We start from the raw sequence: 144179 nt of genomic DNA, 5'->3' as shown, positions 1-144179 counted from the left end.
CTAGTGAGCTGTGGCACCGGCCTGTTTCTGCTTCTTTTTTTTTTTTTTAACTTTTATTTAATGAATATAAATTTCCAAAGTACGACTTATGGATTACAATGGCTTCCCCCCCATACCGTCCCTCCCACCCACAACTCTCCCCTTTCCCACTCCCTCTCCCCTTCCATTCACATCAAGATTCATTTTCGATTATCTTAATATACAGAAGATCAGCTTAGTATACATCAAGTATGGATTTTAACAGTTTGCTCCCACACAGAAACATAAAGTGAAAAATAATAGATGATTTTTTTTAAATGATGATGAAATCAGAGCAGACCTATTGTCATGTTTAATCCCAGTGAGAGTCAAGTTGGGAATTGATAATTTCTTTTTTTTTTTTTTTTACAGAGGATCAGTTTAGTATGCATTAAGTAAGGATTTCAACAGTTTGCACCCCCATAGAAACACAAAGTGAAATATATTGTTTGAGTACTCGTTATAGCATTAAATCTCAATGTACAGCACATTAAGGATAGAGATCCTACATGAGGAGTAAGTGCACAGTGACTCCTGTTGTTGACTTTACCAATTGACACTCCTGTCTATGGCATCAGTAATCTCCCTATGCTCCAGTCATGAGTTTCCAAGGCTATGGAAGCCCTCTGAGTTCTCCGACTCTTATCTTGTTTAGACAAGGTCATAGTCAAAGTGGAGGTTCTCTCCTCCCTTCAGAGAAAGGTACCTCCTTCTTCGATGACCTGTTCTTTCCACTGGGATCTCACTCACAGAGATCTTTTGCCAGAGTGTCTTGGCTTTCCATGCCTGAAATACTCTCATGAGCTTTTCAGCCAGCTCCGAATGCCTTTAGGGCTGATTCTGAGGCCAGAGTGCTATTTAGGACATCTGCCATTCTATGAGTCTGCTGAGTATCTCACTTCCCATGTTGGATCACTCTCCCCTTTATTTACTCCATCAGTTAGCGTTAGCAGGTACTAGACTTGTCTATGTGCTCCCTTTGACTCCCAGTCCATCCACCATGACCAACTGTGAACTGAAACTGATCACCTGGAACAGTGAGATGGCATTGGTACATGCCACCTCGATGGGATTGAATTGGAATCCCCTGGTATGCTTCCAACTCCACCACTTGGGGCAAGTCAGCCTGAGCATGTCCCAAATTATACGTCTCTTCCCTCTCCCATTCCCGCCACCATGTTCAACAGGGATAACATTTCAGTTAATTTTCAACACTTAAGAATAACTGTGCATCAATTACAGATCTAAACCAGTCATATTAAGTAGAACAGAAAAAAAAAAAAAAACTACCAAGAGGGAAAATGTATTAAGTTGTTCATTAACAGTCAGGGCTATGCTGATCAAGCCACCATTTCCCATAGTGTCCACCTCACTCCAACAGGTTTCCCTCTTGGTGTTCAGTCAGTCGTCACCGATCAGGGAGAACATATGGTATTTGTCCCTTTGGGACTGGCTTATTTCACTCAGCATGATGTGTTCCAGATTCCTCCATTTTGTTGCAAATGACTGGATTTCGTTGTTTCTTACTGCAGTATAGTATTCTAAAGAGTACATATCCCATAATTTCTTTATCCAGTCTATCGTTGATGGGCATTTAGGTTGGTTCCAGGTCTTAGCTATTGTGAATTGAGCTGCAATAAACATTAGGGTGCAGACTGCTTTTTTGTTTGCCAATTTAAATTCCTTTGGGTAAATTCCAAGGAGTGGGATGGCTGGGTCGAACGGTAGGGTTATCTTCAGGTTTCTGAGGAATCTCCAGACTGACTTCCATAGTGGCTTGACCAGTTTGCATTCCCACCAACAGTGGGTTAGTGTCCCTTTTTCCCCACATCCTCGCCAGCATCTGTTGTTGGTAGATTTCTGCATGTGAGCCATTCTAACCTGGGTGAGGTGAAACCTCATTGTGGTTTTGATTTGCATTTCCCTGATTGCTAATGACCTTGAACATTTTTTCATGTGCCTGTTGGCCATTTGGATTTCCTCTTTTGAAAAATGTCTATTGAGGTCCTTGGCCCATCTCTTAAGTGGGTTGTTTGTTTTGTTGTTGTGGACTTTCTTGATCTCTTTGTAGATTCTGGTTATTAAGTCTTTATCTGTTGCATAGTTTGCAAATATTTTTTCCCATTCTGTCGGTTGTCTCTTCACTCTCCTGACTGTTTCTTTTGCAGTACAGAAACTTCTCAATTTGATGCAATCCCAATAGTTGATTTTGGCTTTGACTGCCTGTGCCTCCCGGGTGTTTTCCAGAAATTCTTTGCCTGTGCCAATATCTTGAAGGGTTTCTCCAATGTTCTCTAGTAACTTGATGGTGTCAGATCGTAGATTTAGGTCTTTAATCCATGTTGAGTGGATTTTTGTGTAAGGCGTAAGGTAGGGGTCTTGCTTCATGATTCTGCACGTGGAAATCCAATTTTCCCAGCACCATTTATTGAATAGACTGTCCTTGCTCCAGGAATTAGTTTTAGATCCTTGATCAAATATAAGTTGGCTATAGATGTTTGGGTTGATTTCTGGTGTTTCAATTCTGTTCCATTGGTCTATCCATCTGTTTCTGTACCAGTACCATGCTGTTTTGATTACAACTGCCCTGTAGTATGTCCTGAAATCTGGTATTGTGATGCCTCCGGCTTTGTTTTTGTTGTACAAGATTGCTTTAGCTATTCGAGGTCTCTTGTGCCTCCATATAAATTTCAGCACCATTTTTTCCAGATCTGAGAAGAAGGTCTTCGGTATCTTGATTGGTATTGCATTGAATGTGTAAATTGCTTTTGGGAGAATGGACATTTTGATGATATTGATTCTTCCAATCCATGAGCATGGAAGAATTTTTCATTTCTTGGTATCCTCTTCTATTTCTTTCTTTAAGGTTTTGTAGTTTTCATCGTAGAGACCTTTAACGTCCTTGGTTAAGTTTATTCCAAGGTATTTGATTGTTTTTGTAGCTATTGTGAATGGGATTGATCTTAGAAGTTCTTCCTCAGCCATGGCATTGTCTGTGTATACAAAGGCTGTTGATTTTTGTGCATTGATTTTATACCCTGCTACTTTGCCAAACTCTTCTATGAGTTCCAATAGTCTCTTAGAGTTCTTTGGGTTCCCTAAATAAAGAATCATATCATCTGCAAAGAGGGATAGTTTGAGTTCTTCCTTCCCAATTTGTATCCCTTTAATTTCTTTTTCTTGCCTAATAGCTCTGGCTAGAACCTCCAGAACTATGTTGAATAGCAGTGGTGAGAGTGGGCATCCCTGCCTGGTGCCAGATCTCAGTGGAAATGCTTCCAACTTTTCCCCATTCAATAGGATGTTGGCTGTGGGTTTTTCATAGATTGCTTTGATTGTATTGAGGAATGTTCCTTCCAAACCCAGTTTGCTTAGAGTTTTCATCATGAACGGGTGTTGTATTTTATCAAATGATTTCTCGGCATCTATTGAGAGAATCATATGGTTTTTCTTCTGCAGTCTGTTAATGTGGTGTATCACATTGATTGTCTTGCGCACATTAAACCATCCCTGCATACCAGGGATAAATCCCACTTGGTCTGGGTGGATGATCTTTCTGATGTGTTGTTGCATTCTATTGGCGAGAATTTTATTGAGGATTTTTGCATCTATGTTCATCAGGGATTGTGGGGAGCAGCCCGGACTGGACTGAGTTACTGGAATAAGACTTATTCTATGCATCTGCTCTCCCACAATATGGCGCTGGGAGAGAAGTAAACAGCTTCTGCACAGCTGCCTCCAGTTCAACCAATAAACTGTAGGACTTGCTCCTGATTGGAGGAGAGCAGCGTACTCGGCGTGTGGGCAGCCGAGTTGGGATTGGCAGAGGAGGACTATAAAGGAGGAGAGAGACGGCATGCACCAGGAACATCTGTGGGGAACATCTAAGGGGAACATCTAGCTGAAGGAACACCTGTGCAGCCCCCGAGACGAGCCGGCCAGCGGTGTGCCGCTCCCCTGCGGAAGTGGGGAATGTGGCCAGGGGGAACCGCCCTTCCACGGAGGTGGAAGGGATAGTAGCCAACCCGGGAAGAACCAGCAGCAAACCCGGGGAGGGCCGAGCAGACGAAAGAACAGTGCAGGGTCCTGTGTCGTTCCTCCACGAAGAGGGGGAGCGACATAATGGTGCCGTGACTCGGATAGGAAGCCTAGGCAGGATCCTGTGTCGTTCCTCCACGAAGAGGGGGAGCGACAAGGGATATTGGTCTGTAATTCTCTTTCAGTGCTGCATCTTTCTCTGGCTTAGGAATTAAGGTGATGCTGGCTTCATAGAAAGAATTTGGGAGGACTCCCTCCTCTTCGATTGTTCTGAATAGTTTGAGAAGAATTGGAGTTAGTTCTTCTTTAAACGTCTGGTAGAATTCAGCAGTGAATCCATCTGGTCCTGGGCTTTTCTTTGTTGGGAGGGCCTTTATTGCTGTTTCAATTTCTGTCTCAGTTATGGGTCTGTTTAGCTTTTTGATGTCTTCCTGGTTCAATTTAGGCAGGTTGCATGTGTCCAGGAATCTATCCATTTCTGATAGGTTTCCCTGTTTGCTGGCATACAGGTCCTTGTAGTAATTTCTGATGATTCTTTTTATTTCTGTGGTGTCTGTTGTTACATTTCTTTTTCATCTCTGATTTTATTGATTTGGGTCTTTTCTCTTCTTTTTTTAGTTAGTTGGGCCAATGGGGTGTCCATTTTGTTTATTTTTTCAAAAAACCAGCTCCTCGTTTGGCTGATTTTTTGTACTGTTTTTCTTGATTCAATCCTGTTGATTTCTTCTCTGATTTTAATTATTTCTCTTCTCCTACTAGATTTGGGTCTGGTTTGCTGTAGGTTTTCTAGATCCTTGAGGTGAATTGAAAGCTCATCTAGTTGGTGTCTTTCCAATTTCTTGATGTAGGCACTTATTGATATAAACTTTCCTCTTAACACTGCTTTTGCTGCGTCCCATAAGTTTTGGTATGTTGTGCTGTTATCCTCATTTACTTCCAGAAAGTTTTTGATTTCTCTTTTGATTTCTTCTATGACCCATTGTTCATTCAGGAGCATGTTGTTCAATCTCCATGTGTTTGCGTATGCTCTAGGGATTCCTGAGTTGTTCATTTCCAACTTCATTCCTTTATGGTCTGAGAAGCTGCATGGTATGATTCTAATTCTTTTGAATTTGCTGAGACTTGCTTTATGGCCTAGTATGTGGTCAATCCTAGAGAAGCTTCCATGTACTGCTGAGAAGAATGTAAAATCTTTAGCTGTAGGATTGAAAGTTCTGTAGATATCTGTTAGATCCATTTGGGCTATAGTGTCGTTTAAATCTACTGTATCCTTGTTGATCTTCAGTCCAATTGATCTGTCTATTTCTGAGAGTGGAGTATTGAAGTCCCCCAGTACTACTGTATTGGGGTCTAAGTCTCCCTTTAAGTCCGTTAATAAATCTTTTAGATAAACTGGTGCCCTGTAGTTAGGTGCATATACATTGATAATTGTTGTATCTTCCTGTTGAATTGATCCCTTAATCATGATATAGTGTCCCTCTTTGTCTCTCTTAACAGTTTTTGTGGTAAAGTTTATGTTGTCCGATATTAAGATGGCTACGCCCGCTCTTTTTTCATTTCTGTTGGCATGGTATATCTTTTTCCAGCCTTTCACTTTCAGTCTGTATGGATCTTTGTTGGAAAGATGTGTTTCTTGTAAGCAGCCAATAGATGGGTTTTGTTCCTTAACTCAATCAGCCAATCGGTGTCTTTTAACTGGACAGTTCAGGCCATTCACGTTCAAAGTGACTAATGATAAGTGGTAACTTTGCCCTGCCATTTGCCAAAGATAAGTTCTAATATATGCTTTGAATTCCCTGTGATCTTTTGCTGTGAGCTTTCCTTCCTTGGTTTCCTTCCTTTACCTTCTTTCATATTGATGACCGTGTTTCTGTGTTTCTGTGTGTAACACATCTTTAAGCATCTTTTGCAGGGCTGGACGAGTGGCGACAAATTCTTTCAATTTCTGTTTGCAATGAAAAGTCTTTATTTCACCTTCATTCACAAATGATAGCTTGGCAGGATATAATATTCTGGGCTGGCAGTTGTTCTCTCTTAGTACCTGGGCTATATCTCGCCATTCCCTCCTAGCTTGTAGAGTTTCTGATGAGAAGTCAGCTGTGAGTCTGATTGGAGATCCTCTGAGAGTAATCTGACGTTTCTCTCTTGCACATTTTAGGATCTTTTCTTTATGTTTCACTGTGGAGAGTTTAATTACAACGTGTCGTGGTGAGGATCTCTTTTGGTCGTGTTTATTAGGGGTTCTGTGAGCTTCCTGTACTAGGATGTCTCTGTCCTTCTCCAAACCTGGGAAATTTTCTGCTAATATCTCACTAAAAAGGCCTTCTAATCCTTTCTCCCTCTCTATGCCTTCAGGAACTCCTAGAACCCGAATGTTGGTTTTTTTAATAGTATCTTGAAGATTCCCGACAATATGTTTTAGATTTCTAATTTCCTCTTCTTTTCTTTGGTCTGACTGTATCCTTTCCTGTTCTCTGTCTTCTAAGTCCGATATTCTCTCTTCTGCTTCACCCATTCTGTTTGTAAGGCTCTCTATTGTGTTTTTCATTTGATCTCTTGAATTCTTCACTTCAGTCACTATCCCAGTTTCCTGTTGTACTAGTTGTTTCGTTTCATTTTGATTCCTCCTTAATATTTCATTTTCACGAGAGAGGTTTTCTATCTTGTCCATTAAGGATTTCTGTAGTTCAAGAATTTGCTTTTGAAAACTTCTAAATGTTCTTATCAATTTTTTTGAGATCTGCTTCTTGCATTTCTTCTATGTCATCATCTTCATAATCTTGAATTGGGGTGTCTTTTTCATTTGAGGGCGTCATGGTGACTTCCTTGTTTTTATTACCTCGGTTTTTGCGTTTGTTATTTGGCATATTGGAGATATTTGGTTTCTTCACTGTGGTGCTTTTTCTTGTTATACTATGACTCTAGGTTAAGTGGACTATCTGTTTTTGATGGAGCCTTAGGGCTTGAGATGGGTGTGGCCTGAGAGCTCTGTTTGGTGTGCCAAAGGTGACACTCCCAGGTTTGGCATGGTAAATCTCTCTCTCTCTCTTTCTTTTTTTTTTTTTTTTTGATTCAAAAGGGAAGTAATTCTGCACAGCTGAACGAAGTTGGAGGTAGTTAGCAGGCAAATGATATACCCACAGGAGCCAGAGATTGGAAGCTCTTTCCCAAGATCCCCACAGGGAATCTGTTCGGCCCTCAGAGTGGGCTCAAATTCTCCTTCAGCCTCCCACTGGGTTGCCAAAGTTACGGAATTGTAGCGTCTCTGGAGAGTGCTCACGTGAATTCTGTGAGTTCTCTCCCCCACCGTCTCTTTTTTCACAGTCTCAGTTCAGTAGCACCACAAATTTACTAGGTCCTAATCTCCTGTTAATTCGCCCCGCCCAGAGTCAGGTTTTTCTGCTAGGCTCAGGGCCGGTGCAGACCTGAGGTCGCTCTGCTTATGACGTATGTCCAAGATGGCGCCTGCTCTTTGTCTTGCTCGCCCTTGAGAGGTGAGCGGAGAGAGAGAAACCCGTGTCCGTACTAGTCACCCTTTTTTTCTCTCTCTCTCTCTCTCTCTCTTCCAGTTAGCCTTGTGAACTTCCCCCCCCCCCCCGGGGGTCGTTCCCTCTAGTCTCCTCTCTCCGCTTGCCTGCCGGTGTCTCGGGCTATTGAGGTTTGGCTCACCTCACATTCCAGCGCTGGTGTGTTGAGTCTGCCGCTGATGTCCCGAACTGTGGGCTCCCACGCTCTCCACGCAGGTCCGCTGTGAGTCACGTGTTCCGGAAGAGTTTCTTCTGCTGTTTCCTCCCCTACTCTTCCTTGAACCTGCAGTATCTCCACTTTTATTAAACTATCTCTCCCCAGACTATCAGTGTGCTCCCTTCCTATTCTGCCATCTTGCCGGTGTTTCTGCTTCTTAAAGTCTCCTTTTCTTATGCAGCTTATCTTGTACAAGTCATGGTATATTTGATACAGTTTCACTGTTTTTAAACTCTGTTCTTCATTATTTTTCCTCTGTTACTTGCACTGGGACATCTCAATTATCTGGCATTCAGGCTCACTATTCTTCATCACACTCAAATCAACTTTTAAGCATTTATTGTGATTTTTTTTTCATTTCAGCTATGTTTGCAGCTCTATAAATTGTTTGCTTCTTGTTTAAAATTTGCTTCTTTGAAGACATTCTCATTTTGTTCATGTGTGGTTTTCCCAATTTGCTCATTTGCTCTAGATGTTTATGATTTGATTTTTTTGCACAAAATAAAATTGACTTGTTTTTGTCCTTGTAGAATATTTCTATGTTTTCATTTTCTTCTTGCAAGAGAGACTTGCTTTCATGTTTCTTTGTATGGCACACAATTTCTTATCCAAGACATACAGCTCTTGTCATCTCTGCCCCAACCCCACCTCAGGTTCATTGTTCCCGTTTTTTGTGTGGCCTATGTGTTCATTTTCTTCTATCATCTCTTTTGAAATGTCTGTCTTATGTTTTCTGTGTCTACTGAAGTGTTCAGTTTCTGCTCCTAAAATTCTTTAAGTCAAAGGAAACTGAGGAAAAGAAAATCCTTTTTCAGTCCTGCAGATTGACTCCATGTTGCTCCACTCCACTCCACTCCACTCCAAGTGCTTTTCAGCAACTTGTCCTCTGTGCCACACTCAACACCTCCTGTGTGCATCCTGCACATCAGCCAGAGCTAAAATCTCGGGACACTTCTCTCATCTCCTGTGCACACAGCCCACCTCGCAGATGTGATGATGTCCATGATTACAAGGCATACACAAGAAGTTTAAATGTCCTGTTATCCCAAGTAGCTCCTGACCCGTCCCCTCACTTACCCCTCTTCAGAGTATCTGTGGCTCATCCCATCTGATCTCTGGTCCCTCGGCCTTCTGGGGCCAAAGCTGTGCCTTTATGGACTTTCTGCAAATGTTGCCTGAGAAGCTATCACATCCTTGGAAAGGCTTCAAGCTGGGCACACCAGAGGCAAGCAGCCTCCGTGCCACACCTCAGAGACCTTCTCACAGTCCAGTGGAGAAGCGTGGTCTTTGAGACTGATGTCGGCATTGCCCCTTCTGGTCTGAGTAGCTTGTGTCCGGAGTTTGTATTGCTGCCGTTAGCACTGCTGCTCACCTGAGAATGGAACATGGGGCAGGGATTTAAACTGCAGCAGCACTTTCTTAAAGCTGCAGCTTTCTGTGTGAACCCTTCCTCTGACCGCTGTAAGGTGGTAAATCCATCCCAGGTTCTGGAAACTTGATTCCTGTGGATTTTCTAGGTTTTGTTGCTGCTGGGGCACAATGGAGCACTAGATCTCCCTGCTTGGGAATTTTTAGTGATGTTACCATGAATGTACTTTTGATTACGAAAATGGGTCTAACACGTGTGGCTGAGGTCATTCAGATGAGTGCAATCTGATGTCTGTTTTCACCCAAAGACTCCTTAACCCCTAGAAATGCATCATTAGTAAAAGATGGGCGTTCCGCAATGAGAATGCCTGGCCAGGTGACCCAGAGGCTCTGTGGCTATTGGGCAAAACATTTTTGTTTAGGAAATAAACTATTTTGAGCAGATCAGCCTGTCAGATGAATACAGGCCTTCCATTCCAAAAATTCTATCACTCTATTTCCAAAGTCTTTTTGGAATTTCCAAAGCATGTTAAACTGAATTGCATTTCTCCTCAGACACAAATTCATGTTGAAGCTCAACTTCCCAGGATTTCAAATGTAAAGATATTAGGCATTAGTAGAGCTGTTGAATTAAAATGAGATCATTCAGGTGGGCCATAATCCAGCTGGAGTGTTCATTGAAGAAGGGAATATTAGGACATACACAGAATCAGCAGGGAGCTTTGTGCACTGACGGCAAGCCAGGTGAGGAGGCAGCCATCTGCAAACCAGGAGAGAGGCCAGAAGACATGATAGTAGCCCTTAGTGTGCTCTCTGTAACCCTTCCTCCAGAACTGTAAGGAATAACCTCTTCTTTTACTTCATTATCTGTGGAATTCTGTGAGTTCCCTAGAAAATTCATAAGGGCATTTCCTCTATCAACATGTTTCCCATTTGGTCTAAAACATTCACAATGTGCCCCTCATCTCACTGTGATGATTTTGGTTCTTAAACTTTGATTCTGATTGAAAGGCAGAATCGCACAGAGATTTTCCGGTAGCCAGCTCACTCCCCAGGTGGCTCCAATAGCCCAGGCTGGCTTGGACTGAGGGACTGAAGCCCAGAGACAGGGGCTTCATTCAGGCCTCCCACGTGGATTTCATTCAGAAATCAAGATTCTAGCTGGGGTGAGGTGAAACTTCATTGTGGTTTTGATTTTCATTTCCCTCATGGCTAGTGATCCTGAGCAGTTTTTTTTTTTTTTTTTTTTTTTTTTTGGACAGGCAGAGTGGACAGTGAGAGAGAGACAGAGTAAGGTCTTCCTTTTCTGTTGGTTCACCCTCCAATGGCCGCCGCACCATGCTGATCCGATGGCAAGAGCCAGGTACTTATCCTGGTCTCCCATGGGGTGCAGGGCCCAAGCACTTGGGCCATCCTCCACTGCACTTCCATGGCCACAGCAGAGAGCTGGCCTGGAAGAGGGGCAACCAGGACAGAATTCAGCGACCCGACCGGGACAAGAACCTGGTGTGCCGGCGCCGCTAGGCGGAGGATTAGCCTAGTGAGCCGTGGCGCCGGTGATCCTGAGCATTTTTCCATGAGTCTGTCGGCCATTTGGATTTTGTCTTTTGAAAAAATATTTCAGTCCTTTGCCAATTTCTTAACTGGGTTGTTTTGTTGTGGAGTTTCTAGATCTCTTTATATGTCCTGGTTATTCTCTAGTTTCGCAGGTGCACCATCCCCCACAAGACTCCAAGCCTGGTTCTCTCTAGGCTTTCCCTGCAGCTTTATCGCCAGTGGCTTGGTCTGCTGTAGTCTGGTCTCGCCTCACTCTCCAATGCTGGTGCAGAACTCCCGGCTGTTGGGGTCCTGAGTTGTGGGCTTCTCCGCCCTCCACATAGGTCCACTGTGTCCCTCTAATTTGTGTAGAGATTTCTCTGCCATTTTCTCCCTAACTCTTCCCTGAGACTGCACTCCCTCCACTTTTTAAAAACTATCTCTGCTAGGGGTTGGCACTGTGGCTGACTTGGTTAATCCTCCACCTACAGCGCCAGCATCCCATATGGGCGCCGGGTTCTAGTCCCGGTTGCTCCTCTTCCAGTCCAGCTCTGCTCTGAATTCCCAAGTCATCCTTTGGTAAATATTGTCAGTTTTGGAGACAAACTACTGTTTAAGTGCCAGTGTGGAAGGGCATGTAGCATGTACTTAAAGAGAGTGAAAGAATAGGAGATTGGCTGGTGCCACAGCTCTCTAGGCATATCCTCTGCCTGTGGCACCAGTACTCCGGGTTCTAGTCTCGGTTGGGGCGCTGGTTCTGTCCCAGTCGCTCCTCTTCCAGTCTAGCACTGTGCTGTGGCCCAGGGAAGGCAGTGGAGGACGGCCCAAGTGCTTGGGCCCTGCACCCGCTTGAGAGACCAGGAGGAAGCATCTGGCTCCTGGCTTCCTGGCACAGCGCGCCGGCCATAGCAGCCATTTAGGGGGTGAACCAACGGTAAAGGAAGACCTTTCTCTCTATCTCTCTCTCACTGTCTAACTCTGCCTGTCAAAAAAAAATAGGAGGCACTCAGGAGAAAAACTGTTACCCACAGGATGAGAAGGGTGAAGTGTAACGAGTCACGGTCAAGCTCAGACCTTGTCTGGTACTGAGAGGATCTCAGACACATCTCTGTTGGAGAGCTGAAGGATGCCATGTGCAACCTGGATGTGTGTCTGAAAAAAGATGAATTGTTCCAGTTGGGCATAACATAGGATGTCCTGAGTACTGCACTCTGTGTGTCTGAGAAAGATGTGTATTCTGTGCTGCTGAGTGAAATGTGCTCAGCTCTCTGTTAGGTCCATTTTGTCTAAAGAGTAGTCCAAGTCCACTATCTTATTGCTTTATTGTCTTGAACATGGGTCCTGTGTTCAATGTGACATATGAGAACCCACTATTACCAGTATATTACTGTCTTTCACCTCTGTCCTCTTGATATTTGCCTCATACTCAGGAATATGTACTTAGAATTTTCATATCCTGTTGATGAATTACATATTTATCATGGCTCAGTAACATTCTAAATAACTTTCTACTATTTTTTATTTAAAGTACAATCATGATTTTCTATTTTGTTAAAGATAAAACCACTTGTGTTGTCCGAACTTAGGACATATGAAGGTAGCTTTTTTTCCATCCCTTCACAATGAGTCTATATAAGATTTTCTAACTTTGTCTTTTGTCAGGCAACATGAAAATTGATCATTCGTGTAATCTGATCAGCCCCTTCATGTATTTTCTTTCAAGAGACTCAGTAGTATTCTTTTTTTTAGTTTTTATTAACAAAATATCAGATTTCATGTGTTTGTAGGTGCAGTTCTGATAACCGTAGTTCATCCCCCATCTCTCCTCCCACAACCCTCCTCTTTCATCTTTTTTTCCTTTAATTTTTATAAAAACAATTTCACTATGCAATCACAGGCTAGTGCACCACGAACCATAATAGTCAACAAGTAAAAAGCAGAAAGACCACAGGTCCACAGCAGTACAAACAAGGGCTAAAAACAGCAGTGCAATCACAAGAGGACCATGTCATTTCAATAGACTTTTGTACTCTAACTTACTACATATAAAAGAAAACCTATGATGTTTGTGTTTCAAGAACTGGATTATTTCAATACACATAATGGTTTCCAGTTGCATTAACTTTTTTAGAAAAGACAAGATGTCACCCCTTTTTTCTATCTGTAGTGTTCTGTCGTGTATATATGCCACATTCGCTCTATGCAGTCATCATCTGATGGACATCTGAACTGATTCCATAGCTTAGCTATTGTGAATTGAGCTGTAATGAACGTGGTGGTGGAAATATGTCTCACGTACCAATTTCATCTCATTTGGTCACTTACCAGGAGTGGAATGGCTGGGTCATACATTTGATATATTTTCATATTTCCAAGGAATTTTCATACTGTGTTCAATAATAATTGTATGGGTTTACATTCCCACCAATAGTGTATTAGGGTACCTGTTCCCCCCACATCTTTGCCAGCATTATTTTTTTATTTTTGGATTGTACACATTTTAACTGGGGTGATGTGAAAGCTCGTTGTGATTATTTGTATTTTCCTGTTGGCTGGTGATCCTGAGGAATTGTTCATGTGTCTATTGATCATTTGTATTTCATGCATTGAAAACTGACTGTTCATGTCATGTCAGATTTCTTCACTGTATTGGTTTTATTGTTTTGGAGTTTCTTGAACTCTTTACATACCTTGGTTTTTAATCACTTATCAGTTGCATAATTTGCAAACATTTTCTGCCAGTCTGTTGGTTGCCTTTTTGTTTTCACTGTAGAGATGTTTCACATTCTTGGTTAATTTTATAAGATATTTAAAATATTTCTGGAGCTACTGCTAATTGAATTGATCTTAGAACGTCTTTCTCAGCCATGACATTGCATTTGTTTATTAAGGCTATTGATTGTCATGTGTTGACTTTATATGCTGGAACTATACCAAGTTGGAGTCCATTGATCCTGTATACAGAATCATGATGTCTGCAAACAGGGATGATTTGATTTCCTCCAATTCTAATCTCTATCTATTTGAATTGATTTTTTTGCCTATGGCTGTGGCTAACACCTCCAGAAGTATACGGAATAGCAGATGTAAGAGTGGGCATCTTTGTCTGCTTCCAAATCTTAGTGGAGATACTTGCAACATTTCCCACTCAATATGATGATGGTTGTGTTTGTCATATATTGCCTTGATTGAGTTGAGGTATGTTCCTTCTATAACCAAATTGCTTAAGATTTTTGTCATGAAAAGATGTTATACTTCATCAAGTGCTTTATCACACCTGCTGATATAATTATATGGTATTTATTCTTCAGTCTGTCCATGTGACACATCACATTTATTCATTTGCATGTGTTGAAACAAACCTGCATACCAGGGAAAAATCACATGAGGTTTATGTGAATAAGCTTTCCGATGTGTTGTTCAATTGGATTAGCTAGAATTTTTTTTGAGGATTTTTGCATCTGTGTTAATCAGGATATTGGTCTGTAGTTCTTTCTCCTGTATCTTTTTCTGGTTTTGGAATTAAGGTGATACTGTCCTCAAAGAAGGAGTTTGGGAGTAGCCCTTCCCTTTCAATTGTTTGGAATAGTTTGAGACGCATTTGTAGTGGGAGTTGAGAATAGGGTGAGTGGTTGAATGCTCAGGTGTACCAGCCAATATTTAATTTTTAAACATCTATTTTAAATACTTCCACAAAGTGAATATTGGAACAGTACACACTTTGAATATTTAATATTTAAATAAACATCAAATATTTAAATATTAAATATATAAATATTAAATATTTAAATAAATATTAAAAGAAATATAATGTATATTATATGTATATTATAACTCTCTAAAGAGAATCACAGTAATGTCAAATAATAGACAATATAATCAAGTTTACTCTATTAAACAATGAAGTAAAGTAATTTACATAAAGTAAATTGATTAAACAGTTACAATGGAGTCAGAGCAAAACCCTTCCAGCCCAAGCCCCATCTTTGCAAAAGATAAATACAATTTCTGTTGCTTCTGGAATAATGAAGGGTAGAATTGAAAGGGAGAGAATGATCCTACGGGGCAAGCAGGATGCACAGCAGACTCATGGAATGGCAAATGCTCTAAACAGCACTCCAGCCTCAGAATCCACCCTTGGGGCATTTGGATCTGGCTAAAAGGCCCATGAGAGTCTCGCAGGCATGGAAAGCAAAGACACTGTGGCAAAAATGACCTGAATGAAAGATCTCAGTGAGAGAGATCCCAGCAGAAAGAACGGGCCATCAAAGAAGGAGGCGCCTTCTCTGAAGGGAGGAAGGAACCTCCACTGTGATACGGCCTTGACTACATAAGATCAGAGTTGGTGAACTCAAGAGGCTTCCATAGCCTCGACAGTTCGTGATTATTGACATCATAAATAAGAGTGTCAATTGTTAAATCAATAACGGGAGTCACTGTGCACTTGCTCCCCATGTAGGATCTCTGTCCTTAATATGTTGTACTATGAGAATTAACGGTAAAACTACTAGTCGACCAATACTCTATTTTGTGTGGCTGTGTGGGTGCAGTCTGTTGAAATCTTTACTTAGTATATACTAAATTGATCATCTTCATATAAAGATAATTGAAAATTAATCTCGAAGAATGGGATGGGAGAGGGAGTGGGAGATGGGATGGTTGCAAGTGGGAGGGAGGTTATGGGGGAAAAAGCCACAACAATGCAAAAGTTGTACTTTGTAAATTTATATTTATTAAATAAAAAAAGAAAAACAATTTCTGTTGCTTCTGGGTCATGTCCAGATTGCAGACTATGGTAGCAGAATTTAGGGACAGAGATTATGCCCCTCCTTTGGGTATACCTTATCTGTAGTTCTTCTTGTAGCAGCTGGCATCTGGTAGACACTCAATGTATTAATGTATTTTAAAAAGCATTTAGAATTAAATTTTAAAGTATTTTTCATTTTGATAAGATTTTTGATATTCATAAAATGGAATGTATCAATGGCCTCAGAAGGGCCTATCTTAGCTATAGACTGCAGCATTACCTTTGTTAACGACTTCTACTGGATAACATTGTCTGCTCAGAACTTATTTGAAAATCCCTACTTAGTTGCCAGAAGACTTGGCTACAAAGAGATAATATTCAAGGCTCATGGTTAAATTGCTGCAAGTACCACTCAAAAATCAGCTCTTAGGTCAAATATCATTTTAGTAGCTGTCAGATTATTTTGAGCCCTGAGGAAATAAGATGTAGGGCATTTGAATGTGATCTACTGGGAAAACTTCATGAAGACATCCACGGAGATAACTATTACTGTTACCAGAGACACAGCCCTATTTTTAGGATCACTTTAATACTTAATCCTATCTATATGTTCATTTTAACACTTAAGGTGGCATTTTTACCACCCAGTCTAATGGGATTTGGGGTCCCATGGCAAGTTTTTAAACTGTACCCTTGTAAATAAGTCTATAGGAATGTATGCATAACTACAGCTTTAAAACTACAAACTTCCTCCTCCCTTTCTTTATTCCCACTCTTGCTTTTTACTGAGATCCACCCTCCAGTGACTTTATACACACATGACTAGTGCTATGTTAAATAAAAAGTTTCAACAAATACTATGAAGAAAACCAAATAAAAAAACAAACAAAACTATTCCTCAACAGTCAAGACAAAGGCAGCTCAATTCGTGACTTCTTGAAGTGTCAATATCACTTCTACAGATTTAGTTTTAGGTGCTCTATTCTCGCAGATCAGGGAGAACATATGGTATTGGCCCATTTGGCACTGGCTTGTTTCACTAAGTGTGATGTTTTCTAGATTCATCCATTGTGTTGAAAATGACTGGATTTCATTTTTTACTGGTGTGTAGTATTCCATAGTGTAAGCAGACTCATAGAATGGCAGCACTCCTGCCTCAGAATCAACCCTTGGGACATTCGGATCTGGCTAAAAGGTCCATGAGAGTCTCACAGCCATGGAAAGCCATGACACTGTGGCAAAAAAACAATCTAAATGAAATATCCTGGTGAACAAGACCCCAGCAGAAGGAACAGGCCATCAAGGAGAGAGGCGCCTTTCTCTGAAGGGAGGAAGGAACCTCCACTGTGATATGGCCTTGACTAAACAAGTTCAGAGTCGGTGAACTCAAGGGGCTTCCATAGCCTAGACAGCTCATAGCAAGAGTCTCAGGTGATTGCTGACATCATAAATAAGAGTGTCAATTGTTAAATCAACAACGGGAGTCACTGGGGTACATGCTCCCCACATAGGATCTCTGTCCTTAATGTGTTTTACTATGAAACTTAAAAACAACACTACTAGTCGAACAATACCCTATACCTTGTGCGGTTGTGTGAGTACAGCCTGTTGAAATCCTTGCTTAGTATATACTAAGTTGATCTTCAGTATATGAAGGTAATTGAAAATGAAATTCGATGAAGGGCAGGATGGGAGAGGGAGTGAGAGAGGGGAGGGCCACAGGAGGGAGGGAGGTGGGGCGGGGGAAGCCACAACAATACAAAAGTTGCACTTTGTAAATTCACATTTATTAAATAAAAAATAACTATATAACAAAAAAAACTTAATACTTTACCCTTTTAGTATTTTTTATGTTCTACTTAAAACTATTGGTTGAACTCTGTAATTAATACACAATTACTCTTAGGTGTTTAATTAATGCTATAACTAGTACTCAAATAGTATTTTACACTTTGTGTTTCTGTGTGGGTGCAAACTGTTGAAATCTTTACTTAATATATGCTAAATTGATCTTCTGTATATAAAGATAATTGAAAATTAATCTTGATGTGAATGGAAGGGGAGAGGGGTGGGAGAGGGGAATGTTGTGGGTGGGAGGGAAGTTATGGGGAGTGGGAAGCTATTGTAATCCATAAGCTGTACTTTGGAAATTTATGTTCATTAAATAAAAAAGAAAAAAGTATTCCATAGTGTACATATCCCATGATTTCTTTATCCAGTCTTTGGTTGACAGGCATTGAGGTTGACTCCATGTTGTAGCTATTGAGAATTGAGCTGCAATAAACATGGGGGTGCAGATAATTCTTTAATTTACTGATTTCATTTACCTTGGCTACATTCCCAGGAGTGGGGTGGCCGGGCCATACGGCAGGTCTCAATTCAGATTTTTGAGGTTTTTCCATACTGTATTCCATAGTGGTTTTACCAGTTTACACTCCCACCAACAGTGAATTAGGATACCTTTTTCCCCACACCCTCACCAGCATTTGTGGTTTGTTGATTTCTGTATGAAAGCCATTCTAACTGGGGTGAGGTAAAACCTCATTGTGGTTTTGATCTGCATTTCCATGGTGGCTAGTGAGCCTAAATATTTTTTCATGTGTCTGTTGGCCATTTGGGTTTCCTCTTTTGAAAAATGTCTAAGTCCTTTGCCCATTTCTTAATGTGGGTGTTTGTTTTCCTGCTGTTGAGTCCCTTGATGTATTTGTATATTCTGGTTATTAATCCTTAATTGGTCGCATAGTTTGCAAATAATTTCTCCCACTCTGTCAGTTGCCTCTTCACTTTGCTGAGTGTTTCTTTTGTGGTATAGAAACTTCTTGATTTGATCTAACCCCATTTGTTAATTTTGGCTTTGATTGCATGTGCCTCTGGGGTCTTTTCCAAAAACATTTTGCCTGTGCCAATGTCTTGCAGTGTTTTACAAAATGTTCTCTAATAATTTGGTGCCGGGTCATAGATTTAGATCTTTAATTCATGTTGAGTCGATCTTTGTGTAATGTGAAATGTATGGGTCTTCATAATTCTGCGTGTGGAAATCCAGTTTTCCAAGCACCATTTGTTGTAGAGACTGTCCTTGCTCCAAAGACTTGTTTTAACTCCTTTCTCAAATACAAGGTGGATGTAGATGCTTGGGTTGATTTCTGGATTTTTATTCTTTTGTATTGGTCTATCCATCTGTTTTTGTATCAGTACCAGGCTATTTTGATTATAACTGCCTTGTAGTATGTCTTAATCTTTTATTGTGATGCCTCTGACTCTATTATAAAGATTGCTTTAGCTATTCAAAGTCCCCTGTGATTCCATATGAATTTCAGCATCATATTTTCTATATCTGAAAAAAAGTCCTTGGTATTTTGATTGGTATCACAATGAATCTGAAAATTGCTTTCAGGAGAATGGACATTTGATGATATTGATAATTCCAATCCATGAACATGGAAGATTTTTCCATTTCTTTGGTATCTGCTTTTATTTCTTTAATATTTGTTAATTCTCATTGTGCAGATCTTTGACTACCTTGGTTACATTTATTCCAAGGTATTTGATTTTTTTGTAGTTATTGTGAATGGGATTCAATTTTGAGGTTGTTTCTCAGTATTGGCATTCTCTGTGTTTACAAAGGCTATTTTTTGTATTAATTTTATTTCCTGCTACTTTCCCACGCTCTCCTATGAGTTCTAATAGTCTCTTGGCAGAGACTTTTGGATCCCCTATATAGAAATATTTTCTGCTAATAAGGATAGTTTGAATTCCTTCTTCCCAGTTTGTATCCATTTGATTTCTTTTTCTTGCCTAATGGCTCTGGCTAAAACATCCAGGAATATATTAAACAGCAATGGTGAAAGTGGGCATCCTAGTCTGGTTCTGGATCTCAGTGGGAATGCTTCCAAGTCTTCCCCATTCAATAGGATGCTGGCCGTGGTTGTGTCATAAATTGCCTTGATAATGTTGAGGAGTGTTCCTTCTATACCCAGTTTGCTTAGGGTTTTCATCATGAAAGGGTGTTGTATTTTATCAAATTTTTCTCTGCATCTATTGAGACAATCACATGGTTTTTGTTCTGCAGTTTGTTAATGTGGCATATCATATTGACTGATTTGCAAATGTTGAACCATCCCTGCTTACCAGGGATAAATTCCACTTGGTCCATCTGGGTGGATGATCTTTCTAATATATTGTTGAATTTGATTGGCTAGAATTTTGTTCAGTATTGTTGCATCTATGTTCATGAAGGGAATTGATCTGTAATTCGTTGTTTCAGTTGCATCTTTTTCAGGTTTAGAGATTAAGGTGATAGCTGGCTTCATAGAATTTGGGAGGATTCCCTCCCTTTCAATTGTTTTGAATAACATGAGAAGAATTGCAGTTAGTTCTTTAAATGTCTGGTAGAATTCAGCAGTGAGGCCATCTGGTCCCAGGCTGTTATTTTTTTGCGAGGCTCTTTATTATTGATTCAATTTCTGACTGGGTAATTGGTTTGTTTAGGTTTCCTATGTCTTCATGGCTCAATTCAGGTGGTTGTATATGTCCTGGAATCTGTCCATTTCTTATAGGTTTCCCAGTTTGTTGGCATAGAGCTCTCTGGAGTAATTTGATTTTTTTTCCTGTGGTGTCTGTTGTTGCACTTTTTCACTTCTAATTTTATTGATTTGGGTCTTCTCTCTCTCTTGATGGCTAGTGGGAAAAATGTTTTGCCAATTTTGTTTATTGCATGAAAAAACAGCTCTTCGTTTTGCTTATCTTTTGTATTTTTTGTTTGAATTTTATTGATTTCCTCTCACTTTAATTATTTTTTTCCTACTAGTTTTGAGTTTGGTTTCCTGCTGTTTTTCTAGGTACTTGAGATGCATTAATAGCTCATTTATTTGGTGTATACACCAATTGCTATAAACTTTCCTCTTAACACTTCTTTTGCTATATCCCATAAGTTTTGGTATGTTGTATTGTCATCATTATTTGCTTTCAGAATTTTTTTTACTTATTTTTTTAACTTTCATTTAACAGATATAAATTTACAAAGTACAGCTTTTGGATTACAGTGGCTTTTCCCCCCCATAACTTCCCTCCCACCCGCAACCCTCCCATCTCCTGCTCCCTCTCCCATTCCATTCACATCAAGATTCATTTTCGATTCTCTTTATATACAGAAGATCAATTTAGTATATACTAAGTAAAGATTTAAACAGTTTGTACCCACACAGAAACACAAAGTGTAAAGTACTGTTTGAGTACTAGTTATACCATTAATTCACATTGTACAACACATGAAGGACAGAGATCCTACATGGGGAGTAAGTGCACAGTGACTTCTGTTGTTGACTTAACAAATTGACACTCTTGTTTATGGCATCAGTAATCACCCGAGGCTCTTGTCATGAGCTACCAAGGCTATGGAAGCCTTTTGAGTTCACTGACTCCGATCTTATTTAGACAAGGTCATAGTCAAAGTGGAAGTTCTCTCCCCCCTTCAGAGAAAGGTACCTCCTTCTTTGATGGCCTGTTCTTTCCACTGGGATCTCACTCACAGAGATCTTTCATTTAGTGTTTTTTGTTTTTTTTTTTGACATGCCTGAAATACTCTCATGGGCTTTTTAGCCAGATCCGAATGCTTTAGGGCTGATTCTGAGGCCAGAGTGCTGTTTAGGACATCTGCCATTCTATGAGTCTGCTGTGTATCCCACTTCCCATGTTGGATCATTCTCTCCCTTTTTTATTCTATCAGTATTCACAGACACTAATCTTGTTTATGTGATCATTTTGACTCTTAATCCTATCATTATGATCGATTGTGAACTGAAACTGATCACTTTGACTAGTGAGATGGCATTGGTACATGCCACCTTGATGGGATTGAATTGGAATCCCTTGGCACGTTTCTAACTCTTCCATTTGGGGCAAGTCCAATTGAGCATGTGACAAACTGTACATCTCCTCCCTCTCTTATTCCCACTCTTATATTTTACAGGGATGACTTTTCAGTTAAGTTTCAACACTTCAGAATAATTGTGTGTTAATTACAGAGTTCAACCAATAGTATTAAGTAGAACAAAAAAAAATACTAAAAGGGATAACGTATTAAGTTGTTCCCCTACAGTCAGGACAGTGTCCATTTCACTTCAACAGGTTTCCTTTTTGGTGCTCAGTCAAAATCTCTTTTGATTTCTTCTGTGATCCACTGCTCATTCAGGAGCATGGTGTTCAGTCTCAATGTGATTGCATATGTTCTAGAGATTACCGAGTTGCTGAATTCTAGTTTCATTCCATGATGGTCCGAGAAGATGCATGGTATGATGATGACTTTTTAGAACTGGTGAGACTTGCTTTATTGCCTAGCATGTGGCTGATACTAGAGAAAATTCCATACACTGGAGAGAGAGATCTGTTAGGTCCATTGGTCTATAGTATCAATAACCTCTGCTGTTTCCTTGCGGATTTTCTGTCTGGTTCATCTATCCATTGCTTAAGTGTGGTGTGAAGTGCCCCATTAATATTGCATTTGAATCTATGTCTCCATTTAAATTCCTTAACATTTCTTTAAATAGCCAGGTACCCTGAAATTAGGTGCATATACGTTTATAATAGTTACATCTTCCTATTGAATTGATCCCTTGATCATTACACAGTGCCTTTCTTTGTCTCTTTAGTTTTTTTGTTAAGGTCTATTTTTTCTGATATTAGGATGCCTATACAAGCTCTTTTTTGGTTTCTGTTAGCATGGTATATCTTTTTCTATCCTTTCATTTTCAGTCTGCATGCCTCTTTGGTGAGATGTATTTCTTGTAGGCTGCAAATAGATGAGTTTTGTTTTTTTAATCCATTCAGCCAGTGTGTGTCTTTTAACTGGAGAGTTGAGGCCATTAACATTCAAGGTGATTATGGATAGGTAACAATTTTGCCCTGCCATTTTTCCAAAAATATTCCTGCTTTTTACTTTGGATTTTTTTGTACATTTACTGGGATATTTTCTCTTGTAGTGATGACCATGTTTCTGTGTGCAGCATATTGTTAACTATCTTTTGCAGGGCTGGATGGTTGATGACAACTTCTTGAAGTTTCTGCTAGTTATGGAAGTTCTTTATTGCACCTTCATTCATAAATGAGAGAGTTTTGCTGGGTATAGTGTTCTGGGTTGACAGTTTTCTTATTACTTGGAATACATCTTGTCATTCTCTCTTATCCTTTGGGGTTTCTGATGAGAAGTCCACTGTGAGTCTAACTAGAGATCCTCTGAAAGTAATATTGGCATTTCTCTTGCACATTTTAGTACATTTTCTTTATTTTACTGTGGAGAGTTTGATTACAATGCCATGGTGAAGATCTTTTCTGGTCATGTACATTAGTTCTGTGTGCTTCCTGTACTTGGAAGTCCCTTTCTTTCTCCAAATTAGGGACGTTTTCTGTTACTATTTCACTAAACAGGTCTTCCAATTCTTTCTCTTTCTATGCTTTCTGGAACTCCTAGAACTCATATTTTGGGTCACTTGATAGTATCCTGTAGATTTCCAACAGTGTCTTTTAGTTTTCTAACTTCCTCTTGTTTTTTTTTTTTTTTGTCTGACTGTATAATTTCTTGTGATTTGTCTTCTAAGTTGGCTATTGTTACTTCTGCTTTTCCAATTCTGTTAAAGCTCTCCACTGCAGAGCTAGACAGTGAGAGAGAGAAAGGTCTTCCTTCTGTTGGTTCACCCCCTAAATGGCCACTATGGCCGGTGCACTGCACTGATCCAAAGCCAGGAGCCAGGTGCTTCCTCCTGGTCTCCCATGCAGGTGCAGTGCCCAAGCACTTGGGCCATCCTCCACTACCTTCCCGGGCTACAGCAGAGAGCTGGACTGGAAGAGGAGCAACCAAGACTAGAACCCAGAGTGCCGGCACTGCAGGCAGAGGATTAGCCTAGTGAGCCATGGCACTGGCTCTATTGAATTCTTAATTTCATTTTGATTTCTCTTTTAAGGTATCAATTTCATGGGAGAAATTTTCTTTCATGTCATGTATGAATTTCAGTAGTTTATGCATTTGCTTCTGATTATTTCAGAGTAATCATCAATTTTTGAATTCCATTTCTGGCATTTCTTCAGTATTATCATCTTCACAATCTAGTATTCAAGTGTTGTTTCATTTAGGTGTTGTTTTCTTCCTTACTGTTTCCTTTGGTGCATTTGTTAAATGGCGTTTGTGGAGATACCCAGTGGTTTCTTTTTTTCTTTTTCACTGTGGTGGCTTTTGTCTTTGTATTATGCCTCTGTAGATTAGTGGAATATCTGCTTTCAATGAATAGCTAGAGGCATGTGGTAGGTGTGGCCAGGGAACTCTGTCAGTTCTCCATGGTGAAAGGCATGTCTATGGTGACACACCTAGATTTGGCATGGTAAATTTGCTCTTTATCAGAAGAGAGGTTTATTCTACTCAGCTGAACTCCTCTCCTCAAAGGAGACTGGTGTGTGAGCACTAGCCCCTGGGAGTATTACATTAATCCACTCTGCCACAGTGACCACACAAAGGATCTATGCAGTCCTCAGAGTAAGCTCAGATTCTGCAGCAATGTCCCTCACCAGGTAACCAGGGAGTCCTAAGCCTGTGGGTTCTCCCACAGTGACATCCCAAAGTCCCAGCCACACCCTGAGCCCTCTCATGCACACATCTCAGCACACAAGCCTCCCACAGTCACAAACACCCAGCTCCCTGTTAGCTTTCCCCACCAGACTCAGGAGTCTCTACTTGGTTGGTTCTGGCACTGAAAAGCTGGTACAGCTGTTGGGTATGTCTGAAATGGTGCCTGCTCTATCATCTTGTACAGGACACAGTTGCAGTGTGGTGGGGAGAGAAAAACATTCCCTCCCTTTTTCTTCCTCTCCTCTAGTTTTGCAGGTATACTATTCCCCATGGAACTCCAAGAAGGGTTCCCTCTAGGCTCTTCATGTAGCTTTATCGTCAGTGACTTGGGATGCTGGTCATCTTAGTCTAAAAGCAGATGCTATATATTCATCGATTAATTTCTGGGATCTGTATTCCACTCCATTGAGCTATATATATTTTCTTTACCAATACTGTGTAATTTTAATATATATGGCTTTGTAATATGTTTTGTATGCAGGTCTTGTGATGCCTGCAGGTTGACTGACCCTGCCCACCAAATCCCCATATACACCTTTGGCTAATCTGGGTCTTTTTTTTAACTCATGAATTTCAGGATCACTTTTCTAATTCTGTAAATAATGTTCTTGATATTTTGATAGTTACTGTGTTGAATCTGTAGACTGCTTTATGTAGTGTAAGTATTTTAATGATATTGACTCTTCTGATCCATAAGCAGAGGTAACTTCCCAGGTTTTTGTTTCCTTGTTGATTGCCTTCATGAGTGATCTGCAGTTTGCATTGTAGAAATTTTTCACTTCTTTGGTTAAATTTATTCTTATCCATTTGATTTTTATAGATATTGTGAATGATCTTTTTTCTTGAATTCTCTTTCAAGGAGTTCATCCTTAGTGTATAAAAAAGCTAATTTCTTTTTCTTCCCTAAATGGTCTTGCTAATACTTCCTGTACCCTATTGAAGAAGTGTGGTGTAAGTGGACATTATTATCTTGGTCCAGATCTGATGAGAAGTGTTTTCAACTTTTTCTCATTCAGGATGTCATATACAGCCTTCATAATGATGAGTTATGTTTCCTCTTTTTTTAAAAAAGATTTATTTTATTTATTTGAAAAACAGAGTTACAGAGAGGTAGAAACAGAGAGAGAGGTCTTCCATCTGCTGGCTCACTCCCCAGATGGCTGCAACGGCTGGAGCTGTGCCGATCCAAAGTCAGGAGCCAAGAGCTTCTTTAAGATCTCCCACCTGGTCAGGGGCCCAAGGACTTGCACAGCCCCTATGTTTCTTCTATATCTAATTTGTGTATTTTCTTAAACATGAAGGGGTGTTGAATCTTATCCAATATTGTCTTTGCCTCTATTGAGGTGGCCATATGCTTTTTTATTTTTTAGTTTGTTCTTGTGATTTATGTTGTTTATTGACTTGGTATTGTTGAAACACTCTTGATTCTTGGGATAAATTGAAGTTGATCATGATGTCTGATTTTTTATGTGGTTTTTAATTGAGTTTTTTGAGAATCTCTGCATCTTTGTTCAAAAAGGATATAGGTCTGTTTTCTTATTGTGTTTTGTCTTTTTTGTTTTTGATAAGAGTGACACTGGCCTTTTAAAGTCAGTTTAGCAGGGTTCCATCCCATTTAATATTTTGAAATGGTTTGAATATTACTGGAATAAGTTCCTCTTCAAATGTTTAATAGAATTCAGTAGCAAATCCATCATGTTTTGGATTTTTACTGGAAGGCAGATGTTTAATTACTGCTGCAATCTTGTTTCTTTTTATTCTTGTATTTAGATTTATATCATCTTGATTTAATCTTGATAGGCCCTAAGAATCTTCATTTATCCACTTTCTCGAGGTTTGCCAGTTTATGTGCACATGCTTGTTCATAGTAGTTTCTTAGCATCCTCTGTTTCAGTTCAAATGTCTGCTTTTTCATCTCTAATTTTATTTGAATGTTTCTTTTTTTTTTTCTTTGCAAGTCTGGCTAAAGGAAAATCTATTACATTAATCAGCTCAAATATCTTTTTGTTTTATTGATCATTTGCTTTAAGTTTCAATTTCATTTGTTTCTGCTTTGGACATCACAATTTCTCACCTCTTTCTGGTTTTGCATTTGGTTTCCTCCTGTGTTTCTGTGTCTTTGAGATGCATCACTGGATCTTTGAGACCATTCTGTATTTTAATGTAAGTTAATGCTATCAACTTCCCTTTAAAACTGCTTTGGCTGTATCCCATAGATGTTGATAAGTTATGATTTCATTTTATCTCAAAGTTTATGATTTTACTTTTTTCAGTAACTCCTATATTGTTAGGGAACCATTCACAGAGAAAGTAATTGTAGCGCAGTTTGAAACAAAGTAACTGTAGTGCCCTTTGAAAGAAAGTAACTGCAAAAAAAAAAAAAGAAAGAAAATGCAGTGGCAGTCGCAGTCACGTGCAGCTTGAAGGAAAAGTAGAGTAGTAGCCACCCTTAGCTGCTAAGATTTGAAAACGGATGGCCTAACCAGATGGCCTAACCACAAACTGTCGTTGCCATGACAACGGGACCCTGGGGGGTCAGAATGTGGGCGGGGCTAGCCTCTAGAAACTGTATATAAGGGGACCCTCAGACGCTGTAAACCAGAGGTTGCTCAGCCTCTCTCTCCCCGGTCCATAGTGCCTAGTGCCCGCGGGGAGAAGCTCCTGGTCCGCAGTGCCTAGTGCCCACAGGAGTAGGCTTGAGCGATCTCTCCTCCTAGTCGCCTAGAGTATCAATAAAGTGTGTTTAGCTTGACCTTCCTCAGTCTCCTGGACTCTTCCTTCACGGTAACCTGGCCAGTTCCCGAAGAGGGGAGATCCTGACATATATCATGTTTAATTTCCATGTATTTATGAATGTTCTGTTCTTTTCATTGTTGATTTCTAGTTTAATACCTGTGTGACCTGGGAATATAGATGGTGTGATTTTGGTCTTTTTGAGACTTGATTCTTAGCCTAATATATTATTTATCCCTAGAAAAGGTTCAAGTGTTCATGAGAAGAACGTGTAATCTGCAGTTGTTTGGTGAAATGTATGGTAATGTCATTTTGGTCCATTTGCTTGTTTTTCTGTTCAACAGCAGTGCATGTTTATAGATTTTCTGGCTGTTCGATCTGTCTAAGAGTAAGTTGTTGAAATCACCATTAGTAGCTCTAACAATATTTGTTGTATCTATCTGGGTGGTCTTGGGTTGCATGCATAGACACTTATGGTTGTTACATTTTTAAAAATTTTATTTGTTTGTGAGGTAGAGTTATAGACAGAGGAAGAGGGAAGATGAGAAAGGTCTCTCATCTGCCAGTTCACTCCACAAATGGCTGCACCAGGCAGAACTGAGCCTCAGAAGCCAAGAGCCAGTAACTTTTTCCAGGTCTCTCATTTGAGTGCAGGGGACAAAACACTGGACCCACATCCACTGCTTTCACAGCTATAGCAGAGATCTGGATCAGAAGAGCTGCAGCCGGGACTTGAAACAGTGCCCATGTGGAATGCAGTCACCATAGGCAGAGGCTTAGTAGCCCACTATGCAACAGCACCAGCCCCTTTTACATCTCCCTGGGGATTTAAAATTTTATCAAATTACATTGTCCCAGTTTTTCTCTTGTAGTTTTTCTTTTTAATTTAAAGTCTGATTTATCTAATATGAGGACAGATAGTCCTGCTCATTTTGGTTTCCTTTTGCCTGGTATATCTTTATCCAGCTCTTCACATTCAATCTGTGTGTGTCTTCATGAAGTGAGTTTCTAGTAGGTTGCATATCATGTGGGAGGGGGGTCATGCATTTAGCCAAGCTAAATCTTTTGGGGAATTTAATATATTTGCATGTGTGTTTCATACTGACAGTAAAAAGTGACAACTGTAACTTTGTCAATTGGATACTGACTCTACCTGTTTTGCAGTGAATTGGGTTGTTTCATGTATTTTCTTTTCTTTTTTACAGAGAGAGAGAGAAAGGTCTTCCTTCTATTGGTTCACCCCCCAAATGGCCACTATGGCCGGAGCTGTGCTGATTGAAAGCCAGGAGCCAGGTGCTTCCTCCTGGTCTCCCATGCAGATGCAGGGACCCAAGCACTTGGGCCATCCTCCACTGCCTTCCCAGGCCACAGCAGAGAGCTGGACTGGAAGAGGAGCAACCAGGACTAGAACCTGGTGCCCATATGGGATGCTGGTGCTGTAGGTAGAAGATTAACCAAGTGAGCCACTGCGCCAGCCCCTCAAGTATTTTCATGATTGCTTCTAATGCAGGAGTCTCTTCGGAACTTTTTTAAAAAAGATTATTTATTTATTTATTTATCTGAAAGAGCTACACAGAGAAGGAGAGGCAGAGACAGAGAGAAGTTTTCATCCACTGGTTCAGTCCTCAATTGGTCACAATGCCTGAAGCCCTGCTGATCTGAAGCCAGGAGCCTCTTCCAGTCTCCCATGTGGGTGCATGGACCCAAGCACTTGGCCCATCCTCCACTGCTTTCCCAGGCCACAGTAGAGAGCTGAATTGGAAGTGGAGCATCCGGGACTCTAACCAGTGCCCACGTGGGATGCCAGCACTGTAGGCAGCAGTTTTATCCACTACACCACAGTGCTGGCCCCCAGAATTCCTTATAAGGCTGGCCTAATGGTAGTGAATTCTCTGTTTTTGCTTATCTGGGGAACACTTTATTTTCCTTTCACTTCTAATGGGTAGCTTCACTGTGCCTAATATTTTTTTAAAGCTTTTATTTAATGATTGCATTTTTATAGGTACAACTTTAGGAATATAGTGATTCTTTGCCCCATACCCATCTTCCCACCCCAACTCCCATCCTCCCTCTCCCATCCCCTTCTTCATTATGGTTCATTTTTAGTTAATTTTATATACAGAGGACCAACTCTATGTTAAGTACAGATTTCAACAGTTTGCACCCATACACACACACAACATATAGAGTACAGTTTGAGAACAAGTTTTGCAGTTAATTCCCATTGTACAGCTCATTAAGTACGCAGGTCCTACATGGGGAGTAAGTGCATAGTGACTTCTGTTTTTCCTTTAACAATTTTTTTGATATTCAATTTGCTTTTTATTTTTAAATTAAATTTAATTTGTTCTTAGCTAATATTTTCAACTTTTATTTAATATAAATTTCCATTTCCTTTTAACAATTAAAGCTCTTACTATACAATATCAGTGATCACCCAAGGCTCTTGCCATGGGCCGCCAAGGCTATGGAAGCCTTTGTGACCATAGATTCCATCAGTGTTTGGACACAGCCATGAACAAAGTGGAAGTTCTCTCCTCCCTTCAGGGAAAAGTACATCCTTCTGTGATGGCCCCTTTTTTCCAATGAGGTCTCACAGAGATCCCTCATGTAGGGTATTTTTTTCCACAGAGTCTTGGGTTTTCATTCCTGAAATGCTCTCACAGGCCTTTCAGCGAGGGTTGATTAAGGGTTGATTCAGAGTGTTACTTGCAGCAAATGTCATTCTAGGGTCTGCTGTGTGGCTGCTTCCCATATTGGACATTCCCTCCTTTTTAATTCTGTTATTACCAGGCACTTGATGTTATTTATATGGTCATGTTTACATTTAAACCTATCTGTTGACTTTCACATTTAATGGGATCACTTGAACAATTAAGATGGCGTTTATACCACCAATTTTAGTGGGATTGGAGTCCCCTGACAAGTTTTAGGCTGTTTCCTTAGAAGTAAGTCTGTAGGACTGTTTGCAGAACTATAAGGAACAGGAGACCTCGAGTAGCTAAAGCAGTCTGACACTGTGCATAATGTTCCTGATTTGAAGATGTTGCTTTGTTTAAAGAACTTGGGGACAGCATCCCACTCTCTTCCGGCCTGCAGAGTTTCTGCTGAGAATACTTCTGAGTTTAACTTGACACTTTTCTCTTACTTTTTCCTTCAGGATTCTCTTTTTGCCCTTAGCTTTTGACAGTTTAAATTCAATATTCCTTGGAGAACATCTTTTAAAGTTCAGTCTGCCTCAGGTCCTTTGAGCTTTTTATATCTGATGGCAACCTCTCTTCCAATACCTGAGAAATTTCTTTATCCAGTCTTCTGATGATGGGCATTTAGGTTGACTCCATGTCTTAGCTCTTTTGAATTGAGTTGAAATAAACATGGAGGTGTAGATAATTTTTATTTGCTGATTTCATTTGCAACAAAATGGATGAATCAGGAAAACATCATACTTAGTGAAATAAGCAAGTCCCAAAGGGACAGTTACCATATGTTCACCTGAACTGTGACAGCTAGCAGAGAACCTGAAAGCAACCTGAAGAAGTGAAATGGACACTATGAGAAGCGATGACCAGCACAGCCCTTGTCTTGACTGTAGAGGAATGTTTTTTATTATTATTATTTTCTTTTTCTACTTAATACCATTGGTTGAACTCTTTACTTAACATGGAATTATTCATAGGTGTATAAATCCAGTTGAAAATAGATCCCAGTAAAAAATAAGAGTTGGAATAAGAGGGAGGAGCTGCACAATTCAGCACACATTCCCACGGACTTACCCCTAAGGGTAAAACTAGAAGCTTGCCATGGGACTCCAAATTCCATTAAATTGGCAGGTACCAATGCCACCTTTTGTGTTAAAGTGATCATATTATGTGTAATTGATCATATAAATAAGATTAACTGTCAAAGGGCTCACATAAATAAGATCAAGTATCTAGTAATAACAATAGATAGGATTAAAAAGGAGAGAATGTTCCAACACAGGAAGCAGTCCAAACAGTAGACTCATAGAATGACAAACACCCTAAATAGCCCTCTGACCTCAGAATCAGCCCTAAAGGCATTTGGATCTGGCTGCAAAGCCCATGAGAGCATTTCAGGCATGGAAAGCCAAGACACTGTGGCAAAAAATGATACACATGAAGGATCTCTGAGTGAGACCCCAGTGGAAAGAAGGGCTAGCAAAGGAAGATATACCTCTCTCTGAAGAGTGTTACAGCATCCCTGCCTCCCTCTACAAAGAAACTTTTATCCCAAATTTAGAGATAAGCAGGTGGCCTTTGGAGCCATGCTTGAGTTTAGAGTGCAGGGACCTTGAACTGGTGCATTTAGTATCTGACATTTGTGGAGATACTCCTTGGTTTCTTTTTTTGTGGAGCTTTTATCTTGGACAATGTCTGTGTGGATTAGTAGAGAGTCTGCTTTCAGGGAATACCTAGAGGTGTATGGTGGGTGTGGCCAGGGAGCTCTGTTTAGTGCTCCCATGTGAAGGGAGTGTTCAGGTGACACCCAGGTTGGGCATGGTAAATTTTTTTTTTCAATCAGAGAGGTTTTCCTTCTGTTGGCATGGACTCAGCTCAATTCCTCTCCTCAAATGAGACCAGTGTCTAGGTGCTAGCCCCAGTGAATATAATATCCTTCCACACTTCCACAAAGGATCTGTGCAGTCCTCAGTTAAGCTCAGATTTCCCATCAATGCCCCTCACCATTGAATGAGGGTGCCCTGAGTGTGTGGAGCTTCCCACGGTGACTACCCAAAGTCCCAGCCACATCCTGAGTCTTCCCACTCAGTCTCAGGTTTCCAAAGCCCCACAGTTTCCACGCTTTCACAGTCCCAGCACACAAGCCTCCCAGAGTCACAAGCACACAGCACCCTGTCAGTTCTCCCCACCACTCAGGAATCTCCACTCAGATGGGTGCTAGGCATGGACAAGAGCTGGATCAGCTGTTCCATATGTCCAAAATGGTGCCTGCTCTGTATCAGTTTGTAGCAGGATGCCCATGCAGGGTCATCGGGAGAGAGAAATGCCTCCCCACATTTTCTCCCTCCTGCAGTTCAGCAGGCACACTGTCCCCCACAGGCTCCAATCCATATTCTCTCCCTGCTTTTCCTGCAGCTTCATCGCCAGTGGCTTGGGCTGCTACGGTCTGGTGTCACCTCTCTCCCAAGCTGCTGTGGAGGCTCTTGGCTTCTGGGTTCCTGATTGTGAGTGCCCACGCCCTCCATGTAGGTCTGCTGTTCCTTCCAATGTGTTGGGAGTTTCCCCTGCCATTTTCTCCCTAACTCTTCCCTGAGACTGCACTCTCTCCACTTTTTTTTTAAACTGTCTTCTCCTAGACTAGGGCTGTAAGCTCCCTCCCTACTCCAACATCTTAATCTAATCCCAGGCAGTCTTTTGAAATGTGCACATGAGAACCTACAATATTTGTCTTTGTGTCTGGCTTATTTTACTGAACAGAGTGAGCTCCAGATCCATCCATTCTTTCCACAACTAGCAGGGTTTCATTCTTTATGACTGCATCATATTCCATACTGTATTTATACACCAATATCTTAATCCGTTCATCCATTGATGAGCACTTGGGTTGCTTCCACACTGTGGCTGTTTCTGAGTAGTCCTGCCATGGACATGCAATGAACATGGGAGTGCAAGCATCTCTGTGATACACTGATTCCATTTCCTTGGGATTTATGCCCAGAAATGGGATAGTTGAGTCATATAGCAGACCTGTCTTCAGTTTTGTGAGGAACCACCATATGTTCTCCATAATGGCTGTGCTAACTTACATTCCTACCAAAAGTATATAAGGGTTCCCCTTTCTCCACATCCCTGCCAGGTAGTTTCTTAAAAAAAAAACACTACTTAAATGTGAGAAAACTCTTTCTAAACAGGTACCTCCTATGCAGCCAATTATGAAGATATTAGTGAATGTTTTATGCCCTCATTACTATGTATTAGATTTTGAGTTTTAAGACTCCAAACTTTGGATGTGAAAAAGGTAATGCAACAATTTAGTTTAAGATGGTGGCATGAATTCAACATTTCCCTCCCCTCTGTCAAATAAAATCCCATTGAATTAACAAAAATTTAAGAAATAGAAAAAATTTAAAGCAGGAAAACAGGAGAGGGACACATACAAGATAAAAGGATTTGAGAACAACTCAGAAATTAGATTTGGAAAGCAGAGCAGATGATACCCAAGAATAAATTGTGACAAAGGAAGCTACATCACACAAGAATTCTGAAACAGGAGAAGGGAGTAGCCTAAGTGGTAGCCATTTTATACAGTGCAATCCCTGTGACTGGCTTGTGTGGACATGAATAATGAGAGGAAGAAGAGAAATCAGGACACTGGACTGTGGGTTGGTCTCTGCAACCCTACACAAAGGGCAGGTCAGCACTGGCACAGAAAATTAAGCAGGTTTGCTGTTTCATTCATAGATGTTAATAGCCTTTCAAGGAAAATTGCAGAATTTTTCTGAAATAGAGACAGATCTCTATCTATTGGTTCACTCCCCAAGTGCCTGCCACAGCTGGGTCTGGGCCAGGCTGATGCCAGGACCCTGGAAACCAATCTGGGACTCCAACATGGGTAGCAAGGACAACTATTTGAGCAATCACCTGCTACCTTCTAGAGTCCACATTAGTAGGAACCTGAAATCAGAAGTAGAGTTGAGATTTGATCCCTGGCACTCCCATGTGGGATGTGGGCATCCCCACTGGTGTCTTAACCACTATTCCAATCACTTGCCCAACTTACTGTTTTTAAAAAAATTATTTCTTTGAAAAGCAGAGTGATGGGGGAGGGAAAGGAGAGAGAGATTTCATCCACTGATTCGCTACTCAAATGGCTGCAATGAGCTGGGCTGGGTTAGATAGAATCCAGGAGCCTAGATCTCCATCCAAGTTTCCCACATGTGTGACAGGAGCCCGGGTACTTGAAACATCTACTGCTGCCTTCTCAGACACATTGTCAGGGAACTGAACAGAAGTTCAGTAGGCAGGACTCAAATAGGGGACCCAATACAAGATTCCTGTGTTGCAAGCGGTGGCTTTAACCTGCACCATACCACCAGCTATCAACCTAGGATTTCTGAGATGTCTGAGATAGGTCTTTAACTATCTAAGTGTGCCCCGTTGCTAGAAATGGAACACTCAACATTTGGTGTAAGATTCAGAAGCCTAGCATCCAATGCTGGGGCAGCATAATTTTGTGACCACCAAACCCTTAGAATATATGAATCTGTGTATGACTTTAAAAATACATATTATTTGGGAGGGTGGATCTGGTGGGAAGAATCACTATGTTCCTCAAGTTGTACTTATGAAACACATGAAGTTTGTGTTTCTTAAAGGTTTCTGGGGAAAAAGAAGAAATGAGTGCAACAGTTTACCTCTAAAATTACATATTACTGATTTTTATAGCAGCTGACATTTTCTTCATCTGGAAACATTTACATTGGATATTACCAATTGGTGATTTTTTTAACCTTCAATTAAGCTTAACTAAAAATTTTTTCCTCATTACTTTACAGAGGTTATTGAGTATTATGTTGCCAACGAAAATGTGTTTGATAAAGGGAGACAACATTCAGTGATTGAAAAACACAGGTAAGGTAAAATATTTCATTTCAAAAAGTCCTATGCCAGTGTGTTTTGCTACATTTGTTGTTTTTGAGACCTTTGTTTTGTTGTTGTGATACAAGTAGAGTAGTTACAACAGTAGAGATTTTTTAAAGGATGGTTAAAAGTAGTAATACACAAATTAGAATGCATAATGTTCTGTAAATAGTGCATGATGTAGACAGCCCCTTACAGCTGTTCAAAGAAAAAGAACCACTGCTTATCACCTGTCACTAAATTGAAACTGAGGTCAAAGCAGGGCTTGTCCCACATGGGCTTCATGTAAACTACCTGCTTTCAAATCTTCACAGCAACACATGTAATAAGATGAAGTGTTTGAAATAGTATTTCTATTTGGCAAAATTATGCTCAGATGAGGGAAATTGTTGACCTGTTGTGATTTAATAAGAAGTCTTAAAGTAAACAAATTCAGTTTTTGAGCCAAATCTAAGGAAGCTTGGATGAAAAGGCACTTAATAGGGAAGAAATTGTTGATTTATGATAAGTTAGTAACTGTTTGGCTTGAACACTGTAGAACACAATGAAATGAGTAATTCCTTAAGTGATTTTACATTTCAAATGCATCAATACCAGCATCTTTTCAAAAATGAGTTATTTTGGGTTGTGGTTGTGATCGCTCTGGCATGTTTGTCACCCTGACAGGAAATGGCCAAAGCAGAGGGTCTCAGACTTGTGTTCCCAGCTGTCGGCAGTCTCAGGCAGGTGGAGTATGCCTTGATTGCTGAAGAAAAAGGAAAATGCATTTTTGCTCCAGAAGTCTTCAACTGCCAAGCACTAGGTAACTACATGAGTTCAAAACAGAAGCTGCTCTGATATTTTGAGCAGTTTTTAAACTTTTGTTTTATGACTAGGAAGTTTTTCTACAACAAGTAGATTGATACATTGGCTATTCTTTTTGGTTTTTGGTTACTGTAGATAGGTAGTGTTGATTTTGTGGTGGAAAGGAAACTGAATTGGTTGAGTTTTATGTTAGATGCTTTTAGATTGCTTCGCATGCTAAGAAAGGTATTTTCTATGACCCATAATGCAGTGTGAATGTGCGTTCATAGATGAAGGATGAGTAGATTGACCCATATGGCTAGGACAAAGGCTTCAAGAAGTTTTTCTTGCCTACTTGTGTGCATTCAGATATTTTCCAGAGTTTGAGCTATCATTCTATTTTATTCTATCTCTTGTTTTAAAGAAAGCTACTTGTATACCTTTTAATTGATTTCATGATGATTAGTGGGTCACAATATGAAAAGCAATTCTGTTGGGCACTTTCTTTTTGACAATTTTTTTTATTCTGAATTTTTTTTCAACTTTTATTTAATAAATATAAATTTACAAAGTAAAAATTTTGAATTGTAGTGGCTTTTCCCCCCATAACCTCCCTCCCACCCGCAACCATCCAATCTTCCACTCCCTCTCCCATTCCATTCACATCAAGATTCATTTTCAATTATCTTTATATACAGATATACTAAGTTAAGATTTCAACAGACCGCACCCACACAAACACACACAGTGTAGGGTACTGTTTGAGTAGTAGTTTTATCATTGATTCGCATAGTACAACACATTAAGGACAGAGATCCTACGTGGAGAGCAGGTGCACGGTGACTCCCGTTGTTGATTTAACAATTGATACTCTTATTTATGATGTCAGTAATCACCCAAGGCTCTTGTCATGAGCTGCCAAGGCTATGGCAGCCTCTTGAATTCACCAACTCTGATCTTATTTAGACAAGGTCATAGTCAAAGTGGAAGTTCTCTCCCCCCTTCAGAGAAAGGTACCTCCTTCTTTGATGGCCCATTCTTTCTGCTGGGATCTCACTCACAGAGATCTTTCATTTAGGTCTTTTTTTTTTTTGCCACAGTGTCTTGGCTTTCCAATCCTGAAATACTCTCATGGGCTCTTCAGCCAGATCTGAATGCCTTAAGGGCCGATTCTGAGGCCAGAGTGCTGTTTAGGACATCTGCCATTCTATGAGTCTGCTGTGTATCCCGCTTCCCATGTTGGATCATTCTCTCCTTTTTAATTCTATCAGTTAGTATTCACAGACACTAGTCTTGTTTATGTGATCATTTTGACTCTTAATCCTATCATTGTGATCAATTATGAACTGAAACTGATCACTTTGACTAGTGAGATGGCATTGGTACATGCCACCTTGATGGGATTGAATTGGAATCCCTTGGTACGTTTCTAACTCTTCCATTTGGGGCAAGTCAGCTTGAGCATGTGCTGAACTGTACATCTCCTCCCTCTCTTATTCCCACTCTTATATTTTACAGGGATGACTTTTCAGTTAAGTTTCAACACTTCAGAATAATTGTGTGTTAATTACAGAGTTCAACCAGTAGTATTAAGTAGAACAAACAAATACTAAGAGGGATAACGTATTAAGTTGTTCATTAACAGTCAGGGCTATGCTGATCAGGTCACCGTTTCTCATAGTGTCCATTTCACTTCAACAGGTTTCCTTTTTGGTGTTCAGTCAGTTGTCACCGATCAGGGAGAACATATATTTGTCCCTTTGGGACTGGCTTATTTCACTCAGCATGATGTGTTCCAGATTCCTCCATTTTGTTGCAAATGACTGGATTTCATTTTTTTTTAACTGCGGTATAGTATTCTAAAGAATACATATCCCATAATTTCTTTATCCAGTCTACCATTGATGGGCATTTAGGTTGGTTCCAGGTCTTAGCTATTGTGAATTGAGCTGCAATAAACATTAGGGTGCAGACTGCTTTTTTGTTTGCCAATTTAATTTCCTTTGGGTAAATTCCAAGGAGTGGGATGGCTGGGTTGTATGGTAGGGTTATATTCAGGTTTCTGAGGAATCTCCAGACTGACTTCCATAGTGGATTTACCAGTTTGCATTCTCAAACAGTGGGTTAGTGTCCCTTTTCCTTCACATCCTCTCCAGCATCTGTTGTTGGTAGATTTCTGTATGTGAGCCATTCTAACTGGGGTGAGCTGGAACCTCATTGTGGTTTTGATTTGCATTTCCCTGATTGCTAGTGATCCTGAACATTTTTCCTGTGCCTGTTGGCCATTTGGATTTCCTCTTTTGAAAAATGTCTATTGAGGTCCTTGGCCCATCTCTTTAATGGGTTGTTTGTTTTGTTGTTGAGTTTCTTGATCTCTTTGTAGATTCTGGTTATTAATCCTTTATTGGTTGCATAGTTTGCAAATATTTTTTCCCATTCTGTTGATCGCCTCTTCACTTTCCTGACTGTTTCTTTTGAAGTACAGAAACTTCTCAATTTGATATAATCCCTGTTGGACACTTTGCCTGCAACTTCAGCTTTGCCACTATTTTCCCTTTGACCTGTGAACTGAACATTTTTCTGGATGATCAAGAATGTTTTTTCCAGTATTAATATTTCACAGTTGTCATTGTATTGTCTCAATAATATCAAAATATTGTTGACACTTTAGAATTAGAAGGGAGAATTCATTTCTCTGTGACTAAGGAGGTGATCAGCAACTCTCCTAAGCAAATGAATCATGTGAATAGGGAAGTGGAAAACTGGGTGTTTTCTCTTGGTGGTGGAAATATCTTCATGATGGCCTTGGTAGTAGCATTTTCCAGAACTTGCAAAGCAGATAAAAATGAAATGTTACTGACGCTGAATAAACATTTTGGGAGGATTCTTAAGTATAAAGGTGAATTTCTATTTTCTGTATGCTAATCACATCCCAAATACTGTAGTTATAAAAGCCAATGGGAAACATGTAGTTTTTTAAACTATGAAGTTTTTTCCATATGCCCTTCAATAAGTCATCTATTATCGTATATTAGAATGTTGAAAATAGAAGTCTTTTTTAAAGACTTGCTTCTTTATTTGAAAGGCAGAGCTACAGAGAAAGAGGCAGAGAGAGGTCTTCCCACCTGCGGGTTAACTCTCCTGATGGCTGCCATGGCCAGGACTGCACTGGTGTGAAGCCAGGAGCTTTTGTGGGTCTGTCAAATGGGTGCAGGGCCCAAGGACCTGTGCCATCTTCTACTGCTTTCCCAGGCCACAGCAGAGAGCTGGGTCAGATGTGGAGCAGCCAGAAATTGAATCAGCACCCATAAGGGATGCCGGCACTGCAGGCAGCAGCTTTACCTGCTCCATCACAGTGCCAGCCCCTAAAACAGCAATCTTTTTTTTCATTTTTTTTCTTTTTCTTTAAGATTTTATTTATTTATTTGACAGGTAGAGTTACAGACAGTGAGAGAGAGACAGAGAGAAAGGCCCTCCCTCCATCGGTTCACTCCCCAAATGGCCGCAATAGCCAGAGCTGCACTGATCCGAAGCCAGGAGCCAGGCGCCCCCCACCCCTGGTCTCCCACGCAGGCACAGGGGCCCAAGCACTTGGGCCATTCCAGGCCACAGCAGAGAGCCGGACCAGAAAAGGAGCAACCAGGACCAGAACCGGCACCCACACAGATGCCAGCGCTGCAGGCAGAGGATCAACCCCACTGTGCCACGGCGCCGACCCCTAAAACAGCAATCTTAATCCAAAAACTATTACTGGAAAATTTGAGGGCCCTGAGGATGATTTTCTTTTTGAAATGGGAAAAAACTGTTTTGTAGAAATAATTTATCTGAGCATGTTTTCCCAACTCATATATGATAACTTTGCTGACTTCTCAGAATAAATATCTTTTGTAAAATTTTTACTCAATATTTATCTTAAATATAACAACTTAACTGAAGATAAGTGAAGAAAGCAAGCAGGGGCCAGGGCTGTGGTCTAGTGGGTAAAGCCACCGCCTGTGGTACCAGCATCCCATATGGGCACTGGGTTGAGTCCCAGCTGCTCCACTTCCCATCAAGCTCTCTGCTATGGCCTAGGAAAGCAGAAGATGGCCCACATCCTTGGGCCCCTGCACCCATATGGGAAACCCATAGGAAGCTCCTGGCTTCAGATCGGCTCAGCTCCAGCCATTGCAGCCAACTGGGGAGTGAACCAGCTGATAGAAGACCTCTCTCTCTGCCTCTCCTTCTCTCTGTGTAACTCTGACTTTCAAATAAATAAATAAATATTTTAAAAAGAGAGCAAACAGTAAGCTTTACTAGTTATAAATCAGAACTTCTTTTCTTCCTCAAACTAAATATTAAGCTTGTGTTATTCTACTAGGAACTTTGTCCATTTCATGTGTCTGAACAGAGTACAAATATATCCTGAAAGAACCAACTTAGACTTAGCTTAAATTTCATAGGCATTTCACTACCTATTCTTAAAGTCATTGTTAAGAGGCAATATTGATAAATACTGAGGGTGGCCATTTGACACAGCCATGCAGGAGGTCCACATCCCATACTGGAGTTCCTGGGTCTGAGTCCTAACTCTGCTCCTGGTTTCAGGTCCCTGGGGGCAGCAGATGATGGCTCAAGGATACCACTGGGTCCATGTCACCCATGGGGGAGGAGTCCCAAATTCCTGGCTTTAGCATGGCCCAGTCCTGGCCATTGTAGACCCTTGAGGAGTGAACCAGTGAATGAGAGAGTCTGTGTGTGTGTGTGTGTGTGTGTGTCCCTGTGTCCCTCTCTGCCTTTCAAGTTAAATAAGGAATCTTTTTAAGAAGGGGAGCATATATTAGAGAAAGACATTTAGAATATTTTGCTCCATGGCAGACCAGAGCATTCTTTTTTAGCCGAGGTAGACATCATAGCATATCTGGTACTAATCCACAACTTCCCAGGGAAGAGGGACTGGATATTCTGTCCAGGGCAGGAATTGTGTCTTTAGGCTCCTTGAGAGAGGACCTACTCCTTTCTCAAGTACTGTAGGGTGCACACAAGTACAGCCTGAGGCTGGGGTCACAAGACCGTGACTGATGTGAGAACAAGAGGGATTGGTTCTGTTCTGGTCATTGGAGATGCTCTGCAGAGGAGCTGGCTCATAGCAGGAGTGGTGAGTGACAGAACTGCACTGCAGATAACAGAGAAGGCCTGTTCCAAATGGATCTGTGAACGTCAGAGTGGACGTGCAGAGCAGCAGAAAGGCCAGAGGGCTGAAGCCCTGCGAGGCATGTGACGCTTGCTCTTCAAGAACGTTGTGGCACTCTGAGCAGGACACCCGTGGACGTGACAAAACACAGCCAGTGAAACACAACCCTCAGGATGGCAGCTGTGCAGGTGCTCCTGAGGCCACCTCTGCAGTGGTGAGACAGCCTTTTTGCAAAGCCTATTTCAGAGAAGTGGGTCACACGCTGTGTGCATGTGGATGTAGTGAATGTGAAGACGCAGCTCAAGCCATGTGCTGAATCTGCAGGTGGTAGATGTGTGCTAAGAGGCCAGCTCCATTCTTAGTGGAGGTTTGCACAGGGTGACTGACACACCACTTCCCTGAAAGCCAAAAGTTTCACTGAGGCAGGTGCAGGGCATGTATATCATAAAAGAAAAGGTCCAATTAAATGTTACATTTCAGGTAAATGTGCTTAGATCATGAGTGTGATGCTGCGGATAAAATCCTCCAGCCAACTAGTTTTAAAACCATAGGGGTAAAATAATTAAAAAAAAAAAAACTTTCTCTCTGTCTCTCTCACTCCACTCTGCCTGTCAATAGGCTAATCCTCCACCTTGCTATGCTAATCCTCTGCCTGCGGTGCCGGCACACCGGGTTCTAGTCCCGGTCGGGGCGCTGGATTCTATCCTGGTTGCCCCTCTTCCAGGCCAGCTCTCTGCTGTGGCCTGGAAGTGCAGTGGAGGATGGCCCAAGTGCTTGGGCCCTGCACCTGATGGGAGACCAGGAGAAGCACCTGGCTCCTGGCTTTGAATCAGTTGAATGCACTGGCCACAGCGGGCCGGCCGTGGTGGCCATTGGAGGGTGAACCAACGGCAAAGGAAGGCCTTTCTCTCTGTCTCTTTCACTGTCCACTCTGCTCATCAATAATAAAAATAAATAAATAAATAAACCCATAGGGGTTTCTTTTTTTCTTTTTTTTTTACAGGCAGAGTTAGACAGTGAGAGAGAGAGAGACAGAGAAAAAGGTCTTCCTTCCATTGGTTCACCCCCCAAAATGGCCGCCACAGCCAGCGCACTACGCAGATCCGAAGCCAGGAGCCAGGTGCTTCCTCCTGGTCTCCCATGCGAGTGCAGGGCCCAAGCACTTGGGCCATCCTCCACTGCATTCCCAGGCCACAGCAGAGAGCTAGCCTGGAAGACGGGCAACCAGGACAGAATCCGACACCCCCACTGGGAATAGAACCCAGAGTGCCGGCACCGCAGGCAGAGGATTAGCATAGTGAGCCGCGGCGCCAGCCTCACCATAGGGTTTTAACATAGCTGTGTAAAGTTGCTCCTCAGATCCACAGTTAAGAGTTAGATTAGATCTCATGGCTTTCTTCATGAGGAGCTATGGTGATTTGGGATTCCTTGATTAGGAGACTAGTGAGCAGAAGTGAGAACAATGAAATTCTTCAGAAAAATCTTTGGCTAACTCACATGGCCCCAGTGTTTCAAGAATCACTGTTTTTTATGGGTACTTTAAGGATGAATGTTGGACTGTAGGAAACATAGTTGATGAAAAGCAGTGGCCTGGGGCATATTCATTCAGATACAAGGCTTCTGTAAGCAAAGTTAAAAACCATTTTTCTCATGCTTTGTAGAAGTCGTTTTCTGGGTGGAAAGTTAAATGTATGAGAAGATAACAGTGGAGAAACATTGAATTTCCATTATGGACACAGCTGTAACTTATAAGGTATTGGTGAAGAGATTGGTGACTAGAGATTTTTGTTCATTTTGGTGCAAACAAAGCTTCTTTACTGTTTTTATTCATTTACTTTAAACTTTATTTTAAAGGCAGTGAAGCAAAACTATTACCCACTGATTCATTCCCCAAATGCTCTCAATGGCCGGCACCAGGAAGGGGCAAAGTTGGGAGCCAGGAACTTAGTGCAGGCCTCCCACATGGGTGGCAGTAACCTAATTACTCAGACCATAACTACTGCCTCCCAGGTGGAGTCAGGAGGCAGAGCCAGTTATTGAACCCAGGTATTCTCATATGGGAAGCAGGTATCTTAAACAGCAGCTTAGCAGATGGCCAGATGCCCAGCCTCCTTATTCTTTTTAGAAGAGTTCCGTTATGTGGGCAGACGATGGCATAGTTCAACAGTCTCCTCTCGGTGGACATTGGTCTGTGATCATGTGTTTGCAAATACAAAAAATACTTGTACAAAGGATAATCTTGTACACTGTCACTTCATACAGACATCTACATCTGTAGAATAAGTCTAGAAGCCAGACGGAGTCAAACACTAAAGGAATCTAATTGTGACAGTTGTCACCAGCCCATATTGCACTGGGATGATGCTCTTCTACAAATCACCCATGGAAGTACCTATGTCTCTAAAACATTTCCAATAGAATGTGTTATTTTATTGCCACTTGGCTTTCTAAGTGACTTGTAACAGAGTTAGTACCCCTTAGTCTGGAATTCTCTTGGTATTCCAAGATGGAACAAAGCTGGACAGGGGAGCTCCCCCAGACTCCTGAACCCACGCTGTGCACAGAGCAGATCCAAAGCAGCTGCAGCTGCCCAGCGAGCACCAAGCTGAAATTTCATCTCCACCTGCATAACTAGGCAGACTCAACCCAGGTGAAACAAAACATTAATATTCTTTGGAGGAGCTTGGCAGGATCCAGAGATTCTAGAAGAATCACAGTGTCCAGAAAATAGGCAGAATCTGGAGTCACTCAGCAACTAAAGAATGAGGAAAACATGGCCCATTTTCAAAGGGAAAGGCAGCCCCAAATCACTAAGATGCTGAAATTATCAGGCAAGGACTTGAGACAGCTATTATAAATTTGCTCAGTGAGGTTAAAAAAATAAACAGATAATGACAAAAGAGAAGCAAGAAACCTTAAACTTAGGGCTGCACAAAAAAATAGTATAAAATATCTGAAAAAAAAAAAGTGTTGTGTTCTGGATTGCCCAGATAGAAAGAACCAGGGAGACTCACTGAAATGCAAAGAACAAAGGGACTTTATTTGTAGGTCTGTTAGATAGGAAGTCAGATATAACTTATGTGTGTGTGACAAAGGCCTAAAGAGAAGACGTCTATGTCCAGCATCTGCATCTCAAAGTCATCCCGATAACCTGCCAGGCAGGGGTCCCGCCCCTTCTGCCTGATAACCTTCTAGGTGCAGTCTAGTATCTGCACTTCAAAACGATCCTGATCTTCCAGGGGGTCCTGCCCATCCTTCCTCTAACCAGGGCATCTTCAGCCAGGCTTCCTCCTGTCTGATAACTTCAGGGGAGGAACTCAGATAGGAGTTTTTCCATTTACATCCAAGAAGTCCTTTGTTCCAAGAGGAGCAGAGGTAGGGAAGCAAGACCCATCTCCTTAAAAACCCCCGGCCTCAACCGGACTGTGCGCTCAGCCCTCTGCCTCTCTGCTGAGCCGCCCGCCTGGCCTGGCCAGGTGTACTCTCTCCACTCAACCATGTAACCACGTTCTCCCCCAGTCCAAGTGACTGAGCACTCTCTCGGGTCCTGTCTGGAGAGGTGCCCATCCGTTCTTAAGGATGTCCCTTCCCTAATAAACCTTGCTATTTTACCTCCCACTACTCTGTCTCACGCCTGAATTCTTTCTTGCGTGAAGACAAGAACCCTGCCATTCATTGGTAACAGGTCCAGCATGCTGGGGCTCCAGCCTCCTGTGCAACGCAGTGCTGAGAGACCAAGACCCCCTTCTTTGTTTCCAGGGTTTTTATAGTCCCCGGGTGTCGCTCCCCCTCTTCATGGAGGAACGACACTAAACCCTGCCTAGGCTTCATATCCGAGTCACGGCACCATTATGTCGCTCCCCGTCTTCGCGGAGGAACGACACAGGACCCTGCGCTGTTCTTTTGTCTGCTCGGCCCTCCCCGGGTTTGCTGCTGGTTCTTCCCGGGTTGGCTACCGACCCTTCCACCTCCGTGGAAGGGCGGTTCCCCCTGCCACTTTCCCCACTTCCGCGGGGGAGCGGCACATCACCGGCCAGCTCTCTCGGGGGCTGCACAGGTGTTCCTTCAGATAGATGTTCCTGGTGCATGTTGTCTCTCTCCTCCTTTATAGTCCTCTTCCACCAATCCCAACTCTGCTACCCACACGCCGAGTACGCTGCTCTCCTCCAATCAGGAGCAGGATCAGCTGCTGCAGGTCATCACTCAAGTTGGCGAGAGGCAGCTGCGTAGAAGTTGTTACTCCCTTCTCAGCGCCATATTGTGGGAGAACAGATGCATAGAATAAGTCTTAATTCCAGTAACAGTCTAGTCCGAGTTGCTCCCCACACCCGGGCAAACAAGTATCACATCCGAATTCTTTCTTTCCCCTGGCCCTGCCAGACCAAGGACGGCCCACCTTATTGGTTGCCCCAACCTGGTCCTGCCAGACCAAGAACTGCCCAGTGTCAGGTTTCATCTTCTCTTGCCAGGTGCATCCTGGGCCTAGCCAGTTCCTTTGTCTTGTATGAAGCCTATCATGGCGTGGCTCTGGCCTCTCACAAAAGGACAGAATATGTTTGTTACTGGTGAATGGCAGGGTTCTTGTCTTCACGCAAGAAAGAATTTAGGCATGAGACAGAGTAGTGGGAGGTAAAATAGCAAGGTTTATTAGGGAAGGGATATCCATAAGAACAGATAGGCACCTCTCCAGACAGAGCCTGACAGGGTGCCCAGTCGCTCAGACAGGGAGAGCGGGGTTCCATGGTCGAGTGGAGAGAGTACACCTGGCCAGGCCAGGCGGGCAGCTCAGCAGAGGCAGAGGGCTGAGCACGCAGTCCGGTTGAGGCCAGGGGTTTTTAAGGAGATGGGTCTTGCTTCCCTACCTCTGCTCCTCTTGGAACAAAGGACTTTTTGGATGTAAATAGAAAAACTCCTATCTGAGTTTTCCCCTGAAAGTTTCAGACAGGGGAACCTGGCTGGCGTCGCCCCGCCTTAGAGGAGCCTTAGAGGAAGGATGGTTATTGGGTAGAGGGGCTGGGCGTGTTTGAAGTGCAGATACTGGGCTGCACCTGGAAGGTTATCAGGCAGAAGGGGCAGGACCCCCACCTGGCAGGTTATTGGTAGAAGGAGCAGGGCAGGATGCAGACACTGGGCTGCCCCTGAAATGTTATCAGGATGACTTTGAGATGCATATGCTGGACCCAAGTGTCTCCTTAGGCCTTTGTCACACACACATAAGCTCATATCTGACTTCCTTGGTTAGTAGTATAATGAAGATGGCAGGAAAGGGTCCATGAATTTGAATGTAGAGCACTAGAAAGTATCCAATTTGAAGCAAAGATGGAAGAAAAGGAATAGATATTCTTAGGGACTCATCAGTCAACAGATGTACAGTATGCATGACTGGAATTCTAGAAGAGCAGAGGGAGACATTGATGTTGAAGAACAGATGTGGAAATCCTAACACTGCGATTTAACACTGGTTGAGATAAAATAAGTGTGTTCCCACTGATTTTAAGGCCTGTGTTTGCTAAGGGCAGTGCAGAATATTTGAGGCTTGGGAAATATCCTACTTTAACAAAATCACATTTTTCCTTAGATTTGTGAAATTGCTTTCATTTATCTTTTAATAAAGATTGAGGCTGGCACTGTGGTGCCGTGTGATGAGCTGCTGCTTGGATGCTGGCATCCCCTATCCAAGTGCCCATTCGAGCCCCCACTGCTCTGCTTCTGACCTGGCTCCTTGGCAATGTACCTGGGAAGGCAGCAGAGGATGGCGAGCACTCTGTCTGCTGCCCGCCCCCATGTGGGAGACCTGACTGGAGAGCGGGCTCCTGGCTTTGGCCAGCTCAGACTTGGCTGTCGTGGATATATGGGGAGTGACTCAGCCGATGAGTCAGCTGTATGTGATGCTCTGCTTTTCAGATACACAAATTGACTCCTTTCCAGTGTAAGTATTCTCTATTTTAATGTTTAAAACCATTAATCTGGGCAATGTGGTCATGTTGTAAATCCCCCACAAGCTAGAGAAAATGGTTCCTCTGTTGGTTTCAAAGTGAAGACAGTGGGAGAGGCCATTGTGTGCTCTGATTAGTGTGACATGTATTCACCAATGTAAGGTTTTGCTGCTCTTTAAATGTCCCTATTTGAGTTAAAAGTCCTTTTTCTTCCTAGTCAGAGGTAAAATCATAAACCTGTATACAGGATTGCACCTTCTCACAACTCTGATGGAGAGAGCAGTCTTTGATCCAAGTTCAATGTCAGTGTGAAGTCTCACATCTACACCTGCCTGGGGATGCACAGAGTTGTGCATCCTTCACAGAGCCTTCCTCCCCTTCCTCTTTCCTGGAAGAAATCTGTTTTCATTCTTTCCTAATTAATTTACACATTTTATCAACAGTGAGTGCATGCAGTGTTTCTGGAGTTAGGTGTTAGCACAGCAAGACGCCCAGCATGCAGGAAATGACCCCAACCCCCTACAGGTTACTGTTCAGACAGAGGTGGTTGTGAAGGAAAGCTGATCCCACAGGAGCTCCCTCCGCCCTCTCGGCCTCCTCCTGACTGGGATCAGAGATCTGTTGACAAAGTGCTAGGTTACATTTTTCTTTAATAGCTTTTAAAATTATTTTCCAAATACAAATAACAAATGAGAAGATGTCTAGTGCATATTGTTTCTCATCCCTCCTTACCCCAGAGAAAACATTTTTTGCAGTTTCTGATTTTAGTCTTCTGGTTTCTACTGCATTTGTGATATTTTTTTCTCTCTCCATTTATTCATTTGGGATGCTGTCACTGACTGTCCAGTTTGAATATTTACAATTTAGTTCATTTGTGTTACAACCCTCTGCCCTTTCCTCATGTTGATATTTAGGTAATTTCACATTTTTGAGATTTTTAAAATTTAAATAATCTTTATACTTCTCTTTCTACATCTCCCTTGAACAGAATCTCTTCAAATTCCACTTGATTTTTAAAAGATTTTGAGAGACAGAGTTACAGATAGTGAGACAGAAAGGTCTTCCATCTACAGGTTCATTCCCAAATGGCCACAACACCTGGAGCTGGGCCAATCTAAAGCCAGGAGCTTCTTCCAGGTCTCCCACATGAGTGCAGGGGCCCAAGCACTTGGGCCGTCTTCCACTGCTTTCCCAGGCCATAGCAGAGAGCTGGATTGGGAGAGGAGTAGCTGAGACAAGACCCCATACCCATCGGGGATGCTGGCGTGGGCAGAGGCTTAGCCCACTACACCACAGCACTGGCTCTCGAGTTTCACTTATTAAGGATGTGAATTCTCTTACCTCTTTGCCTACCTTTCTTTCCTTCCTTCCTTGTGTCAAGGATAACTTGGACTTTACATCATCAAGGTTAGTAATATTTACATTCCATCTTGCAACCACAAATCACTGACCAGAGGATGAATAAACATTGGCAACCAACAAGCAGCACTGACCTTACAGGAGTATGTGCATGCTGTCCAGGGGTGGTCTGAGCAGTGTGTTAGATGATGTGTTCTGTAACCAATACAGTTTAAAATGGCCTGGGCCACTCTGAGGAAAATGCCCTGTATCAAGGTAAATTAGAATACTTTCTCTGATGCTCTATGTATTACTTAAATTCATACCACATTATTATTTGCTTTTCAATTGGATCACAGTTCACTTGTCTATTTAACAGGTTTTTCCTGGAGTTTTGAATGTAGTTTGTCTATAATGATGTTGTCTGTTGATTTTATAAGATCTCCTTACACACCCGTGCCTGTACTTTGCAATTTTTAAATATTTACTTGAGAGGTACAGTTACAGAGACAGACAGAGGTATTCATCCACTGGTTCCCTTCCCAAATGGCTTCAGTGGCTGGAGCTGTGCTGATCTGAAGCCAGGAGATTCTTCCAGGTCTCCTACCCAGGTGCAAGGGCCCTAGCACTTGGGCCACCTCTGCTTTCCTGGGATATTATCAGGGTGCTGGGTCAGAAGTGGAGTAGCTGGTTCTTGCACTGGTGCCCGTATGGGATACTGGCACAGCAGGCAGATGCTTAAACTACTACACAGTGCTGGCCCCTGTACTTTGCACTTGTAGTTCCATCAGCCTTCCTCCGTGTCTGAAAACTCCTCTCTTGGAGTCTTTAGTCTTTAATTTGCAGTGGACTAGTTACCTGGTAGGCATGATTCATGCAATTACCCAGGCATTTCCATAAATTACCCTCCTGGCTTCCTTTCTCTTCAGGGACTCTCATTTGACTTGAGGGGAAAGTGCAGAACAGGTAGATTCTATGAGACCTGGCGTATCTCAATCTGAGTTTATTATATTTCAAAAAACTGCTGGTCTCCATGGGTACAGACACAAGCACTTGGGCCAGCATCTGCTGCCTTCCCAGGTGTGTAATCAGGAAGCAGAACAGCCAGGACTTGAACCAGGCACCCAACAAGGAACTGAATCTGCAGCACCACTATACCCACTCCTCACACTCTTTTTTATTTCTTTTTACTTCTTCTTGTAAAGAGAGAAGGAAACAATATGAAGATTCATTGAAGAATATTAGGGTCTAGTCAAACAGTTAAATAAATGCCATAAAATCTCAGAAGTGAAAAGAATAAATCCCATGGCAATATTAGGAAGCTACATGGATACAGTCAGTAAAATCCAGACAGTGGGGAATCTATAGGACAACTAATCTAGTTTCTTCAGTTAAGTTACGATGAACTGAGAAGGTAAGATGCAGGGGGAGCTTATATATTAACAGAGATTTAAAAAGCAATTTTTAGATCTCATTGGATCCTACAGTCAAGCAAAATATAAATTGTTAATAAAGCCACTGGAAATTTGAATGCTTACTCAATATGTCACAATGGTGTAAAAACAGGATAGTGTTTTTGCTGAGATACATAGTAAAACATCTCTTTAAAAGATTTATTTATTTAAAAGGCAGAGTTACAGAGTAGCAGAAGCAGAGAGAGAGAGAGAGGTCTTACATCTGCTTGTTCACTCCCCAAATGGCCACAAAACCTGGAGCCATGAACTTCTTCCAGGTCTCCCATGTGAGTGCAGGGCCGAAGGACTTGGGCCATCTTTTACTGGTTTCCCAGGCCACAACACAGAGCTGGATCAGAAGTGGAGCAGCTCAGCCAGTGCTGCGGCTCACTAGGCTAATCCTCCGCCTGCAGCACCAGTACTCCGGGTTCTAGTCCCAGTTGGGGTGCTGGTTCTATCCCGGTTGCTGCAGGCTTCTGCTACTCTGTAACTCTGCCTTTTAAATAAATAAATCTTTTAAAAAGATGTTTTACTATGTATCTCAGCAAAAACACTATCCTGTTTTTACACTGTTTTTGTCACGCTGCTTGACTTTGGGGAAGGTCATTGATGGAGTCCTTCCTTGGCTCCTTGCCTCAGTATTTTTCTCGGGTGACATATAGGGCTATACATAAACATATTTATATTACATATTATTTTAATACATTTTAATGTAGAGTTTTTCATCCTAGCTGGGTTTTTTGGATTTATTTTTTTTTAATTGTGTTTGCTGGAATTAAATTTGGAAGGATTGGAAGCTTCTGTATAAAATCTCAAGCTAGGAATTTCCTTTTTTAATGTATTTTTATTTTTTTTTTTTTACAGGCAGAGTGGACAGTGAGAGAGAGAGAGAGAGAGGGAGAAAGGTCCTCCTTTGCCATTGGTTCACCCTCCAATGGCCGTCGCGGCCCGTGCACTGCGGCTGGTGCACCGCGCTAATCCGATAGCAGCAGCCAGGTGCTTCTCCTGGTCTCCCATGGGGTGCAGGGCCCAAGCACTTGGGCCATCCTCCACTGCACTCCCAGGCCACAGCAGAGAGCTGGCCTGGAAGAGGAGCAACCGGGACTAGAACCTGGTGTGTCAGCGCCACTAGGCGGAGGATTAGCCTAGTGAGCTGCGGCACTGGCCCTTAATGTAATCTTATTCCCCCTCTCTTGTTTAGGAGCTGGGAATCTCAAATTCAAAACTGCAGTTGTTCTGGGAAGAACAAAATCTGCTTCTATATCCAGGTGACAAAATGATTCTGATGGAGAAAGCTTTGTAGGAATTCAGTCAATCTTTATCAGTTTCACTTATTTGATATCCAGTGTTTGGTCTCAATAATCACAATATTATAAAAAGTAGCATGAGATTAAATGCCCCATGTTGTGGTGCAGGAGTATTTTCCAGAAAAATAAATCTGGAAAAACATTCTGGGGCACGTGTGCTGCTGTGTGCTCCCCACGGCGGCCTTCCACCATGAGAAAGCGTTGCTGAGTCATCAAGTCCCTTTGGATGTGATTTGGAGGTAAATTTTTTCAGTGCACTGTGTAGTTCCAAAGGGAATAGGTGTCTAGATTTCAGGCAACAGTCTTGGAATGTCTCATGCTGCTTATCAGGTCCCATTTACCATTGTGGAAAATGGAAAACAGCTTTGAGCTCTTTCCAAATCATTGTTTTGTCCCAGATCACAGCCCAGCTCAGACTGTGCCAGGTGCATGTCCTTTACGCAGTTCCCATGCCAGCCATGTTTGCGTATGTGATTGCACAACAAACTCAGCAACAAAAAGACAATTCTGAATTTTCATAATGTGTATATTTTCGCTCCTAGCAGACCTTTCCTACTAATGCTGATTTTCTGTTGACTAGGCACAGACAACACAGCATGATTCTCATTCCTATGGACACACAGGAACACAAATCTAAGGCCTTTGACCACTTGGCTACACGGTGAGACTCAATAAACAGGTCTGTGCAGTAGAATGCACTTGAAGGGACTTGATAGCATGTGAGTGGATGAGATATGTTCTAGACCTTCCTGTGGCCCTGACCACTCTCTGACCTGGAGGCAGGATGTGAGTGGATGAGATGTGTTCTAGACCTTCCTGTGGCCCTGACCACTGTCTGACCTGGAGGCAGCACGTGAGTGGATGAGATGTGTTCTAGACCTTCCTGTGGCCTGACCACTGTCTGACATGGAGGCAGCATGTGAGTGGATGAGATGTGTTCTAGACCTTCCTGTGGCCCTGACCACTGTCTGACCTGGAGGCAGCACGTGAGTGGATGAGATGTGTTCTAGACCTTCCTGTGGCCCTGACCGCTGTCTGACCTGGAGGCAGGATGCAGCATGTGAGTGGATGAGATGTGTTCTAGACATTCCTGTGGCCCTGACCGCTGTCTGACATGGAGGCAGCATGTGAGTGGATGAGATGTGTTCTAGACCTTCCTGTGGCCTGACCACTGTCTGACATGGAGGCAGCACGTGAGTGGATGAGATGTGTTCTAGACCTTCCTGTGGCCCTGACCGCTGTCTGACCTGGAGGCAGGATGCAGCATGTGAGTGGATGAGATGTGTTCTAGACATTCCTGTGGCCCTGACCACTGTCTGACCTGGAGGCAGGATGTGAGTGGATGAGATGTGTTCTAGACCTTCCTGTGCCCTGACCACTGTCTAATGTGTTTGCAGGATGGAGCAGACCAGCAGCATTGCAGCTCTCAGCCCTGTGTTGTTGCCTTGGGGAAAGGGCAGAATGCATTCTGGGAACAGCTGTGCTAACTGTCTGCTCCTTTCTGCTGTCCATGAGAATGGATTAATGACAAGGTATTGATAAATGTAGTAACCCACAGCAAAATTCATTTCTATCTCTAAGTTTAGATTTTTCTTTTTTAAAATTTTATTTAAGACATACAAATTTCATGTGTTTCATGTATACTAATTTAGGAACACTGTGATACTTCCCATCCTACCCTCCCTCCTGCCTACACTCCCACCTCTCCCTCCTCCTTCTCCTATTCCCTCTCCTAATTTTTTACAATGATCTACTTTAAGTTTACTTTTAAAGAATTACTCATTTATTTGAAAGCTAGAGTTATAGAGAGGCAGAGAGAGAGACAGACATACAGACAGAGGTATTTAATCCACTGGTTCATGCCCCAGATGACCACAATGGGGAGTGCTACACCAGTTTGAAGCCAGGAGCTTCTTCTGGGTCTCCCACATGTGTACAGGGTCCTAAGGACTTGGGAAATAGAAGCTTTCCCGGGTGATAGCAGAGAGCTGGATCAGAACTAGAGCAGCTGGGACTCAAACCGGTGCTCACAGGGATGTTGGCACTGCAGGCGGTGGCTTTACCTACTAAGCCACAGTGCTGCCCCCATCAGTTTACTTTACATTCATAAGATTAACCTGACACTAAGTAAAGTTCAACAAATACTTCAACAAAGAAGAATAAGGGAAAAAAACTTCCTCAGTAGTAGAGACAAGGGCTATAAACAATCACTGAAGCTCAGGTTTCCTACTCTAGCTACAAGATTCACTAATAAGCAGTATGCTTTTTATCTATCTGAGTGCAGGACATGCCCCCGCCCCCCATCACCCTTGGCTGGAGCTTCTAAGAACCAAAAAGACGTTTGTCCTCTGTGTCCATGCTGCTGAGGTAATCACTCAGCAAACATCTGTTGAGCACTGAGTGCCATGCCAGGTGCTGGGACCACATGAACACAGTAGACTGAGATCCTTGCCCTCACAGCACTTTCACAGTGCTGGGAGGAGACAGGCAGTGACTACAGACAGGCAACGAAGTCAGCTGCATGTGTGCTGGCAAGACATGCTATGAAAAGGCTGATGGAACTTCAGGTTCTGTGGTGACTCGGGCTTCCTGTCAATGAGCATGACTAATGAATACATGCCATTAGCAGCAATAAGACTCGCAGCTTTGTAGGAGGCTTAAAATCAACACCTTCTGTAAGCTACAGTTGTAGAATGCACCCATAGGTTAAGCATGGTACCAACGGGATCAACAAACCCACTGGAGTAAGCGACACATGGGGGCGCTATTGGGTTGCAGAGTTACAGCCTGAACAACACAGATGGGTTAGTAATCCAGGTTGGGTGTCAACATAGTCCACTGAAGAGCCTCCATTTGAATTTCAGTATGCAAAATTGACCAGCACCTCTCCCACTCCCTATGTCCTAGGCTGAAAGAAACTGTGCTGAGAAGTCAGTTAGAAACATCTGCTCTGACAAGAGCTGCAGAGTTAGCATGAGGTCGTCTCTAGAGTTTGCCAGGGGGAGGTGGAGGCAGACTAAAGCGTGCCTGTGTTCCCAGTCCCAGGGACGGATATGCCAGCGTTTTCCAGAGGCAGAGGCACAGCGGGACAAGTGTGGACTGGGAGGCATTGCACCTGAAGGTCCGATCTCGGAGTCCCCTCCCACACAGAGCCTGCGCTGTCCCCTGAGCAGACCCCTGGCATCTTCACATGGCTTTCCACAGAGATAGAAGATGAAGTTGAGTTCCGTCACTCACTGCTAAGTTTTGAAGCATTCTCTTTTTCCCTCCCCAAGTGAGATTCTCTGGAATTTTTTTTTACTTTTCTAAGCAATCTTCCTTTCCCAAGAAAAATTTTCTATGGAATCCCATATACAAAAATATAAGGAAAATGCAATTACAAAACAATGGTAAAACAGTCTTGTGTAGCAATGGAAGCCAGTCTTTTCCATAGCTCTAGGATTTCAGGGAATGAAATGGAAGCCCCTGGATCAAATGGACCCTCTAATCTCTGACGTGCTCGGTGACGCTCTCTTTGGGGCTGACTTCTCCCTGGGATGCCCATGACAATCAGGGCTTTGAAATCCTACTTTCTGTGAGTAATTAAACTTTAGTAGGTTGCTGTGTGTGATGCTGTTTTTGGTCAACTCATCTTGTTCTTTCAAATTCTATTTTCTACTTTATAGATAAGTTACACAGAGGACATCTTGATCCATTTCAATTAAGTTCAAGTTCCAACCTCCATTGTAATCCTAGGTGAGATCAATTTTGAAAACTCCTCCTCCAGTCTTGTTAACATTTTCAGGTTTAAAACTGAAACATCTATGAGTCTACTTTGAGTTACTTTCTCCTTTATTTGCTTCATTTATCAAGGAGAACTATTGCATATTATGGAATTTTCTTACACAGAATGATAATAAGACCACTTCAAACACTTAAATAATTATCACATTGACTGAAAACATGGCTAAATGAGAATATTCAACTCAAAGCGAGATGTTTTTCCTAAAACATGATCTGTGGTCCTCTGCTTGTGTTAAGACAACCTCAGTGCACCTGGAATGAAGTCTTCCTCGTCTGCCTGTCAGAAACATAAATAACTTTGAATAGCATGGACCTGGAATGACTCCATCCTTCTGCTCACTGAAATCTGACCCAACGTTCAAATAACATCTCTGCCCCCTTTCAGAAATGTCTCTCCACACGCACCCAGTGAGCCCTGACCCTGCAGCCCTCAGGGTAGGACCTGGGACAGAGATGCCCTCTCCTCTGCCTTTCTTTGTCCCTCTCCACAGCCCTGATCCTATCCCCCTCTTCTGGATGCTAAACTCATGCAGGGACTGTGTCTTAGCCACCTTCACAACTGCTGCCACTCTAATAAAGTAGCTGCTGCACAGTAAGTATTGCAGAGCCATTTCTACAGTCTGAAATTTATGATGATTTTAAAAATGCACATGTCAGAATTCCTAGCAGTGCACAGTGAGCCTTATAGTGGCAGTGATTTTCCCTTTCCCCTCACTGCAATGCCATTCTTTTTTTTTTTTAGAAAGCTTTTATTTAATAAATAAAAATTTAGTAAGTACAACTTCTGGATTATAGCAGTTCTTACCCCCATACCTACCCTCCCACACCACTCCCTCCCCATCCCATTCTTCATTAAGATTCATATTTAATGGTCTTTATATACAGAAGACCAACTCTACACTAAGTAAAGTTCAACAGTTTGAACCCACACTGACACACAAAGCATAAAGTACTGTTTGAAGACAAGATTTACCATTAATTCTCACAGTACAACTCTTTAAGGACAGAGGCCCTACATAAGGAGTAAGTGCACAGTGACTCCTGTTGTTGATTTACCAATTGACAGTCTTACTTATGTCAGTGATCACTGGCGGCTCTTGTTATGAGCTGCCAAGGCTATTGAAGCCTTTTGAGTCCACAAACTCCATCAGTATTTGTACAGGGCCATAACCAAAGTGGAAGTTCTCTCCTCCCTTCAGAGAAAAGTACCACCTTCTCGGGTGGTCGCTTTTTCCACTGGGATCTCACAGAGATCCTTCATGTAGATCATTTTTTGCCACAGTGTCTTGGCTTTCCATGCCTGTGAAACTCTCTTGGGCATTATAGCCAGATCCAAATGCCTTAAGGGCTGATTCGGAGGTCAGAGTGCTGTTTAGGGCATTTGTCATTCTATGAGTCTGCTGTATGGCCAGCTTCCCATGTTGGAATACTCTTTTTATTTCTATCTATTGTTATTACCAGACACTTGGTCTTATTTATGTGGTCACTTGGGCAGTTATTCCTATCTATATGAGCAGTTACACACTTAAAATGATCACTTTAGCATGTAAGATAGCATTAGTTTCACTCAGCTTAATGGGATTGGGAGTCCAATGCAAGTTTTAACTTTACCCTTAGGGGTAAGTCCGTGGGAACATGTGCCAAACTGTGCATCTCTCCCCTCTGTTGTTTCCACTTTTATTTTTTCCCAGGATCTATTTTCAATTGGATTTACACACGTATGAATAATTCTGTGCTAAGTAAATAGTTCAACCAATGGTATTATGTTGAAAAAGAAAATCATAAAAAAAAAAAAAGTACTAAACTCTTCCTCGACACTTAAGACAAGGGCTGCTGAAGTCCTTGCTTCTTGTCATGTCAGTTTTACTTCTACAGGTTTCCTTTTATGTGCTTTGTTAGTTGTCACAGATCAGGGAGAAAATATGGTATTAGTCCCTTTGGGACTGACGATGCCATTCTTATTGAAGACAGTGCATCGTTTCCCCAGGATTTCTGTAAATAAGGAATGCCCTGGGCCACGTTCCCATTCTCCTTTCTTTCTCCCAGGTGAAGGCAGGGAATTTGAAACTTCCCAAGATTGCCTGGGACCTGGCAGAATCCACCACTGTAGGAGAACAGCAGGTGTGGTGGCGCGTGCTCTGCAGATCGTGTGTGAATGGCAACACAAAGCAGAGCCTTCAAGAACAAACTCTACAAACACGTAAGGGTGATCACTCACTTGTATCTATCCTAGTCCAGTTACAAAATGTTACTGGGCTGGGCATTTGTCACAGCAAATAAGCTGCCATTTGCTTGGGACACCATTATCCCATATAGGAGGACCTGGTTTGAGTCCTGCTATTCCACTCTGGTCCAGTTTTTGCTAACACAGGCAGCAGGGGATGGCTCCTGTCATTCAAGTAGGAGACCCAGATTAAAATTTAGACCCCTGTGCCTTCTGCCTGGCCCAGCCCTGGCTGCTGTGGACATTCAGAGAGTGGACAAGCAATGGAAGTGTGCTTTCTCTCTGTGCTTGTCAAATAAAGGGAAAGTTAATTTAAAAAAAAACAAACATTATTTGGGGAACAGTTTCCTCTATGTGAATAAGGTGATTTTATTCTACATCTGATCTTAGCCAGAAGGCCAAAAAGCGATAGGGTGATTTTATTCTATACTTAATGGCTGCATTTAAATGTGGTCTGAGGGGAGGTCTTTATCTTTGTGAAAGATTACGTAGCTCCCAAAGTACTCAGCACACAAAGCACACACAGTTCCATCAACTTTCTGTTCTGTACAACTGGCAGCATTTGAGCTCCCCATGAGCATGAAGAGCAGCAAGAAGAGGCTGTCATGGGTAGGGGGACTTGTCATGTCCTTTGGTTTTCTGGAAGAAGTTAGGACACAGCCATGTAAAGACACAGGAGAAGAGTTCAAAACTCAGAGGAATATTCCTACAAAATTTTTTTTTTTTTTGGACAGGCAGAGTTAGAGACAGAGAGAAAGGTCTTCCTTTTCTGTTGGTTCACCCCTAAAATGGCCGCTACGGCTGGCGCGCTGAGGCCAGCGCACTGCACCGATCTGAAGCCAGGTGCCTCCTCCTGGTCTCCCATGTGGGTGCAGGGCCCAAGCACTTGGGCCATCCTCCACTGCACTCCCGGGCCACAGCAGAGAGCTGGACTGGAAGAGGAGCAATCGGGACAGAACCTGGTGCCCCAACCGGGACTAGAACCGGGGTGCTAGTGCCACAGGCGGAGGATTAGCCTAGTGAGCCGTGGTGCCAGCTCAACAGCTCTTTTAAGACGGAATGGACTGCTTTGGGAAGAAGTGGGTCCCTTGTCACCGAAGACATAGGACCAGCATTTAGAGGGCTGTGATGATTCTTTGAATCTTCATCTAGAAATTTTACACTCTTGAGCTTGTTTACAAGGCACCATAAATTTAGTTCCACGTGAGTAGTGCCGCATATTGGGGTGCTGGTTTGAGTCCCAACTATTCCACTTCTGATCCAGCTTCCTGCTAATAGGCCTGAAAAGGCAGTGGCTGATGGCCCAAATCCTTCCAGATGGAGTTCCTGGCTCCTAGCTTGGGCCTGGCCCAGCCCTGGCTGTTGTGGGCATTTGTGGAGTAGACCAGCAGATGGAAGATCTCTTTCTCACTCTATCTCCCTGCCAATCTATCTTTTGAATATAAAATACATCTTTAAAAAACAACAAAGTATTTAATTTATTTGAAAGAATTACAGGGAGAAAGAGAGAGAGAGAGAGAGATTGAGATTCTTCCATCTGCTGGTTCACTTCCCAAATGACCAAAAAAACAGGGCTTGACTAAGCCAAAGCCAGGATGCAGGAGCTTCATCTGGGTCCCCAAGTGGGAGCAAGGGGCCCAAACACTCGGACCAGCTTCTGCTGCTTTCCTAGGCAAATTACCATGAAGCTGGATTGTAAATGGAGCCTCCAGGACTCGAATCAATGCTCATTTGGGATGCCAGCACTGCAGATGCTGGCTCAACCCACTATGTCAAAGTGCCAGATCCAATAAATACACCATTTTAAAAAATGGAAATGTGTATTCAGAGGGAAAAGAAGGTATTATTTTAGACTTCTTTGGAAAAAAATTTATAGAGAAATGGGGTTACTTAATTATCCCCCCAAAAATTTCTTCTAATGTTAATAAAGCTTTTTATTTGAGAGGCAGAGTTACAGGCAGAGAGAGGGAGAGACTGAGAGAAAGGGCTTCCATCTGCTGTTTCATTCCCCAAATGGCTGCAATGGTCAGAGCTGATCCAAAGCCAGGAGCTTCCTCCCAGTCTCCTACGTGGGTACAGGGGCCTAGGCACCTGGGCCATCTTCTACTGCTTTCCCAGGCCACAGCAGAGAGCTGGATCAGAAGAGTTGCAGCCAGGATACAAACTGGTGCCATAAAGGATGCTGGCGCTGCAGACAGAGGCTTAGCTCACTACACCATAGCGCTGTCCCCCTACTTCTAATTTTTAAGAAAACAAGAAAAGTAATTATTTCTTAGCATTTACTGTTGAAATGTCAGTGTAGGTCAAATCTCTGGTGACAGAATTGTTTATTTCTGTACATTATCACCCGTGTGAAAGTGCATCTGTGACCATCTTAGAAAAGTCTGCAGGGCCTTTCTGCCTCGTTAGAGGCTGTATTTGCTTCCTTGTGTATTATTCTGTACTCAATGTTAGCAATAGTTAGTGCTATTATTTTAGCCAAATGTTATAAGCTCAATCAACATATATGTTCTTTTATATAACTGACTTGCAATAGTATTAAGAAAAGCTACATCCTGCTTTGACACCACACCTGGGACTACATTGTGGGCACCCCTGTACCCTGTAGTCTAGGGCCAGGGCAAGGGTTCAGGTGTTGAAGGGCACTGAGGATGTGGTAAGAAAGGTGACTGGAGAGACCTACATACAGCTCCTGTTGGGGAACAGGGTTGGACACATCGCTCATTTCGTTTCCTCTGAGTTCAGATTGGGCACTTTCAGTTGTCCAGTCAGCCATTTTATTAATTCTTCCCTTTGTCCCCTCTAAGGCTAGAAGGAAGGAAGTTGGAGAAATAACAATCTTTATTTGAAAATGTTATTTATTTATATACATACTTATTTGAAAGGCAGAGTTACAGAGAGGGAGAGACAGAGATCTTCATTTGCTGGTTCAATTCCCAAATGGCCACAATAGCTGGGTCTGGGCCATGCTGAACCTAGGAGCCTGGAACTCCATTTGGGTCTCCTGCTGCCTTCCTAGGGGCATTAACAAAGAGCAGGAAAATCAGCAAAAAGCATGAAAAGACACAGCACCAAAGAAAATAATCAGATGGTAAATAAGCCACCTTGGAAAGCTGTTTGACAGCTGCTTGGATACTGGGGTGCAGCCCTATGAGGGACTAGAGTCGGCAGTAAAAGGAATCTACAGTCAATTCCCAGCAAAATTTGGATAAAACTCAAGGCCCTATGCTGAGTGAAAGAAGCCAGTCTCCAAAGAGTAGATGCTGTATGATCCCATTTCTAGGACATTCTAGAAAAAGTCAAAAGTATCATAATGGACAACCTGCCAGTGGTTGACAAGGGTGTAGGGGCTGGGGGAGCGTGTGCCTACAAGAGAGCAGTACCGGTAAGTTTTGTGTGGAGATGGAACTGTTCTCCTGAGTGTGGTTACACCAACATATATGTCTATAAAATCCCAAGAAAAAGTTGAGAACAGCAACCAGAGGCTGCTGGGCAGTGCCAACCCTGGACTTCTGAGAATGATCTAGTTTGTCTACAAGCAGTTCCACCTCCACCCCTTTAACCATGTTTCAGTGAGAGCTTGTGATCCACATTCAGTAGGGCTGGAGAAGAGTAGTTTGGCAATCAGAAGGTGACTCATTCCACCATCTTGACTTTAAACATTAAAATACCCAAAAGAATGCATTTTGCAAAATAGAATTTCTTTCTGAAATCTTCCACCTCTGGAGCATTCCAGAGGTACGTGGCTGGGCTAGTGCATATCAAGCAAACTTGCTCCTCCATTTAAAAATGCATAGAGCAAGACCTGACCTCGACAGTGTTTGTACCTGACCTCGAGGCTGTGTTGTTTCCTGCAGACCTCCAAAACCAGCTCACCTCCTCCCTCTCGTGCCACCTTCTGCTCCCCGGCAGGAAGTGGTGGCTCACCGGATTGTTGAAAGCCACACTGCCATCCAGGAGATCTGCCTGTTGACCCTGAAAGCCGCCCACTGTGTGGACACCATAGGCAGCGCTGGAGCTAGGAAGGAGGTGAGGTCCCCCTGACCACCAACGGCAGAGCTGGGCATTTCAGGTCTCAGGGCACCTAGATGGCACTAGGAATAGTGGGAGACCCCAAGGCACCTGGTTGAAAGCTCCTACACGGTGGCCACTGGCCAGGTTTCCTTTCATGGGGCTGTTTTGGGGAATCCTTTTCAGTCCAGTTCCAGCTTTCTGGAGATTAGCAAGAAGGAACGGGGTTATCCTAGGCTTTGAGAGACCTGGGATTCATTGTACCTACTCTGCCACTTTTTTACAAGCTTTGTGGCCAAGGCCAAAGTATCTCATCCTTCTGCCTTTGGCCTGCGTTTCTTGTGGAGAGTGATGGAGATGGTGTGCACGGAATGCGCCATGCAGCCATAGTGAATGTGTCATGTAAGGTACCTCTCGTCCCCAGCCTTCTTGTGTCTCTGGTTTCTATGGAAAAAAATATAATCACTTACATTGCTAGGAGAAAACTGATTAGTGCAGCAAAGCCACTTGAAGCTTTTGCAGTTTCTGAAGTGATGAGTATGAGTTATCAGCCAGCCGAAATCTCTCTGGCACCAAGGCAACTAAAAGTAAATGTCGTTGACTGGGACAAAGTATCTTTCCAGGTCTGTATTGAGTGCACAGCAGCAAACACCTTTGCTGGCTTCCACCTGAGATCCTGTGTTGGGGGGAAAGGTTCTTTGTGTCACTTCACAAGAACCTGCCCAGACAGTGTGCCCAAGAAAGGAGCATGTTGTGTGTATCCTGCAGATGGCAATGATCAAAATGGCCACTCCAGGGGCCTCTGCAGAGTCACCGACCTGACTGGGCCATGCAGGTGGGTGGAGCTGCAGGTGGCTCCCAGGCTTATCCTCTGACTAAAAAGTGAGTAGGTTTCATTGAAGAGCTTCTGCATCTGATAGGCTTGGAGATGAAACCCTCCAGCTACCTTGACAACACTACATGTTAAGAAATAAGAGCTACTAACTTGCTTCAAAGCGTAAGTGAAGTGATGGGGTTCTTTGATATGCAGCTCAGCACCCACACATAACCATCTTCTGTGACTACAATCAGCACCCGGCTCCACTGCATTACCCTGAAAGACAAAATTATTGAAAAGGCAAATGAGGGAGGTTTGAGGGATGGAGAGAGAGAGCTTTCTTCTGCTGGCTCATACCCAAAATCCCAAAAGCAGCCAGGGTGAGGCCAGGCTGTAGCCAGGAGCTTGGAACATCATATGGGTGGCAGGGACTCTTATGTGCGCCCTCAACTACTGCCTAGCAGGATGCGTGTTAGCAGCAAATGAGCAACCAGAACACAGCCAGGACTGGAGCCCAGGACTCTGCCAAGGGATACATGCGTCCCGAGCAGTGGCTTAACTGCTGTGCCAAAGGCTCACCCTGACTGTGCTAACAGTAAGGGTACCACCACAGGTCTGCAACCCACAGGGAGGCAGCAGCTGAATCTGCAGCAGTCCATGGCAGTGAGCATCCATTACACAGATCTGAATCCCTGGAGGTGAGAAAGAACCTCCCCCCAAGCCCCAAACATCCCTCCATATGCTCTCGCAGTGCCACCTTCTCTATCACACTGGAGAGAATTGCCTGCCCATCAGTTTTTAACCTTAAGAACTGAAGATAGTTTCCCATCGTCACTGCCTGGGGCTTGCCTCAGGTCTCTTAATCCTAACCACCTCCAGGAACCTCCAGCAAACCAAGCATGAGGTGAACCCCGCTGTGCTTTGCCATTTAAGAGTCTGCTCTCCAAGCTGGGAGCTTGAGAACGGCATTTCAGAGGCCCTGGGGCTACTTTCCACAATTCCCCGAGTTCTTTTCCTCATCTGCCCTGGCTGGATGAATGTACTCTGGATCAGTGTTGATGCGCCCTGTTCCTCTTTAGTAACAGCCACCGTCCCTGCTCTGGCTGCCTCCAGCTATGCCTTCATAAGAACCATGCGCTTGGTGGATGGACGAGATGAAGTTCACCTCTCGACAATCCCAAATGGGAGCTGCGAGACCAAGCCACAGGGTTGGCAGCCGAGAGGTAGGGAGAGCACAAAGCCTGCTTTAGACACCACGTCCATCTCCAGCCATTGCAGCTAGTTGTGGAGTGAACCTTTGGTTGGAAGACCTCTTGCTCTCTGCTTCTCCTCTCTCTGTGTAACTGACTTTCAAATAAAAATAAATAATTCTTAAAAAAATAAAATAAAACCACCTCAGATGATCACAAAATCCCGCAGCCATTGTTGGAGTCCCCAGGGACCTCCAAGGAGCCACCCAGAAAATGGGGCAGAGATGGCTGGGCCCTGGCAGGCAGGTTCTTTCCCAGCTTAAGATCAGAGATGCACACGGACAGCACTGCACAGGGCTGGTGCTCAAGTTCCTGTTGGCTTTGCACACCATGCGTGAGCCTCTGGCTCAAGTAGACTATTCTGCCCACAGTCTTCTTTGCACAGATCTATGTTCACACTTTGAATGGTGTGTAGAGTTATGACAATGAATTTTCCCATATTTAACGCCATAAGAAGCACAAGCCTCTACAATGCCACTGAGAGCCGGCACTATGGATCCTGCCCTGCCTCGGGGTCACCCTCACTTTCTGGGACCCCCAAGAAGGCGGCTCCATGCTTCTCATTCCCATTCCTCTGTGCATGGAATTCCAGCAGACAGACCTAGGCCACACACAGCAGCGTGCTGTGACCCCTGCGCTGTCACGTGGGGAGGGGAGAGCACAGCAGGGCGGAGCGGCTCTGTCTCCTGCCTTCTGCCCGTTCCCTCACCTTTTCCTTGCCTTCGCCTCATCGTTTCCGAGCCCCCGCAGACAGGAGCGATGAATGCCTCCCTGCCCAGGCCTGAGGAGGAAACTCCTGATGGTGTCAAAATGGTCACTGTTTTACAATACACATCTCTTAAGATGGATGAACTCTTTCTTTTTTAAACATCACAACTGCTGTGAAGGATGTAGAACAGGATTTCTCACTCATTGCTGGTGGATGCATGAGAGCTCACTACTCTGGTGAACAGTCTGGCCGTTTTCCAAAATTAAACACGGTCTCAGATATTCCCACACTCACCATTCTAAGAATTGAGGCCACAGCCTTGAAGAGGGTGTCCAAGTCACAGCATGGCACTATGTCAGCAGTTCAACTCATACTGGGGGCTATCACTGGGCCCTCCTACACATGAACAGAGAAAACGGTGTCCACACAGACATCTGAGGACAGGATGAAGGGATGGATGCCCTCTGTGTCTGTCCCTCTGCTACCCAAACAAATTTTGAATACACAAACACACCCCACCCTCCCTCCCAAGGTTGAGTAGGCAGGTGAGTTTGGCATTGTTCAAATGGATGGGAAAAGCAGCAGTGGAACAGTCACCCTTTGGGAAGCCTCACTGCACAGAACGCACGAGATCGACTCCCTGACCTATCACTGCCTGAGTGACAGACCCTCTCACTCTGAATCCATGAGCATTTCTGAATGGCTTCCTCCAATCAGGGTACTCACAACCACCCTGTTCAAACATGCATTGGACGGTAAGAGCTCCGTGCACATCAGGGCACGCTGAGGCCTCTGTTCTTGATTTAGGGTAAAGCTCTGTAACTCACTGTGCTGGAGAACAAAGCAACCCCTGCTCATCCCTCCTGAGGGGGACTGGCTCACAAAGGGCAGCTCAGCCCAGGCTGCCCCATACAGCACAAGGAGGGGCCTGGCTCTGCAGAGGCCTGAGCATCAGGCCCTGGGTGTGACACAGGTGACAAGACCACCCACCTTCCACCAGCACAGCAGGAGATGCTCCAGGGGCCTGACACTGATCATGAACATCCTCCCCGACAGGGCCCACACAGGTGCAGAGTTAGGAGGGGCCAGTATTAGACATTGACCCAGGTCACTCACTGGGTCCAAGAGGCCATGAGGAAGGGCTCATGGATTTGGAGCCAGGGAGCAGAGTGAGGGGAGGGGAAATGGGAGGGAAGGGGTCCTGTGCAGTGAGTGGGAATGGAAGCCATCAGAGTGAAGGGGATCAGAAGGACAGCAGGAACTGCTGCTTGGCACAACGTTACTGGTCTCTGAGCAGGGTCACCATGTGACCAATGCGTGACTGACTCCTGAGGGCAGGTGCACAGACCACATGCACAGGAATATTCCTAGCAGCCGTATCCATAGTAACCCCAAATAAGAACAACCAAACGCATTCCCACGGGGGCCTAGCTAAGCCAACGGGAGTTAGCCACACTGAGTATGGCTGAAGAATGCTAGAAATGAAGCATCAGTGACGAGGGTGGAAGAACGGAAGCAGGACTTCTCCATGGGCAGAGGTGGACAGGGAGGGTGCAGCAGGCCCAGCCCTTCCCTACCACATGAGGTGCTCAGGTGAGTCTGAGACGCGGAGTGAGGGATGCACGCTCCAGCTGCTGCCTCTCATTCAGTCTCCTTGCAGTCTTCTTCATGGTCTTTTATTTCTCTTTTTTTAATCTATTCTTCCTTTTTTGGCAAAATAAAATCAGAATTCATCTAGGATTTTATGGGAAGAACTGCTGCTCCAGCTGCCCTGCTTCTGATTAGAACCAAGCAGCATGGATCCGAGCAGGTGTGTTTCCATTGGCAAAGGCACTGGGCAAGATCCCATGGGTTTTCTGCCTGGCTACATCACCACCAAGAAACGATAAAGTGATAGATATTTTAATTATCCCCACATAGGAGGATATCCAAGATGGCCAGATAGTGTATAGCCATGCTGACTTCCGACTTCAGCTACCTAGGATATGAAAAGAACAAAAAAGTGCCATGTTTCTTAAAAGAGACAAACATCCAGATACAAGAAGTTCAAAGGACCCCAACCCAGAGACGATTTTATCCAAGGCACATTACAGTCACATTCTCAAAATACAGGGACAAGGAGAGAAGTCTAAAGATTCTAAGAGAAAAGTAACAAATCACCCAGTGAAAAAATCAATAAAGACACATCAGGGACTGGTGCTGTGGAACAGTGGGAAAGCTGCTTCCTGAAGTGCCAGCATCCCATAAGGGCACCAGTTCGAGCCCTGGTTGCTCCACTTCCAATCCAGCTCCCTGCTATGGCCTGGGAAAGCAGTAGAAGATGGCCCAAGTCCTTGGGCCCCTGCACCCACGTGGGAGATCCAGAAGAAGCTACTGGCATCCTGGCTTCAGATCTATCCAGCTCCAGCCATTGTGGCCATCTGGGGAGTGAACCAGTGGATGGAAGACCCCCCCACACACACACACCTCTATAACTCTGTCTTTCAAATAATAAATCTTTTTTTAAAAAAGATAGATTGGAGTTACAGCATGGTACTGATATCTTCTTGGTCTTTGGCTAAGATCCAGTGAAACACAGTGTTGAGCAAATGGACTGAACAGACATTTGGAGGACATTTCACTCAACAGCTGCTGAATACTCATTCTTGTCATCAGTGAAGAACGTTTTCTAGGATGGAAATCAAGTCTCAGTAAATTCTAGAAGACTGAAATCATACCATAGGGGGGTCACTGTGGCACAGTTGCTAAGTCTCTGCCTGTGGTGCAGACATCCCATATGGGCACCGGTTTGAGTCCTAGCCACTCCTCTTCTGATACAGCTCTCTGCTGTGGCCTGGGAAAGCAGTGGAGGATGGCCCAAGTCCTTGGGCCCCTGCACCCATGTGGGAGACTCAAAAGACTCTCCTGGCTCCTGGCTTTGGATCAGCCCAGCTCCAGCTATTGTGCCATTTGGGGAGTGAACCAGTGGATGGAAGACTTTTCTGTTTTGCCCTCTCCCTGTCTATAACTCTGCCTCTCAAATAAATGAAATCATACCATGTATGTTCTCAGACCACAAAGGAATAAAAGTAGAAGTCAGCAACATGAACATGGCATTTGTAAATACATGAAAATTACACATGCTTCTGAAATATCAATGGGTCACTGAAGAAATGAATAATGAAGTGAAAAACTTCCTTGAAATTTACGAGAATCAAAACACAACATATGAAACCCTATGGGATATAGCAAAGTTATTATGGAAACATGAGACCCCAAAACAGCTAAAGCAATCTAAGCATTCTTAAAAAGTAAAAATAAAGCTTAAGGCATTACAATACCAGATTTCAAGACATATTACAGAGCGGTTACAAGCAAAACACCCCATTACTGCCATAACAATAGGCATGTGGATGAATATAACACATCAGAACCCCACAAATTAATCCACGCATCCACAGCCAACTAATCTTTGGCAAATGAGATAAAATCACTCCCTGGAAAAGGACAGGCTCTTTAACAACTGATGTTGGTAAAATTGGATCTCTGCATGTGGAAGTGTGAAGCAAGACCCATACCTTACATCCTATACAAAACCAACCACAATGGATCCATGATCTAAACCTAACACCTGGAACCAGCAAATCACTAGCAGAAAACATAGGAGATATATGGCAAGGCATTGGCATACAGGACTTCTTAGATAAGACTCCAGAAGCACTGGAAATAAAAATCAAATATAGACAAATGGGGTTACATCAAACTAAGGAGCTTTATGAAGCATAGCAATGACTCACTCAACAAAGTGAAGAAGCAACCGGCACAATCAGAGAAAATATCACTATACCTGTGATAGAGGATGAATTCTAGAATATGTAATGAGCTCAGGAACTCAACAAAAAACAAAGCATTCCAGTTAAGAAACAGGCTAAGGGATTAGCAGGCATTTTTTGAAGGATGAAGCACAAACAGCCAATAGATACAGGAAGGATGCTTAGGCTCACCAACTATCAGGAAAACGGAAATAAAAGCCACTGTGTGGTTTCACCTCATCTCAGGCAAAGTGGCCATCATCCCACAACCAAAACATAACAAATGCTGGCGAGGATGTGGAGAAAAACATATCCCAACACACTGGTGGATGGAATGTTATCTATCTCAACCATTATGAAATACAGTACAGTGATTCCTCACAATTTTTTTTTTAATTTTTAAGCTTTTATTCAGTGGGAGAAATGTATAGGAACGTGAGATCCCTATCTAAAAGAGCAATCTGGGTTCATACCTTCCTCACAACTTTTAAAACCGAACAACCACAATGCCCAGTAATTCCATTAATGGGAAGTTACACAAAGGATAAGAAATTTGCACATAAAAAATTTCTGTACCCCTGCGGTTGTAGCAGCTCAACTCACAATAGCTAACATATGGAAGCAATCCAGATTCCCATCATTTGATGATTGCACAAAGAAAATAAAATGTGAGATATATGTATGTATGTATATGTATACATGAGATGTTATACATAATATATGTAATAGAATGCTGCTCAGCCATAAAAAAGAATGAAACCTTGTTTTATGCAACAAAATGGATACAACTGGCAACCATTACTAGTGAAATAAGCCAGTCACCAAAAGGCAAATTTGTATGTTTTCTCCGATCTGTGACAGTTAATACATAGAATACAAAAAATTAATGGTTTCACCCATATACAACAACTGGAGATCTGATTATTGTTATAGAGTTTGTACATACACTTAAGAAACAGTAGTCTTTCTACTTCTACTTGGATCATTAAAATGTCTACACTGTCAAAACTAATCTACAGATTCAATACAACCCCCATCAAAATACCAATACTGGGGACAGTGCTCTGGTGCAGCGGGTTAAAGCCCTGGCCTGAAGTGCCAGCATCCCATATGGCCACCAGTTCTAGTCCCGGCTGCTCCTCTTCCAATCCATCTCTGCTATGGCCCGAGAAAGCAGTAGAAGATGACTCAAGTACTTGGGCCCCTGCACCCCTGTGGGAGACCCAGAAGCAGCTCCTGGCTTCGGACTGGCACAGCTCCAGCTGTTGTGGCCATCTGGGGAGTGAAGCAGCAGATGGAAGACCTCTCTGTCTCTACTTCTCTGTAACTCTTTCAAATAAATAATATGTATCTTAAAAAAAAATACCATTGTTTTCAGAATTAGAAAAAAAACCCTAAAATCTATATGGAATCACAAAATAACCAGGATAACCAAACTGATGCTTAGCAAGAAAAAAAAAATCCATCTGGATGTATCACAGTATCTGATTTCAAGGCATACTACAAAGTTGGAGTAACTAAAAGACATGATATTGGCATAAAAACTGATGCAGAATAGAGATCCCAGAAATTAATCCACATTCATGCAGCCAAAAGTGCTCTTATCATACATGGTGATGGCAAACCTGGATGTAACAGAATGAAATGAGACACAAACCTCTGATCATATACAAAAATGGAGTGAAGATGCAGCAAAGACCAAATTTTACACCTGAGACTATGAAGTTACTTGAAGAAAATGTAGGGAAACACTCCAAGACACGGTGTAGGTGATAATCTCTTGGATAGACACCCAAAGCACAGGCAATAGAAGCAACACTAAGCACATGGAATTATATCAAACTCAGAAGGTTTTCACAGCAAAAGAAATGATACATAGAGTGCAGAGACAGCCAACAGAGTGGGGAAAATGTTTGGGTGCTGCCTAGCTGACAAAAGATAAATATCCAGAATATATCAACTTAAAAAACTCAACAAAAATTAGCCTGCCAGTGAAGAAATGGACAAAAGACATCAATAGAGAGTGACAGAAAACAAATGGCCAACACATACATGAAAAAATATTCAACATCACTCAATGTCAGGTAAATGCAAATCCAAAACACAATCAGATATCCCATCACCCCATCAGAATGACTGAAACACAAAAGACCCAGAGTAACAAATGCTGGGGAGGATGTTGCTCAAAGCAAACATTTACACACTGTTGGTGGGAGTGGAAGTAAGTGCAGCCACTGTGCAAAATAGCATGGAAACATCTTTTAAAAAGTAGAAATAGAATTTCCATATGAGCCAGCAATCCCTCTTCTGATCATGTTGTATTAAAAACATACCAGCACAACCATGTTTATAGCAGCACTGTTCACAATAGCAAAATCTGAAATCAACTGTCAACATCAGAATAAAGAAAATGCACTCTGCATATACAATGCGATTATTCAGTAACATAAAAATGAAATTCTAACATCTGCATCAGAATGGATGCAACTGGAGAATGTCATGTTGAGTGAATAAGCTAGACATAGAACGATAAATACTACATTTGCTCCCTTATAGATAGGAGTTTAAATTTTAAAAGACAAAAAGTATGATTCCAAAATAAATAAGAAAATGACAATGTATATTAGTATTTCTGTAAATATTATGGAGCTGGTGCTATGGCACAGCAGTTAAAGTCACCTCCTACATGTAGTGCTGGCATTTCACTCAGGCACTGGTTCAAGTCCCGGATGTTCCCCTTCGGATCCAGATCTCTGCTGTGGAAAGCAGTAGAAGATGGCCCAAGTACTTGGGACCCTGCACCCGCATGGGAAATCCAGAAGAAGCTCCTGGCTTTGGATTGGCCCAGCTCTAGCCATTGCATTCATTTGAGGGGTGAACCAGCGGTGGGAAGACCTCTCTCTCTTCCTCTGCCTCTCTGTAACTGTGCCTTTCAAATAATGAAGACCATGATAACTTTGGGAAATGGAGTTGTACTGAAAGCATTCCTCAGAGTAGAGAGGAAACAGTAAAGTTAATGCCACTGTGAAAACAAGGTTCACCATTAGTCTTCTCTCCACGCCTAGGTGAGAGGATGGTCACAAGAGGATGGTGTTGAAGGTATCTGTCCTTTCTTGGAAGCTTTTGGCTGAGGCAAGGGGATCAGTGAGACACAGCTAAAGAAACCTTGATTTTCAAGACTCTGTAAGAGCCTGGCAATTCTACAACCTGAGAACAAAAGGTCTTACACTGCACTTAAGTGGGAAACAAGAACCCTCAAACCATGATAGGCTTTTTCTTTCTAAAACAGGCTCCATTTAAAGATATCTAAGGATACTGCCATTACCAAATCTTGCTTGGATTCTGGGACATACAACTAAGAACCTATGCTCCTCTCCCTACTCCCCTTCACAAACCTAATTCCAGACACTTTACCACAAAGCTAGCCTGCCAAATGTGGTGAGGTTGAGGCCTTGAGGGCAGATCATGAAGACACAGGACTAAGAGGGTAAATACTGCACCAGATGCTTCATTCAGGAAGTGCCTCCCAGCATGGTGCCATGAAGACATGAGAGGGAGAGGCCCCAACCAGATCAGAATAGGACCAGGGCCCTCCTGGGGAACAAGGGGAAAGCAGAGAGGGGCTCTCTTTAGCAACAAGGGGTAGAGAACCTGGGGTAAAGTGTTCAGTAAACACCAGTGGTTTGAAGATCTTTACATCAATAGCATTGATTGATTAGTATTTAACAGATGCCAGATGCAGAATAACTAATGTGGAGACAGCTAAAACATGCTAAATTGGATTATATTCATCCATTGGCTACATGAACACTGACTTCAGTGCCAGTGGTCTTTGAGATAATCCCAAGCATAATGTGAAAAATTAAACACCATGAGGTCCATTTTACAACAATGCCCAAAGGCTACTGTTGACTCTCCTATATACCAGAAAGGATTACAGGAAGACTTTTAAACAGTACATCCCTAAGAAAAAAAGTCATTTCCACATATTAAAGAATCACTATGGTGAGGCCGGCGCTGTGTCACAGTGGGTTTAAAGCCTTGGCCTGGGGCCAGCGCCATTGCTCACTTGGTTAATCCTCCGCCTGCAGCATTGGCATCCCATATGGGCACCGGTTCTAGTCCCGGTTGCTCCTCTTCCAATCCAGCTCTCTGCTGTGGCCCAGGAAGGCAGTGGAAGATGGCCCAAGTGCTTGGGCCCCTGCACCTGCATGGGAGACCAGGAGGAAGCACCTGGCTCCTGGCTTCAGATCAGCATAGTTCCAGCTATAGCAGCCATTTGGGGGGTGAACCAATGGAAGCAAGACCTTTCTAACTCAAAAAAAAAAAAAAAAAAAAACCTGGCCTGAGGTTTCAGCATCCCATATGGGCACTAGTTCAAGTCCCAGCTGCTCCTCTTCTGATCCAGCTCTCTGCTATGGCCCAGGAAGGCAATAGAAGATGGCCCAGGTCCTTGGCCCTTTTACCCACATGGGAGACCCAAAGGAAGCTCCTGGTTTCTGGCTTCAGATTGGCACAGCTCTGGCCATTGTGGCCATCTGGGGGCTCGGGGGGTGAGACAGCGGATGAAGACCTCTCTGTCTTTACCTATTTCAAATAAATAAAATAAATAATAAAAAAAGGAATCACTATGGTACATGTGCACCTCCCTGTGTGCCACTCAAATAGCTGGCTGGGGAGTTTTGGATTCCACCCAGGAATACTCTTCTTCTAGGTGTAACAGTAGATTATTCCTAGAAACCAAAGAAACAATCTTCCTTCCCCAGAGAAGCTACTGTATCATTTGCAACTAGATTTGGTTAGACAGGTCCCAGGGGAGCATGAAAAATTTAGCTCCTCGATTCCAAGAGTATCTCACTGAAGCTGTGACCATGGATCTAATCTGGGATGAGAACACACTAGTACATCACCACTAGCAGTTCAGCCATCAGACAGAGAGCTTGGACAAACTATTTCAGCACTGTGCAGGGCATTTTGCAAGGAGGGAATCTAATGCCTGGCCAGACCCACAGGCTCAGGCAAAGCTGAAACGTGTTGAGATCTTCGGGTCATCACAGCTCAGGGGTCTTCCCAGGTGTGGCTGATGGACATCCAACGTGGAGGAATCAGCTCATCTAAGGAAAAACCAAGATGTCTTATTGCTCCTACCGATCCCCAAAACAGGTGAGTTAATTTTATTCTGACCACAATTGGCCTCATTGCAGATTACACAGGCACAAATTTCAACTGTGCTCCTGTTCTGTGAGACAAAGCATCTCCCTGTGCTCTACTTTGATTTGTCCTTTGTCTTCTTAGGTGAGTTTGCTTTATCTACCCACCAAGCTTGTGCGTTCAGGGTACACTTCTGTTTCTTTCATCTTTACAAAACCACACTGCCTGACACCTTAGCATAATTCAGATCCTCAAGATTTCTGTGGAAATTAACCAGAAATACCAATGTAAGTAGACACAACAGAATGCAGAAATCTCCATGTATATGCATCTGTTGAATCTATGTAACCATCCATTCATCCCTCTATGTATCTGGCATTTGCCTGTATTGGCAAAGAAAGATGCATTATACAGCTGCTGACACTCCTGAGCCATTGAGGGAGGATCCCAGGGACCAAGATGCCCACGTCCCCATCTGGAGACCCAGGAGAGCCATTCATTCAATTCTAGGACACTATCAGAGTATTGGTCAATTATCTAAGGCATTAAGGTAGGAGGGTCCGCTCCTGCTCACGGACTGAGTAGCCCTTCTGCTCTACTCAAACCTCACCAGGAAGGGCAATTTCCTTGACAAAGTCTATAGATGTTAAACCTAGCCAGAAGTACCCACACAGAAACATCAAATTTATGCCTGGCCAAATGTGTGGGCACTTGGTGGCCCCGTCCAGTCATTACATAAAATCACCTTTCATACTAGGATCAAACATGAAATAAAACACCAGGAGTAAGGCAGGACTTTAGCATTAGCAGCCATAACAGTTGGTACCCATAGGCAGACAGGAGGAGGAAGGGCTGGAGGGGAGAAGGGATGAAAAAGGCAGGCTAGGGGAGGGGCTCACTGGAGGACAGGAAGATGGAGAGTTTGGAAACACCAGGAATCAGAAGACAACACAGGGGCTGGCGCTGTGCTGCAGCAGCTTAATGCCCTGGCCTGAAGGGCCAGCGTCCCTATGGGCACTGGTTCAAGACCCGGCTGCTCCACTTCTGATCCAGCTATGGCCTGGGAAAGCAGAGGAAGATGGCCCAGGTCCTGGAGGAAGCTCCTCACTTCAGGATTGGCAGAGCTCCAGCCGTTGCAGCCAATTGCGGATGGAAGACCTGTGTGTGTGTGTGTGTGTGTGTGTGTATAAAACTCTGACTTTCAAATAAATAAATCTTCAAAAAAAAAAAAAACACAACAATGTCATAAGGATGAACAGCACTGTGGCATAGCAGGTAAAGCCGCTGCCTGCAGTGCCAGCATCCCATATGGGTGCCAGTTCAAGACCTGGCTGCTCCACTTCTGATCCAGCTCTCTGCTAAGGCCTGGGAAAGCAGTAGAAGCTGGCCCAAGTCCTTGGGCCCCTATACCTGCGTGGGAGACTCAGAAGAAGCTCCCGACTCCTGGCTTCAGATCAGCACAGTTCTGGCCATTGTGGCCAACTGGGGAGTGAACCAGCGGATGGAAGACTGACATCTGTCTCTGCCTCTGCCTGCCCCTCTCTCTCTGCCTCTGCCTTTCCTTCTCTGTGTAACTCAAATACATAATAAATCTTTAATTAAAAAAAAAAAAGCATCAGCAGAAAGAGTAAAACTTCAGACTGAGCACAGCCCCCTGAAGTGGAGCCCCGAGCTCTAGCTCAGTCCCTCACCCTCACCCTCACCCCATCGTGACCAGCACTGCAACCAGGGCCAAGTTTCCTGAACTCAGGAAGCAGCTAGCAGAGATGTACAGCCATCTCCAAACAACCTTCGCATGTGCGCAAAATGTGCTTTCACAGGCATCGCCTCAGTTCCCACAGCAAGGAAACTGCGGTCCCTGCCTTCTCTCATCCCTGGGGGTCTTTGAAGCCCAGGACAGCCCAGGAAACCACAGCCAAGTAATGAAGGCAAGGTCACGCATGTTTGCCTCTCGCGGAACACACACACTCACCACGGGTGGCTCTCCATTGGCTGACAGATGATTCCTAAAGCTTGGTCTGTGTGAGAAACAGCCTCACCCATCCGCTCAAGTGATGGACTCGACTCAGTGAGTGCAACAAGAGCGAGACCCGATTTCTGATCTTGCAACACCTTGTGTCAGCACACCAGGAGCAGGTTCCAGCAAGCTATTTATTTCCTAGCAAGCAGATCCCTCCCCCAGTTCCTCATTGGCTGAGTAACAACAGCGTGACAATCTTCCTGGCATTTGCTTCAGCTGTTTGGCCACAACCTTCCTGGGTCCCTAAAAACTCAGGTGCACGGAATCTACCATTCTTACTTTGAAAATGAACCAAGTGTTTACTTCTCACAGGGAGGAATAGTGAAGAGGAGTTCTTGGGCAAGGCACCTTTGTGCAGAGCAGTGTGTATGAGGGGTGAACAAGGGCTTGTCTAGGAGAAGATATACTATATTGGCTAACACAAATCTGCACTCATGTAGAAAACTCACACTCTCATCTGTGGGAAATCATCTCCCACTCCTGAATATGGCCCGGAAAGGGTCTATTGTAAACTGCCTGCATGTCTGTATCCTCCGGCAAATTACAAATTCCCAAACACACCCCCGACATTCTTAGCCTAGTACTTCTCCCAGTGGTGGCACAGATTCCCAGAAGTAACTTGGGGGTTTTGCCTCCACATGCTTGAAACAATGGGATTCAGACTCATCTCTGTGCCTTGGTTGTCAGCTTCTAAGCAGCTGTGTTTCCAGCTCCCATTCCATGACAAGCAAAGTCCTGTATCATCCACGCCCACCCACACTCCAACACAGGAGCCCACAAAGAACTGTGGGCTGTGTTTTGGGCCCTTGTGAGACTTGCTGTCTCCCACAGTGCACATCAGGAGGAAGCTGGAATCAGGACTGGACCAGATGTAAACCCAGGAAATCCTATGTGGGATGTGGACACCAGGAGGTGACTTATTGCTGCCCCAGGAATCCACCTTTTACTCCTATAACACTTAAGAGGGAATTACATAAAATTAATTATACACAGGCAAGTTTGTGCACACAAGGCATGACTATGTTATCAATAACAAGAAAAGCAGTATTGGACCAGGGCACACAGGAGCAGAATTTGTGTATGCTATTGTAGGTGGCATTGACTCAACTAAGGGGCTATATATTTAGGATGCTGTATGTGATGTCAGTATCAACATATTTTTGATAATCTTTTAGAGATTTACTTTATTTATTTGAAAGGCAGAGTTACAGGGAGAGAGGGGGAGAGAGGCAGATCTTCTGTCCACTGGTTCACTACCCAAATGGCCTCACGGCTGAAGCTGGCCCCAGCCAAAGTCAAGAGCCAGGAGCCAGGAGCTTCTTCCAGATCTCACACTGGTGCAGGGGCCCAAACACTTGTGCCATCCTCCACTAATTTCCCAGGTGCATTAGCAGGGAGCTGGACTGGAAGTGGAGCAGCCAGGACTTGAACTGGTGCCATATGGGATGCTGGCATCACAGGCAGCAGCATTACCTGCTACATCAGAAACACCAGCCCCTAGATAATTTTTGTGTACATGGGGGACAAGTTCAAGGGCATTTAACTAGCTGTGAGCCAAAGCCATACCAAGGGTGCTCGAGGCTGGCCAGGATACCACACGGCCCCTCAGGGCTCAGGCTGTGAGCACCTCCAGGCAGCAGTGGAGGTCAGGGCACATCAGAATGAACTTTGAAAAACTGATTTGAGGGGCCAGTACCACGGTGTAGCAAGTTAAGCCTCTGTCTGCAGCACCGGCATCCCATATGGGCGCCAGTTCAAATCCCAGCTGCTGCACTTTTGATCCAGCTCCCTGTTGATGCACCTGGGAAAGCAGCAGAGGATGGCCTAAGAAATGGAAATGCAACAAACACAACAATGCACCTCAAGGACCGCAAAAAGCAAGAAAATCCCAGAGTTAGAAGACAGAAATAATATCAGAACTGAAACATGAAATAAATTTTTAAAAAGATGAGTGGATTAGGTTTTTTGAAAAGGTGAACAAAATTTGTATTTTTAAATTTTATTTTGAGATCTGAAACACAATCTTATTTATCTGTTGTTATTAAACCTTAGTTTTGACTGAACTCAGACTTAGCAGTAGACGCTCTCAGAGAAGACAGCCCACATCTCCCGACAATCTGTTCCTGGCGTTTTTCTTTGGCCTCCTCCATTCTCTTGGCCAAGAGTTTAGCATATTCTCCAGCCTCCTCCTAGTTCTTCTTAGTACACTGTTTCTTCAGAGCAATTCACTGGCGTCTGTGTTGCAGGACACGTGGAGTAACAAGACACTGAATCTTTTGTGCTTTGGTCCTAGGTTTCTTAGCTTCTTTGTTTAAGGGCTTTTCTTACAACATACAGGCATACATCATCATCTTTAGAGAAACTGAAAAGTTTACAAATTCTGCTGGCTCTTTTAGGACCCAGGCAACGAGGCACCATTGTATTAGTCAATCCAGGAATATCTTTCTCTCTCTCTTTTTATTTTATTTTTTTTTACAATGACCAAGTTGAGAACACTCAAATTGGCATCAACAATGAAGCCCCGAACTGATTTGAGCTTTCTTTCTCCAGTTCTCCTTGGTCAGTAACAGGAATGCCCCTTACTCAGCAGAAGGTGGACCGCCCATGGGTCAAGACACCTTGCTTCATGGGAAAACCTTGTTTGTCATTCCCACCACTGATCCAGACCACATAACCCTTCCATTCTTCACCCAGGGCGTCGGCAGCAACTTCTGTGGCCATACACTTCTCATAGAAAGTACGAAGTTTACGTTCACTGTGCACTTCGATGAGTTTCTGGCAGCCAGTGGCTGGGAAGGAGATATTCAGCTTCATTTTGAAGCAGCTGACCGCTTCGGAGGCTAAATTTTATTTAAGGTATACAAGTTTCATGTATTTCCTATATACAGATCTAGGAACATAGTGATATTCCCCATCCTTCCCTCGCTCCCACCCACGTTCCAACCCTTCTTCCTCCTCCCTCTCCCATTTCCATTAATTTTTACAAAAATCTATTTTCAGTTTACTTTATATTCCTAAGGGTAACTCTACACTAAGAGTTCAGATAGTATAAAGGAAAAAATACTGTTGTGGGGGCTGGTGCTGTGGCACAGCAGGTTAAAGCCCCAGTCTGCATTGCAGGCATCTCGTAAGGGTGCAGGTTCAAGTCCTAGCCGCTCCACTTCCAACCCAGCTCTCTGCTATGGCCTGGGAAGGCAGTGGAAGATGGCCCAAATCCTTGGGCCCCTGCACCCACGTGGGAGACCTGGAAGAGGCTCCTGCTTTGGATCAGTGCTGCTTCAGCCATTATGGCCAACTGGGGAGTGAACCAGCAGATAGAAGACCTCTCTCTGCCTCTGTCTCTCTGTAACTCTTTCAAATAAATAAAATAAATCTCTAAAAAAATACACTTGAACAAATTTTTAGGTAGACAATAAAAACAGAGAAGACTCAAGTCAATAGCAGACATGAAAATGCGACAATGCATATGATAACACAGAAACATCACTGCCCATTATAGATTGTGAAAACCACATGCCAACAAATTTGAGAACCATTAAGAGAAAGATAAGGGCCAGCGCCACGGCTCACTAGGCTAATCCTCCACCTGTGGCGCCAGCACACTGGGTTCTAGTCCCGGTTGGGGCACCGGATTCTGTCCCGTTGCTCCTCTTCCAGTCCAGCTCTCTGCTGTGGCCCGGGAAGGCAGTGGAGGATGGCCCAAGTGCTTGGGCCTTGCACCCGCATGGGAGACCAGGAGGAAGCGCCTGGCTCCTGGCTTTGGATCGGCACAGCATGCCGGCCACAATGAGCTGGCCGTAGCGGCCACTTGGGGGGTGAACCAACGGAAAAAGGAAGACCTTTCTCTGTCTCTAACTCTGCCCGTAAAAAAAAAAAAAAAAGAAAGAAAGAAAGAAAATAAAAAAAGAAAGAAAGATAAAACTCTGTAGGTGTGAATTACCACACCTGCAGCATGAAGAGAGACCAACAATAAGCTGAGAATTGGAAGCAGTAAGAAAAAAGCTCCCAGCAAGGAAAAGCCCAGGACCAGATGGCTTTGTGGCTTCATTTTAGCAAACTCTCAGTAAGAACCAAACTGGTTAATCTCAAAGTAGCCCCTAAAAATTCAAAGGGAGGGAAACCTTCCCAATTCATTCTAGGAGGACAGCATTACCTCTACTTCAAAACCAGGCAAGGACACAACCAAAAAATAAAATTACAAGTCAGTGTCCCCAGTGGACACAGCTGCAAAATCCTCAACCAACTATCGCAAAAATAAACTTAACAACAAGAAATCATTCATACTAATCAAGTGGGGTTTATCACAGGGATTCAGGTACATTCAACCTGTACACACCAAGAAACCTATCACAAATCACTTCAATAGAAGGAAGGAGAAAGCTCATATGATCACCTCGACAGAGAGAAATCAGTTGATACAATTCAACAATCTCTCCTCATTTAGAAACCTTGCACATAGGGCCGGCGCTGTGGCGCAGCGGGTTAACACCCTGGCCTGAAGCGCCTGCATCCCATATGGGCACTGGTTCGAAACCTGGCTGCTCCTCTTCCAATCCAGCTTTCCTATGGCCTGAGAAAGTAGTAGAAGATGGTCCAAGTCCTTGGGTTCCTGCACCCACATGGGAGACCTGGAAGAAGCTCCTGGCTTCGGACTGGCACAGCTCTGGGCATTGCGGCCAATTGAGGAGTGAACCGTCGGATGGAAGACCAACCCCTCTCTCTCTCTCTTTCTGCTTCTCCTCTCTCTTACTCTCACTTTCAGATAAATAAATAAATCTTTAAAAAAAAAAGAAACCTTGAACAAACTCATCATAGAAGGGGTATGTCCCAACACGGTACAGGCTATGTTGGACAAACTCACAGCTAAGGGGATTTCCTCAAAGATCTGGAATCTGAAAAGAATGTCTACAACCACCACTCTTAATACAGTACAAGTTATCATGAAAGCAATTAGGCAAGAGAAACAAGTAAAATGCATACAAATAGGAAAGGTGGAAGTCCAACTGTCCCTGTTTGCAGATGACAGGATTCTACTTGGGAGAAACCTGCAGACTCCCGCAAGAGAATATTAGAACTGGAAAACAAATCCAGTAGCTGCAGGGTACAAATTCAATGTGCAAAGCTAATTAGCATTTGTATAAACAAACGATGAACTGTGAGAAAGAAGTTACAAGACCAATTCCATTAATAATTACAAAAAATTTTAAATGGAATAAATTAAACCATAAATAGTAAAGACTCCACCAGTGATAATGACACAGCACTAATGAAAGAAATGAAGGAGCTAAAACAGAAGAACGGCCTCCCATATTCATGGTTGGAAAACGTATTTATTTACCTTTTTAAAATTATTTATTTGAAAGTTAGAGTGGGATGGGGGGAAGGTAGGTCCTGTATCTGCTATTCACTGGTACAGAAACAGATGGATAGACCAATGGAACAGAATAGAAACACCAGAAACCAACCCAAACTTCTACAACAAACTTATATTTGATCGAGGATCTAAAACCAATTCCTGGAGCAAGGACAGTCTATTCAATAAATGGTGCTGGGAAAACTGGATTTCCACGTGCAGAAGCATGAAGCAAGACCCCTACCTTACACCTTATACAAAAATCCACTCAACATGGATTAAAGACCTAAATCTATGACCTGACACCATCAAGTTATTAGAGAACTTTGGAGAAACCCTTCAAGATATTGGCACAGGCAAAGAATTTCTGGAAAAGACCCAGGAGGCACAGGCAATCAAAGCCAAAATCAACTATTGGGATTCCATCAAATTGAGAAGTTTCTGTACTGCAAAAGAAACAGTCAGGAGAGTGAAGAGACAACCGACAGAATGGGAAAAAAATATTTGCAAACTATGCAACAGATAAAGGGTTAATAACCAGAATCTACAAAGAGACCAAGAAACTCCACAACAACAAAACCAACAACCCACTTAAGAGATGGGCCAAGGACCTCAATAGACATTTTTCAAAAGAGGAAATCCAAATGGCCAACAGGCACAGGAAAAAATGTTCAAGATCACTAGCAATCAGGGAAATGCAAATCAAAACCACAATGAGGTTTCACCTCACCCCGGTTAGAATAGCTCACATACAGAAATCTACCAACAACAGATGCTGGCGAGGATGTGGGGAAAAAGGGACACTAACCCACTGTTGGTGGGAATGCAAACTGGTCAAGCCACTATGGAAGTCAGTCTGGAGATTCCTCAGAAACCTGAAGATAACCCTACCGTTCGACCCAGCCATCCCACTCCTGGGAATTTACCCAAAGGAAATTAAATTGGCAAACAAAAAAGCGGTCTGCACCCTAATGTTTATTGCAGCTCAATTCACAATAGCCAAGATGTGGAACCAACCTAAATGCCCATCAACGGTAGACTGGATAAAGAAATTATGGGATATGTACTCTTTAGAATACTATACCGCAGTAAGAAACAATGAAATCCAGTCATTTGCAACAAAATGGAGGAATCTGGAACACATCATGCTGAGTGAAATAAGCCAGTCCCAAAGGGACAAATATCATATGTTCTCCCTGATCGGTGACAACTGACTGAACACCAAAAAGGAAACCTGTTGAAGTGAAATGGACACTATGAGAAATGGTGACTTGATCAGCATAGCCCTGACTGTTAATGAACAACTTAATACATTATCCCTCTCAGTATTTTTTGTCTGTTCTACTTAATATGACTGGTTTAATTCTGTAATTAATACACAGTTATTCTTATGTGTTGAAATTTAACTGAAATGTGGTCCCTGTTAAACAGAAGAGTGGGAATAAGAGAGGGAAGAGATGTATAATTTGGGATATGCTCAAGCTGACTTGCCCCAAATGGTAGAGTTAGAAACATACCAGGGGACTCCAATTCAATCCCATCAAGGTGGCATGTACCAATGCCATCTCACTGTTCCAAGTGATCAATTTCATGTCACAATTGATCATAATGAAAGGACTAAGAGTTAAAGGGATCACATAAACAAGTCTAGTACCTGCTAATACTAACCAATAGAATAAATAAAGGGGAGAGTGATCCAACATGAGAAGCGAGATACACAGCAGACACATAGAATGGCAGATGTCCTAAACAGCACTCTGGCCTCAGAATCAGCCCTAAAGGCAGTCCAATCTGGCTGAAAAGCCCATGAGAATATTTCAGGCATGGAAAGCCAAGACACTCTGGCAAAAAAAAAAAAAAAAAAACTAACTAAATGAAAGATCTCTGTGAGTGAGATCCCAGTGGAAAGAACAGGTCTTCAAAGAAGGAGGTACCTTTCTCTGAAGGGAGGAGAGAACCTCCACTTTGACTATGACCTTGTCTAAACAAGATAAGAGTCGGAGAACTCAAAAGGCTTCCATAGCTTTGGAAACTCATGACTGGAGCATAGGGAGACTACTGATGCCATAAACAGGAGTGTCAATTTGTAAAGTCAACAACAGGAGTCACTGTGCACTTACTCCTCATATAGGATCTCTGTCCTTAATGTGCTGTACACTGAGATTTAATGCTATAACGAGTACTCAAACAATACATTTCACTTTGTGTTTCTATGGGGGTGCAAACTGTTGAAATCTTTACTTAATGTATACTAAACTGATCTTCTGTAAAATAAAAAAAAAGAAAAGAAATTAGCAATTCCTAACTTGACTCTCACTGGGATTAAACATGACAATAGGTCTGATCTGATTTCATCATCATTTAAAAAATCATCTATTATTTTTCACTTTATATTTCTGTGTGGGAGCAAACTGTTGAAATCTTTACTTAATGTATGCTAAACTGATCTGTATATAAAGAGAATCGAAAATGAATCTTGATGTGAATGGAAGGGGAGAGGGAGTGGGAAAGGGGAGGGTTGTGGGTGGGAGGGACGTTATGCGGGGGAAGCCATGGTAATCCATAAGCTGTACTTTGGAAATTTATATTCATTAAATAAAAAATAATAATACAAAAAACCCTTCTCCACCCAAAAAAAAAAACATAGAAGACACAAATAGGAAACAATTTTAAAGGACACAGACAGACTAGAAAATGCATACCCATACGAGAAATGAAACAAGGAAGGACTAATCTATGTAATATCTTCAAGTGTTATTTAAAAAAATATACAGTAGTACATAATTCCTATCAGTTTGTTTGACAAAGATTTTAAACGAAGTTTGAGAAAACATTGTATTTTCATCAAAATTGATACAGGCATTTCTTTTTGGTGATTTTAGCTCCCACATATGAAGGAGAACCTGTGGTATTAGTCTTTCTGTGTCTGTCCAGCATGTTTTTGTTTTTGTTTTTGCTTTTTTGCTCAAGTTTACTTTGCTATTTTGGGTGTTTTTAATACATATTTTTGGATTGTTTTTCTACTTCTATAAAGAATGTCATTGGTATATTGACAGGGATTGCAGGGAATGCATACTTAAGATGCTATAGATTCTTAATGACAATAAGTCTTACAATCCATGAGCAAGAAATATCTTCACATTTTTATGTCCTTGATGATTTCTTTCATCAATATTTTATAAATTTTATTGTAGAGATCTTTCATTTCTTTGGTTAAATTTATTCCTAAATATTGGATTGTGTTTGTGATATTGTGAATGGGATTTCAAACCTGATGTCTCTTTCAGTGAGATCATTGTTGGTACATAAAAATCCTACTGTTTTGGTTTGCTCCCTTTGTAACTGTGATTTCACTGAACTGATTTATAAATTCTAACAGCTTTTTGCTGTAGTGCTTGGTTTTCATCCAGGTACAACATCATGAAATTTGCAAATGTTAATTTTAAAAGTTTATTTATTTATTTGAAAGGCAATTACAGAGAGGGCAAGGCATAGAAAGAGAAATATTCCATCTATTTGTTCACTCCCCAAATGGCTGCAACAACCAGGCCTGGGTCAGTCTGAAGCCAGGAGCTAGAGATTTATCCAAGTCTCCCACATGGGTGCAGGGGCCCAAGCACTTGGTCCATCCTCTGCTGCTTTCCCAGGTGCATCAGTAGAGAGGTGGACCATGAGTGGAGTATCCAAGAATCCAACTGGTGACCATATGGGATGCTCATGCTGCAGGCGGTGGCTTTACCCACGATGCCACAGAGCTGGTCCCAAATATGGCTATTTTGAATTACTACTTTCCAATTTTAATTACCTTATTTATTTTCCCTCCAAAATGTTCTTGCTAGTACTTCCAACAATATACTGAATAAGACTGGTGAAAAATGGACATTTTTCTCTTATTCCATATTTGAAAAGAAGTGATTTCTGCTTTATATTTTTCAGTATAAAAGTAGCTGTTGGTCTGTCTCATAAAGGCTTTATAATTTTGAGATGTGTTCTTTTTATTCTAATTTGTAGAGGATTTTTTTTACTATAGAGATATTCGATTTTATCAACTACTTTCTGTGTCTGTTAAAATGCTCACATGATTTTTCCCTCATTCTGTTGATGTGATTTATGAGGTTTTTGATTTCCAAATGTTGAATCACCCTTGCATCTTTAGATGAAATCAAACTTACTGTTATGTATAATCACTGGTGTAGCTTTGGATTTGGTTTACTAATGTTTTGTTGAAAACTTCTGCATTTATGTTCATCAAGCATACTGGTCTGTAGTTTTATTTTTTGTGTTGTGTCTTTGGTATTGGTATTGGTAATGCCAGCTTTCTGAAAAGTATTTTATAGTTTTCTTTTTAAAAAATATTTATTTACTTGAAAGGCAGTTACACAGAGGCGGGGGAGGGGTAAGAGAAATAGCAAAAGCAAGAGTGAGCAAGAAAGAGTCTTTCATCCATTGGTTTACTTCCCAAATGACTGCAATGGCCAGGGCTGAGCCAATCCTAAGACAGGAGCCAGGAGCTTCTTCTGGGTTTTCCTCATGGGTGCAGGGGTCCAAGGACTTGGGTCATCTTTTACTGCTTTCCAAAGCCATTAGCAGAGAGCTGGATCTGAAGTGGAGCTGCCAGGCTTCAAATTTTCAAAGTGGCACCCACGTGGGATGCTGGCATTCAGGCCAGGGCTTTACCTGCTTCTGCCACAGTGCTGGCCCCTTACAGTTTTGTATACTCTAAAATATTTTGCAATAATTTGAAGAGTATTTGAGTTATTCCTTTTTAAATGTTTTATAGAATTTAGGGTTTTCTTTGTTGGGAAACTTTTATTAATTACTACTTCAGTAGTATTTCTTCCTATGGCCTATTTATATTTTCTATATCTTCCTTGTTTAATCTTAATATGTTACACATATTCAGGAATTTACTTGAGGCTTTTAATTTGTTAACACACAGTTCATAGCAGCTTTTTATGACCCATCATATTCTGTAGTATCAACTGTAACATCTACTTTTCTTCTCAAATTTTATTTATTGAGGTTTTTTTCTTCTTTCTTTTGTTACTCTGGATAAAGGCTTTTCTATTTTGTTTATCTTCTTAAAGAACCAGCTATTTGTTTTATATCTCTAATATTCTTTTAGTTTCAATTTCATTTATGACTGTTCTTATATTTATTTTTTCTTGTGCCCTGCTAATTTTTGCCTATGGCTTGTTTTTCTTTTTCTGTGTTTTTTTTTTTAAGATTTATATATTTTTTTGAAAGTCAGAGTTTTTTTTTTTTTTTTTTTGAAAGTCAGAGAGAAGAGGCAGAGAGAGAGGTCTTCCATTCACTGGTTCACTCCCCAATTGGCCATAACGACCAGTGCTGTGCCAATCTGACGCCAGGATCTTCTTCCAGGTCTCCCACACAGGTGCAGGTTCCCAAGGACTTGGGCCATATTCTACTGCTTTCCCAGGCCATAGCAAAGAGCTGAATAGAGGCCGGCACCATGGCTCACTTGGCTCATCCTCCACCTGTGGCGCTGGCACCTCAGGTTCTAGTCCTGGTTGGGGCACCTGGTACTAGTCCCAGTTCCTCCTCTTCTAGTCCATCTCTCTGCTGTGGCCCGGGAGGGTAATGGAGAATGACCCAAGTGCTTGGGTCCCTGCACCCACATGGGAGACTGGGAGGAAGCATCTGGCTCCTGGCTTCAGATTGGCACAGCACCAGTTGTGGCAGCCAATAGGGGAGTGAACCAACAGAAGGAAGACCCTTCTGTCTCTCTCTTTCACTGTCTATAACTGTCTCTATCTCTCTCTCTCTCTCTCACTGTCTAACTCTGCCTGTCCAAAAAAAAAAAAAAGAAGAAGAGCTGGATAGAAAGTGGAGCAGCCGGGTCTCCAACCGGTGCCCATATGGGATGCCAGCACTTCAGGCCAGGGTGTTAAACCACTGCACCACAGTGCTGGCCACTTTTTCTGGGTTTTTGAGATGCAGCATTAGACCATTTATTTAAGATCTTTCAAATTTAAATGTAAGCACTTGTCATTATAAAATTCCCTCTTAATACTGCTTTTGCTGTGTTCTATGCTTTGATATGTTGTGCTTTCATATTCATTTGTTTTAAGAAATTTTCTGACCTCTTTTTAATTTTTTAAAATGATGCATTGGTCATCATGTTGTTTAATTTTCATGTACCTGTGAACTTTCCAGTGCCCTTTTTTATTATTATTGATGTCTAGTTAGATTGATTTCAGTCTGAGAAGGTAGGCGCATGGTATGATTTCAATCTTTTGAAGTTCTTGAGACTTGATTTCTTCATTAGTAATCAGTGTCAGCATTGTCTACATGTGCCACAGGTTTCCGTTCTTCAGCCTTTTGTGGATGTTACAGTATGACTTTGAAGTGGCATGAGCTTCCATAGGTTCTTAGTCCCTAGAGTTGTCAGCCATACTGGGGTTTGTGATGTCCGTATCCACATTTCTGGTCATGCTACCCTTTTCTACCAGGCAAATATGAATATTTCTGGTGTTTGTGGCAGCAAAATTTATGGCCTTTTTACTATACTATGTGGATAAGACATTCCCCAGGTCCTGATATGTTAGCCTGACTAATACCCAGAAATTTAGCATCATGAGTTCAAGTCCCAAGCTGGGAAATGTTAAGGAGACATTCCCTGAGTCCTACAGGGTGAATACAGTTTATGCTGAGGGTTGTGTATCAGCAGGTCTGGGTCTGGAGCACTGGAATGCTTATATAAGGCTCCATTTCCTAGGGTCTAGGTGTATTTACATGACTCTCTGAAATACAGTACACAGAGTGACAGCCCTGGAGTTACAGGATACAGCGGGGTCCTTATCCAGGTCTCTCAGGTTGACTGCCAATTATTCCAGGGATTGAATTCCAGCCTGAAGCATACAAAGATAGGATTGTATAACTCCCACAGATGAGTGTTATTCCAGGGTTTATAACACCAGCAGCAGCAATCCTAGAGCTTCAGATATTGGAGAGAACTTTCCTTTGTGCCTACAAGGCATGCAAAAATGATGCACTGTCCTGCCTTCCAGCACCATGTGCCAAGAGTTTCAGAAGAGGCCTCTTTAGTTCTGGTACTCTGGAATTCTGTATGAGATGCTACTGGTTCTCACGGCCATATGAGGCCGTGAGAATTTCTCTATATTGTACAGAGCAAGCAAGTAGAGCTCCAGAGCTCCTGCAGTTGCAGAATTCACAAGGGCTGTCTCTACCATGGAAAATGCCCATGCTGTTTCTGGGGAATTCTGGTAGCAAAGGGGCTGCTTGCTTCATCCAAGGCAGGTGGAGTACAGTAGCTTCTTAAAAGTATCTTGGGTCTGGCACTTTAGGGACAGATGAAGGCAATGTGGGTTTTGTCTTGGAAGCAAGGAAGTTGCTCAAAACCCAATCATCCCCCACAAATCTGCTTTCACTTGTAGGAAGCCTCCAAAAGGAGACACTGTATTGAATATTTTCCCATTTTGTATTAAAATGAGTATCTTGGCTGGGAAAGAAGGTTTTAAAACATAGTCTTATGTTTATATAATGAGGTAAATAAATTTTTTACTAACCACTTTTTACACAATCTTAAAGTTATCATTAAATTCTAGAATTAATTCCAAAGACTGAAATGACTACCTCCACTGAGATAGCTACAGCCTTATAGCTAATGTGTGCTCTTCCCCTCCCCCCTTTTGTTCAACAAACAGACCCACCAATCATCATTTCACTAGCTGAAAGGCACTAAATAATTTTCTTCATAGTACCACAGGGACCTAATATCTCCAAGTCAAACAGATAATTGGTTCTTGATTTTGACACCAAGAAATGAATGAGTAGGTTATCAGAGGATGACTTCATAATTGCAGAAGGGTTTTAACTTGCTTGCCTTTTTGGGAAATGAAATTATATTTTCCAATAGACATATCTATCACAGTACCTGACAGAGATGATCAATACATCATCATAAATAAAACCAGCAAGCATACCATAGTGATTATTTGCACTTTTAATGCATTTGTTAACCTTTATTGAATAGATTTATTGTCATACAATGAAGATAACTGGGTAAAAGCTCTGTCAATCATATGGAAAAACATAAAGGTCACTTTTTATAAGTAAAACTTTCAAGTTTGTACTTAAAAAGCAAACTAAACAAAAAGCACACTGGCAAGGTGGTTTTCACAGAATGACACACTATATTCAAAACTGAGAAAATGAAACAATATTGATGCCCCATTCTTAAAAATTAGTCAGATTTTTCCCAAAAAAATAAGGTAGACACTCCTAGTGCTGAGTTCTGCTGAAACTTTAAAATATATATTAAAATAAAAATACCAAAAGTAGACAGCGCCACATAAAATGAGAACACATTTCCCTAACAAAATTCAGAAAGAGTCCTGATTTCCCCACCACTGAAATCCTGTAAGTTTCATTGGGCTAATGATGCTTCACTGCCCTACTCTGTTATTAGTGGTCAACAAATGTAGATTCTGAATCTACTTTTTTTCTATCCAATTAAAGAACTACATTGGTGATGAGGCAGAAAATGAACAAATTAAATGCAAATACTTTAATTTTCAGAAATTTTGATTTTTTTCATTACTTTACCTCTCCCCAAATTGAAAGAAATATTTTTGAAATGTTTCTAATAAATTAGTATAGAAAAATTATGTTTGGTACATTAACAGAAGCTATCCATTTTCTCAAAGTATAGGAATTTCAATTATTTTATTATTTGGTTTGTGGTCATTTGTATTATCACAATTGCCATAAAAATGATAACTTCAAAATTAAGCCTACAACTAGAGATAAATAACTATATTTCTATGAATTGTCCATGAGGCAGATGTTATCCAAACATCTCTTATAGATTTCCATTATTCATTATTCCTGAAAAATCACTTCAGAGACAAAACAATTATTTGTTTCAAATTTGTGACAACATCTTAATACTTCTGATAACTATAATCAATAGCAGGTAGTAAGACTTGTTTTCCGATGTGTTATATTAATGTATTTAAGTAATTAATAATGTATTTTAAGATAATTCTATTCATGTGTAAGTTTAGTGAAGAAATCTTAATAACACCAGAGATTGCTTAAAAGTGAAAAAATATTATAATTTGAATGAAAATGGCTGATATTGAAGGTTCCCTTCCAAAAGAGAAATTCTATAAATCAATAAACTTAAAATTTGCTTTTATTACTAGGCATTTATCTTCATAAAAATATAACATTTAATTTATATCTAATAGTATAGTTCATTTGTATATTATAAGTACTACAGGATTTTTCTTAGCTTATTCTTAAAAAAAAAAAAAACTACAAGATAACACTTTGGCTCTCCTGAACTGAAAATAATGAAAATGTTGTTCACTATGAACTGCTTAAAAAAAGTACATAGGCTGGCGCCATGACTCACTTGGCTGATCCTCTGCCTGCAGCGCCAGTACCCTGGGTTCTAGTCCCAGTTGGGGCCCCGAGTTCTATTCCCAGTTGCTCCTCTTCCAGTCCAGCTCTCTGCTGCTGCCCAGGAAGGCAGTGGAGGATGGCCCAAGTGCTTGGGCCCTGCACCCGCATGGGAGACCAGGAGGAAGCACCTGGCTCCTGGCTTTGGATCAGCGCAGCATGCCAGCCATAGCAGCCATTTTGAGGGGTGAACCAATGGATGGAAGACCTTTCTCTCTGTCTCTCGAGGTCTAACTCTGCCTGTCAAAAACAAATATAAACATATGACCTTAGGAACATTTTTTGAGGCACAAAATCCCTGATATGGCAACAGAAGTACATAAGGACATTCAACACACACGGGTCCTTTCTAGCATGTCACATGACAACTTGTAAGATTTTCTTGGTAATACTCAGGCAATATGCATGTTCGTGATTCAGAAAATCGGATGAGGTTGCAAGCAATGAAAATAATAGGTGATCCTAGTAGGAAGAAAAGCTTGAAGTCCTTTCCTTCTTTCCTTGAAAGCCCTAAGAAAGGGTGCCTTCTTCCACATGAGGGGCAGAAGCACTAAATCTCAAAACTAGGTGGGAGGAGACCTGGAAATTTAGGGACCTCCTGCAAGCCTGCATGCTCTCTATTAAACATGGTTTATCCCCTCTGAAACTCATGGGCACAGTTAATCCAGTGATGAGAAATTCAGCAGTGAGAACAGGTGAGGCCCTGCAGGAAGTGATCAGGATAAATCCACTCATGTGTTCATGGATTAATGCCTTATCCCTAGGGGACTGCAACATAGACCACTTTGGATTGGCCCCCTCTGCACCCCTTCTGTCTGTCCACTGGTCTCTGTGCCACCCAGGCCTCTACCAACAAGAAGACCATCACCAGATGCTGCCCCTAGACCTGCACCAAAACCATGAGGTCAATAATACTGCTTCCTTCTCACGCACCGAGCCTGTGCTGCTGCACGATTAGCAACAAGAAAACTGACCCAGACCCCTACGCCGAGAGGCCTGCTTGAGATCTGCTGCCTCACTCAAGGAAATCGGGTCATACAGGAAGTTCAAGTTCTTCCTCACCACACAGAGATTGGAAAGCTGATGCCCCAGGGTTCAAAGAAGCTGCAGGCGGGGACTGCACACCACCCCGTGGTCCTGACGGCCAGCCCACTGCATACCGGAGTCCTAGCATCCTCCTGAGGGCTCCTGCGGTGTGGGAAACACAAACAGTAGCACTGGCTGAGCCGCCTGGAGCCCCTCTCAGGAGATATACCTTGTTCAATGACCGTACTTTGTGTAGTTCTTCTTGTCAGTGTATACACTTTAGAAATTGATTACAGCAGAAAACACATACGAACATGTTTCTTTATGCCTTACTGTGGAAAGTTTGACTACAATGTGTCATGGTGAAGATCCTTTCAGGTCATGTTTCTTATGTGTTCTATGTGCTTCCTGTACTTGGCATCCCTTTCTTTCTCCAAATTGGGGGAGTTTTCTGTGATTATTTCACAAAAATAGGCCTTCTATTCCATTCTCTCTTTCTACATCTTCAGGTACTCTTAAGACCTGTAAGCTGGGTTATTTGACAGTTTTTTTTAAAAAAGATTTATTTATTTATTTGAAAGTCTCAATTACAGAGAGAGGAGAGGCAGAGAGAGAGAGAGAGAGAGACAGATCTTCCATCTGATGGTTCACTCCCCAATTGGCCACAACAGCTGGAGCTGAACCAATCCGAAGCCAGGAGCCAGGAGCCAGGAGCTTCTTCCAGGTCTCCCACATGGTGCAGGGGCCCAAGGACTTGGGCCATCTTCTACTGCTATCCCAGGCCATAGCAGAGAGCTGAATCAGAAGAGGAGCAGCCAAGCCCTCAAGTTGCACAAAGATGTCATTGATTCCTTGTGGAGCCTCCAAGTAACAGATCTGTCAGTTGAAGTACCTTTAACTCTCCTGTGGCTCTCACTGCCCACAAGGTCAGGAACAATATCCAGGAAAGAACTCCAACACACCATTGCATTTGAGAGTTTATGGTATGGTCACTTACATGCTCCATAGAGTACAATTGACAAATTTCTCAATTTCTATTCACGGAAAACTTGAAGCAAGTTTACTCATCAGTAAAATGTGTGAACCACTGAGAGTAGTTCTGAGTTAAAAAACTGGGGAGACATTTGTCTTTGAGTCCTTTCCCCCTAAAGATAAGAATGGACCCTAGTATGTGTACAGTTTATGTGTGTGTGTGTATGTCTTTTTGTGTTTTTACTATTTATAAGTATTTCCCATATTTCACACATTTGCAATATGGCAATATTTCTACAATATCAAGGGTTACATTTATTTTAAAAATATTTTGTCAGTCTATATTGTAAAAGAAAAGTGAACTCTAAATCAATTTTTTTACTTTCTCCTGTTGTTTTTCTCGATGAACTGTCTGATAATTTTGAATTTACAAGAAAGTAATACATGCATAAGCACTTTGCTTAAGCAGAAATATCATAGAAAATAAGTGTGTGCTACATTTGAGTTTCCTTTTCAGAAAAATTTCTTCCTTAAAACAATCTCATGAAAAATCCCTTACCAAAGTGTCACTATTTATATGGGCCCTGAAAAAAAATCACATATGACTCCTCTGCTTTCTTTTTCCATCCTTTATCTCTATTTTTATTTTTCAATAATATGATTGTGTAGGTAATGAAAAATTTATCTTCATGCCTAAGTATCTATGTAAAACTTACCTACACAAGTCTTGTGTTTGCCCATAACCTCTATCCATAAACTCCTACAATATAAAGCATATCCTAATGTGAATTCATATTCAAAATCCAATATTCTAACTTGCTGTGTTATACATGCTTGTTCTGGGGCTGGCACAGTAGTGTAGCAGGTAAAGCCACTGTCTGCAGTGCCAGCATTCCATATGGGCACCGGTTTGAGTCCCAGCTGCTCCACTTTTGATCCAGCTCTTTGTTATGGCTTGGTGTGGTGGAATGAGAGGGCCATGCCAAGGTGGCCACTAGCAAGGGAGCATCAGTTACTCAGGAATGGCTTTGAAACCCACCTGGCAACAGGCTGTGATTGAATGGCTTTGGAAACTGCCTGGCAACAGGCTGTGACCGGATGACTTTGGAAGCTGCTGGCAGGCTGTGATTGGATGGCTTTGGAAACTGCCTAGCAGGCTGTGATTGGATGGCATTGGAAACTGCCTGGCAGGCTGTGATTGGATGGGGCATAGACTGCCCCTTGACCATATTGGCCTGTCTTGGCTATATAAGAGGTAGTTTCAACTGAAATAAACAAGTCTGCCGGCTGCTCACCTCAAGCCTGCTTTCACTGGACTCCCGGGGTCTGTGTAGTGACTCCGCGCCTCTTGCCCCCACCACGCTGTTCCTCTCAGAAATGAATCCACTGCAACATTGTTGAGAAATCAACAGCAACAGGCACCCACATCTGCCAGTGGTTCGGATCCTGTCCAGAGAACCCCCAGGCTCAGCCACGGGGGCCCTGGGCAGCTGCACTGAGTCCCGAGGCTGCCTGGGAAGGGAGAGGAGAGAGCCAGCTGGCCCAAGGACAGAAACAGGAAAGAGGGAATCTGGAGCTGCAGTAGGGAGAGGGAGGGGCCTGGCCCTGAGGTCCCAGGGGCGCCCTCCAGTGTGGGGCTGGTGCAGTGGGGCAGATGCGGTCCTGAGGCAGGTAGAGTGGCAGGTACCTACCTTGGCTGACGCTCCTCAGGGACCACTGAGAGGGATTCTGAAAGACAGCTCGGGAGCCTCCTGGAGTTTTGTCTGCCCAGGAAGACTGAGGAAGGCCCACCTGTGGGCTGTGGTTGGGGTGGGGGAGGGCTGGGGGTAGCTGTGACTGCCACTGTGGGGGGGGGCACGTAGACATCCTCCCCACATTGGGTGGGCTCAGAAATCCTCACGGGATGGAGGGCGTTGGCACCCACACAGAATCGGGGGTGCTGGCACACTCACGGATTGGAGGCCGCTGGCAACTTCACGGGTCAGGGGGCACGGGCACCCTCACGGGTCGGGGGGCACGGGCATTCTCACAGTGTTGGGGGCCCAGGCACACTCACAGGGTCGGGAGTGCTGGCATCTTCTCTGGTCGGTGGACTCTCACGGGTCGAGGGGCCCAGGCAACCTCAAGAGGTCGGGGGTGCAGCCACCCTCATGGGGTTGGGAGGCGCTGGCACCCTCACGGGGTTGGGAGGCGCTGGCACCCTCACGGGTTGATGTCTACTGCAGCCCCCCGCACGGGGTCGGGGTCCGCAACCATGCTCACGGCTCGGTGGCCTGGACATCCTCACCGGTCGGGGGGCTCAGGCACACTCATGGGGTTGGGGGGCGCAGACTTCCTCACAGGTCGGGGGGCGCAGGCCCCCTCACGGTCCGGGAGGCACAGAAATCCTCACAGGGTCTGGGGGCTCCGGCACATGCACGGAGTCAGGGGGCGCAGGCACCCTCACTGGTTGGGGGCGCAGACATCCGCGCGGATCTGGGAACGCAGGCACATGCACGAGGTCTGGAGGCACAGACTTCCTCACGGGTCGGGGGGTGCAGCCACCATGACGGAGTCGGGAGGTGCTGGCATCCTCACGGGGTCTGGGTCCGTAGCCATGCTCACGGTTCGGGAGCGCAAACATCCTCACGGATGGGGGGCGCAGGCACACTCATGGGGTTGGGCGGTGCAGGCACACACACGGGTCGGGGGGCACAGACAACCTCACGGGATGGGGTCTGCAACCATCCACACGGGTCGGGGGGCGCAGGCACACGGACGGGTCGGGGGCACAGACCTCCTCACGGGTCGGGGGGTGCAGACACACGCACAGGGTCGGGGGGCGCGGGCTACTCACCGTGACCGGAAGGCCCCGCGGCAGCTGCGGCCGGGTCTGCTCAGCCCTGGAGGGAAGCATGGGAGAGGCTGAGGCCCCGGAGCTGCTCTGAGGGGAAAGGGAGCCCGTGGGGGCGCGGGAGGAGGAGCCGCCGGGAACTGGGCGCGCCCGACTGGATCCAGCTGGGCGGGGACAGACGCGCTTTCGGGATCAGTGTGGGGCCCCTCGAGGAAGGGCTGGGTGTGAGAGGGGCAGTGTATGGAGGACGTGAAAGGGACCCCCGAGGGGATTTCTGAAACGAGAACGTCTGGGGCACATCTGGGAGGAGTCAGAAAGGGCTCGTGAACTGATGCAGTGTCCCCTGCTCTGCGCTCCGCCCACCTCCTGAGCCCTGGGTTCCGAAGGCCCCGGTTCGGGGGTGCCTGTGGAGAAAGGGGGTCCAGGGCGCGGGCCGGAGAGCGGCCTCTGGGGTCCGCAGACTAACTAGAGAAAGCTGCGCGCGCACCCAAGGGAAATCGCCCCGCCCCCAGAGTGGGCGGTGACAGAGCTGCATGCGCAGCTCCCATTTTGACGCCTCGGACCACGCCCCTCTTTGTTTCATCTTTCTCACTGACCAATGGGCTTGAAGTGTGGCGACCACGCCCACCCAGCCCCGCCTAGTTCTGCCCTGAACCTGCGTCTCCTGGCTCAGTCACACATCTGCGCGGTAGCTGCTGGGAGCAATTCGCATTGGTTGCCGGGATCGTGGTGATGTGGCCCCCCCTCCCCCCGCCCCCTCCTCGCCCCGCGATGTCGGAGGAAACCCGACAGAGCAAACTGGCTGCGGCCAAGAAAAAGGTAAAACATCGGGTCGCGCCCCCCGGCCCAGCCCACTGCCCCTCTGACGGTCGGTCCGTGGCGGGGTCTGTGCGGCTCCTCAGACACTCGGGTCGAGCCCGAGCGCCCCTTGGCTTCCCCCACCCAAGTCCTCTCAGCCAGCACCGCCCCCTCAGCACCCAGCCCCCGCCCTGGCTTGTCGCCCCTGGGTGACTTTGGGCCATTGGCTCCTGGGGCTCCTCGGCCCAGCCTCAGACCTCACCTCCGGCCTCCCGAAGCCGGACCTCCTTGGGGTCTGTGGGCTCAGTCTCCAAGGACTCGGGTCCCTACCCTGTGCCCCACCTCCCCCTGCGCAGAGCGTGGGTAGGGCAGAGTGGGATGTGGTGAGGTCAAATCCCCCTGGGACTGGCATTACCTCCAGCTCGGGCTTTGATCTCCCGGCCCAGTCCCCTAAGTCCTCACCCCCTTTCTGCTTCTGCCTGCAAGGGGACTGGGGGCTTGGGGACCCCCTTCCTCAGCTCGGACACTGACAGTGAGATGTGTCCCGTTCCCGGGGAGCTGGAAGTGTGGGCAGTGTTTCTGGGTGACCGCGGGAAAACTGGTTTGGTTTTCCCCCAGGTTTCGACTCTCCAGAGACTTTGGGGGGTGTGCGAGTTCTCAGGCTCACATTCAATTTCCCTGACCCTGGGAGCAGAGTGCCCCACACTCAGGCTCTCTGGAGTGACAGCTGTGTGACCGTCTGTGGAACAGACCTTGGGAGACTAAACTTTATAGCCTGAACCCTCCCCAGGGGAGTTTTTGAAGCTGGGTGAGGGCACTGCCACAGAGGAGCGAGGGAGCAGCTTGGTGAGGCTGCCCTGTGGCTTGGGACGGAACCTGTCATGACATCATAATGGGCCCTTGACTGGAATAATGCCTGGGTTCTACTCTTTCTCCTCGGTGTCCAGGGTTCCTCGGGGTGCCCCTCGAAGTTCTGTGAGGTTCTGATATGGAAGAAAGGACCCAATGTCTTGTTTCCAAACCACACAAAGTACAATTCCTGACCCCATAATGTTTAACCTTCTACCTCTACCTCTGGTTTTGCTCCCAGCAGCTGCTGATTCTTGGCAGAACCCCAGAAGTGAGAGTTGGAAGCTGATTTTAAATTCCATCATTCCCTTTTATTGAAGCCATGTTGTCAGTTCTTCAGACGTTAACTGATCGTTCCAGCCCCTTGAAGGGTTGTCGGTGGCATGAAGTCAGTGGTGGGCATGAGAGTTCTTGTGAACACTGTGAAGTAGGATGTGACCGCAGGGGCTTAGGGCATTCCAGAGAATCAACTGCTTTTCCTTTCCACAGTTAAGAGAGTATCAGCGGAAGAACAGGCCTGGTGGTCCTGCAGGAGGAAAAAAGAAGAAAAACCTTGAAAACGGCAGTAGCCCTGAGACAACCACTTCTCGGGGTTGTCACTCAACTGAGGATGTGAGTCTTGGCTGGCCAGGCTGCTGGGGGCTCGGGGGCTAAGGGGCAATGGGGGGTGGGGGGTTGGGGATCCAGAGGACAGTGGAAGATGGAGGAAGGGAGTGTTAGATACTGGTCAAGGATTCTGGGTCTGAATGCTCCCTTTCCCTCTGCTAGGGATATGATGTAAGGCAAATTGTTCAAGCTTTCTGGGCCTCTCTCTCCACATCTGTAAAATAGATAGGGCTGATGTTTTACTCACAAAGTTTGAGAGTTTTTGCTGTTCTCATATTAATCCAGAATACAGGGTCTTGTAACATTCATAGTCGCTGGTATTTGCGACTTCCTCATCCCTGGCCTCAGGAAAAGCCAGGTCAGCGAGAGCAGCCTGGCCATCAGGCTGTCCCCTTAGGAAGCCCCAGGCACTGGGATTCGGCCTTGGCTCTGGGTGACCTCAGAAAAGTCACAGCCTCCCCTGGGCTTCAGTTTCAGGCTGTCAGATATTATTGGATTGGAACAGTGTCTTCTAATTGTTGAGCTGTAGCCTCCCTTGTTCAAGAGAACCCTTCTGCAGAAGTCTGGTTTTAACATGGAGAGTGGGGGTCGTGTCTGGGGGAGGGTCTGAGAGCCGCGCTGGTCAGTGACTGCGCTTCATGTGACTCTGGGGCCTGGGGACTTTTCCCTCTGTCTGGCGAGGCAGCAATGGCCAGTCTGAGAGGATGGCCTGGGGGCCACGGTGTGGATCTCTGCTCTTCCTCAGCTTCCGTTTCCTGACTCCACCTCTTCCTTCCCCGACATCCTCACCTCTCTCTAAGCCACGTCTCTGTGTCTTCCCCTGCCCTTGTTTTCCCCTTTTCACCGCCTCTAGATGCAGGCCATACTGAAGGTGCTGGTGTCTGACCTTAACCGTTCCGATGGGGTAGCGCTGCCCCATAGGACAAGTGGAAGGGGAGGCAGTGCCGAGACCCCCTCTCTGGCTTGCTGCCTCGCAGGTGTGCATGTCCCTGAGGCTTGTCTCGTTTGGGGGAGCCTCTGCCCCGGCTTGTTTTATGTTGCTGCCATTAACCCTCGGCCTGCTTATGTCTGCTTCCTCCCCTGCTTGGTTAATTGCATTTTTTCCCTTCCCTCGTGTCTTTTATCATCTTGGAGAGGGTAAGGCACACCTCAAAGATTCGGTAATTTGGGAATAACTTTCAGAGCGGGTCTGTGGGGTTTTGGGCTTTGAATGCCCGGTGCGGTCAGACCAGGAGATATTTGAAAAAATACAAACTCTGTTACATTTTGCCCTCTGGGCAAGTAGACCAGATGGAAGTGAGTGATTTTTCAACTTGATGAATTCCATTTTGGTTTGAGAGTGAGAAGGTAGAATTAAGAGAAAATGAATTGGCTTTATAATCGCAAGGATGGAGGTCAGCTTTTCAGAGGAACTAACCAGCAAGGATGTGAGGCTACCCAGACAGACCAGTGCTAGGACACTCTGCCTGCCCCTCATCTCTTTGACAAATCAGATGGGACGCTCAACCGTATTCACTGGGCTCGTGGACGGCAAAGGCATTGGCTGCACAGTGGTGGAAGTAGAAGAACAAGACAGGAGACACCGTGGGGGTGACAGAGTCCTCTGAGAGGGGCAGGGGAAAGGCGGCAATAGGCCAGCTGCGTGGCTAGGTGAGGGAGGTGGGTTCGGAATGGACTTGCAGCTTGAGGAGGTGGCATTTGAGGCCAGTGTGAAGATTAAAAGTGGGTAATATTCATCCACGTGGTGAGTGGGGGAGGCAGAGGGAGCAAAGAGGTCATAGGCAGCATTGTGAGGTCATAGAACACCTTTCAGGGCTGCAGGGAGCCTGGGTTGGGGGAGGGGCAGGGCACAGGCACATGGGGCTAGGTAGGCCATAACCTGCAGATGATGTTGGCACTTCCTGTCTAACTGCCCCAGGGCCTTCAGCCAAGCCAGTGTAGCAGGGCTGATCCAGAGATGGGCCTGGGGAAAGGGACAGGTGGCTGGTCAGCCATCATGGCTGCTCCCACCCAGTTAGGTCTGGCCAGGGGCCGTGACTCACTCTATGGCCTCAGAGGAGACACCAAGTGGCATAGTCTGGGCAGGGCCCAGGCACGGAGAAGTCCTGACAGCTGTGTATATGACTTCTAGGAGCTCAGTGTACTTGAGCCATCACCATGTCTCCCTAGGTTGGCATGAGCAGGAAGCTGGAGTTAGACATCAGGCTCGGGCACTCTGAAGCGAGGTGTAGCCTTCGCATCTGGTATCCCGACACCTAGGCTAAGCTCCCACCTTAAGACTTAGAATTGTGAATTGGTTGTTCACGAAATAATCACGATATATAGATTCAATTTTTATTTACTTATTTATGTATTTGAAAAGCAGAGTTACAGAGAAGGAGAGAGAGAGAGAGAAAGTGTTCCATCCGCTGTCCACTCTCCAAAGGGCTGCGCTGGCCGGAGCTAGGCTGATCGGAAGCCAGGAGCCTGGAGCTTCATCCAGGTCTCCCACATGGGTTCAGGGGCCCAAGGACCTGGGCCGCCATCTGCTCCCTTCACAGGCCATAGCAGAGAGCTGGATCGGAAGAAGAACAGCCGAGACTTGAACTGGTGCCCATATGGGATGCTGGCACTGCAGGCGGTGGCTTTACCTGCTAAACTACAGCACTGGCCATGGTACCTATATTTAAAATTGCTCAGAGGAGCTGGTGTTGTGGCACAGTGGGTTGAGCTACTTCCTATGATACTGGCATCCATATGAGTGCTTGAGTCCTAGCTGCTCCATTTCTGATCCACTTTCCTGCTAATGTGCCTGAGAAAGCAGCACAAGGTAGCCCAAGTGCTTGGGCCCCTGCACCCACGTGGGAGATCTGATTGGTGTTTCTGACTCTTGGGCTTTGGCTTGGCCCAGCCCAGTCTGGCCCATGGTGCCCGTTTGAGGAGTGAACCAGTGGATGGAAGATTCTGAGTTCCCCTCTCTCTTTGTCACTCTGCCTTTCCAATAAATAAAATAAACCTAACAAGTCAAGGAAACTGCTCAGAGAAGTGTTCTCCCCACTCCCCTGTTGTTTCTGTGTCTAAAATAGAGCTCAGTGGGAACTAAGATGCTAAGAGGGACCTGGAGCCTGGGTCCATGGCTGGGAGTGCAGCCTCTCTAAAGTCTCATGCCTGGCCCGCTGCTCTTACCTGATAGATGCAGTCACAGACATTGTCAAGGCAACAGTGGGTTCTGAGGACAACAATCACTGTGGGCGGTGGGTTCCAGGCCATGGTCACGGTATAACTGCAGACTCAGCACGCCTCATCCTCATCTATAGGCTTTGCAGCCTGGACTCTAAGGAGGCAGCCGATTGGGGTTTTCAGAGGCCAGGGCTGAAGGGTCCAGAGAGCAGGCAGCAACTCCATGCCTCCACTCAGCTCCTCTGGCTGCTGTCACTTGTTCAGCCATCTTGGCTGTGTGTGGCCGTCTGGCCTGCTGACATGAGGTGGTCTCTAGAGCCAGATGCTTGGACCGAGAGTTAGGCCTGAGCCTGGGAAGAAGCTGGATGGGGCTGGCCGAGGGAGGGGGTCCCGCTGCGGGAGAAGGAGGAGAGGCTTCTCCATGGCTCCAAGTGCTAGATCCCCACATTGTTCCCTAGCAGTTTTTCTGGCAATGAGGCGCCATGACCTCCATGTGCCAAGTCAAAGAGCAGATGTCTTACCTGTGATTTCCTGGCTTCTTTTGGTAGAGTAGGTGTTTCTGGAGCTGCGGGATTGGGCTGAGAGGTATGCCCATGAGGCGGCTGTGGTTGATTTTATCTCCAGAAAGCAGGGAGGGGCTTCTTGGGCAACATTTCTCCTTGGAAAGGCCTGAATCAGAGAAATGCAGCTGATGGTTGAGGCAGAGAGGAGGGCAGGGAGAAAGGGCGGAGAGCAGGAGAGGGCAGCGGCAGAGAGCTACCTGGAGGGAGCCCCGTCACCACCAGCAGCCTCGGCCCAGCAGGGGCCTAGAGTTAGGGTCACTGTGCGGCAGAGACTGGCTTTCTAGAAGAACACTGCCGTGTTCCCTGATGTTGGTGCCCGTTCCTTCTGCCTGCTGTGGCTGCCGGAGGTCAGAGCCCTTGCAGAGGTCCAGGGAGAACCAGGGCCTCGTGTCCACGGAGGTCGTAGCCCCCCCCTCCTTTGAGCTTTGGCCACCTGAAAAGATGCCACATGTCCCCAAGCCTGGGCAAGCCATTCCCACAACCCCTGTGGTTCCCAGCATGTGTGACTGTCACTCTGACTGCTACAACATCTTCCTACCTGCCCTGCGCCCTTGTGTCCATGGCAGCGAGGCACATCCTCTCCTGCATGGCCCCCTAACCCCCTGCTCTGTTCCCTGACAGGCGCCCAAAGACCGCGCTGCTCCTGCACCACCCTCTGCTGATGCCACCGTGTTACCTGGAGGTGTAGCGTCCCCTGGCGCTAGTCTAACTAGCATGGCACCAACTCAGGTTTGTGCCTCTGTCCTTGTGCCTGCTACCCCGGTATGCTTGCACCATCTCCCTTCCCAGAGGACTGCGCCTGCTGTGCATTCTCGTCTCCTTTCTTCCCGCAGCTTGGTTCCCAGTGCCAGGCACCCTTCCCGGCACTGGGGTGGGGGAGGCCAAGACGGGGCTTTCTCTTGAGCTTGTGGCAGTGGCAGGTTGCTGGAAGGAGCTGGGCTCCTGCCACCCCTGGGTGGTTCTTACTGGAAATCAGGTGATCACTGTTTCTTTCTTCTCCCTCAGATCCATGATGCTGACTATGGCCCTGTCCTCATAGATGAGACCAAGTGAGTGTCTTCCTGTGCGGGCAGCAGTCCCTAAGCCATGGGAGTGAGGGCAGGCCACGGCCCAAGGACCTCTTTTGCATCAAGCCCCTGCACCCCTAACCTCTGTGTGTCTGTCCCTAGGACATTGTCCTCCACGGAGAGCCTGCGTCAACCTGCTCAGCAGCTCAATGGTCTTGTCTCCGAGGTACCCCAGACACTGGGACTCAGGAAGGGAGGAGAGAGAGGAAAGGACAGAAATGGATGCTGGGATTCCTGAGAGATGGGGAGATCCTGGGAGAGACTGACCTGCTGGGCCATGTTGGGCAGGCTGGGTGATGGCTTCTTCTTGGAAGCCATACAGATGAAGGACATGGCCATGCGAACGGAACGGTGACAATGTATCTCAGCGCAGGAAGCATAGGGAGAGCATCACTAGGGAAGGGAGGGGGATGGTGATGAGACCCAGGAGAAGCTGGCATAGAGGGTGATGAGAGGAAGAGGCCAAGCTGGGCAGAGGAGTTGCCAGGTGGGGGGGGGGGAGGTAGTCTGAGGGTAGGCATAGAGGGTGATGAGAGGAAGAGGGCAGGCTGGGCAGAGGAGTTGCCAGGTGGAGGTGGGGTGGAGAGGTAGTCTGAGGGTAGGGACTTGGCGGTGGAGGACATAGCATCTCCATGGGAGCTCTTGTCTCTTCTAGTCAACGTCCTACATCGGTGGAGAGGGCCTCACATCTTCCTACATGAAGGATCTGGAGGTGAGTGGCTCTGCAGGGCCAGCACCCCCCTTCTCCCACAGCGGGGGCTGAGTGCCCCACTGCCAGCTGAGATAGCCCGTGCCCCCCACCAGCCCTAATGACTGCTCTCTCTACCTCTCCCCCAACCCTCCTGCAACTCCTCCTCTCTGCATGCGCCTCAGAGCCGGTACCAAGAGCTGGCAGTAGCCCTGGACTCCAGCTATCTAACAAACAAACATCTCAGTAACACCATAGAGGAATTGGTAAGAGCCCAGTGGGGTCCCCTGATTCCATGCTGCCCACCCTGGACTTCCGTTTCCCCATGGGCTCTGAAGAAAGGGACTGGGGGCCCCTTGGTGCAGAGGGAGAGTGGGGTGCTGGGTGGGCCAGGTCTCAGCTGGAGGGACCCCAGAGCATGGAGCATGCAGCATGGCTCTCGTCCTGTCACTGCCCTCTCTGCCTCCTCTCTTCTCCAGACACCCCTGCTTCCACCCTGGCCACATTGGCCCTGGGATTGTGGCCTCTCGTTCAGCGCTGGCCACGAGCCTCATGTCCCTGCCCTGACTCAGGCCCTGACTTGAGCTTTGAGTTTGGACAAGCGCCTCTCCACCCTGGGCTTGAGTTTCCCAAGGAGGTTGAAATGGCGGTTGTCAAAGGTCTCTTTTAGCTCTAAGAATCCAAGATTTCCAGGCTCCCTGGGACGTCAACCTTAGGGAGAGAAGGGATCTTACCTGTGCTTTTCATTCCTGTGTCCCTGCTGTTAAGAGCAGCCCCAACCCCTATGTAACACGTGCTGAGCTGTCGAACGATGCGCACACCCCTGTAAATCCAAACCTAGTGGAAGGCCCATCTTTTCTCACATTCCGTTTCTGGAGGCTCACCTTACTGTCCCCTAAGAAGAATCCCGATTCAGACGCGGTTCCATAGCTGTGAGCAAAAACCAGCAAAGACCCACATGCTCTTTCCTTGGGAGCCTCGGGACAGGTCCTGTGCCCATAGGGTCTGAGAACATGCCAATCCCGCCCTGGCCCCCTGCCCACCCCCTCTTGCTTTGGGAGTGGAGTAGAGGGGACATCCTTAGTCATCTTCCCTTCTTTGACTCTCCCCACAGAAACGACAGAACCAAGAAACTATGGAGCAAGCGGAAAAAGTAATGTGATTTCTGTGTCTGCTCATGGCACGGCTGCTGGGTCTGCACCCCACCCCCTCCCCATCCAGGGTCCCTGAGAACTGATGTAGCTTTTCTGTGTTTGCAGCACACCAAGGAGTTGACCAAAGAGCGAGATGCTCTGAAACTGCTGTTATACAAGAACAAGTAAGACGGGGAAGGTGGCGGGAGGAGTTTGGGGGACCTTAGTACAGGTGACGAGGGGAGGGGTGCCGGGGAGCATGAGGAGGAAGTGGCTGTACAGGCTGGGACGTGTGCAGAGCCAAGCTCTGGTCCCAGCTGTGCCACCAGCTCATGCGATGGCCTCAGGCAGCTCAGGTCCTCTCTCTGGCCTGCCACGGGAGTGACCTGATTGTTGGGGACCCCTCCAACACCAAGGTTCTTGGCAGGTGCAGCAAGAAGGTGGGTTGGTCACCAAAGTGGTCCACTCTGTTTGCTCATTCCTCTCACCACAGCAAAAACAATGAGGACCTGAAGCAGCAGAACTCTGAGCTCCAAGAGAGGCTTCGAGTCCTCGTGACCGAAAAGAAGACCCTGCAGCTGGGCACGGAGGAGCTGCAGAAGAAGCTGGAAATGTCTGAGCTGCTGCTGCAACAAGTAAGAGGCTGCAGCCCACGAAGCCCCAGCCCTAGCCCGCGGGGGCCACCATCCCCAGGGACTGTCAGGGAGGCCCCCAGCCAAGAGATGGAAATTCTGAATCCTTATTCTGGTCCTGCCCTAGAATCCTCCAGAAATTGCTAGAATTCTGCAGAGAGAGTCCCTGCCTGGACCTACACAATCAGAATCTCAGTGATACAGCTTTTCAAAAATGTGTATTTAAGCATCTCGGTTTCCGTTGGAAAGGCAGAGGCAGGCAGACAGAGATGGAGGGAGATCTGCCATCCACTAGTTCATTTTCCAAATGCCTTCAACAGCCAGGGCTGAAACCAGGAGATTGAAACTCAATCCAGACCTCCTGTGTAGGGTGTCAGGATCCCAGGAGGCCGTCCCCTGCTGCTTCCTAAGTTGCACAGTACAGCAAGTGCACCTGCTGTGGCCTGCAGCCAGAGGTGGCTGCGTGTTTGGGTTTTGGGGGCAGCGTCGGTGCAGAGGGAGGCAGTGGCCCCTGCTCATGGCTCTTTTCCCTGTGCTCTGGGCAGCTCTGCACACTGAGGGAGGAGAAGGAGTGCAGCCTGAGTCAGGTGCGGGAGCTGGAGACCACCGTGGTCGAGCTCAAGAGCCAGATGGGTAAGCAGGGGCAGAGGTGGCCTGGGAGCCGGATGGGTGTCGGGTGCCCCGGCGAGGGGTGTTGTGGCAGAGGGAAGCAGGTCTGTGCCGGTGGATGGCAAGTCTTGTTATCTCTTTGAGCATAGGTGACCTCATCTGTAAATAGGGGTGGCGTACCCACTGTCCACCATGCACTGTCAAGCACTCTGTGTCCTGGCTTGGAAGGGTAATGACCATCTGAATATGGAAAGTTGTTAGCCAAGAAGCCAGCACCGGGGTGGGGGCAAGAGTTGGCCTGAGGAGCTAAGGACCAAGACAGGAGCTTTTTGAAAACCCAGGGGCCAGGGCCCCTGATGGCTGCTTCCTTTCTCAGCTGAGCCTCCCACCCCAGAGTCCCCAGCTTCCCCCACGGGGCCGTCGGAGGCGGAACAGCAGCTGCAGGTGCAGGCTGAGCAGCTGCAGAAGGAGCTGGAGAGCCTGGCGGGACAGCTGCAGGCCCAGGTGCAGGACAACGCAGGCCTGAGTCGCCTGAACCAGCAGCAGGAACAGCGGCTGCTGCAGCTGGAGCGGGAGGTGGAGCTGTGGGGCAGCCAGGCCGAGGAGCGCAAGCAGAGCGACCGCGTGACCATCAGCCGCGTGCTCCTGCAGAACCGGGAGCTCAAGGAGCAGCTGGCCGAGCTGCAGGATGGCTTCGTGAGACTGGTGCGTTCGGCCTCCCTGGGCAAGGCCTCTGGCACAAAACACTTCCCTCTGGGCCTTCACTCCCCCCCACCAAAGGGGACGGTGATGACCTAGGCAGGTGCCCTGTGAGCCAGGACCCTGCTCAAATGTCTGTCGGAGGAGAGGGGCTGAGCTTCCAGCCCTCCAGGCACTATGGGAGGCGGACACCTGGTGCTGGGATCCGGATGCAGCCGCTTTGGGTGGCAACGGATTGCTTCTCTCTGTGCAGAGCAATGACAACATGCGGCTCACCCTCTCGCTGCAGGCAGAGCAGCACATCAAGAACGAGCTGGCCAGGGAACTCGGCCAGCTGCAGGAGAAGCTGGGGGAGCTGAAGGAAACGGTAATGCTCAGCCTGACTGTGAAGGACTGGGCCATGGGGACAAGTCTCTGGGGAGGGCAGTGCTAGGCCCAGGAGGGAGGCCGCTCCAGTCTGGAGTGACAGGTGACCTCCATATCGACTGTCCTGCCTCTCTTAGGGCTGGTAGCCCCGGGATCCTCCCAGGCCTGGACATCATTGTCCCACGAGAGGTGTTTCACCCACCTTAGCTACCCTTTGCTAAGCCTCAGATTCCTGACAAAGGAACTTAGCATTTTTTCCTTACACAGGTGTTGAGGATGAGCTGAGATTGTGCATGTAAAGTATTAGGCACAAGTGTTCCCCTAAAGATGATGCCTTCCCTCTCGTGTGTGGCCTCAAGTTAAAGTGATGGGAAAGAAGGGGATGAGGTGTGAGGCTGGGTGCAGGAGACGCAGGGCTCTGCGCCACTCCCCTGCAACCAGTGGAATCAGTTAGCAAGCCACCACCTGCCCTCATGCTCCCCCCACCCGCCTTGGTCTTCCGCAGATGGAGCTGAAGAGCCAGAAGCCTCAGGGTCTGCACCAACAGCGCGACCAGTGCCTGTTCCACCTGCAGCAGCACGTGGCCGCCTACAAACAGCTGCACTCTGAGAAGAAGGCACTACACAAGCAGCACCCTACTGTGCAGCAGCTCAAGAAGCAGCCACAGGAGATGCAGAACCCCCGGGAGTGCCCAGGCTTGGGCACCAACCACTGCATCCCCTTCTTCTACTGGGCTGACGAGCATGACGAAATTATCGTCTAAACACCAGATGCCGTCAGCCCGGAGAGCCCCAACCCCATCCTTGCCACTCCACCCCTGCTAGCCACCCTATCCCCTGCCGTTCCTTCCCAGTTCCCTTCCCTCCTTAGCCAGAACCCCTGATGGGGAGAGAAAGGCCTCTTTAGGCTGCCTCTCTGGAGGACCCCGGGGGCTCCTGGGGCCTCCTCATTTCCAGCTCCATCTTTAGAGGCCGTGACCAACACAGGCAGCATTCGTGTGGCCCCCAGAACAGCCAAGAACAGGGGATGCTCAACCACTTGGGCAAGTCAGCCAGGCAGTTTTCATCGCCCCTCTTGGGATCTGGCCAGGAACATCACATGGGGGCATCAGAAGGGCATGGACATGAGGGCATCAGGCGAGGAGGGCATCTGATTGAGGGTCATTGCTGGGCGGGGGCACCCAGGCAAGGGCATCGCTGGGCAGGGGTCACTTCCGGGGCAGGGGCATCATCATGGGCAAGGGTCACTTCCAGGCCAGGGGCATCATGGGTAAGGGTCACTTCTGGGCCAGGGCATCATGGGTAAGGGTATATGGGCGAGGAGGGCACAATAGGATGAGGGTCGTCTCTGGGCTCCCGGTCCCGAATTGCAGGGTGGCCTGGGCAAGCTGAGGCTAATGGGAGGCCGGGTGCTTACCACAGGTGGCGCTCATGGTAGGCCAGGCGTGGTCCAGCTCTTTACTCCGTGCCTGTGCCCCCAGGCAGGCCAGCTGGGAGGCACGGTCAACAGCCCTCAAAGGGTCGGCTGGAGCAGGCGATGCAGGGGCGCCTGTCCCCTTACTAAGAGAGGCACACCAGCCAGGCAGGGCCGAGGCAGGCTAGGCAGGCATTCAGGGGACTCCCTTTTCTTTGGAGGCACTTTGGGGCAGGGCAGTAGGCAGCATTCTGTCAGGCCCTAGGACAGTTGGGGCTAACTCTAGGCCTGATGAGGGGAAGAGGCTGCCTCCAGTGGGCCTCCCCACCCCCACCCCCACGTACATATTGTACTTGTGTATATTTTGTATATGCTGGGGGTAGGGCCTCCCCTGTATCATAGCTGAGGCTGGAGCTCGCAAATGAGGAGGAGGTCATAATAATTATTTGGGGCTGGGAAACTTATTTATTGACAGTCTATGGCCCAGGAAAGAGGCGGAGATAGGGTTGTGGCACCATGGTGATGTGGCTCCTGTTATTATCTTGAAATAAAGAGATAGAGCCATACTGCTTGGCCCATGTGTAGCAGCTTTGTCACAGGGCCCAGGGTTTACTTTGCTGCAGGTGGGCACTGCACAGGGCAGCAGGGCCTGCCAGCAGTGGGCAGCCTCTGTGCTGTGCTGAGCGTTCAGTGGGGTGAAGAGGCCTCTTCCAGGCTGGTCTCCTTACACTGCAACTCCAGGGGCACTGCCACGTGTGTGTGTGTGTGTGTGTGTGTGTGTGTATTTATGAGTATTTATAGATATTTATAGAACAGGGCAGGAGTAGGACCGCAGAGGGGCACAAATTTTCACCAAGGTCATGCCTGGAGTTGTGAGCTCACCAGACAACAGAAAGTCACAGATGAAGGGGAGGCTTAGGGGCTGAGGGGCCACTGTCAAGTCACAGAACAGCTCTCTGGACAGACTGGCACAGGGAGGTCTCCGAGGAAGAGAAAGGATCTGGTTAGATGTCAAAGGGGGGCCTGGGGCTCTCAGGATGGGATGGCCTTGCCTGACCCAATCGGCTGGCAGTGGGAGAGAAAGCAGAGAGAACAGCAGAGAGAGAGGAGGGAGACAGGTAGTAAGGCAAGAGCAGCCAGGCCATGGCACTGGTGGGCAGGGCGGAGGTGGGAAGCAGCAGCAGGTGGGCATGTGGGTGAGCTTTCTGGAAAAGGCCATGGACAGGAAGGGGAAGGAAGATGGGAGGAGGAGCTGGAGTAGATGACCAGAGTTTCCGGGGAGTCGAGGTGGAGGCTGGAGAGGGCCTCCCCTGCCACTCATGCCACCTCTCACTCACCTCCCAGGCAGCAGTGCCACAGTCCTGACACTGCCTGGCCCTCTCGGGCTTCCCTCCTCACTGATGGCCCTGCCTTTGGACCCACTGGCCAGGGCCAGCACTAGCCTGGGAGGCTCACGTGGCAGCCAGCAGGCCTGATGGAGAAAGACAGGAGGAAGAACCCTGCTTGAACCAGGAGCGTGCAGCTAAAACAGATGGCTGGAGGGGGTGCCGGAGGCCCCTCGGGTACTCAAAAACCCCAGGAGTCCTCTGAGGGGACCCTGAGGAGGCAGGGCGGGCAGGGGGCCACAGACTCATAAATCTAAGAGGGAGCCTCGGCTGGTCTGGGGGCTGCAGGTCGTGGAGGCGAGTTTGGGCCCTCCCTGCTGGGGAAAAGCAGAAGAGGGAGAGTCAGAGGCCAGCAAAGAGTGGTAGGTGGGGCCCTAGGCCAACTCTGCGGCCCGGCCAGGCGGAACTCAGAGTAGCTGACCTGCCCTGGCTACGGGGCTTCATCTGGGGCTGAGGACCCTGCCTTCAGCCAGTAGCAGGTGTGACAATGCCCAGATGGGAGGCAGGAGGCTGTGTGTCCCCGCCTCACCTGGGCTGATGGGTGCAGAGGATTCTCAGGCTTTGAGGTCATCAAGCAACCGAAGGCTTCACCCCCGGCCACTCTCAACTGCACACCCAAGGGACGAGGTGACCCCCAGCCTTTCACCCTGGCCTGTGCTGGGGCTCCCAGGCTGGGGGGCTTAGTACTCCCTGCCCCCTGCCCCCAGCAGCACAACTCAGATTGGGGCAGGTGTGGCACGCCCAGGAGGAAGTTCAAAGACCTCTGGCTGTTCCACAACAACACCCCCCAAGTTCCCAGCCCCTACACCATCAACCACAAGCTCCCTGGCCTCTCTGCCAGTGGTTCGGATCCTGTACCGAGAACCCCCAGGCTCAGCCACAGAGGCCCTGGGCAGCGACACTGAGTCCCGAGGCTGGCTGGGAAGGGAGAGGAGAGAGCCAGCTGGCCCAAGGACAGAAACAGGAAAGAGGGAGTCTGGAGCTGCAGGGAGAGGGAGGGGCCTGGCCCTGAGATCCCAGGGGCGCCCCCCAGTGTGGGGCTGGTGCAGTGGGGCAGATGCGGTCCTGAGGCAGGTAGAGTGGCAGGTGCCTACCTTGGCTGACGCTCCTCAGGGACCACTGAGAGGGATTCTGAAAGACAGCTTGGGAGCCTCCTGGAGTTCTGTCTGCCCAGGAAGACTGAGGAAGGCCCAACTGTGGGCTGTGGTTGGGGTAGGGGAGGGCTGGGGGTAGCCATGATGCCACTGTGTGGGGGGGCATGTAGACAACCTCTCCCCATTGGGTGGGCTCAGAAATCCTCATGGGGGATGGAGGACATTGGCACCACAGGGGTTGGCGGGCACTGGCAACCTCATGGGTCGGGGGACAGAGGCACCCTCACAGATCAGGGGGCATGGGCACCATCACAGGGTCGGTGGCCACAGCCACCCTCACCAGGTCGGGCAGCAGCTATCCTCACAGGGTCAGGGGCAGCAGCCACCCTCATGGGGTTGGTAGTTCAGGCACACTCATGGGGCTGGGGATGCTGGCACCCTCATGGCTCGGGGGGCACTGGCACCACATGTCGGGGCCCCTGCACCCTTAAGGGATCGTGTGGTATAATGAGAAGGCCATGCCAAGATGGCTGCTGGCAAGAAAGCATCAGTTACTCAGGAATTGCTTCAGAAACTCCCTGGGAAACCACCTGGCAATGGAGCCTGCCTGGCAACATAAACCGCCCCTTGACAAGATTGGCTGCCTCAGCTATATAAGCTGCTGCACCAACTGAAATAGACAAGTTTGCTGGCTGCTCACCTCTGGCCTGCTTTCACCCAACTCCCGGCATCTGTGTGGTGACTCTGCGCCTCTTGCCCCCACCACGCTCCTCCTCTCAGAATGAATCCACAGAAACATCTGGCACCAACATGACTGAGAGAGACACTGTGTCGGACTCGGTGAGGTCCTCCCTTGATTTTTGGCAAGTAGGCCCCTCGGTGTTTTGTGTGCTGTTCGGTTCTGTGAGGGTGAGCACAGAACCCCCTCCTACGCCCCTTTCCTTGTCCTTGTCCTCGGTCTAAGTGACCTCAGGTTAAGCACACATCGCCCAGAAGCGTACGCCGCTTCTCAGCTCCTCTTACTTTCAGTTCACCTGGTGAATTCACATAAGGGACTGATCATCCCAGAATTTGGAACCAAGTCATCTACCCTCCCTTGAGAGAGTTGACGCTCCGGAGACACCGTGTGAGCATACGGCCTTGACCTAACGAATCAAGGAAGTCCCCCACTAAGCACAGGACGAACGTACGACCTGATACACCACTGTCTGTCTGTCTAACGTAGGGAACCCCTGCATAATGCCATCAACCACTGAGGTGCTAGGAATTTGTTTTGTTATGGCAGCAGTGCTGTGTGTGTCTTTCCTTTGGCTAGAGTTGGCGTGCTGTTCTGCTCTTAAGCACTCAAACATGGGAAAGATACCCCCTCTCAGAAACCCACACAGATGACCAAACATAATGAATCTGTGAGTGATGAGAGCCTGTCACTCCAGGTCCCTGTCTCACAGACATCAGTTGATGACTTAGGGAGAGAGCGCTCTGACAGTGAAAATGACATGTCAGCAGACAACGCAGCAATGCCTAGTTAGACACCCCCCAGATACCCATGGGATGAACTTAGACGAGCTTGAGGCAATAATCCATGTGAGGTCATCCCATCTGCACCCAGTGAGGATCCCCATGTTTGTGGCAGTTCCCAGGTACCCCAGGCTCTCAGAGCAGCTGCTAGACCCCATCCCACCTGCATGTTTGCCCTAAATGTAGCAGCAGATGTGGAATTCAGGCCCTGGATTCCAACACCCATAGAAAGGCTTTTGCTGACCAAGGGCCAAGGATATGCTTGTGTCTATCCAGAGAATGCAGGATAGCCCATTTGGGTACCAGCCAGAAACATCAAGCCTGCAACTGATAGTCAACCAGAACTAGCTGAACAAGACAGAGCCCACCTTGTTAGTGGATGCACCTGCTACCAATTGTCAAGCTACTGCCCTATCATCCTACCCTGAGGAACTGCCCATAGCCATATTTGCTACTGTTTTATACGCCTACTAGCTCTGGTCAGCCACTCAAATGGCCCACAGCCTGCATGCAGTTACCGTTGTTCCTCATTCCTACCCCCATCTGAACAAGCACTCCTATGGTCTCCCATTTTGAGTGCTGGTTAGTCAATGACGGGTAAGATCCCCTGGCGGACAACCTAAGACAGGCACAGCCATGAACGGAGACCACATGGAAACGGGGTCAACAATGGTATGGCCAAGAATCATGCCTCCCGTTGCTCGAAAATAAACAAAAAGGGGGCAATGTGGTGGAACAAGAAGGCCATGCCAAGATGGCTGCTGGCAACAGAGCCTGCCTGGCAATAGCCTGTGATTGGATGGCTTTGGAAACCACATAGCAATGGAGCCTGCCTGGCAACAGGCTGTGATTGGATGGCTTCCGAAACCACATGGCAATGGAGCCTGCCTGGCAACGGGCTATGATTGGTTAGGGCATAAACCGCCCCTTGACTGGATTGGCTGCTTCGACTATATAAGCTGTTGTACCAACTGAAATAGACAAGTCTGCAGGCTGCTCGCCTTTCACCCACTTTCACCCAACTCCTGGGATCTGTGTGGTGACTCCGTGCCTCTTGCCCCCACCACGCTCCTCTTCTCAGAATGAATCCACAGTAACAATTAAGTTCAGGGGGGAAGCAGGGGCTGCCTCAGAATGTGGATTAAAACTCAAGATTTGCACTCTGGACCAGGGGTGCCTCTTTGAGGACAGCCAGGCCTGGATGTAGCTCCAGGAGCCCTGCAGGAACACACCTGCCAGAGAGAATCTGCAGGGTAGCTCCTGTTAGTTAGTTACCTGATAACCCACCCTTGATTAGCTTGAAGGGTCTTACCCTGCTACTTCATTCCCCCATCCAAATTTTTATCTTCTCTCCTTTATTCAGAGAGAAACTGCACCTGGATGTTGTTATCCAAGGATTCATACTCAGCTTCCAGTCCAAGCCAGGTCTCCAGGTGCCACTTGGGGGTGCCTGACAAATGAACAGGTATCCACACCACATAGAAGAGATGTTCCAGTTACTGGTGTTACTTCTCTAACGATGAGGTGATTTGGGCCCCACGTGAATACTCATGAGCTTTGCACACACTGATACATAGACCAGCCCGGAGCTCCCCAAGGCCTGGATCCAGGAAGAGGATTCTCTCTAGTGCTTTGTACTTGGCTAGAGTTGAGGATGCCTGCACTCATTTCTGCCCACTCACACAGCCCCACACCCTGGGTGCCTAAGATCCATTCTCAGGCCTGCCTCACCACCACTGACCAGCATCAGGGTATTCTGAGACTCCCCACAAAACCTCTGGAGGCTCTGAGAGTACACAGGGAGGGCAGGATGACTGAGCCAGAAGGGACTTTTGCCTATGGGGGCCTGAGGCTGCAGGAAATTGTTTTTTTCTCCCCCAGGCTATGGATTAATTGAATCTAGGAGTAGAGATGCCCCTTGCAGCTCAGTGACTAGAGAACAACCTCTCTTTCATCCTTTCAAAAGGTCAGCACCTTCAACACCAGAATGAGCTCATCCTGGCCCCCACTTCACATATGATCTCAGTGACAACTCCAAGGCCAGCAGTCAGGCCTCTTGGAACCTGTCTGGGGCATGTAGGAAAAGAAGGGGCCTCTTGGGAGAGAACATGATGCCTTGGGCCACCTGGCCAGGTTTTCTGTGATATCCCCAGGACAATGGCAATCTCAAAAGCAAAAATAATCAGGTTTTGTAAAGAATGATATTCATTTGGGAATGGTAGAGCAACGCAATGGTTGAACATGTGTCATAATAGACTATGGTGCACTCAAAGGGTCTGAGGGAGGGGGAGTTCTTAAAGGAAAACATAAGGAATGCTATGCCAAATATTTTGAAACAACAATATTGGATCACAATGGATAATACCTAGGCTGAGTCCTTTACAATAGTTACTATTAGGCAACCAAAAGTTTAGCATCAGCTCCAGGTTGGACAAGTCAGGAGCTGAGGCGGCGCTACGGGACTCATGGTTGTTAGTGACCATACAGGAAGTGTCCCTAGAACGGTGGTAAATGCCCAAATAGGATGAGCCCAAGAAAGAATGGCAGAAGCATGGACAAGAGTATACACACGAGTCCATGCTTCCTGCTGAAAAGAGAGTCAAGTGTTCACAAAGACATGTGATGCAGAGGTTTTGTCTCACAGATGAACATTGCATACGATGCTTAGACCATGCAAAGAGATTGATGCAAGACACTGGTAGAAAATCAACATACAAGGGACTTCGGAGTGCACTTACTTTAGAAATGAGAAATATCAATAAACAATTTCTCTTTGGTTTGTCTGTGCTTTGATGAGGGAAGATTGCCTTTCATCTGAGAGCCATTTTTCATTGTGTGGTATGCTGCAATCGCACCGAATTAAAATATTTTTCCTAATTGTTTTCTTTCTCTGAAAATGTTCATCTTAAGGATGTATTTACAATAAGATTGCATTTGGGGGCTGGTACTGTGGTGCAGTGGGTTAAACCACTGCTTGAGGTGCTAGCATCACATACAGGTGCCAGTTTGAGTCCTGGCCGCTCCACTTCCAATTCAGCTCCCTGCTAATATACCTGGGGTAGTAGCAGAAGTGCTTGGGCCCCTGCACCCACGTGGGAGACCTGGAAGAAGCTCCCAGCTCCTGGCTTTGGTCTGGCCCAGCCTTGGCCATTGCAGCCATCTGGGGAGTGAAGTAGATAAAAGATGTCCCCCTTTCTCTCTCTCTCTCTCTCCTCTTCTCTCTCTCTCTCTCTCTCTCTCTCTCTCTCTCTCTCTTCCTCTAACTCTATCTTGCAAATAAAGTAAATAAATCATCTTAAAAGATATTGCATGTTATATACCTTATTACCATCAGATAGCTGAATAATTTTGGGGCTCCTAAGCTTACTGGGGATGCATTAAAGACCTGAATTTAAGGCCTATGACTAAATTTGCTAGGAGAAAATATAGGGGAAACACTTCAAGACATTGGTGTAGATGGTGACTTCTTGGTTAAGGTCTCCAAGGCATGGACAACAAAAGCAAAACTAGACAAATGGTATTATATCAAAACTCAGAAGCTTCTGTATGTCAAAGGAAAAGATAGAGTGAAGAGACGTCCAACAGAAAGTGCAAAAATACTTATGAGCTACTTATCTGATAAGGGGTTAACATCCAGAATATATCAGCAACATAAAAAACTCAACAACAAACAACCAATCGAGTTAAGAAATGGGGAAAGGACGTCAGAAGACAGTTCTCTAAAGAAGAAATGCAAATGGCTAACAAATATAGTGAGGGAATTCTTAGGGGATAATAATTTAAACCAATCCAAGCATTTGGTATATGATTGTCCTTGAATGCAGAACATGGCAATCAGGAGGTAATTAGTTCTGACCAAATGATACTCCATTATTGGTTTTGTAATAATTGTCAAATATCATCAGTTTCTCATAGTGGATTCCAAAACATTTGGAGCGGCTTATTATTTTTTAGACATTTGGGAAGGAAGGAGAGACTGTTCAGTGCTCAGAAAGGTGTTCTTTAGAACCACCACAAGAGAGCAGTAAGACGTAGGCTTTAGTATCTGCACCCCTGTTTCTCAGAGGCTTGGGAATATTTATTCCACCTTTCTTGTGTTAATGTCTCCTTTTCTTCATTTTAAAATTCTCAAACATCTTAATAGAGATAAATTTACTTTCTCTGGAACCTTCTGATTGTGCATCTGTGTCTGTATCTGTGTGCACATGTGCATGAGTATATGTTAGTGTTCACATGCATGCATTGTGATGTGTGTGCTTGTCTAACATATGTATACATCTCTGTTAGTGTTGTTATTGTATATCTTCATGTGTACCTTCATCTCTAACAGAGATGTATACATATGTTAGACAAGCACACAGCTTTGCAACATTGAATGATTCTCTACTTTATGTAGAAAAAATCATGATATCAGCTCTGATGACCAAAGAGCTTGCCATAAAACCCTCCAGACATGAGGCACTGAAAAACCCAGGAAGCTTGCTTATTGTGAGAGTTGAAGGATCAAATTCCACTGCATATTAACTGTAAATTTCAAGATTTAGAGGTGACCTTTTTCTTTTTTTAGTTTTCTTAAAGATTTTAAAATTTATATGAGAGTAACAGAGAAAGACAGAGAGGTCTTAGATCTACTGGCCCAGTCCCCAAAAGGCTACAATGGCCCAGACTGGTCCAGGCCAAAGTCAGGAGCCCAGAGATCTTTCCCAAGTCTCCTGCATGTGTACAGGGGACCAAGCACTTGAGTCGTCTGCCACTGTTTTTCCAGGCAAATTAGCCCAGAGCTGGACAGGAGATGAAACTGTCAGGTCCTGGACTTGTGCCCATGCTGGATGCCAGCATCACAGACAGCAGCTTAACCTGCTATACCACAATGTCAGCCCAAAGTAGTTTTATTTTTAAACATTGCCTTTGTTAATGAATTAATAAATCTATTCATCCTTGATTTTTCCAGTCATTTCTTTATTCTCTGTGAATTTGCATTTGCTCTTTGGGATACCAACCCTTCTGCATTATTGACTGCAAACATTATATGAGGTTCCCTCTTGTCATTCATGAAGGGATGAAAGCATAAACTCATTTTAATGTGAACCTAAGGAGATCATTTTAACATTAAAGACAGATAATCTTGAGGTAGTTTCCTTTTTCCCTTCATTTGCTCGATTTTATTTACTTTCCCACCTCTCTGGTGTAAGCATGGTTTTAATAGCACAAGTTTCCATTAGTTGTGTTTCCAGAGTGGCCATGAGAAGCTGCTTAGATGTAGTCAGCTGACGCCTAGTAATAGTTCTGCAGTATAAAGCATAAGCACATCAGAGCACTGTGTTGGTTTCTGATTTTCAGACTGCTTTTTCCTTTGCTTTTTTTTTTTTTTTGCTGTAAAAAGAGTAAGTTTATTGTTTAAAAAAATACTGTATTTTAAAAGAACCTTTTTTTCTTGGGCCAGTCACATAATTTGCACTTAATTTTATTAATCCACACAGCAGAAACACTGGAAATGAGGAAACAGAACATATGGCTTTTTATACATTTAACACAAGCAGTGCAGTCTCATCTGTTGCAGGCAGTGGAGTTGTCACTCAGGTTTTCGTTTTGAACATTGCTCCAACTCCTGGGGACGTTTGGGGTGGGTGCCTATGGCTCCTCCCAGCTGATTCCTCAACAGGGCAGGAATTCAATGAGGGGATTTAAGACGTTTCAAGTAGTTAACTGTCAACATGCCGTGGCAATTCTCCCAAAAGGCAGCTCAGAGGTAGGAAAGTGATGTCCTTACTGTTCTTTCTTCTTAGAAAGGTTCCCCTAAATTTGTGAGCTGGCTGGGGATCTACCAACCATTCACTGGTCCTGCCAAATGAATGGCAGACTGGATACATACTACCTCCAAACGCTTCCACATGGGCTCATCTCTAGCAGGCAGTGCCCCTCAGAGGGGACCGACCACATGAGCATCCTTTCCACAGGGAGATGCGCTTGTAATTGCCTACAAGGGCCCACTGGCTGGTTGGCCTCCAGAGGCTCTCTCAATGGGTACAAGGTTTTCTAGAGAAAGGTGGTTTGGCCCAGTGGTTAGGATGCCCATGTCCCACCAGGAATACCTGGTTTCAATTCCTGGCTCCAGCTCCCTAATACAGACTCTGGAAGGCAGCGGTGATGGCTCAAGTAACTGGATTCTTACCATCCACATGGGAGACCTTGACTGAAGCTTGGCTCTGGCCTAGCCCAGCTCAGGCCATGGTCATTGTGGACATTTGGGGGGTGAACCAATGGATGGGAGCTCTTTCAAATTAAAAAACAAAACAAAACAAAAACAAACCAAAAAGTTGTATAATTCCCTTCCTTTCTTGTGTTACATTCTTTAAGCACTACCTCTGCCAACTGGCTATGATTCAAGGTTTAGTGTTTACTCTTGCACAGCCCAAAGTCCCTGCAAGCCTAAGTTCCTTGTACCTATGACATCACCTGCTGGCTCAGGAAACACAAAGCGTTAAAATCCAGGCTTACCTTCAGTTAAGAATTAATACTACATATTGAATGCTGAGAGATATGCCTATCAGACTTTTTTTAAGACAGCTAAGAATTTATCTAATCAAACGAACACTGATTATGAAGCAGCCAGTTGGAAAGTTCTATTTAGTCCAAAAGTGTTGCCACTGTCCCACACAACACAGGGCAGTCCTGAGACATCCTGGAGTCAGTGGGAGAACACAGTCCTGGATGGCAAAGCACCAATTTTTGTAACTGGTGGAAGGTGTCTGGAGGCAGGTCCGGTGATGAGATAGTACCATTTTTGGGCTTCCAGTAGGGGGTGGCAGTCAGCGGTAAGGCTGAGGCTGTCCGTCTGCAGAGAGGCAGCCTTGCCTCCAAGAGCCCAGTTCTGATGGACAGGCTCTCTTCCAGGTACAAGGCTTAGTGCTTTACAGGTCATGCTACACGGATTAGAGTGCTCTGTTGGGTAGAAAATGTTTTACATACACTTGATAAGCAAAGTGCTGCAAGAAAAGCAAGTTTAGAGGCAAGGAGTTTCAATCCATCTACCTGAGGGGATCTCGGAGGATCCCATGACAAACACACGAAAGGACACGATGTGTAAACACTGACAACTTCCCTCCACACAAAACAGGAACAGAAGCTCAAATGTCAGGGGTCACGCCCCCAGACTTCAACCCTCTGGTGTTCTGAGATCTATAAAAATAGGACACAGGTGATCCAGTTGTGAGATGAATCCAGAAAGTATTTCCTTCTAAGCCGTCATGGAATTCCAGTGAAGTCCTATGTCCCAACCATAGGATCCATTGAGGAGCTGGAGGACTAGAGTGACTGGTCCTCTAGGCTGTGTGAAGAACGGGGGTAGGGCTCGACACAGCCTCCATGACCCAGGCTGTGGAGGGTAGTGAACAGAAGGCACTTTTAGCCAGCTGCCTAAGTAGAGGGCAAAGACTTTTCTCCTTTGAAAGTAGACCTGAGCCCAGGACTGGTAAGTTCAAGGCACTTAACCTGGTGCAGCTTTGAGGGTTTGCAGCACTCTGCTCACTGGCTTTCACAACCAGGCCCCTCGACCTTATCTGCCTCACTCACTGTCCCAGCGTTCCCTGGCGCTGCAGGCTGCAACTCAGCATTCCACGTTCTAATGGCGTAGCTGAAGGAGCCGCCTTGCCCCATTTGGAGGGAGATGATTTTCAGGAGTGCGGGGCACAAACCAACAGTTCTCTTGGGTGTCTTTTAGGAGAAGAACTGCTGCAATAGAACTGCCAACCTGATCCTGAGACCCTGATGTGGAGAAACCAGGGGGCCAGGGGGCTTTGGTTTCAGGAAGTTCCAGGGCTCACTGGCTCACTTAAGCTGTAAACTTCAAGTCACTGAGGTCACGCCGATTTGCTCGCAGATAGACGTGCCTTGGAAACTTTGGTGCACACGATGTCTTGTGGACTTCAGACCTTAGCCTAACCCTGTGGTAGAAAAAAATGTTCCCTCGGGAAGAGCAGCGCTACCCTGGGACTCTTTCAGGACCTCAGTTATACGTACACCAGAGGGCTTCAAGAAGTTCACAGACAATTCAGACTGTCTTTCGATTCCACTTTCCATGAACTTTTTGAAGCTGCCTTATGCATATCCTTGAGATAGCGAGGGAGGAAGCATGGGACAGGACATTGGACAGGAAGAGGGAACAGATAAGGAGAGTTGTGTAGTCCCCCACTCCACCTTTTTTTTGCAACTAGGGCTCCAAACAGGCAATTATTGTTAATGTTGAGTTTCCCTTTGTACTTACGGTCTAGACTTTTAAGTCACGGTTGGAGAGTTAGTTTCAAGCTTGCTTTGATAATTCTCCATTGGTTGTCCTGAGCAGAGGAGTCTATTCGCAGCTATTTGCAGCTGGAATTCTGCAGCTCCAGGCAGGTTTTGCTGCAAGAAATCCTTGCAGTTTAGCACCAGGATCTTCTTCCTAGGTCTGCTGTCTGACAGTGGTGTGGCACATGCAAGCAGCTCACGAAAGCATGGGAGGGGAGGGAGACGTGCTTGTGAGTGGGCCTCAGAAATAAAGGTCTCCCACTTTATTCTGGTGTCAGAATTACTTGGAGAACTTGTTGGAAAGGCAGAGCCTCACAGTCCCCCCCTCCAAGGTCCTGAGCAGCTGCAGGTGCACAGTCCTGTTGAGGGGGTGGGGAGAGAACTGAGAGATTCGACCTGAGGCAGAGAGATGAAGAAAAGGAAAAACAAAGAATAAAGCTAAAAAAAAAAAAAGTCCAGGGAAACACGGGTGGAAGCGAAGTGAGCACAACACGAAGGAAAGGAACTATGACATAACAGCGCTCACGGAGCTGGGTGGGACACGAAGCAGCCAGGCATGTGACCTCTGAGAACGCAGCATGATGGCGAAAGGCTTCATGGACCCTGGTTCGCCCTCAAGCCTGTGCTCCCAGAACACCAAGTCAGCCACACCGAATTCTCAGAGAATTCCAGAATATGAGGCTGGTCAACAGGCCAACCAGTAAACGGTTGTGGGGGACATGGGCCAGGTGGAGTCTTGGAATGACCCTGGGGATGCAGCAGCTCTGGCAGTGTCAAGATCAAACAGTGGTGCAGGTGCCCTCAGGCTACGGCTGAGCTCCCTGGGCAGAATTCTTCCACTGGCAGTGAATCTAGCCTGCAAAGAATGCTTTCAAGTTGGTCAGTGGCGGTTCTGGCACTTTGCAATCTCCTCTTGGATATGCAACTTGAGAGCCTCTCGCATGGGCGGATCCAGAGGCGTGTGGGCAGACACCTCCTCGCTCACCCTTCCTGGGTCATCGTCCTGATACACGATAACTGATGTGACCTCGCCACTGTCCGCCTCGTATTCTAAGCAGAAGAGCTGATGGCCAGAAGGCTCTAGTTCAGAGCCACCACTACTGCTGCTTTCACTGGACTCCTCCAAGTCTGGGTTGCCTGGGCGGGTAGAGCCATCTTCTCCTTGGCCGCCTGCTTCACCTTCTTGTCGTAGTCATCCCTGCGGGGAGCCGAGCGGGAGTCAGGGACAGCCGGCTGGGCCAGGCCAAGGGTGGCGGTGGCGCTGGGCGGGGAGGTACCGGGCGATCTGGTTCCGTCCGATGTGGTGCACGAAGCCGTGGCTCATGTCCAGCCACCCGCCAGGATTGCAGCAGAGCCTGGGCCCGGAATCCCGGGCCACCTCCATCTGGAGCCCTGGGCGCAGAGTCGCCGCCACCTCAACGGCCCCAACGGCCGCCCTCCCGCCGGTGGAGGCCCGAGCCAGCCCGCGCTCAGCTTCCGGCCGGGTTTCCTTTGCTTTTTATAAACATCACAATTTGAATTAACATATCTCAGTCCATTGCTGTGGATAGAAGTTAAACCATGTGTTGTAAAAAATAGGGTGTGGAGGGAGAGTTTCTGGGTGATGTTCCATCTCTGTCTGGCTTCTTGGTGATTTGGACCTGGGTCAGTGATAAATTCATGCTTCTCTCTGGTCTGCTTTGCTTTCTAGGAGTCCAACTATTCTAGCTATTTGTTCCTCCAGGTTATTGCTTTGCAGGTTCCTTTGAATGCCTGTTATAATTCAGGCCTATTTTTGGTTAGGAACGGCAGCAGTGGAGATGAATGTATGTGTTACTGTTGTCCCACTAAGCAGCCTGGAGTAGAGCCGATGGGTTTACTTGACAGTGTGAACTTCCCTTCGTGTCCCTGGAAGCAGCCTCGCCCCCTGCATGCAGGCAACAAGGTAGCAGGACAGTGGCACAGCAAACAATGCCATGGAAATTTACTGTTGCCGGGAGCTAGGCCATGCTGCATTGGCTTCTGCATTGGCAGTGCTTAGCCTCACCAGCAGGGCCATCTGCTGGGGCTGCCTCCTTCATACAGTCAGCCCTTCTTTCTTAGTGACCATGGCTCCTGTGACAGCAAAGCTACAGGTTTGGATGGTGGAAACCATGGAGGAGTCAACAGTGTGGAGCAGCTTGAGTATATTTCTTCGGTGCTTGAATGATCCTGGCCCACCCGTACAGCTTCTGTGTCTAACATCACTGCCTTCTGCTGCATGGTGGCTCTGCTCTGTCGTGTGTCAGAGACCTTTGGGTGGCATTTTCATTTATAGAGCATGAGCCTAGAAATGTCACTTCCCCAGTGGTTTTAAGTATTAGTTCTTTGGCCTCAGTTTCTGGAAACTCTTCTGTCTTAATGTCATGGCCCAGCACAGAGATGGTGTTTTTCTGGCACTTGCTGTGTTGAGACGGCTGTGTGGCCTTCCTGCTTTATTCCGTAAGTGAATGAAATCCTGTTTCAAAGATCAGAAACATGATTTGTTCATTTCTGAGTCACGGACAGCAGGCTACCTCACTGGCAAGGCATGCATAAATGGTTATCCCATGATACCTGGTAAAAGCCACTTGGTTCTTCCTTTAGTTCTGAAAAACTAGAGCTTGTAGAGTGTTTTTGTAGGCTATAAGCTGACCATTATTGAAGGTGCTGTGAGCATGTGGTAACCCTGTATTCCTAGTCTTGGTTAGCATGTGAACAGTTGTGTTTAATGTATGAAAAAATATATAGATATATATTTCTAAACCTCCAAGAAATAAATAAAGGAAACAAATTGCTTTCAAATGCTTGTGATTATTTAAATGTTTGGTAAGTAAAATAGTAGTATCATAGGCTTAATAATAGTAGCTCCATCTCCCCATACGTACATGTTATAAAAAGTTACTAGGAAATTACTGAAAACAATGGCTAGCTTTCTTTAATATTATTTCTCTCTAGAGTAGAGTCTAGATCCTTTCTAAGCCAGATAAAGTACTGAAACAGTAATTACTGAACATAAGTTTATGTATTCTATTTGACATCTTGCTTCTGTATGATAAGGAGAAGCAAAATATCTTGGAGTATCTTAATGAATATGAAAAAGATAAGCTGGCGCTGCGGCTCACTAGACTAATCCTCTGCCTTGTGGCGCTGGCACACCGGGTTCTAGTCCCGGTCGGGACACCGGATTCTGTCCCGGTTGCCCCTCTTCCAGGCCAGCTCTCTGCTGTGGCCAGGGAGTGCAGTGGAGGATGGCCCAAGTGCTTGGGCCTTGCACCCCATGGGAGACCAGGATAAGTACCTGGCTCCTGCCATCGGATCAGCCAGGTGCACCGGCCGCAGCGCACCAGCCACAGCGTGCCGGCCGCAGCGGCCACGGCGGCCATTGGAGGGTGAACCAACGGCAAAAGGAAGACCTTTCTCTCTGTCTCTCTCTCTTACTGTCCATTCTTCCTGTCAAAAAAAAAAAAAAAAAGATATCACATGAGGGTCCTTATTCCTCTAGAAATTACAGTTTCACAAATGTATTAGTCTGCTATCAAATGCTGCTCCATGACTGCACTATAGAGTGAATGTTCATGGCTTCCTCAAATATATCTGTTGGTATATTTAGCCTGTTGTGATAGTCTTCAATACTGGGGTTCTTGGTAAATGATATGGTCACTCTTACAACAGAACCCTATGGTTTTTTTTTTTTTGTTTTTTGATGATTTCTTTTTTTTTTTTTTTTTTTTGACAGGCAGAGTTAGACAGTGAGAGAGAGAGAGACAGAGAGACAGAGAGACAGAGAAAAAGGTCTTCCTTCCATTGGTTCACTCCCCAAATGGCCACTACACCTATCTGAAGCCAGGAGCCAGGTGCTTCGTCCTGGTCTCCCATGAGGGTGCAGGGCCCAAGCACTTGGGCCATCCTCCACTGCCTTCCTGGGCCACAGCAGAGAGCTGGCCTGGAAGAGGAGCAACTGGGACAGAATCCAATGGCCCCCCTGGTACTAGAACCCCGGGGTGCCGGCACTGCAGGTGGAGGATTAGCCAAACGAGCCGCAGTGCCAGCCTAGAACCCTATGTCTTAAACATTACTTGGCTGTTTCTTCTCTGAACAGCCCTCAGCAATTTTGACAAATTATTTCAACCATAATTGTTTCCATATTTGTCAGCATGTCCTAGGAAAATAATTTATTTGAAATCACAATTAAGAATTACAGAATCAAATTGTTGCAGGAGTTTGAGTCAGTTTTTTATTTCAGGTTGGATAATGAGTGTGAGAAAAAGGAGAAGTAAAGTTTCACTGAGGAGGGGATCCAAGGGAGTGTTCCAGTAAGGTTGTGGACAACACAGCTTATTTAGCAATTGCCTGTTGATTGATCAATCGCCTATGTTGGGGCCTGCTTTGTTGTTTTGTTTCATGTTTGCATATGTTTTCTTCAGGGGTCTGGTTTCTGGTGAATTGAGAAATGGCTTCCTTACATACATTTCAGGAAGTGGTCATTGTCTCTGACCAGGTTATCTCTCTATTGAGGTCTGATCTGGCTTCCAATACCTAGAACATTCTATACATCAAGAAAGTGGTCCTGGTCTCTGATGAGCTGAGAATGCCATCTTTCTGAGTAGAAAGAGTTGAAAGACGTTACCTCACTGATCACTATAGAAATGCCATAGTTGGAAACTGTTCCTGACAGGTTGAAAATGTGGTGGTCTGGCCAGTGCCGTGGCTCACTAGGCTAATCCTCCACCTTGCGGCACCGGCACACCGGGTTCTAGTCCCAGTTGGGGCACCGAATTCTGTCCCAGTTGCCCCTCTTCCAGGCCAGCTCTCCGCTGTGGCCAGGGAGTGCAGTGGAGGATGGCCCAAGTCCTTGGGCCCTGCACCCCATGGGAGACCAAGATAAGCACCTGGCTCCTGCCTTCGGATCAGCACAGCATGCCGGCCGCAGTGGCCATTGGAGGGTGAACCAACAGCAAAAGGAAGACCTTTCTCTCTGTCTCTCTCTCACTGTCCACTCTGTCAAAAAAGAAAGAAAGAAAGAAAGAAAGAAAGAAAGAAAGAAAGAAAGAAAGAAAGAAAGAAAGAAAGAAAGAAAGAGAGAGAAAGAAAGAAAAGAAAAAAGAAAATGTGGTGGTCTGCTCCGACACCAGAACCTGGTATCTTGTAGTTATTTAAGAAAAAAGGACACTTCTATATCCCAGAACCCGTAATTTTCCTATCTTTCTGTTGGTATTTCACTTACTGCATTCTCACAAGATAGTTACTCAAGGAGCACCCCGCTGCTACCTTTACAATGAATAGTTGATCTGCTGACTGATGTGAGATGAGAAGGCCATAGATATCCAACTGCAGCACCAGCAACAATAAGCACAAAGAAACACATAGGAACATCTGACTACAGAATTGCCCACTTTTGGCAACTGAGGTTTATCTTCAGTTATTGAAACTGGAGTTAGAGAAGTATTTAACTTCATAATAGTAAATGAGAAATGGGCATATCTTTCCCATTCCTAAGATTCTTTTTTCAGTTGCTGACTGAGTGTGGTGGCTGCAGCTGACCAATTCTACAACAGCTTCTCTGTGCTGAGAACTACAGGTTGCACTGGGAGGCCAAGATGTAGCCCCTCTCCTACCAACACCTCTTTTTCTGTTCTATCCTCCATGGTAGGAAGGTTTGATTGCTTCTACAACACAAAACTCAGAGATCACAACCAGTTAAATTTGTGTTTTAACTCTGGTATACTACACATAAAACATGAATGCCATGGCATTGTTCTTAACCATCATTTTTGTACTATGTCTATGATGATTAATAATTATTCTGTAAAGAATTTCGATGGTGTTCATGTTTGCAGGGAATTTTTCCCTATATTCATTATCTGGTTTTTTGGAGTTCCTTCTCCATAGACTTCTCTTATAATTCTGTTTCTGTGAATTCGTTGGTAACAGTCTATGTTTCATTTCTGAGTTAAGATTCTGAGTCTCTCCTTTGTAATCTAAGTGTTTGTAATATGTGTTCATTTGTCAAAGAATCAAGTTTGATTCTGGTGATTTTTAAAAAGATGTACTTATTTAAAGGCAAAGATGGAGGGGGGGTAGGGAGGGAAAGAGAGAGATATCTTTGACTTTCTGATTTAATCACCAAATCAGCACAGTAGCCTGGGAATAATCAGGCCAAAGCCAAGAGTACAGAACTCAATCAGGGTCTTCAAAATGGTGGCAAAACCCCAGGTATTTGAACGAATATCTTCTGCTTCCTATTTGCACAGCAGTGAGCTGGATGGGTAGCAAAGCAATGTGATTGTTTACTTCCCACATACTCAATACGGTCAGGTCCAGGTTTGCCGAAAGCCAGAAGCTTGAAACTCTATAGCTATATCCCACATTGGTGGCCAGGACCCAGGTTCCTGTGCCATCACATACTTCTCTCTGTGATCTACATTAGCAGAACAGGTACCAGTAGCCATAACTGTGACTAGAAACCAAGTATTTGCATATGGCACTTAGGCATCCTAACTGGTTGGTATCTTAACCAATAGGCAAAATGCCTATTCCATATTGTATGTTCTTTTAAAAAACATTTTATTTATTTTATTTGAGAGGCAGAGTTACAGATAGTGAGAAGGAGAATCAGGAAAGAAAGGTCTTCCTTCCATTGGTTCACTCCCCAAATGGCTGCAATGGCCAGAGCTGCGCCAATCTGAAGCCAGGAGCCAGGAGCTTCCTCCAGGTCTCCCACATGGGTGCAGGGGCCCAAGGACTTGGGCCATCTTCCAGTGCTTTCCCAGGCCTGAGAAAGGAGCTGGATTGGCGGTGGAGCAGCCAGGACCAGAACCGGCAACCAGATGGGATGCCAGTGCTGCAGGTAGAAAGATTAACCCACTACACCACAGCACTGGCCCCTCCGTGTTATATGTTCTTAACACAGTAATTTGTATCAATATGTAATGTCCTTTTTGTCTCCTGCAATGATTTTTGTCTCTCAGATAATTGTCTGATGGTAGTATAACCACACCAGTTGGATTTTTTACCTATGATACAATTCTACATTTCCTTTTCTGTCCATCACTTTGAACCTCCTTTCTATTGAATCTACAGTGATTTTATGTAGACAGTATACAGTTGGATTTAGTTTTAAAGCATTCTGATATCTGCTTTTTCATTAGAGTGTTGACACTATTTATATTGGAATAATTATGACATTACTTCTGAAATTTTACATTTGCTTTTTGTTCTCTCTTAGACTATTTTTATCTCATTTCAACCCACACAGCATTTTCTTCATTTCCTTGGATTTTGTAGTGAACACTTTTTATTCCCTTCTCATTTTCCTATTTGTACATGTTTAGGATACTTTTGTTCTTATTACCAATACTTACCTTGGCAAGATTAATATGGGAGACAAAGAAGAACATTATTGAGGAAAATTACTGGGTCAAGAAGACAATATGGGGTTTGAATTGGGCCTGTTAGTTAATGCACCAGTAAGGATGCATGCCCCAAATATGTAAAAAATCTCAAATGTATATTATGTATAACATTCTAAAATACATAGCCACTTAACCTGAGTTGATGCCACCTGCAATAGCACACAAAGACAATGTTCCTATACGCCTCAGTCCAACCCTTTTTTTTTTCTTGGTCAAAAATAACATTATTATAACTTCTGTGCACGAACATGCTTATTTCTAATTATGTTTATGTATTTCTCTTTTAATTGTAATAAGAAATAAAAGGAAAGTATGGACAACTATAAAACCATCCTCGATTCACCATCCTCTCAAATAGAGCAGGAGCTGAGGAGGGTCGTGGTGTAGTTGGTTTTCATGGTGGCATTAAACTTTGTTCCCTCTCTACATTCAGGAAACACCTTCAGAGCAACAGGTATTTCCCAGAGTTACCTTGATCTTTTGTTTTTGTTCTCAGTCATCTGGATTCTCCAACTTTCCTTCTAACAATAAACACATGGCCACTATGCTTGAATGTGCACTGGTCCTGGGGTTCTTCATACATCACACTTTTTTAAAATGCTTTGGGGGGTAGCTAGAGTGCCAATTTCAGGGGTTCCCAATGGCCAGCCCGAATCCCTTCCTCATGCAGAACAATGTGTCATTACAAGCTTCTTCTGAAACTTTTTCTCTGGAACAATGAACAGTCAAGGTGAATCCAGATCATGTACCTGCTTCATGCAACATTTGAGGGAACTACAGGTCAGGGTGGTGAAAGCCATGGCCACAAGTGACACAGCTGGCAGGCAGGCATGGTGTTCTCTAGATGGTCAGATCCTCACAACATTTTGTTTCTCATCTTATAAAATGTGAACCATTGTCTTCTTTCCTCCTTCACCAAAAATTCATCACACCAGAGTCAGTTGGCATATACACTGGGAGGAAAAATGATCCCAAGAAAGGGTGTGTGTCACATTTGCACATGAGCTGCTGGATAGCCTGAACCACAAGAGCTCAGGCTTTAGGAAACTGCTCTCTTACTCTAGAGTTTTACACTTTCTGCTTGACCCTATGGGACTGTTTGTCTTTGGCTATTCACCTTTCCAGCCTCATCATTTTCCTGCTCCCTAGTAAAATCCTTCCCTCGGCTCCCTTGTGAACCTGTTCTCCCCTTCCTAACCCTTCTTCCTCCTCCTGCCTGTCTTTGCTTATCTAGGGTTATGGCTATGAATGCCAAAATCCTGCCTTAATCTTGGAGTTTTATTTTCTGTGTGCTCATAGTATGAACATTAATTTTATATAACTGGCCTGAACCACCAACCGCCCATACATTTGGCCCAGCCTCATTCTCAATGTGTCTATATGGGAATTTCTGAGTAGATTTAACATCTGAACAGCTAGAGTTTGTAAAGGAAATTGCTCTTCCTGGTGAACCTTGAATAGAGCAACAGGACTGAACAGTCTGATCAAGAGGGCACCCCCTCCCTTCATAGAACATGTGAGAGAACTTAGGGGCAGGGAAGTGAAAGACCTCACCCCAGTTGACACAGCTGACAGCCATTGAATTTTCCTGGTGATGGTTCCTCTCAACATTCTGGGTATGAATGTCACAAAATTTGAGCATAGGAACCATTATCTGCTTGCCTTCTTCAACAAAGATTCATTGTAACAGGGCTGGTTGGCATATAACTTAGGGATGACAAATGATTCCAAGAAGCACTGTTTTACATTTGCACATGAGCCATATGATGCCCTGAACCATGAATGCTACTGAAAGAGATACTAGGGATCTCTGGATATGTAGAAATGGGAAATGTCCCAGATGCTCCTGAGGAAGTAGGAGCATTGGATTCCCCCTTCTGGGTGTTTCCTTGGTGGAGAAGCCATTGCAGGTACATGTTTGACATTTTGTTTTTGTTTTGTTTCAGATGAATAATTCCAATTTGTATTTATCTGGAACCCAAGAGAGAAATGAGCAGAGCCAGTGTGTGCTATTGGAAGCAGGCATGAGGTGAGTTTTCCATCATCATCCACACAGCCCCTCACTCCATCCTCAGATCACCCCCAAGGTGCAGGCATCATTATCTTCACTCTGTGGGTGAGAAGCCTGAGGCTCACAGAGGTAAAGGAACTTGTTTTAGCAAAGAAGGACTCAAAACCAGGGACAAAAAATAGCCAACTTGGACTTGATATAGAAAATTTGTAATGCTGCAAATCTGCACCATCCTTTTAGGTTTCTCAACCAGAGAATACCTTGATGAAAACACATGGAAGAGCTGGCTGGTAGCATTTATAAAGGATTTACAGAGGTAGGAAGAAACTGGAGCAGAGAGCAATGGCATAGAAGGCTGTGACTGCAATCCAGACACTGGAGATGGAGCAAACAGAGTTTGGAACTAGCAAGCCTTGGTCCAGGACAGGCCTACTGGTTAACACAGTGGTTGGGATGCCCATATTTCATATTGGAACATCTGGGTTCAAGTCCAGTCACAGCTTCAGATTCTAGCTTCCTGCTAATGTGCACCCTTAGAGGCAGCAGGTCATGGGTCAAGTAGTTAGGTTCCTGCTACCCACAGGCAAGACCTGGATGGAGTTCTTGGCTCTCAGTTTCAGCCTGGCCAAGACCTGGTAATTTCTGGCATTTGAGGAATTGGATTAGCAGACAGGAGCTTGTTTTCTCTGCCTCTCAAAAAATACATAAAAAAAAACCCAAAACACCCACAAGACCTTGTTCTAGCCTTGTCCCTGCCATGCTTCCATTACTGCTGGGGAACCCTGAGCAAGTCACAGCAATTTCTCTGAAGCTTTGTAATTTGTCCCTAAGATGCTGATGAACTGATAATAGAAAACCCTGAGGTTCTTTCAAACTCTAAAATTCTGCCTGAGATTTATAAATTTTAATGCACTCTGAATACCATCTTGAATCCAGAAGAGAATATAGATATAGTAATTCTTAACATAATCTTGTCAAAGTACAAAGGAATAGGCTTGATTTTAAGAATGCTTTTTTTTTTTTTTTTGGACAGGCAGAGTGGACAGTGAGAGAGACAGAGAGAAAGGTCTTCCTTTGCCGTTGGTTCACCCTCCAATGGCCGCTGCGCTGATCCAAAGCCAGGAGCCAGGTGCTTCTCCTGGTCTCCCATGTAGGTGCAGGGCCCAAGGACTTGGGCCATCCTCCTCTGCACTCCCGGACCACAGTATAGAGCTGGCCTGGAAGAGGAGCAACCGGGACAGAATCCAGCACTCCGACCAGGATTAGAACTAGGTGTGTCGGCGCCGCAGGCGGAAGATTAGCCTATTGAGCCATGGCGCCGGCCAAGAATGCTTTTTAAACCAGATTACATCACAACAAGCCCATCATTTCAGCATCTTTCTAGTTTCCTTGTTTATGAATATGATTTGGATACTGCTGCTATAGCAGTGGTTGACATTAAAGTCAAATAAGAATATTATGTTTGAAACAGAGGAGAGAATTTAAGCTTATCTTTCTAAGAAATTTATGAAAATATACTCGGCAGACAGAAATTGCATTGTCATAAAATTAGTTTTCTAAGCTCAAATTTAATTAAAATGAGACACTTCTACAACTGGTTCAATCAACAGAGTGTAAAGAGATTTTGGAGGGGCCGGCACTGTGACGCAGTGGGCTAATGTCCTGGCCTGAAGCAACGGCAGCCCTTAAGGGCACCAATTCAAGATCTGGCTGCTCCACTTCCAATCCAGCTCTCTGCTATGGCCTGAAAGCAGTAGCAGATGGCCCAAGTCCTTGGGCCCCTGCACCCACGTGGGAGACCAGGAAGAAGCTCCTGGCTCCTGGTTTTGGATCGGTGCAGTTCTAGCCATTGCGGCCAATTGGGGAGTGAACCAGTGGTTGGAAGACCTCTCTCTCTCTCTCTCTCTCTTTCTCTCTCTCTCTCTCTCCCCCCTACTCTCTCTATGTAACTCTGAATTTCAAATAAATAAATAAATATTTAAAAAAAAGAGAAATTTTGAATAGAGCACACAGGAAATAAATATAGTACCACTCGAGCAAATAACCAACACAACAGTTGTGTGTCTGCTGTTGCTGGTGATGCTTCTCAAATATCTTTAACGACTTCTGGATGAATTGGCTTCTGCTGGTGTGAAGCAGGCTCGTCATGCCTGGCTCACACTTGCAAATTTAGTTCTGTAAGAACAAGAGTTCCCTCTTGGGGAAAAGACCTTAATTCATTTATCGAGGCTCCACTTCTATAACTGACACACTTCCTATTAGGTGCCATGTCCAAAAACTGTCCCATTGAATAATTAAAGTTCCAAACCATGAACTTTTTTTCTTTTTCCCAGAATGTAAGTCCACCATTTCAGCTGTTTTCATGACAGTGTAAGTTGGCAACTCTTTTTTTTTTTTTTTGACAGGCAGAGTGGACAGTGAGAGAGAGAGACAGAGAGAAAGGTCTTCCTTTTGCTGTTGGTTCACCCTCCAATGGCCACTGCAGCTGGCACAGCACGCTGATCTGAAGCCAGGAGCCAGGTGCTTCCTCCTGGTGTCCCATGGGGTGCAGGGCCCAAGGATCTGGGCCATCCTCCACTGCCTTCCTGGGCCACAGCAGAGAGCTGGACTGGAAGAGGGGCAACTGGGACAGAATCCGGTGCCCCGACTAGGACTAGAACCTGGTGTGCCGGTGCCGCAGGCGGAGGATTAGGCTATTAAGCCGCAGCGCCGGCCCAAACCATGAACTTTTAATGGACACTTTGAAACCACAGTGCTATTTAAACCCTATCAGGTTTTTGTTTTGTTTGTTTGTTTGTTTGTTTGTTTTTGGTAGAATAGTTTCCTGGGTGACTTTTGTGATACCTCTCAACCAAGGGATAGGAGACATGTATACAATTAATACTTTCCCTCACATTGATTGTACACTGCAGATAATATAAAGGGCTGATGTCAGATGCTAAGCATTCAGTCACAAACACCAAGTGGATTCATGGGGTGATTAACTAGGGACTGTTGACGGAGGCCCATGAGAATGTCACTTAAGTAAGTTAGTTGACCCTCGCAGCCTGGTAGATGATGACGAACAGTTATCAATGCATCTGGTTACTTGAAATGTGTGAGGTCTGGAAAACCTTGGGGATATCAAAGTCACATAAACAACACAACCTTGATCTGACTTGCATGATCCAGGCAGGGGCTAGTCTCCCGGGATTTCTAGCTTCCCATCCTTATTAATCCTATGAGAAAGCATAATCTCACACTGGCGATTTTACCATACAGCTGTGTATGTTGTGGACCTCTTGACCAAAGAAATAAGATGCTTCTCTGAGAGTTCTTTACAACAAAGCCAAATTAATAGGAGAGATACATGAGGGAGCAACATTGTTTTCAGTTTGGTTTGTATTGACTGCATAGTCAGATACTCATGATTCATTTAAGGTGCACTCCTGTCCATGTTTGGCTTTGTCTACATTGTGTAGCTTATGCTAACAGTTTTGGCAAGAAGGCTCTGCATTGCTTTGCTTGGAAGGTCAGGCGGACATGCAAGAAGGGCTCGCAATCCCTTTTCACTGTATTTCTTCTGAGCAGAAGCCAGGTGAATTGGGTTGAAGTGATAGGTCTTTTCCCTTAGCAGAAATTCCCACCTGGGTCTGCTTTTCTGGGAAGGGCTCAAAGCCAATTTCATGACACCAAGCACCTCCCTGTAGCTGAGGGCATTGGGCTCTAGTCACAGCTATGGCTACAGATTGCTTTTCATGCTGATGTAGTTCACAGACAGCAGCATGTGATGGCTGAAGAACCTGGGTCCCTGCCACAAAAGTGGGAGATGTCCACCTGGTTCCAAACTATGGCCTGGCCAGGACCTGACTCTCTTGAATATTTGAGATGTGAACACTCCGTTTGCTCTGCTCTCAATTCAGCTCACTGCTGTGCAACCAGGATGCAGCAGATGATGGTTCAAATACTTGGTATTTGCTACAATTTGTAGGACACAGAAGAAGTTTTGAGCTCCTGGCTTTAGCCTGATTCTGAAATAAAACTTGATTTATGTTTTAAAGTGAGACTGCTAGGTTACAAGCACCTGAAAGCTTTTAGGCAAACAAGATAAACAGGAGTATAGTGGCAAGAACAGGTGAAGAGAATGCAGGACAGCTTGTAACCCCAGTGTTTCAGCCTGTGAGGAAGCAGGGGAGGGATCTCCATGCTAGGAAATCAATAGTTGGCTCTAACCGCCCCAGGTATGCTGACCTACCAAGCTGGAAATCTTGCAAGATTGTTAACCAAGTTTCGATGTTGGTGCATGCACTTCCTGAACCCATCACTTGACTGGATGAGTGAGGTTGTTCATCACACAGACGAGTCTATGAAGCATCAGTCAACAAATGCAGGGCCATCCACGGTGAGTATGTGTCCCTAGAGAGACACACACACACACACATGTGTTGGCCTTCATTACTTGGCTGTGGTTTACTATACTAAACTGAATTCCAAAGACGCCCAGAAATGAGGACAGGCAGGAGCCCCCATTTCACTGCTGTGGGTCCTGAGGAGCTGCCTTTGGATGAACCTTTTATGCAAGTGAGAGAGTTGTTTGGAGATGGCTGCCCATGTCTACTCTGATACCTTCTTCCTGTATTTTGGGAAATGGGCCCTGGTTGGCCCAGTGATATTTTTGGTCATCATGGGGTGAGGGAGGAGGGATTGAGGTAAGCTTGGGGGCTCAGGCTTCAGATACAGCTCTCACCCTAGAGTTTTACTCCTTCTGCTCACCCCTCAGGAACTCTTTTCTCTTTTGTCATTTGCCTTTTCAGTCTCATCATTTTCCTGACCCCTAGTATACCCCTTCTCTTGGCTCCATTTTTACCTCTTCTCCCTTTCCAGCCCCCTTCTTTATGCCTGACTACGCATATCAAGGATTATGGCTATGGATGCAGAAACCCTGCCTTAATCTTGTTTTTATTTTTTATTTTCTGTGTGGTCATAGTATGATAGTTAATTTTACATAATGACTGGATTGGGCCACCGAGTGCCCATACCTTTGGCCTAACCTCATTCTTTCTGTGTCTAGGTGGGTATTTCTGGCTTGGTTTAACATCTGAACAGCTACAGCGTACAAAGGAAATGGCCCTTCCTGGGGAGGCTTGAATAGAGCAAAAGGACAGAGCAGTCTGTAATCAAGAGGTCACACTCCTTCCTTCACTGTCTTAGATAATTGACGTCAGAATATTCTGGATAGTGTTCTAGATTTTGATGAATGACTCTCCTGGGTATCCAGATTGGGAAATGGGCACACACAAAGGTTTCTGCAGCAATGTTCGATCTTTCCTTCATAGGACCTCTGCCTACACCTCTATGTGAATATTCTCTAGTCCTGGGTGTCTTCCACATACCACACTTGTTTCAATGCCTTTGGGAGGTGGCTCAGGTGCCAGTTTCAGGGGCTTTCAATGTCAGCCTTTGTCCCTCCCACATGCACACCCGCTGTGACATTGCAGATTTTTTCTGAAACTTTTGTCTGGAAAAATGATGAACAGTCTAGATGCATGCAGATTATGTACTTTCTTCATAGAACATTTGAGGGAACTAAGGGCAAGGGATAAAGTTTATTAATTTCAGAGCATCTTTCTAGTATAAACCTCAAAGAAAAGCACAAAAGTGTCCATTCCTTTCCTTGACACTCACAACCTAGCAGAGATATTTTTCCAGACCAATCTTTATAGTCTAGCACCATGTACCGGAATATTTGTTTTTGAAGGAACCCATATCTTGGAAAATTTAAAAAACATTTTTATAATGATTGGCTGGCAGCAGGAATCCCATCCTGCTTCGCCAGTTTCACTACAGTCTCACAAAATGTCTCAGTATGGATTTTAACTTGCATGTGAAGTGTAGATGCTGGCGAAATCTTTCCATTCTTTCCGTATTCTTCATATCCTTTATTTCCAAACATATTTATAAAGTCGTTCACAATGGTCAGAAGCATGTCTTGATTAGGATCAGTGCAGTTTGAGATCTTGTCCAAGTTAAGATATTGAGGAAGCAGTTTCTGCTGATTAACTGGAAGTGATCAAAATTCTCTTTCTTTTTTTTTAACTTTTATTTAATGAATATAACTTTCCAAAGTACGATTTATGGATTACAATGGCTTCCCCCCCATACCGTCCCTCCCACCCACAACCCTCCCCTTTCCCACTCCCTCTCCCCTTCCATTCACATCAAGATTCATTTTCGATTATCTTAATATACAGAAGATCAGCTTAGTATACATTAAGTAAGGATTTCAACAGTTGGCTCCCACACAGAAACATAAAGTGAAAAATAATAGATGATTTTTTTAAATGATGATGAAATCAGATCAGACCTATTGTCATGTTTAATCCCAGTGAGAGTCAAGTTGGGAGTTGATAATTTCTTCTTTTTTTTTTTTTTTACAGAGGATCAGTTTAGTATGCATTAAGTAAAGATTTCAACAGTTTGCACCCCCATAGAAACACAAAGTGAAATATATTGTTTGAGTACTCGTTATAGCATTAAATCTCAATGCACAGCACATTAAGGACAGAGATCCTACATGAGGAGTAAGTGCACAGTGACTCCTGTTGTTGACTTTACCAATTGACACTCCTGTCTATGGCATCAGTAATCTCCCTATGTTCCAGTCATGAGTTTCCAAGGCTATGGAAGCCCTCTGAATTCTCCGATTCTTATCTTGTTTAGACAAGGTCATAGTCAAAGTGGAGGTTCTCTCCTCCCTTCAGAGAAAGGTACCTCCTTCTTTGAAGGCCTGTTCTTTCCACTGGGATCTCACTCACAGAGATCTTTTGCCAGAGTGTCTTGGCTTTCCATGCCTGAAATACTCTCATGGGCTTTTCAGCCAGATCCGAATGCCTTTAGGGCTGATTCTGAGGCCAGAGTGCTATTTAGGACATCTGCCATTCTATGAGTCTGCTGAGTATCTCACTTCCCATGTTGGATCACTCTCCCCTTTATTTATTCTATCGGTTAGTGTTAGGAGGTACTAGACTTGTTTATGTGCTCCCTTTGACTCTTAGTCCTTTCATTATGATCAATTGTGAACTGAAATTGATCACTTGGACTAGTGAGATGGCATTGGTACATGCCACCTTGATGGGATTGAATTGGAATCCCCTGGTATGTTTCTAACTCTACCATTTGGGGCAAGTCAGCTTGAGCATGTCCCAAATTATACATCTCTTCCCTCTCTTATTCCCACTCTTATGTTTAACAGGGATCATATTTCAGTTAATTTTCAACACTTAAGAATAACTGTGTATTAATTACAGAATTAAACCAGTCATATTAAGTAGAACAGGCAAAAAAAACTACTAAGAGGGATAATGTATTAAGTTGTTCATTAACAGTCAGGGCAATGCTGATCAAGTCACCGTTTCCCATAGTGTCCATTTCACTTCAACAGGTTTCCTTTTTGGTGTTCAGTCAGTTGTCACCGATCAGGGAGAACATATGGTAATTGTCCCTTTGGGACTGGCTTATTTCACTCAGCATGATGTGTTCCAGATTCCTCCATTTTGTTGCAAATGACTGGATTTCATTGTTTCTTACTGCGGTATAGTATTCTAAAGAGTACATATCCCATAATTTCTTTATCCAGTCTACCGTTGATGGGCATTTAGGTTGGTTCCAGGTCTTAGCTATTGTGAATTGAGCTGCAATAAACATTAGGGTGCAGACCGCTTTTTTGCTTGGCAATTTAAATTCCTTTGGGTAAATTCCCAGGAGTGGGATGGCTGGGTCGAACGGTAGGGTTATCTTCAGGTTTCTGAGGAATCTCCAGACTGACTTCCATAGTGGCTTGACCAGTTTGCATTCCCACCAACAGTGGGTTAGTGTCCCTTTTTCCCCACATCCTCGCCAGCATCTGTTGTTGGTAGATTTCTGCATGTGAGCCATTCTAACCTGGGTGAGGTGAAACCTCATTGTGGTTTTGATTTGCATTTCCCTGATTGCTAATGACCTTGAACATTTTTTCCTGTGCCTGTTGGCCATTTGGAATCCTCTTTTGAAAAATGTATATTGAGGTCCTTGGCCCATCTCTTAAGTGGGTTGTTTGTTTTGTTGTTGTGGACTTTCTTGATCTCTTTGTAGATTCTGGTTATTAAGTCTTTATCTGTTGCATAGTTTGCAAATATTTTTTCCCATTCTGACGGTTGTCTCTTCACTCTCCTGACTGTTTCTTTTGCAGTACAGAAACTTCTCAATTTGATGCAATTCCAATAGTTGATTTTGGCTTTGACTGCCTGTGCCTCCCGGGTCTTTTCCAGAAATTCTTTGCCTGTGCCAATATCTTGCAGGGTTTTTCCAATGCTCTCTAATAATTTCATGGTGTCAGGTCGTAGATTTAGGTCTTTAATCCATGTTGAGTGGATTTTTGTGTAAGGCGTAAGGTAGGGGTCTTGCTTCATGCTTCTGCACGTGGAAATCCAATTTTCCCAGCACCATTTATTGAATAGACTGTCCTTGCTCCAGGAATTAGTTTTAGATCCTTGATCAAATATAAGTTGGCTGTAGATGTTTGGGTTGATTTCTGGTGTTTCAATTCTGTTCCATTGGTCTATCCATCTGTTTCTGTACCAGTACCATGCTGTTTTGATTACAACTGCCCTGAAATCTGTTATTGTGATGCCTCCGGCTTTGTTTTTGTTGTACAAGATTGCTTTAGCTATTCGAGGTCTCTTGTGCCTCCCTATAAATTTCAGCACCATTTTTTCCAGATCTGAGAAGAAGGTCTTCAGTATCTTGATTGGTATTACATTGAATCTATAAATTGCTTTTGGGAGAATGGACATTTTGATGATATTGATTCTTCCAATCCATGAGCATGGAAGATTTTTCCATTTCTTGGTATCCTCTTCTATTTCTTTCTTTAATGTTTTGTAATTTTCATCATAGAGATCTTTAACGTCCTTGGTTAAGTTTATTCCAAGGTATTTGATTGTTTTTGTAGCTATTGTGAATGGGATTGATCTTAGAAGTTCTTCCTCAGCCATGGCATTGTCTGTGTATACAAAGGCTGTTGATTTTTGTGCATTGATTTTATACCCTTCTACTTTGCCAAACTCTTCTATGAGTTCCAATAGTCTCTTAGTAGAGTTCTTTGGGTCCCCTAAATAAAGAATCATGTCATCTGCAAAGAGGGATAGTTTGAGTTCTTCCTTCCCAATTTGTATCCCCTTAATTTCTTTTTCTTGCCTAATAGCTTTGGCTAGAACCTCCAGAACTACATTGAATAGCAGTGGTGAGAGTGGACATCCCTGTCTGGTACCAGATCTCAGTGGAAATGCTTCCAACTTTTCCCCATTCAATAGGATGTTGGCTGTGGGTTTTTCATAGATTGCTTTGATTGTATTGAGGAATGTTCCTTCCAAACCCAGTTTGCTTAGAGTTTTCATCATGAATGGGTGTTGTATTTTATCAAATGCTTTCTCGGCATCTATTGAGATAATCATATGGTTTTTCTTCTGCAGTCTGTTAATGTGGTGTATCACATTGATTGTCTTGCGCACATTAAACCATCCCTGCATACCAGGGATAAATCCCACTTGGTCTGGGTGGATGATCTTTCTGATGTGTTGTTGCATTCTATTGGCGAGAATTTTATTGAGGATTTTTGAATCTATGTTCATCAGGGATATTGGTCTGTAATTCTCTTTCAGTGCTGCATCTTTTTCCGGCTTAGGAATTAAGGTGATGCTGGCTTCATAGAAAGAATTTGTGAGGATTCCCTCTTCTTCGATTGTTCTGAATAGTTTGAGAAGAATTGGAGTCAGTTCTTCTTTAAATGTCTGGTAGCAAAATTCTCTTTCTATTCAATGTGCCAACTCTTACATTCTGGGGCCATAGTGGCTGAGAGCATTCGTGATCTTCTAGAAGTGCTAGTGCTCCAGCCTCTCCTTTTCCTCCTCCATGCTGCTCAAGGCAGCAGAGGACATCGCCATGGCCGAGCCCCAGTGCAGGGTGGAGAACAGTGTTCCACCGCACCACTTCCAGCACAGCTGCCACTGCTGTCTAGCCAGCAGCCTTTGGCAGCTGAGTGGCGGGAAGCTGTGCTAAACTCCTCTGTTGCATCCCTGCCATCATCCTTGGCTTGGTGGCAGCTGCTCCGTCCTCATCTTGATGGTGCAACATGAACCTGCTGCAAACTCAGTGCACATTTCACTCCCTGCTTCCCTCAGTGCTGCCTCCATGCTGGAATCCCTGAGGTGCTGTGGGTTCCTTGGCATTCCCCACAGGGTTAAAGGGCTATGCAAGGCCTTAGTAAGAGTTGGCCCAAGGCACAGTGACAGGATTTGTTCACGTACTACCAAGAAATATTTCCAAGGTCCTGTACTCTGATGTGTCATGGGCACAATTTCTGGGGCCCATGGCAATGGAGATCTTCCCACGGCTGCAGGGGCTCTTGGATGCCACTCCAAGGCTCCCCAAGGTATGGCTCGGACACCCAGTGTAAGCCTGGTGGGTCATCTCTGGGCATCAAGTTCAGCAAAGCAGAGCTGCTTCCATTCATACTCTCCCATTGGTCCCTGGACCAAAGCAGATGGGTCTAAGGAAGATGGGACAGGGCTGGGCCCAGGCACCTGAAGCCATCCTTTCTAGTCTTTGTGATCTGACTGGAGCTTAGCTGTCTGACCCTGCCCACCCCCTTCACTTTTGCTTTCTTGTCTGCCAGTTGCAAACTCTATTCCTGCCCTTACAGGAAAGAGAAGTTGTGCTCTAGCTTCTTCTGCAAGTAGATGCAGGACCTTGCAGTGGGCCTCAGTGAGATGCATGCGCCTAACCTCCTGTGAGCACACTTGTCTTTAGACAAACATCCTGTCATCCAGTGTTCCCAAACATGAATATTTCCTTCTCCCTGCTTGCCTTCTTCTGGCTTCGATCCATTACCTTCCTGCCCTTGAGTTCTCATTTTTGTTCTCCTAAAACAATGCCCTGGTCCCCTTTACCTCATTCCACCTCTGACTATGTAGACATGTCTCAGCACTCCAGACTTAATGGATTAGAATTCACTTGCTCTATCAAGCATTTAACACAATCATAACTAGGGTGCTATGTTGTGGAGCAGCAGTCTGAGCAGCTGCTTGCAAAGTCAGCACCCATAAGGTCATGAATGTTAGTACCTGTAACCCCACTTCCTATCTAGCTCCCTTGGATAATGCCTGGCAAGAAAGCAGAAAATTGCCCCATTCCTTGGGTGCATGCCTCCCATGTAGGAGACCCAGATGGAGCTCCATGTCCTGGTTGCGGCTCGGCCCAACCACTGCTGCGGTGGCCATTTGGACAATGAACCAGGGGATAGAAGATATCTGTCTGTCTCTCAAGCTCTCTCCCTGTCTTCTTTCCCTGTTACTTTGCTTTTCAAATGCTAACAAAAAATGTACATCTCTAAAGTTACTCACCACTAGTCTAAGCTCATGCAAAAGAGGAGCCCTGTTTTATTAACCACAGCATCTGAGGTGCCAGGGACATCTCTGTCCTTTCAAAAACATGTATACATGAGAAACTTTTTTAAATATTTATTTACTTGAAAGAGTTACACAGAGAGAAGAGAGGCAGAGAGAGAGAGAGCGAGCTCTTACATCTGCTGGTCCACTCTCTAGTTGGCTGCAATGGCTGGAGCTGGGCCAATCTGGAGCCAGGAGTCAGGAGCTTCTTCCAGGTCTCCCATGTGGGTGCAGGGGCCCAAGGACTTGGGCCATCTTCTACTGCTTTCAGGCCATAGCAGAGAGCTGGATCAGAAGAGGAGCAGCTAGGGCTCAAACCAGTGCCCCTATGGGATACTGGCACTGCAGGGTTTGCCTTTACTTACTATGCCACAGCACTGGCCCCAAGACACATTGTTTGTAAACTTGGGCCATTGTCTGTCCCAGACTGCAGAAAATGTAGCAATAAGGACTGTGTCATACACATACCTGATAGGATGCATTCAGCCTCCCAGCCTGCATTTGTGGTCTGCCTTGTTATGCTGTCCTTAGTATGCACCATCTGATAATCCCGTCAGATTCTCAAGTCCGTGTATTGAGTTTACAGAGTCTAGATTGTGCCTACTATTTCTGAGCCTCTTTCTGGAAGGGGTGGTATGAACTGGAATATGCACAAGGAAATAAAATTATAGCTTGTTCTTACACCTTCGTACTCTGAGGCCTATATTTTGTTTTTTACTATCTTCCCTCTTGAGTCTCTGGAGAAGCTCAATGCAGGGGACAGAGAAGTGCTTCCTGACTCTGAATAGGAGGCAGATTTGAACTTGAGCATGGCTTAATCAAGTGAGCAATGTGAAACCTTCTCAAACTGAAAAGGAAAACAAGGCATCTGCTACAGGCATCCTCACAAAATGTATATAAACTACACTTGTCACTTTTGCATGTTGATTCATGTATATGTGTTTATTTAAATGGTGTAGCAGGTAGCCCACATTCTCAGATTTCCCTCCAGTCTCTCCTCACCTGAGGAAGAGGCCAACGGTGGGGATCATGAGAGCAGTTGTGTCCAGCAAGCCATTATCACTGACCCAATATTGCACCCCACTTCTCATGTGCAGGGAAATTGGGAAACTTGTCTTTCTTATTCCCTGGAGGTCTGTCCAGCTTGAAGTCACCTCCTTGTAAAATCTCAGAATGAGCTGTGGAGGGCATGCCAAGGCAGCAACACAGATCTGTCTCCCAGAGAGTCTACTTATGGTGGATGGGCCTGAGAAGCTTCTGTTTACATGGTTTGGGATAGTACCAAGGAGATCTGTGGATGGAGACATTTTAGCAGGGGCCTCATGCTGTCTCTGGTTGACTTGAGCAGAGGGAAGTAAAGGTTGGGGATAGAAGCAGAAGGTGTAGAATATTGCATGACATGTTTAAGCCATTCTGAATTGTGGAGAGCCATCCTCCAAGATTTCGGGCCCACAGGCACCTCATCTCTCTCTTGCTTCAGTCTCCTCATGGCTCTGGGATGGACAGGAGAAAAACAACTCACTTTGCTCTTAGCAGATTACCCTCTTCATGAACTAGCTATGTACTGCAAAAGGAGAGGGGGATGAAGAAAATGGATTAAAATATTTTGACACAAAAGGATCCATAGTATCACATCATGATACCAAGAACAACATCCCACATTGTCTGCTTCCACTGATTATTTTTTAAAGATTTATTAATTTAAAAGGGACCATGACAGAGACAAAGGAACACACACACACACCGGGGGGGTGGGTATAAAGGGAGGGACAGGGAGGCGGGGAGGGGGAGAGAGAGTAAGGGAGGAAATGAGGGAAGTCTTCAACCCACAGGTTCAACCAGCGCTGGACAGGTAGAATCCAGAAATCAGGAATTCCATGGGGATCTCCCAGGTGGGAGCCAGGGACTCAAGTCCTTGAACCATGGTCTGCTGCCTCCCAGGGATGTTAACATGGAGGTGGCTTGGAAAGAGCATCTGGGACTTGGTCTGCCATTCTGATGTCAGGTGAGCAGCAGAAGCCTAACTTGCTATGCCACAACACCCACTCTGATTTTTCTTTGTAAAGCTTTATTTGAAAGAGATTGATTGATTGATTCAGAGACAAAGAGAAGATCTTCCATCTGTTGGTGCCCTCCCCAAATGACTGCAGTGATTGGGGCTAGGCCTGATGACAGAAGATTCTTTTTTTTTAATTTTAATTTTTATTATTTTTTTGACAGGCAGAGTGGACAGTGAGAGACAGAGAGAAAGGCCTTCCTTTTTGCCATTGGTTCACCCTCCAATGGCCGCCATGGCCAACGCGCTGCGGCTGGCACATCGTGCTGATTTGAAGCCAGGAGCCAGGTGCTTCTCTTGGTCTCCCATGTGGGTGCAGGGCCCAAGCACTTGGGCCATCCTGACAGGAGATTCTTGTGTGTCTCCCACAAGGGTGCAAGGACCTAAATACTTGAGCATTCTCTGACTTGCCCAGGTGCATTGTGGAGCTGGATTGGAAGTGGAGCAGCTGGAACTTGAAATGCCAAGTGGCAACATTATGCTACAGCACCAATCCCATCAATGATTTCTTTTTTTCCCAAAGACTTTCATTTAGGGAATACAAACTTCATGCATTTCATAAGTACGGCTTTAGGAATATAGTGATTGTTCCCACCATACCCACCCTCCCACCCACTCTCTCATCCCACCTCCTGCTCCCTGACCCATTCCCAGTCCCATTTTCCACTAAGGTCCATTTTCAATTAACTTTATACACAGAAGACCAGCTCTTTACTAAGTTAAGAGTTCCACAGTTTGCACCAAAAAACTGTTCCTCAACAGTTGAGACAAGGACTGTTCAAAGTCCTTTCATCTTGAAGTTAATTTCACTTCATTTTTTTAGAAACTTGATTAACTTTAAAGAAGCACTGAAGAATGATACATCTTTTTGTGAGCACCTAAACATAATTATAATACAAATCTTAGAGGTACTGCATGAGAAGTTAGTGCACAGCGACTCCTGTGTTAATTTAACAGTTGAAACTCTTATGTGTAATGTCAATGACCACCCGAGGCTCTTGACATGAGCTCCCTAGGCTATGGAAGCTTTTTGAATCCACAAACTCCATCAGTATTTAGACAAGGCCATAAGTAAAATGGAAGTCCTCTCTTGCCTTCAGAGAAAAGTACCTCCTTCTTTGATGACCACTTCTTTCCACTGAGGTCTCGCCCACCAAGGTCCTTCTTGTCAGACATTTTTTGCACAGTGTCTGGCTTTCCATGCCTGAAATGCTCTCATGGACTTTTCAGACAGACCAGGAATACTTAAAGGGCTGATTCTGAGGTCAGAGTGCTACTTAAAGGGTTTGTCTATCATAATCTACTCAGATTCTGAGTCTGCTGTGTGAACTGCTAATCATGTTGGAACATCCATTCCTTTTTTTTTTTTTTTTTCAGAAGATAGCCACTAATTTTATTTATTTTTTTTTCTTTTTTTTAATTTATTTAATGAGTATAAATTTCCAAAGTACAGCTTCTGGACCACAATAGCCTCCTCCCCCCCCGTGTCTTCCCTCCCATCCACAACGCTCCCCTCTCCCACTCCCTCTCCCCTTCCCCTTCACATCAGAATTAATTTTCAATTATCTTTATATACAGAAGATCAATTTAGCGTATGTTAAGTAAAGATTACCACATTTTGCTCCCACACAGAAACATAAAGTGTAAAATACTATTTGAGTACTAGTTATAGCATTAATTAAGCACCTAAGAGTAATTGTGTATTAATTACAGAGCTCAACCAATAGTTTTAAGTAGAATATAAAATTCATCTTTTGCATTGTTGTGGCTTCCCCCCGACCTCCCTCCCTCCCGTGGCCCTCCCCTCACCCACTTCCTCTCCCCTCCCCCCCCTTCATCACGTTTCATTTTCGGTTACCTTCATATACCGAAGATCAGTTTAGTATATACTAAGCAGGGATTTCAACAGGTTGCACTCACACAACCGAACCAGGTATAGGGTATTGTTCGACTAGTAGTGTTGTATTTGAGTTTCATAGATAAACATATTAAGGACAGAGATCCTGCGAGGGGAGCATGAACCCAGTGACTCCCGTTGTTGATTTAACAATTGGCACTCTTATTTATGATGTCAGCAATCACCCGAGACTCTTGCTATGAGCTGTCTAGGCTATGGAAGCCCCTTGAGTTCACCAACTCTGAATTTGTTTAGTCAAGGCCATATCACAGTGGAGGTTCCTTCCTCCCTTCAGAGAAAGGCGCCTCTCTCCTTGATGGCCTGATCCTTCTGCTGGAGTGTTGTTCACCAGGATCCTTCATTTAGATTGTTTTTTGCCACCATGTCATGGCTTTCCATGCCTGAGAGACTCTCATGGACCTTTTAGTCAGATCCAAATGTCCCAAGGGTTGATTCTGAGACAGGAGTGCTGTTTTGGGCATTTGCCATTCTATGAGTCTGCTGTGTGACCTGCTTCCCCCGCAGGATCATTCTCAACCCTTTTGATTCTTTCATTATTTGCTTACACTGGTCTTATTTGTGTAATCTCTTCGACCCTTACCCTGTCTTTTGGATCAGTTGTGTATTTATATTTGTCTCTTTACCAAGTGTGCTGGCATTGGTACCTGCCTCCTTGGTAAG

General features: G+C 45.1%; 1 protein-coding gene, 1 long non-coding RNA gene and 2 pseudogenes across 6 annotated transcripts; 1 reads left to right on the top strand and 3 right to left on the bottom strand.

Annotated features, from left to right (window-relative positions):
* Positions 1–59273: 59273 nt before the first annotated feature.
* Positions 59274–94510, bottom strand: LOC103345651 (uncharacterized). The gene is made up of 6 exons (XR_011381196.1): positions 94476–94510; positions 93802–94245; positions 92261–92411; positions 61412–61519; positions 60897–61102; positions 59274–59430 (listed from the first exon to the last, which is right to left on the bottom strand). It is a non-coding gene; the product is annotated as an uncharacterized lncRNA (long non-coding RNA).
* LOC103345660 (golgin subfamily A member 2) lies at positions 94475–106947 on the top strand. Of its 5 annotated transcripts, none has more exons than XM_051842335.2 (14): positions 94475–94617; positions 95935–96057; positions 100395–100502; positions 100779–100822; positions 100943–101006; positions 101496–101552; positions 101714–101794; positions 102643–102681; positions 102788–102846; positions 103155–103296; positions 103839–103926; positions 104279–104607; positions 104891–104968; positions 105473–106947. In XM_051842335.2, exons 1-14 carry the CDS (start codon positions 94531–94533, stop codon positions 105728–105730), a joined length of 1557 nt encoding a protein of 518 aa, XP_051698295.1. In that variant the 5' UTR covers positions 94475–94530; the 3' UTR covers positions 105731–106947. The 5 variants fall into 5 exon arrangements, with proteins under 5 accessions (XP_051698295.1, XP_051698294.1, XP_069909541.1 ...); XM_051842334.2 differs by having other exon boundaries at positions 104855–104968; XM_070053440.1 differs by lacking the exon at positions 94475–94617 and adding an exon at positions 94637–95716 and having other exon boundaries at positions 104855–104968.
* A 12593-nt stretch (positions 106948–119540) lies between these two features.
* LOC127490163 (UPF0561 protein C2orf68 homolog) lies at positions 119541–120064 on the bottom strand (annotated as a pseudogene).
* A 13564-nt stretch (positions 120065–133628) lies between these two features.
* On the bottom strand, positions 133629–134165 carry LOC138844821 (carnosine N-methyltransferase pseudogene; annotated as a pseudogene).
* Between the last annotated feature and the right edge of the window lie 10014 nt (positions 134166–144179).

Source organism: Oryctolagus cuniculus, chromosome 12, assembly GCF_964237555.1.
Source record: "Oryctolagus cuniculus chromosome 12, mOryCun1.1, whole genome shotgun sequence".
In the NCBI taxonomy this organism is placed as follows: domain Eukaryota; kingdom Metazoa; phylum Chordata; class Mammalia; order Lagomorpha; family Leporidae; genus Oryctolagus; species Oryctolagus cuniculus.
Note: the sequence above shows the minus strand (reverse complement) of the source record. Positions and strands in the feature narration are given on the sequence as shown.

Coding starts and splice junctions, on each gene's coding strand:
- LOC103345660 (XM_051842334.2), top strand. CDS start 94,531: ATGTGGCCCCCCCTCCCCCCGCCCCCTCCTCGCCCCGCGATGTCGGAG. Junction 96,058..100,394: donor GTTGTCACTCAACTGAGGAT/GTGAGTCTTGGC, acceptor GTTCCCTGACAG/GCGCCCAAAGACCGCGCTGC. Junction 101,795..102,642: donor GTAACACCATAGAGGAATTG/GTAAGAGCCCAG, acceptor CTCTCCCCACAG/AAACGACAGAACCAAGAAAC.